Here is a 144,179-nt window from a genome sequence, read left to right on the forward strand (position 1 = left end):
GTTGTCCCCTCTATACATTGTAAAGCACTGCGTAAACTGTTGGCACTATATAAATCGTGAATAATAATAATAATATTCTCATCTCCCAAGGAAATCAGGTAGATGCTAAATCAATTGGCGTAGAAGTTTAGTTGCAAGGCAGCTGTCACAGAGCTGTACTGTAAACTGCTGAAAATTGCTGCAACATACCACAGGGATCTTGCGGGTCCAGCTGTCAAGGTAGCGTCTTCACATAAAGGTACATGGTCTGATAGAATTCTCTTTACAAGATCGCCCATGTGACATCAGCCTTAGAGTGGATGTAAACCCAAAATTATTTTTTTTTTTAATTAAGGCTTGCACCTTGTACAGTATAGGATTTCATGTCATCTGTGCCCAGTCCTGCCACAGAGAGTTAATCCAGCTCTGAGCAATCCTCTTATCTTTTTTCAGGGAGATAAAAATTGTCAGACAGAGAAATAGGAGTACTTCAGATCCCCTCCTCGTTTCTTCTCCAGCTCTCCCAGGATTGGCTGTTCCCCCACCTCAGCATGATTGGGCATGCTGAAGTCATCTGGTGACTTTTCTGGGTTTTGGCTGGATGTTAGTGATCATGGCAGAAATTCAGTGTGAGCAATACACAGGAGAAAATGCATGTTGACAAGGAGAGCGTAGAGGTGGGCAGGGAGTTTACTGACATCACGACTCCACCCACTGAGCTCAAGACAACAGACTAACCCACAGAATCTGCAGTTTTTCAGGCCTCATAACAGAGGAGAAACATTTGACAGGTAAAGAGACATGAAGGAGGCATGTATATCCTTATAGATAACCACTATGGCAGTAGTTTAGAAAGGATGAGAGTGAGTTTACATCCACTTTAAACCCTTGCCAACCGGCTCACGCCGATATATGTTGGCAGAAGGGCACTTACAGGCATATTAACTTACCTGTCTGTTGCCCTTTAAGACACGGCATTGTGGGCGCGCACCCACCGCGAGCTCCGCAAGTTGATCGCAGGTCCTGCAGGGATACCCGCGATCATCTCACGGAGAGGAAGAACGGGGGAAATGCTCATGTAAACAAGCATTTCTCCATTCTGCCTAGGGACACTGACACTGATCAAAGCTCCCTGTGATCAGGAGCAGTGATCAGTGTCGTGTCACATGTAGCCCATCCCCCCACAGTTAGAATCACTCCCTAGGACACACTTAACCTCTTTTGCGCCCCCCTAGTGGTTAACCCCTTCACTGGCAGTCACATATACACAGTAATCAGTGCATTTTTAATCGCACTGATCGCTATATAAATGTGAATGGTCCCAGAATAACGCCAAAGTGTTAGATCTGTCTGTCATGTCGCAGCCACAATGTCGCAGATTGCCGCCATTACTAGTAAAAAAAATTATTAATAAAAATTCCATAAAACTATCCCCTATTTTTTAGACACCAACTTTTGCGCAAACCAATCAATAAATGCTTATTGCAAATTTTTTTTTTTTTTACCAAAAATATGTAGAAGAATAAGTATCGGCCTAAACTGAGGAAAAAATATTTTTTTTAGATATTTTTTGGGGATATTTATTATAGCAAAATGTAAAACATATTGCGTTCCTTTCAAAATTTGAGCTTTTTTTTTTTTATAGCGCAAAAAACAAAGACTGCAGAGGTGATCAAATACCACCAAAAGAAAGCTCTATTTGTGGGGAAAAAAAGGACGTAAATTTTATTTATGTACAGTGTTTGTTTGGGAGCCACGTCGCACGATCACGCAATTGTTAGTTAAAGCGACGCAGTGCCGCATCGCAAAAAAACGATCTGATCTTTGGGCAGCCAAATGGTCCGAGGCTGAAGTGGTTAAAGATCTATTTCTTTTTTTTACAGTTCTGCCTTCTATGGGAAAAGTTGGTGAACTTTCTTCCATGAGTCTAAGTGCTTTGTAATCCTAAGTATGAGGTTCGACCTGTACCCCCTACCTTCTCGCCGCTGTTAATTAGAGATGAATGAGACTGCTGATTCATAAGTGTTGCTTGTCTCAGTTGTGAACTCTTTACTGAGACAAATGACCGCAAGAGAAATACAGATGTGTCAGCCTCTGCATGCTTCTTGCCATTGCTTATCTCACGTAAATTGATCACAGCTGAGACAAGCTGCATTTATGAATCAGCTGTCTCCTTTAGAGCTGTTGTCAGATCAACCATGACAGGAGGGGAGCATCTCGACCTTCATAACTAGGGTTAGAAAGCACTTAGAAACATGGAACAAAGTACTACAGAACTGTGAAAAAAGTTACATTGATAGATCTCCTTTAAAGGATGTAACTTGTTACTAAAGAGCACCTGCCTGAGCCCCTCCGATTCCCCGCTGTGACAGCCAGTGGGGGATTTTCTTCCCACACCTGCTGTCGCAATTGAAAAAGGGCACAGCTGCACAGGCCACCGCCCGCACGGCAGTGTCATTCATTCACAGGGTTCTGTAAATAAACTACAACTACTGCCTGCCATTGTGTCAGATGCCTTGTAGTTCTCAACGAACTGCGAATGCACTGGTGAGCAATCTAATAGTTAATTGATCTACCTGCTCTTCAGTAAAGCCCGGTAGTTTTTTTTTTGTTCAACCCCAGCGGGTTGAATGAAAAAAAACCTGACAGCTCTAGCCGGAGCCACTGTACTAACAGTGCCCTGCTGAGCAGTTGTGTTCTGACAGGGGGACGGCCTCCCTGCCAGAACACTCCGGTCAGCGCTGTCAGTCATTGGCTGAGAGTGCTGATCGGTAGCTGGTCGGCTGCTGGTTTTCCAGAATGCTTATCCGACAGAAGCTGGCTAAACGGCTGACTATCGGACATTTTTTATTGAACCAGGCAATGTCTCCAGACATTCGGCCCATTTGTACGGCGCTTTACTGTCTGCACATACGAGAGGTATAGGCAGAAAGCTGATTAGGAGTCTTCAGGAGCCTGGCATTGCACCAATGCTCTACTGATTGCAAGTACTAAGCTTTTGCAGGCTCCAGGGAAAAATAAAAATAAATGCACATTGTTTTAGATGCAAAAAATATGTGCATTTTTTTTTTTTTTTAAGGTGAACTTCGCCTTTAAGCTTCCCTGTGCATCTACTCTGCATGGGCACAATATGAAAGGTTCTGAGCACCAAAATTGAAAAAAAAAAAAAAAAGGCATAACCTTGCACACCTCCTTTATTTTAAACCGCAATAAAATACATATGCCATCAAAATACCATTCATTTAGCCATGAGTGTGAACTTACGTGAATAACAAAGGGATAGTCCAAAAAAAAATACTGGTGCTGCAAAAAAAAAGTTGTGCTTTTGCAGCAATCATGTTTTGCAGGTTAAAAAGTTAATCTCTTAAAACAAGGCGCTAGAATAAAACGACACTGTAGACACCTGTCAGTCACAGCGTCAATTTAAAGTTGCTCTGGCAGCAGGTCCGGCAAGTGCTGAAAATGCAGGATATTGCAGATAGCCGAGGCCCAGCACTTAAGGAGCAGCATGGATTAGCACTAGGGCTTCTGAATTGCTACATAGCACACTAATAATCCTCTGTGCACAGCTTCAGTGGAAAGTGCAGTATGTACAGTAAGAATTATAATGGCTTTCATCAAACTTCAGGTAGTTTTTTTGAAGCACTTAGCTCCAGTTTGGAGCTGTTCACACAGATCTTAAGAGAAGTGCTGACTGTTACTTAAAGCAAGGTATGAGCAGGATTCCTCAAGCTTCGGCATTCCTTGAAATGTGTGTAAAGTCTGCCAAAACTGGCCTTGCAACTTGATTACAGAAAAAGTCCAAGTTTTGACCAGATCCCAGAGATTAGAGCAGATGGCTTAGGCTTCAATTTAGACAGGCAGGGATGGACTTCTGTGTCCCATGATGTACTTCAAAGAAAAGGATTTTACAGGTAAGCAGTTTTAAAAATCCTATTTTCTTATTGTACATCATGGGACACAGAGCCATAGTAGTTACTATATGGGATGTCCCAAAGCAATCCCAACTGAAGGGAGGGAGACACAACAAAAAGTAGGGCATTAACCAGCTGCCGACCACTACACGACGATGTACGTCGGCAGAATGGCACGGGCAGGTATATGGGCATACCTGTACGTCCATGCCTCCCAGTGGGTCCCCCCCCACGGTGCCTATGGCAGTCAGAATCCATTCAGAAGCGATCCGTGCTGAGAGGGAGGCCATTGATTCATGGCCACCCCCTCCCGATCGCTCCTGACGAATGGAAAGCTTTCTCTGCTCCTGTAATGTAAACAGGAACAGCGGAAGTGATGTAATCTCTATTTGTGTCGGTCTTTTTATTCCGGCGCTGAGGAGAGAAGACATAAATGTGAGTTGCACCAACACTACACTAACAGTAGAACACATAGGCACACATTTCACCCCCCGATCACCCCCCTGCCACAGTGACACCAATAGTATTTTTTTTTTTTCACTGCATTGGTGTCATTTGTGACTGTTATAAGTGGTAGGGCAGTTAGGGTTAGGCCCCTTTAGGTCTAGGGTACCCCCCTAACCATCCCCAAATAAAGGTTTAACCCCCTGATCACCCCCTGTTACCAGTGTCACTAAGCGATCGTATTAGTGTTACAGGTGACGCTAGTTAGGCAGGTAAGTATTTATGTTCGCCGTCAGCTTTTTATAGCATAGGTTTTTAGGGTCGGATAGGGTCTGCGTCGCCCCAGGCAGAGTCAGGTTAGTGCCAGTACTGCTAACACCCACGCAGCATACACCTCCCTTAGTGGTATAGTACCTGAACGGATTGATATCTGATCTGAACAGATCTATATTAGCGTCCCCAGCAGTTTAGGGTTCCCAAATCCCTGCTATTGTTAACAGTTTTTTGGTAGCGTTTTGATATAGTCGCTGACGGTCTAGGAGCTTTTTTACCTGTGAGTCTCACTAGTGTACCACTAAATTTGGAGCCCAAAGTGGCAAATCGAAGGTACACTAGTGAAGAGGCCTAAATGTTTCTGAGCATGACAGATAGTGAAGAGGAAGTCACTCATCTGTCAGATTCAGGCTCAGAATACGATCCTGTAGACGACAGTGGCTCCATGACAGATAGCTCTGAGGACGGAGTTGTGATCCATGCCAAGGTCAGGCGTACCAGACCCCGATCTTCTTCTGTCGTTGAGGTGCAAGAACCTCAGGACTCTTGTATGGAGCAGAGAAGTACTAGCGCCACTATTCCTTCTGGTGAACTGGCAAGCACCAGCGGCCTAGTACACCCTGGTTGTACAGTCAGGACTGCAGTAACACTTGGTGACGTGGCAAGTCCCATAAGTGCAGTTCAAGCTGGTGAGGTGTCAAGCACAAGTAGTGTCCCGCTGCCACCAAGACAAAGGCATGCCCGTCGAGCCCATAGTGCCTTTCCTGTAGAATTCACCAATCCTAATTGGGAACCCACCACTTCTGCAGCACCCGTACTTCCCCCATTCACTGGCCAACCCAGCATTCAGGTGGAAACAGTTGAATTTACGTCACTTGATTTTTATTTGCTGTTTTTCATCGGAGATCTCTATTGATTGATTGTGGACCAAAGCAATTTGTACGCTTGTCAACACATCACCACTATTCCCCAGTCCTCCCTTGCCAGAGATTGGAAACCAATTATGGTTTCCAAATTTTACGACCTTTCTGGGCCTTTCTCTCCTTATGGGCATAACCAAAAACAGTGAGTTGCGGTCATATTGGTTCACTGACCCAATTCACCATATGCCTGTGTTCTCTGCTTCCATGGTCAGGGCACAATACGAGCAGATCTTGCGGTTCGTGCACTTCAATAACAATGAAATCGGTTGTTCTCGTGGAGACCCTGGATACGATCGGCTCTACAAAATTCGGCCCCTCGTAAACCACTTCAACCAACGTTTTGCAGACTTGTTTCCTCCCCGTCAAGTTGTCTGCATTGAGGAGTTCCTGATTACGTTTTCTGGCCGCTTGTCATTCAAACAGTACCTTCCCAGCAAGCGTGCCAGATACAGGGTCAAGATGTATAAGCTCTGTGACAGGGCCACATGCTATACATGTATTTTTTTGGTTTACGAGGGAAGAGATAGTCACGTAGAGCCGACAAACTGCCCTGACTACATAGGAAGCGCTGGCAAGATTGTGTGGGACTTGGTGTCACCCTTATTCGAAAGGGGTAACATTTGCATGTGGACAATTATTACACGAGCGTGCCACTTTTTATTCACTTGTTTGATCAACAGATTGGAGCATGTGGCACCGTGTGATCTAATCATCGGGGCTTTCCCCAGCGGCTTTGTGGATTCCCGTCTTAGGCTGGGGGTGAGAGCCTGCTTGAAGTGTAATAACTTGCTCGCTATGAAGTGGAAGGATTATAAGAATGTTTTCGTTCTTACCTCCCTTCATGCAGACACGACAGTCCAAATTACTACTGCGACTGGTGTTGTGGAGAAACCCCTCTGTGTCCACGAATATAACCTTAATATGGGAGGGGTGGACCTCAACTACCAGTTGTTGGTGCCGTACCTAGTTGCCCGTAAGGCCAGACGCTGGTACAAAAAAGTGTCTGTTTATTTCAATTGGCTTTTCTGAACGCTCATGTGCTATACAGAGCTTCAGGATGGACTGGATCCTTCCATAAATTCCAGGAACAGATCATCAGAGCCCTTCTGTTTCCAGACGGTGCTCCACCTCACCTTCCCCAACCAAATGCAGTAAGCCGGCTGCACGAGAGGCATTTTCCTTATGTCTTCCTGAGTACCCCTACCCAACGAGCCCCCCCAAAGAAAATGTTGTGTCTGTAGAAAGCGTGGATATAGGCGTGACACCCGTTATTATTGTCCCCGCTGTCCTGACAATCCTGGTCCTTACATTGGTGATAGGTAGTGAGGAGTGAAATAAAAAATGTACACCCTTAGAAAACCTTGAAGGCGTTGCTTGGGTTTCGGGGTCCAGTACGCGGCTAGGTTCCCAAAAAGTTCCCCACATGTGGTATCCCCGTACTCAGGAGAAGCAGCAAAATGTATTTTGGGGTGCAATTCCACATATAACCATGTCATGTGTGAGCAATATATCAATTAGTGACTTTTTGTAAAAAAAAAACTTTTGTCATTATTCAATCACTTGGGACAAAAAAAAAATATTCAATGGGCTCAACATGCCTCTCAGCAATTTTCTTGGGGTGTCTACTTTCCAAAATGGGGTCATTTGGGGGGGGGGGGGGGGTTTGTACTGCCCTGCCATTTTAGCACCTCAAGAATTGAATTGAATTGCAGTCATAAACTAAAAGCTGCGTAAATTCCAGAAAATGTACCCTAGTTTGTAGACGCTATAACTTTTGCACAAACCAATAAATATACGCTTATTGACATTTTTTTTAACCAAAGACATGTTGCTAAATACATTTTGGCCTAAATGTATGACTAAAATTGAGTTTATTTGCTTTTTCTTATAACAAAAAGTAGAAAATATTTTTTTTCCAAATTTTTCGTCTTTTTCCGTTTATAATCGCTAAAAATCGCAGAGGCAATCAAATACCATCAAAAGAAAGATCTATTTGTGGGGAAAAAAAGGATGCAAATTTCATTTGGGTACAACATTGCATGACCGCACAATTAAAAGTTAAAGCAGTGCAGTGGCAAATTGTAAAAAGTCCTCCGGTCTTTGACCAGCCAAATGGTCCGGGGCTGAAGCGGTTAAGAGACTAGAGGACTTATACTGCAGCCTGTAGTACCTTGCGCCAAAGGCGATATCCTCATGATCTTTTACATCTATTTAATAGAATCTGGTAAGCGTATAGACTGAAGACCAAGTTGCGGTCTTACAGATTTGAGCAATGGAAGCTTGGTGATGCACTGCCCAGGAAGCACTAACAGCCCTAGAGGAGTACTTTTTTATTTGAGAGGGAGGAATACACCTCTTTAACCATGAGCTAGAACGATTACTTTTCGAATCTATTTAGAATAGTAGATTTCAATGCTTTCAGGCAACATTAATAAAAACATAAATTTTCCAAATCTGAGCAATCGCTTTTAACCACTTGCCGACCGCCGCACGACGATGTACGTAGACAGAATGGCACGGGCAGGCATATGGGCGTACCTGTACGTCCCTGCCTTCCCGCGGGTGGGGGGCCCGATTGGGCCCCCCCCCCCCGGTGCCTGCGGCGGTCGGTATTCGTTCGGGAGCGATCCGGGATGAGAGGGCGGCCATTCATTCATGGCCACCCCCTCGCGATCGCTCCCGACGAATGGAAATGCTCCGTGACATCACTTCCTCTCCTGTAATGTAAACACAGGAGAGGAAGTGATGTAATCTCTCCTCCGTGTCGGTATTTTTCGTTCCGGCACCGAGGAGAGAGGATCGGTGAGTTGCACCAACACGACACTACACAGTAGAACATGCCAGGCACACTCACACCCCCCCTTCACCCCCCGATCACCCCCCCAATTACCCCTGCCCCCCCAGTCACAGTGACACCAATTGCATTTTTTTTTTTTTTTTGCATTGGTGTCATTTGTGACTGTAATAACTGTTAGGGCAGTTAGGGTTAGCCCCCTTTAGTTCTAATGTACCCCCCTAACCCCCCCAATAAAGGTTTAACTCCGTGATCATCCCCCGTCGCCAGTGTCACTAAAGGCTGGGTTCACATTGCAGCGGTTTATGAGAACGGATGTGATTCGCACCGCACTGCAAATCACATCCGATCTCTGTGCGATTCGAGTTCAGCCATACAGATAGTATGGCTGAATTCGCGCCGCACCCGCCGCAAATTCGCACGGGACCCTTTTTTTGGTCCGCAGCAGAATCGGATCGCATGGGTGTTCACACCATGCGATCCGAGTTTGCAGATCGCACTGCGATATGCGAACTGATCTGGGGGTGTCATTAACATTTCACTGACTCTCCCAGTAGTTCGCATAGGGCAGTGTGAACTGCCGCCGGGAGGCATGCGATGCGGGAACCCGCCGCGGATTCGTGGCGTTCCCGCATCGCTCCAGTGTGAACCCAGCCTAATAAGCGATCATTTTTCTGATCGCTCTATTAGTGTCACAGGTGACGCTAGTTAGGCAGGTAGGTATTTAGGTTCGCCGCAGCTTTTTATAGCGCCAGGGACCCCCATATACTACCGCATAAAGCCCCCTGATTGCCCTCTAGTTAACCCTTTCACCAGTGATCACCATATAACTGTTACAGGTGACGCTGGTTGGTTAGTTATTTTTTTATAGTTTCAGAGCACCCGCCATTTATTACCTAATAAAGGTTTAACCCCCTGATCACCCGGCGGGTGTCATTTGTGACTGTAATAACCGTTAGGGCAGTTAGGGTTAGCCCCCTTTAGTTCTAAGGTAACCCCCCCAATAAAGGTTTAACCCCGTGATCACCCCCCGTCGCCAGTGTCACTAAGGCTGGGTTCACATTGCAGCGGTTTATGAGAACGGATGTGATTCGCACCGCACTGCAGTGCAAATCACATCCGATCTCTGTGCGATTCGAGTTCAGCCATACAGATAGTATGGCTGAATTCGTGTCGCACCCGCCGCAAATTCGCACGGGACCCTTTTTTTGGTCCGCAGCAGAATCGGATCGCATGGGTGTTCACACCATGCGATCCGAGTTTGCAGATCGCACTGCAAAATGCGAACTGATTTGGGGGTGTCATTAACATTTCACTGACACTCCCAGCAGTTCGCATAGGGCAGTGTGAACTGCCGCCGGGAGGCATGCGATGCGGGAACCCGCCGCGGATTCGTGGCGTTCCCGCATCGCTCCAGTGTGAACCCAGCCTAATAAGCGATCGTTTTTCTGATCGCTGTATTAGTGTCACAGGTGACGCTAGTTAGGCAGGTAGGTATTTAGGTTCGCCGCAGCTTTTTATAGCGCCAGGGACCCCCATATACTACCGCATAAAGCCCCCTGATTGCCCCCTAGTTAACCCTTTCACCAGTGATCACCATATAACTGTTACAGGTGACGCTGGTTGGTTAGTTATTTTTTTATAGTTTCAGGGCACCCGCCATTTATTACCTAGTCTCACTAGTGTACCCCTAAATTTAGGGGTGTCTACTTTCCAAAATGGGGTCATTTGGGGGGGGGGTTTGTGCCATCTTGGCATTTTATGGCCTTCAAAACTGTAACGCCCTTAGAAAGCCTGAAGGCGGTGCTTGGTTTTCGGGGCCCCGTACGCGGCTAGGCTCCCAAAAAGTCCCACATATGTGGTATCCCTGTACTCAGGAGAAGCAGCAGAATTTATTTTGGGGTGTCATTTCACATATGCCCATGGCATACGTGAGCAATATATCATTTAGTGACAACTTTGTGGAAAAAAAAAAAAAAAAAAAAAAAAAAAAAAGTTTGTAATTTTCCCGCAACTTGTGGCAAAATATAAAATATTCCATGGACTCAACATGCCTCTCAGCAAATAGCTTGGGGTGTCTACTTTCTAAAATGGGGTCATTTGTGGGGGTTTTGTGCCATCTTGGCATTTTATGGCCTTCAAAACTGTAATAGGTAGTGAGGAGTGAAGTCAAATATTTACGCCCTTAGAAAGCCTGAAGGCGGTGCTTGGTTTTCGGGGCCCCGTACACGGCTAGGCTCCCAAAAAATCCCACACATGTGGTATCCCCGTACTCAGGAGAAGCAGAATTTATTTTGGGGTGTCATTTCACATATGCCCATAGCATGTGTGAGCAATATATCATTTAGTGACAACTTTGTGAAAAAAAAAAAAAAAAAAATTTTTTTTGTCATTATTCAATCGCTTGAGGCAAAAAAATAAAATATTCAATGGGCTCAACATGCCACTTATCAATTTCCTTAGGGGGTCTACTTTCCAAAATGGGGTCATTTGGGGGGGTTTTGTACTGCCCTGCCATTTTAGCACCTCAAGAAATGAGATAGGCAGTCGTAAACTAAAAGCTGCGTAAATTCCAGAAAACGTACCTTAGTTTGTAGATGTGACAACTTTTGCGCAAACCAATAAATATACAGTTATTGACTTTTTTTTTACCAAAGACATGTGGCTGAATACATTTTGGCCTAAATGTATGACTAAAATTGAGTTTATTGGATTTTTCTAATAACAAAAAGTAGAAAATATCATTTTTTTTCAAAATTTGCGGTCTTTTTACGTTTATATCGCAAAAAATAAAAATCGCAGAGGCAATCAAATACCATCAAAAGAAAGCTCTATTTGTGGGAAGAAAAGGACGCAAATTTTGTTTGGGTACAACATTGCATGACCGCGCAATTACCAGTTAAAGCAGCGCAGTGCCAAATTGTAAAAAGACCTCTGGTCATTGACCAGCAAAATGGTCCGGTCTGAAAGTGGTTAAGCAGACATTGACTGCTCTGTCCCCATCAAAAAAATGTGTGATTTTTCTTCCAAAGAACAGGGTTCTGGAAAAAAAAAAGACGGTAGAACAATATCCTGATTTAGATAAAAACCTGATACTACCTATGGTAAATAGGATGAGGACGCAATACTACCTCATCTTTGTGAGCAACAAAAATATGGCTCTTTACAAGAAAGAGCAACCGATATTTACTTCTTGCAGCAGATATGGTTACCAAAAAAAATTGTTTCCTTGTCAAAAAAGGACCAAGGGAATATGTTGTATCTGCCCAAAAAAGTCTGTTTTGTAATGCCGGCAAAAATAAATTCAAGTCCCAACGGTCCATGGGGTTACATAACCGGAGATTAAACTGAGTTACTGAATAAAGTTATGGACCAAAGAATGGGAAGCAAGTGGTCGTTGAAATAATACCGATAAGGCCGAGACTTGTCCTTAGAAAGCACTCAAGGCAAGCTTTATTTCTCATCCCATCTGCAGAAAGAAATCAAGGACACTACCTGGACTTATTTCCTGAGGTGTAGCTCCTGGTCTCAAACCAGGAGACATATGTTTCCCAGACTCCATTAGATATAACCATGGAGGCTGGCTCTGCATAAACCAAGGTAGAAATCTACAGAACCTGACAGCCCATGCTTCTTCAGAGTGTGGGCCTCAATAGCCAAACCGTTAAATTTATTGTTTGTGAAGTAGGTTGGAACTTTGGACTTTGCAAGAGAAGGTCTAGCTGTGAACACAGGGCCCATAGGTTCCCTACTGCCATCTCTATGATCTCTTCATACCAAGATTTCCAGGACCCCGCTGGGGGTCACAAGAATCAACGACTTTCCTTCCTGCTTGATCCTGTATAGAAGTTGTGGATGCAAGCATAATAGGAGGGAATGCACAAATCAGTGAGAACCGATTCCACAGGAATAGCAAGGCATCCGTTCCGCATGCTAGCGGATCCTTTGTTCTTTTTTGTTGATCCTAGATGCAACCAGATCTATGTTTGGGATCCCCCATCCTTCACATATTGACAGGAAAAACTATTAGCGATTCAAGCAATTCATTCTATTTCTAGAATGAATTACTGCCAATAGGCAAAGTACATTGTTTTCTTCCCAAGATAGGATAAGATTCCTCTTCTTCTGGGCCGCACAACTTCTTGTGCACCCTTGGTGATTAATATAGGCCATTGCTGTGGCATAAACAGATTGACTTCTAGCAGGACAATACCTTAACCTGAACGTTCAGGCCCTCAGAACCAAAATGTTCTAACTGAATTTTACTTTGGTCCAAGACGTCAAGCTGTCTATTGAGCTCAGTGCCTCTGGAAAGAAGTGAGGAGAGGCACCGTGAGCTCAAACTCAGTCTGCAAACAGAGCTTGTATTTAAACTGGCTGGTATGTAGCTTCTGACAGGCTGTGCATGGAACCCCGTGTCTCTGGAACCATAGATGATAGGAGCCCCAAATTTTGACCAGTGGTGGGGTAGGACATTTACTTCACCTGCCTGCACATCCCTACTCTCCACTAAGTATAGACCCCCCCAGCCCTTAGTCCAGACTCCCCTCTCCACTAAGTATAGACCCCCTGTTCCTAAGTATATATGAGCTATGACTAAGCACCATGTTCTGTGTGAAACATGTCAGCAGCTGTGCAGTTAGTCTGTATACAAGCCTAGATGCCATGATTTTAATTAAATTTTTTAAATAAAGTTGAATAATTTGGAGTGCGGCTATCCAGCTACATATTTTCTACTTCAGTTCTTGTTGCAAACAGAGCCGGCACCCCGTGGGATTGTGGAGACAGCTGTTTTGGGAGAAGTCATTACCTTGGAGCGGTAATTCTTTGTATTCCTAAGTATAGACCCTCGACCCTGTGCCCTCAGTCCAGACCCCCCTCCACACAGACCCCCCCCTTCCTCACCACCAAGTATAGACCGCCTCCCTCAGTGCAGACCCCCCTCTCCACTAAGTATAGATCCCCTGTTCCTAAGTATAGACCTTCTGCCCTCAGTCCAGACCCCCCTCTTCCTCAGTACAGACTCCACCCTCACCACCAAGTATAGACCCCCTGTTACTCACTACAGATCCACCTCTCCACCAAGTATAGACCTTGTGCTAGTAGAGAGGTGTGGGAGGGGGGTCAGATGGTCAGATATGTGCTGGGGGGATGCTTCGGGCGGTGAGAGGGCTTACGCTCTTGTGGCATAGGTCCTTTCCCCTCCCAAAGTGCCCCCCCCCCCCAATCACTACTACATCTTTTTGTAATTGCCCCCCCCCCTTTCTGGTCACTCTGTCCTCCTCGTATGTCCATACAATATAATAAACTCAGTACAGACCTCAGATCGCCACTGGTGATTCTCCTCCAGGCTGTGTAGATTTAAACAGCCGAGGAGGGAGAGACAGTGGGGATCAAGAGATGCATACCAGTGCCGCTGGTGCAGTGGGGATGCCCCTGCTGATGGGTGTCACCTGGGTGCGGTCCCCCCTAGTGATACCACTGGTTCCAAATCAGGGACAGTTGGGAGCTATGTTTACTTCCACATTTACTGAAGACGTTAGGGGAATTCAATAAAGCTGCTGCACCACTTTTCTGGTGTTAATCACTCTTGTAAATGTATTTCGCTAAATACACAAAGCATTTGAAACACTTTAGGTTCCGACAGCAACTCGTACCCCAAATTCAGGTAGTTCTAGAATGCGCCACTTTTACATTGCAAAGAGGAAAGGCTCACAGCTACTCCCGACCAGCCCAGGTGAATAAACAATAAAGAGCAGATTCCCTACAACTAAGCCCTGGTGGTGAAATGCAGCAATGTATATGGTTTGGTGGAGACGTAGGCTGAGGCCACTCCTTATGGTTTATTCACCTGGGCTGGTCGAGAGTAGTGGTGATCCTTTCCTCTCTTTACATTTACAGTAGTTGCCTTCTGGATTGGTATCTGGATAAGCCTGCACCCCACAGAGATATACTTTCATCTCTACTTTGAGAGGTGCCAAAAGCAATATAACAGGTTACTTTTACATTGTGTGGCTTGAATGCACAAAATGTAAAAGTAGAGCCAATTCAGACCAACTCTCTTTTGGCGTACAGAGAGAATAACTGGATCAGATTTTGCGAAAGTGTCTCACATGCATTCTAAAAGTGGCGCAGCATGAGCCAAATTCAAGTACAAGTTCTAGACAGGTTCACTTTTAGAATGCATGAGAGACACTTTTGCTAAATCTGCTTGCGCCAGTCTTTATGAATTCCCAGGATTGTCTTAATGAGGAGTTCCATATATTCCAAGCAATTTCTACATAGTTACATTGGTCCACTTTGGAGCAATATAGGTACACTATATATTACACTATATTACCAAAAGTATTGCGAAGCCTGTCTTTACATAGGCATGAATTTAATGGCATCCCAGTCTTAGTCTGTAGGGTTCAATATTGAGTTGGCCCAACCTTTTGCAGCTACAACAGCTTCAACTCTTCTGGGAAGGCTGTCCACAAGGTTTAGAAGTGTGTCTAATGGAATGTTACATTTGTGAGGTCAGGCACTGATGTTGGATGAGAAGGTCTGACCCACAGTCACCGCTCTAATTCATCCCAAAGGTATTCTATTAGGTTGAGGCCAGTCACGTTCCCCCACCCCAAACTCGCTCATCAATGTCTTTATGAAGCTTGCTTTGTGCACTGGTGCGCAGTCATGTTGGAACAGGAAGGGGCCATCCCCAAACTGTTCCCACAAAGTTGGGAGCATGAAATTATCCACAATGTCTTGGTATGCCTTCCCTTCACTGGAACTAAGGGGCCAAGCCCAACCCCTGAAAATCAACCCCACACCATAATTCCCCCTTCACCAAATTATTTGGACCAGTGTACAAACAATGTCCATAAAGACATGGATGAGCGAGTTTAGGGTGGAGGAACTTGACTGGCCTGCACAGAGGCCTGGCCCCAACCCTTTAAACATGTCTGCCTTTGTTCATCTATTGTGCATGGTGGATTGATAGGGCTATCCAGTGCTTTCTTTTTTTTCTTTTTCCTCTCAGAGAATAGGTGCAGGTACTCCCTCCTTCCATATCACCTCTCATATCCACCCCCTACCCACCTTCCAGTACCACCCCTTTTAGAGGATACAGAACCAAGTAATTTGTATATAATTTGGTACTGATAACAAGAAAAGCAATAAAATGGCTCCCCTGCCACCATCAATAGACCCCCTCCCCCCATACATTGCACGGGCACGTTCTACCCTTGTCACGATCAGGTTGCCTACCTGATTGGTGTTCCTACTTAGATGGGAATTTGTTAAAGAAGATCAGCAAAACGAAAAAAGTTAAATGCACCATTTTTTTGAGTTTAGATCTAAATGTAACACTTTCCTGTCTAGTGACCGATCGGTACCTCACTAGATAGGAAGGGTGATACCTCAGTCATCGCTGCAGCAATGATCAAGATATTTTTTAGTGCCAGCGACTCCCCTCCATGTAAAAGTAATTCTACCGACTATAGAACCGCTGGATTACTTTTACAGGTGGCAGAAGAGGAACCCACCCCCCTGCCACCACTGCTGCCTTTACTGGGCACTCCCGTGTGATCAGGGAGCCTGGTAAGGATGTGACCGGTGGCATCTGGTTCCTGGGACAGAGTGAAGGGAACCAATGTTGTTCCTCCTACTGTGTGACCTTAGAAACTGGAAGCAACAAGGATTTTGGTCTCATGTAAACAAGTCATTACCGGCTTGGAACAAGCATCTCAAACAGATCTTAATTTTATCAGATGCTTTGTAGGGCGGAGGAGAGACATGGAGTCTATAAGACTCCAAATCTCTCCATAAAGAGGACCTTTCATGTCCCATGCTATCACAAGGGATGTTGTGCATTCCTTCTGATAGCAATAAAAGAGATAAAAAAATAATCATTTAACGATAAAGTGTAAAAAAATATATTTTTAACTAAAATTAATAATAAAATAAAAAATATATAAAGTTCCCCAGTGCTCACACACAAATGCAAAGGCACATGTAGGTTCCGCACGCAAATGTAAACGGCGATCACACCACACACGTGAGGTATCACCACGAATGTCAGAGCGGGGGAAATAATTTTAGTGCCAGACTTCCTCTTTATCTCTAAACTGGTAATCTGTAAGGGTTGTAAAGCATCGCCTATGGAGATTTTTTTTTTTTTTTTTTAGGTACCGTAGTTTGGTGCCTGTTCCATGGGCACACGTAATATTAAAGCGTGACATGTTTGGTACCTGTTTACTCAGGTTAACATCAACTTTTATATTTTACCAAACAATTGAGTATTATGTTGTGATTGTGTGCATTAAAATTAAAGAGTATTTTTTCCAAAAAAACTGTTTGAAAAACCGCACAAATATTGTGTGACCAAAATATATGCAACACCCACCATTTTTTTTCCCTAGGGCCTCTGCTTAAAAATATATATAATATTTGGGGGGTTCTAAATAGTTTTCTACCAAAAACTACATGAAAGAAAGGAACGTCAGAACTGGCAAAAAAAAAAAAAAAAAAAAAAAAAAAAAAAAAAAAAAAAAAATATATATATATAAATATATATATATATAAAAAATGTTTTTATTATTTATTCTAACACCCTAGAGAGTAAAATGGTCGTTGCAATACTGTCTGTCACACCATATTTGCACAGCAGACTTACAAGCGCACTTTTTTTGGGGGAAAAATTTTTTATTTAATAAAAAAAAAAAAAAAAAAAAAAAAAAGACAACAGTAAAGTTAGCCCAATTTTTTTTTTTTTATATTGTGAAAGATAATGTTACGCCGAGTAAATCGATACCCAACATGTCACGCTTCAAAATTGCGCCCGCTCATGGAATGGCGACAAACTTTTACCCTTTAAAATCTCCATAGGCGACGTTTAAAAAATTCTTCAGGTTTCACGTTTTGAGTTACAGAGGAGGTCTGGGGCTAGAATTATTGCTCTTACTCTACCGATCGCAGCGATACCTCACATGTGTGATTTGAACACTGCTTTCATATATGCGTTCGCTTCTGCACGCAAGCTTGGCAAGACAGGGCGCATTTAAAACATTTTTTTTTTCTTATTTTAACTTTTATTTTTATTTTTATTTTTTTCACTGTTCTTTAAAAAAAAAAAAATGTGTGTCACTTTTATTCCTTTTACAAGGAATGTAAAAATCCCTTGTAATAGAAAAAAGCATGACAGGTCCTCTTTTATATATGAGATCTGGGGTCAGAGAGACCTCGCATCTCATATTTACACTAAAATGCAATTTAAAAATGTCCCTCTAAGAGCTATGGGCAATGACTTGGAGACAGGTGGGGGGCTGGGGCGCTATCTTCCCCTCACTCGTCTCCATGTCAGGCCAGGGACAGGTCCAGATCGCCGTCACGGACCTGGCTCCTAACTTTTTTAGCTGGCTCCTAGATTCCAAGCAAATTTGTCAACCCCTGGCTTACATGTAGGTATAAAAAAAAAAAAGCAAGAGTTTACTACAACTTTAAAAGGCAGAAAACAGTGCCAACACGCTCTATCGTACATTTTTGTGAGTTAAACTAGAATGATCATGTCTGTTCCTTGTGCTTGGATCTCAATTTCTCAGGAGCCACTCCACAAAAAAGCCTTCACCGTTTACAGGGCCCAGGTCAGGGTTGCCAACCTCCCACATAATTTTTTACTGACAAAACATGGAAAATTTATTGGCAGAGCACATTTTTTTAATGGCAACCAGAAAAATTACAGAACTCCTATTGAAAACTCACACCATACTATTTGAACAGTATAAACATGATATGGAAACACTTACAATACCTATAACAAAGTCATTTACACTTAAAAAGTCAACACAGCATGAAATTATCAGTCCCTGGTATTTACTGGTAGTTGTAAAAAAATCATTGATTTTTACAAACTGTCAGTAAATTTTCAACCCTAGCCCAGGTCCATAAGAAAAAAAAAAAAAAAAAAAATAGTCGTGCAAACTACAAAAGCATAGTTCAAACAGAATAACATATAAAGTAAAATGATTATCCTTTGATGAGATTAAATGTAATCTCTGTCGATGGAAGGCTTCACTTTACAAATGCCCAGCACACAATACCATCCTGTGTGTGCAATGCATAGGCTGACTTCCCATATACACAATGGTACTTTCATCTATCTAGCCTATCTCAGGATTAAAACACAATCTCAGCAAACTCTTATGATTGTTAGAACAGAAGGGGGAACCCTGAGACTAAAGGGGATTAAAATGTGGGGAACAAACAGATGACTCCATTAGAACTGTGTAGACAGCTGAGGGGATATAGAAATCTAATTGGCGTAATGGTATTTACTTGGAGAGGAGAACACAGGGCTATGGTGCAGATGCTCTATGACTACAGTACAGTAAGAAGTATTGTGTGTTAATGTATCTATAACACATAGAAGACGATATACCACTGCGGTAGGTAGGATAACCTGCTAATTAGCTCTTTAGGCTTTGTTTGACTTCACAGTTGGTGTGAAGTTCTCACTTCCCCTACAGAGAAAGAGAACAGAGTATTGTCTGCAAAGCTTACTCTGTCAACTATTGTGTTAACCTGGTGACTACTCCTAACACCTTCTTGACCTGCAACTTCCAACGCACAGACCCAGCTATACAAATAATCATAGTTAAGAGTGCCCTCTTGTGTTTCTATGAAGAACTGGTAGTAGATGTATCTCCTTTACACACCAGCAGTACAGTGAATGGACCGTGCTTTCCTTTGAACTACTTAAAATGACTAAACTCTGGTTTCAGAAATATAGTCCATTCAAGGATATACACTATATTGTGAAAAGTATTGGGATGCCTGGCTTGTAGTCTGTGCTCTAATTCATCCCAAAAGTGTTCTATCGGGTTGAATCCAGTCAAGTTCCTCCACCTCAAATTCGCTCATCCATGTCTTTATGGACCTTGCTTTGTGCACTGGTGCGCAGTCATGTTGGAACAGGAAGGGGTCATCCCCAAACTGTTCCCACAAAGTTAGGAGCATGAAATTGTCCAAAATTTCTTGGTATTCTGACGCCTTAAGAGTTCCCTTCACTGGAACTAAGGGGCCAAGCACAACCCCTGAAATACAACCCCACGCCATATGATTTGGTGCAGTATTGAGCCCTACAGACTAAAGCTGGATACACACTATACACCTATTGTTGTTCAATTTCCTTAAGATTTACCTTCAACTATGTAGTGCAAGGGCCTGCCTGATTGCATACAAATTGAAAGTGTTAATGTTTGACCTCATATTATATGGTTTTGGTAAATCTAAAGAAAAAAAATCAAATTTAAATTGTATAGTGTGCATCCAGCTTACTGGGATGCCATTAAAGTTCATGTGCATGTAAAGTTAGGTGTCCCAATACATTTGACAATATATTAACTCAAAAAAGTACCTTTTATTGTTCTCAGACCCCTCCATATCCCCCTTTTTTGTTGTGTTCCCACTGGCCGTTTTCCACGGTCCCTCTTTTTTTTGTTACTCCTGAGATGCAGGGGTAGTCAACCTTTGAGAGGCGGCGATCTACCTAAACAACATGAAAGAGATCAAAGATCACCAGACTGCGGCGCCCCCCCAAAAGTTAATTGCAAGGCTTAACTAAATAATAAGGAACACTTAGGCTGGGTTCACACCATCGCCACATCCGTCGCACTGGGTTCACCGTTTCAGGTCCAATATCAGCCCAAATTTTGGGCTGAATTCGGACTGGAAACGGACCAAAAAAGCACAAATTTTCATGCAAAACGCACTGGACCTGCTATGCGAATTGGAAGCGGAAAACCCACATCTGATTTGCATAGGTGTGAACCCAGCGTAAGAGAAATATAATGAAACAAATGTTTTATAAAAAAATAAAATTAAGCTTGCCTACCTTAAAATGGACAGTGTCATTAGGGCAGTAAATGATGTCAGTAAAGAAGAGAATTGTATTGGTTTCTATTATTTCGTTTTTTTTTTAATGATAGATTTTTACAATTTTATTTTTCTGCACAAGTCTCCCTGTTCATTCACAAAGGGAAGTATAGTAAACATAGTTTTCTATGTTTCAGTTATGAATGAACACAGTGATTCATTCTGAAAAGGAAGGGGCTGGTAAATATTAGATATTTACTAGCCCCTTACCCTGCTCTCCACCTTGAGACAATCCTCCGCTACAGCCAGCAGCACTGCGAGTGGGTGGTGGGAACGGAGGAGCACACAAAGACCCGGGTAGTGGAAAGAAGGGGAACCTGTACAGAAGGGGCACTGGGGGCAGCATTTACTGGAATAAAATCCCCTGTAGTTTATCACTGCAACAGCTGAAAGACGACAGGACGGAGAAGCCTGCTTTCAGCTGCTGAGGGGGGGGGGGGGGGGGACTACAGGGGATCGGTTCCAGTAAATGCCACCCCTGCTTCTGTCTAGGTTCCCATTCCTTCTGCTTGTCAGCAGCGCAGTATACCAAGTTGCTCTTTCTCTGCGTCACTCGGCATATGTGGGGGGAGCAGTCCACAGGTGGGCAAGGAAGGGAAGCTGTCACCTCCTGCCCATGGGTCCACAGGTTGCCGAGCCTCAATTAGTGTCACTTTAAAGTTACAGCCACAAAGTATAACTAAAGGCAAAATTTAAGTATAAGCATTTAAGGCTCATGCACATGGACGTACAAATATGCTTATTTTATAAGGATCTGAATACAGTAACAGTTTTGTGTTAGTCTGCAGTATTTCGCTGTATAAACCAAAACAAGAAAATTCTGCATCCATGGTTCCATTTTGACCTTATTTTATGCTATAAACTGAAATGTGAACAATGTGTACCTGATGCTGGCAATGCAGGTAGAGAATGAGCATGCTTTCATTATTCTGCACATGCATCGCCGCCTGCTGAGTACAAATTGTTTGCGTTTACATCTCATCATGAATGAGACATTTATGCTGAGGCAGTGCAGGGGCTGAATGACCATCGCCTTTGGTGACTCTGAAGGAATGTAGGGGCAAGGTCATTCAGCACCTGCACTGATGCTGTCTGAATCACTCATTTAGGGCATGGTGTAAATATCACCAATGTGTAGGTGTTGGCAGCGCATGCGCAGAATGTATTGCGCATCTCAAAAAATACAGACATAAGCGTGTGTACAGTGGATATAAAAGATATACACACTCCTGTTAAAATGTCAGGTTTTTGTGATGTAAAAAAGTGAGACAAAGCTAAATAATGTCAGAACTTTTTCCACCTTTAATGTAACCTATAAACTGTACAACTTAATTGAGAAACCAACTGAAATCTTTGGGTGCATAAGTGTGCACACCCTCTTATAACTGGGGGATGTAGCTGTGATCAGAATTGAGCAATCACATTCAAGCTCATGTTAAATAGTAGTCAGTACACACCTGCCATCATTTAATGTGCCTCTGATTAACGGCCAAATAAAGTTCAGCTGTTCTAGTAGGTCTTTCCTGACATTTTCTCATGCCCCATATACACCATCAGAAAATAGTGTGGAAAATACCGCTTTCAAATCGTTCATACGATAACCGGGTCGTTAGTATAGAGCTTTTGAGAGCTGATCAGTTCAGTTCATTAGATATTATTCTATCGGACATGAACGGGAAAAAAAGCCAGATCGTACGATTTTCGTTTAATCAGTACAGCTATCGTTCGAAAATGCAATACAAATGCATTACAACAAATGACATCACTTACGATTTTTTTTTCTGTCCTACAGGAATTTTCATGACTTTAGTAAACTCATCAGATTCGATTCGAGATTAGCATGCAAAAAAAAAAAAAAAAAAATGGACGAACATTTATCCAATACTGTCATCATGTGTACTGGGCATTAGTCGCATCCAACAGCAAAAGCCATGGTCTGCAGAGAGCTTCCAAAACATCAGAGGGATCTCATTGTTAAAAGGTATCAGTCAGGAGAAGGGTACAAAGAATTTCCAAGGCATTAGATATACCATGGAACACAGTGAAGACAGTCATCATCAAGTAATGTGCTTGTTGTACAAGAAGAAAACAAGACGACATGTATTTAAGATTTTTATTAAAATAGATTATATTCCCACCCAAGTTACAGATACACAATAATAAAATAAGACATTTTTCTAGAACAATCATGACAAGAAAACAAATTATTGACATAAGTGAGAAAATGAGAATTATGTACGGGAACTATAGCACAGACTGGCCCATTCCACAATAAATAAAGGAGGGCAGATTCTGCGACAGGTAATCCAGGAATCCCTCAGTACTCGAGGCTCATGAGGAAACAACACAGAATGACAAGAGATAAGAAACGGAGTACAATGTAGGTTAGAGGACACAGCTCAGTCCAGAATAAAGACAGGTCATTTAGTGATTATTGGGAACCTCTCATTAAGCTAAATATCATTCTATGGGGGGATGCGATTGCCTCACAAGGTGTATACTAGAGGATAAATAACCCCACCCACAAAAATAATCTTATCGCAGCTTACCAGTCTACAGATGTGACGGCTGCATTCGTTTTTTGTTTGCAGGCTTAGCAAGTGCAAAAAATACAATTTAATCACTTCCTATAAGCTGACCTGGAAGCATAAAATTATTTTTATTTACTATAAACTACTAACCCCATCAACTCCTATGTTACAGGAATGAACAAAGGCAGACGTATTTGAAGCCCAGCCTGTGTGCCAACCAAGGATGCCTGCACAGATACAATGGAGAAATTATTGTAACCACCATGGGCACAGGAAGTGTATTATCTGCTAGATTACCTGGAGAAAATATGGGGGGAAAAAGCCTGAAAATGAAAGCAGCCACCACATCTAAGACTGGCAATATACAGTATATTCAGTTTTTGAGGTTTGATACACTTTAATTGAGCACAAATGTAACAGTCGTGCCCAACTTCGGGAAACAAAAATAGTTTTCACTTGCAGTGGGGCTGAGCCCGCACCAGTCATAATTTTGACATCAGATTTCAATTTAGTTTTAGTTATAGTCTTTTGACTAAAATTCTATTTCAGTTTTAGTCATCTGAATGGTTTTCCTTAGTCGTATTTTAAAGTGGTTGTAAACCCTAGGACGAAAAAAAAAAAAAAAAAAAAAACACCTGCAAGACAAAGGCATAATGAGCTAGTATGCATAGCTTACTAGCTCATTATGAATTACTTACCTAAGATCGAAGTCCATGCAGCCGTCTCCGTACACCGCTCCGGCGGCCAACATCGCGCCTGGATTTACTTCCGGGTATCGCGGGCTCCAGTAATGGCACATTCACTGAAGAAACAGCACGTACGTGCCATTGCTTCAGGGTGCAGGGTATCGCGGGCTCCGGTAATGGCACATTCACTGAAGAAACAGCACGAATTGCCATTGCTTCAGTTTGCTTCAGGGCGCATATACCAATGACTTCAGCACATGCAAATACAGGGGATATTCTCCTAAAACATTCAGGTTTAGGAGATATCCAGTGTAGCTACAGGTAAGCCTTATTATAGACTTAGCTGTAGCAAAAAGTGTGTTGTAAGGGTTCAAAACCACTTTAACCAACTAAAATCTACAGTACGTTTTATTCTTTCTAAAATCTAATGGGTTCAGTTAAATTGTAATGAATTGTAATGAATTATTTAGGTATTTCTCTAGAATTGCCAAACTCATTACATAAAACATAGTAAAAATCTAACATGTTATTATTTCTGGTCTTGAGGTTTGAACATGCAGTACAGACACAGATTTAGCCACTGTGATATATAACCAGTGTTAATTTTGATGTCACATTTCAATATAGTTCTAGTCATAGTCTTGACTAAAATGCAATTTTAGCTATAAATCGTATTTTAGTCATCTGCATTGTTTTAGTTGTATTTAAGTCGAATATATTGTTAAGTTTGTCGATATTAGTCTACAAAATTAACACTGGCTCGCACTGCAAGGGTTACATGCTCATTTTGTCCAGGGAAGTAGAGATCCTTATATGTACCTGATCCTCTGCTCCACCACAATCCAGCGGTGGAATGTTCGGGCGTCCTCATGTTCAGAGAGCAGGGTACAGGAGCTGCAGGGACCAGGCTTGTGTGGGGAGGATCACATAAGTTATATAACCCTTCATCTCTCCCCTAGACAAAAAATGAGCAATTGACCCTTGCAGCGCAGGTACAGCTCCATCATAAAGGAAAACTTTTTTTTTTTTTTGCCTGGAGTTCAGCTTTATATTAATTCTAAGTAGTTTTACTTAACGTTGAGACCAAAGGAGTGCAATTATCAGAAAACCTGTCACGTTAGCAGCTGCCAAGCTATATATCCCTGCAACTGATGCATAATGATATGGGAATCCAGGAACAAACAAGATGGGCAAAACTATAACCTTTTAGATAGTGTATAGTATACAGGTAATTGAATAACCAGAAACCGTCTTATGTTAAACTGCTCCACTTCAATAGAGATCACTATATACTGATCACCCCAGTAAGGACTGCACATTGCAGGAGATTTCTGATCCAACTGGTGCTAGATATCTGATCATGGAACTACACATTGGGTAAAAACTACACTGTAGTTTGGGCTTTTTAGATATTTCTTTTTTTCAACTACAATACTCAGTGAGCTTCAGCAAGCTACAGTTTTTGGTTTTCGAAGCAGAATCACAGAAAAAATAATGATAGCGTGCATATTTTTAGCTATCACCAATTACTATAGCTCTGCTTCTAGCTACAAATTTTGAAAACCATCTGTTAGGAAATGCCACCAGTTTCTCCACTGTCCACAAGAGGGCGACACAACCCCAGAGCTCCTGGTGATTCAGTCAGACTATAACAACGGTCATGTAGGGCAATGTTATTGGACGGATGGTGGTGTATGTCTAGTTCACTTAAGGAACATAAAATGTGAGGTAGGATATAGTCATACTTTCTTTTAGTGTCTGATACTAAACTTTCATAAGCAGAACATAAAGCAAATGTTACTATACATCAAAAACACAGTGCAAACTTTTTTCTTTTTAAATAAAACTGGCATCTTCTGTCCTCCATCATACCTGCTTGTAACCTACATAGTGGGATGATATCATTAAGGACAATGTGACAGCAGACAGACACTTGTATACATTTTCATAGTAGCATGGGGGGGGGGGGGGGATTTACTAAAGGTGGAGAGTGATACAGCTGTGCACTGTAGCCAATCCGCTTCTAATTTCAGCTTGTTTGCGCTTTGACAGTAAAACCTGGAAGCGGATTGGTTACCATGCAGAGCTGCACTCCCCAGTTTTACTAAAGCATCTCCATAGTGTAGATGAGTTCTGAACATTTGAGCAAAGGAAAAAAGAAAAGTGTGCCCATAGAACCAATTCCTTGTTTAACCACTTCTTAGACCATTAGAGATACAGCCTAGAAAAAACATCAGCATTTGGAGGATGAATCTCTCTGTCCAATTCCACTCCCCTGACACTATTACCGACAACAATCAGCTGTCAAAATGACAGCTGGGAATTACTATTACACAACAGGAGTGGCTGACAACATGTAGTGGCTCCTGTTGTGGAAAATGACACTCCTGTCTGCAAGTGTCATTGACTAAATACAATGTATTGTTTAATTGTATTTTCTAGTTCATTCCTATGTAGATTGAAGGTGTGACCTTTGATTTGTATATGACATTGCTTAAAGAAAACCTAGAAGTTCATTTTTTTTGTTTAAAAAATTAAAAATAAAATAAATGCATTCCTATTGATTCCCCTATTAGCCCTTAGTTAAAGCGAAGTCAGCATTAACCAATCCTTATGCTGCTAGCATTAGTAAATAGATAGGAGGGTCTATTATTATATATTATTTTTTCAGTTGCGATCTGGTTTTCAGCCTAAGCCAATGATGTCATACATCCTAGGAGTCTTCAGGAAGGGGGTAGGGGCTCTCTCAGTTGAGTACACCCTCCTGCCTGCGCTAAGGGCAGATGGATTCCAGGAAGTTAATGCTACATGAATTATCTGCCCTTACTCAAGATGGCAACAGCTAGGAATGCTAGGGGGGCGGGGGTTTCAAAGTGATTTCTCTGCAAAATAAAGCATACAGACATGGGTGGATGGAGCAGTGACTGAATGAAAATCAATGAAATTGTGTTTTTAGTTTGTGGTGCTCAGATAATTAACTAGTTTGTCCCCTTTTCCCCTTGATATATATTTTTTTCTTCAGATTTCAAGTCTTTTTTTACCATTAATATTTTTTGTTTTCGTTTGTAGATATCTTTGCCATGCTTTGTACCAGAATCATTCATCCTGGGGCCTCATTTCACTTCAGTGATTTCTCCTGCATTTGCCATCTCACAGGCATGAATGGCAAAGCAAATCACATAATTCTCTATAGTGTGTAATATGTATAAGTATTTGTAAAGGCATTTTTAATGCTATTGCACAGTGCAGCTCTGAACCTCCTCTTCTGCAGTCTACCGACGGTGATCTTGGCTCTTTTCCTTCTGTGTCTACCGCTTGCTATGGGGGCAGATGTGCAGACTCGATCCCGAGCCAGGCTGTGTGTGTCCATTGACACACACAACACAGCTTGGGCCTACCCCCCAACCCGCTCACAGGAATTTGACTGACAGCAGCGGGAGCCAATGGCTTCCGCTACTGTCAGTCAAGCAGCTGGCAGGCAGGCACAGTACTTGATCGATACAGGACTCAGGTAACTTTGAGCTATGGCAAATCAATAGACCGATAGTGCAAATTTAAAAATTGCTGTGAAGTAGTTAAAATTAATTCCTGTAACCCATTACCCTTAAATCCTCACCACCCACTACCACTGAATTTAATTAAAGCAAAAAAAAAAAAAAAATACCTAAAATATCCTTTTACTTAAATTGGCAGGCGCATGACACGCTGAGTGACGCGCCGAGTCCCAGTTCTTTTCTAATTTGAAATGCATAGTGGGAGGGTCCTTTTTTTATAATTATTATTAGGTACACACTTTGCTGCCTGGGTAACGTGGCTGTTTCCTGTTAGCTGTTCCTTGGAGGTGTCCCCGCAGACACATTGTGGCAGACTTAGGCAGACAAAGTGGAGAGGAGGGGCGGTGACATCAGTCTCTACCCTGACCAATAAAAGAATGCCTTGTATTCACTGAAAAAGATACAAGGTGTTCTATGAGTGGTGGAGATGCTGAGAGAGTGCCCCCCTGTGGTCAGTGTGCAGAGGGGAAGCAGTTCACACAGAACCTGGAAGATCACAGCTCTCACTGTACAGTATGTAGCACACACTCTACAATTATTCCCAGCATCCCCAAAGACCCTCTGGATATCAGACATGTAAATTTAGATTGAGCCAAGCTGGCCCAATGTAAGTATACAAAAAATATAAATCCTGGAGTTCAGCTTTTAAGAAAAAAAAAAGAGAAGAGAAGAAGAAGAAGAAATGAAAAACAGGAATTTAAAAGCAATTACAAAAAAAAAAAAAAAAAATGTGTAAATCTGAACAAAATAATCCTGTTGTTAGTATTTGCTGCGCAGGTCCAGCTGGATTGATAGACCACATTTGTCCTCACTTCTCAAATGGTCTGAAAGGAAAATGTTTTTTGTAGCCCAAAGCAACAAATCAACGTGCAGCCATCATGTTTTTATGCTGCACGGGCAAAAACACACAGTTCTCATTTGAGATCATTTGACAAATGAAGAGCTCAACGTATAGAAGCTTTTATCCATAACAGTCAACTTTTAGTAAAAATGATTACAAAGGCACTTTAGGAGTTCATTCAATCTCCTCGTACTTCACATATTTGCAGTTTCCAATGTAACAGGAAAATACGGAGTCATACAATCAGTAAAAGGACTATGTGGGGTATCAGATATGGGTTATTGTGCTGTACAAGCAATGTATTAGCAGCTATTGTCAGGCATCATAGAATGTCAATGGTGAATACTTCAGTGTCAGCACAGGCCCAGCAGGGTTCATATTGTGAGTACCTTATTTACTTAACATGGATCCAGTTAGTGCTCATGCGGAAGTCACCGTAAGGTAACATTTCCATATAACAATTTCTCAATCTCTTCATTACTGTCCAGTATCAATCATCCGCTACAATGGAGAGAGCACGTAGCTCGGCTAACTTGGCTTCATTCTCCCGCTCTCTTTCAGCATCTGTGAGCTGTATCTCATCCACCTGCTGGGCCAACTCTCCGAACACCCGGGACATCTCCGTGTAATACACCACCTACAAAAGGGAAGGACACAATGACTAACTGTAGGTCCAGCATAAGAAGCAGAAAAAAATGAGGATGCTATGAATAAGGAAATAAAGAGAGGCGGCCACCATCCTTGGTTCTATCACTACTTGTCAAAAAGAACAAGTTTACTTTTATATAAATAGATAAATAAAACAGGCCACCATTTCAAGGCCATTAACCTACCCTAACCCAGACACACCACTCCCCTTGAGTAGGCTAGCGATACTAAAGACGGCCAAAAATGGATCAAATCCCAGCCAGTTCAGCAGGGGCTGGCCAAGATTCCATCCATCTATGGGCAGGCTGGTTGTACCCAAGGTGATCCATTGATCGACTTGGGTACAACCAGCCTGTAGGAATTTTTACATGCGATTACTGCTGCCCGCTAAAGCTTTTGCAGAAGCATTTACACAGTTCCCCACACACAGCTCATGTGTAAGGTAAAGTCTACAGGCTTGGAAAGATCAATTTGTAAATGGATAGAAAACTGGCTAAAAGACAGAATTCAGAGAGTAGTGGTTAATTATTCTTACTCTGAATTGTCTAAGGTCATCAGTGGTGTACCCAAAAGTTCAGTGCTGGGATCCTTACTTTTTAAGATCTTTATAAATGATATTGGGTCTGGGATTAATAGTATAATTTCTGTCTTTGCAGATGACACCAAGCTATGCAGTGGAATAACGTCCTTACAGGATGTTTCCCACTTACAAGCCAACCTCAACACACTGTTTAATTGGGCAACTATGTGGCAAATAAGGTTTAATGTTGATAAATGTAAAGTTATGCACTTGGGGCTAAGAATATGCATGCATCATACATACTGGGGGGATCCATAGTGGAGAAGGACCTGGGGGTTCTGGTAGAGCATAAGCTTAATACTAGTATGCAATGCCAAGCTGCAGTTTCCAAAGTCCTTTCTTGTATTAAGAGAGGTATGGACTCCAGAGAGAGGGATATCATTTTGCCCTCATCTTGAATATGCAGTTCAGTTTTGGGCACCAGTTCATAAAAATTATATCGAGGAAACTGGAAAAAGTACAGAGAAGGTCAACTAAACTGATAAGAAGCATGGAGGAAGTTTGAGGACAGATTAGAGGATCTCAATTTATTCTCTCTTGCACTCGGGCTTTCACAGTGGGTAGGCATGAGAGGCGCTTTTCAGTTGCTTTACAGGTGCTATTTTTGCGCTAAAATGCCTGAAAAGCCACTCAGTGTGAAAGTAGCCTTATAAATCAGTGAATCTGACCTGGAACAACCATTCACTGTAGGTAAATCACTCATTTGGTTTTTCAAATGAGTTTGATTCACCACAAGTTAATGTTTGGCAAACGGTCACTGCTTTATAATATATCCTTAGGCCGGCCATAGGCAGTTCGAATCTTGGCCGTTTCAGCAGGAACCTTGTGTGGGCAGGCTGAATGTACCAAGTTGATTGAATGATTGGTCAACTTGGGTACAACCAGCCTCCTGGATGCACTTGCGATTGTTGCTAGTGGCCGATATAGCTGTCAGCAATAATCACGGTCTTCTCCCAGCAGTGGGGGGTGAACAGGCCTAATGGTATACTTATAAAGCAGTGAACGTCAGACAAACATTAACTGGTGGTGAATCATTTAAGCTCATTTGAAATCAAATACACCCGAATGATTTAGCTGTAGTGAATGATTGGTCAATGTCAGCTATTTTTATTTCTTTTTTTAAATTAAAGTACAACTAAAAAATAAATCTGACAGCAGTTCCAACCCTTCCTTACTCTATCCAACATGAAAAAAAGGTTTTGCTTATAGTTCTACTTTAAAGAAAGGATTGCCCTTTCAACAGGTTAGTGAAACTCCTAAGGCCGAGTTCACACTGGTACAACTCGACAGCCATCCTACTTTGGATCGGACTTTGCCCTGCGACTTGAAGCCGACTTGCGTCCGACTTTCAATGAACACTGATCCGACTTGGAACCCCGCCAATACCAGGCAATGTGCTTGGTATGAATCTTGAGGGGGAACTCCACGCCAAATTTTAAATGAAAAACCGGCATGGGTTCATCCTCCAAGAGCATACCAGGCCCTTGGGTCTTGTATGAATTTTAAGGGGAACGCCCCACGCCGAAAAAACAGTGTGGGGGTCCCCCCAGCATCCATACCAGACCCTTATCCGAGCACGCAGCCCAGCCAATCAGAAAAAGGGGGTGGGGACGAGCGAGCGCCCCCTCCCCCGAACCATACCAGACCGCATGCCCTCAACATGGGGGGTGGGTGCTTTGGGGTAGGGGGCATCTCTCCACCCCCAAAGCACCTTGCCCCCATGTTGATGAGGACAAGGGCGGGCCCCTTCCCAACAACCCTTGCCATTGGTTGTCGGGGTCTGTGGGCGGGGGGCTTATCGGAATCTGGGAGCCCCAGATTTTTCCCCCAGGTGAATTGGTAGGGGTACAATGTACCCCATACTCATTCACATAGGGTGGGGGGGCCAGGATCTGGGGGCCCCCTTATTAAAGACCCCGACAAATAATGGCCAGGGTTGTCGGGAAGGGGCCCTTGTCCTCATCAACATGGGGGCAAGGTGCTTTGGGGTGGGGGGGCCCTTCCCCCATTTTGAGGGCATGCGGCCTGGTACGGTTCAGGTGGGGGGGGCAGTCGTTCGTCCCCACCCCCTTTCCTGTTCGGCCGAGCTGCGTGCTCAGATAAGGGTCTGGTATGGATTTTGGGGGGACCCCATGCAGTTTCTTCGGCATAGGGTGTTCCCCTTAAAATCCATATCAGACCGAAGGGCCTGGTATGCTCTTGGAGGGGGAACCCATGCCAGTTTTTTTCTTAAAAATTTGGCATGGAGTTCCCCCTCAAGATCATCAGAGCACAAGTCTCATGCCAAAGTCAGAGCATGCAAGACGGCAATCCGACTTTGATCTGACTTCAATTGGCGGACGTAGGATCAAAGTCGGACCAAAGTAGTACAGGGAGCATTTTCAAAGTCAGACCAGTTAAGACGGCTCCCATAGGGAAACATTGATTTTCACACGTCATGCAACATGAGCTCCCAATGTCAGAGAGTTTGTCGTACCAGTGTGAACCCGGCCTAAAAGTTGTAAGGTTGTCAAAATATTACAGGCACAGCTGTTATTTGGTGTCACTATATCATTTTGAGTGACTAAACCAATTTTCCCACCTCACAGGGTTGTCATAGTAATATGCAAGTACAAAATGGTCAGGTTTAACCTGACATAAGATACTGGGGAGGGGGGGTGACAATACTCTTCTCAAACTCACAGAACAAACTATAAATACACATAGACATTAATGCTTTCCTACTTTTCATTATACTTTTACCTACAAAAATAAAGGCCTGATACACAAGACACTATATACCTGGGCTCGGATCAGAGATTGAAAGCTGGGTTTGAAGAAATCTATGCGACTATTGTAAAACTTTGGCATTTCATCCAATAGCTGGCGGTTCTTTATATCAAAGTCCTCCCGAATTGGACGCAATTCATCTCTGGCCTGAAGTGGAGAAGATTTAATTAACATCATACACGATTTATTGGGAGATCAAATGCATTTCACTAATACAACACTAGATGGCAGCGTTTAGCATCTAAAACAGGTTTCGAAAGAATGAATGATATCCAGGGCTTTTAAACAAGACAGTGCCAAGATCATGCCACCAAACCATATCTGCTCTCTGGAAATTCTTGAAAACATATTACATGAAATACCACTTTCTAAATTATTAGCAACAGCCCAAATACTCATTTACCTTTTTATTTAATCTGCCTTTATTAAAGAATCAAATTTTGCATCACACATTATTACACTTACAAGATTCACTGAGGCGTTCCAGACAATGACTTACCCAGTATACAATCAAGCAGAAATACTCAATACATTGTACAAAACATTAATCATGTCATAGCCATGATTCATCATAACTGGAGTTCAGCTTTAAAGTGGTTGTAAGGGCAGAAGGTTTTTTTTATCTTAATGCATTAAGCACTTCAGCCCTGGACCATTTGGCTACCCAAAGACCAGAGCACTTTTTGCGATTAGGCACTGCGTCGCTTTAACCGACAATTGCGCGGTCGTACGGCAAGGCTTCCAAACAAAAATTCACATCCTTTTTTTCCCCCACAAATAGAGCTTTCTTTTGGTGGTATTTGATCACCCCTGCGGTTTTTTGTTGCACTAAAAACAAAAAAAAGCGACAATTTTGAAGAAAAAAAAAACACATCATTTTTTACCTTTTGCTCAGTTTAGGCTGATACGTATTCTTCTACATATTGTTGGCAAGAAAAATTGCAATAAGCGTTTATTGATTGGTTTGCGCAAAAGTTATAGCATCTACAAAATAGGGGATAGTTCTATGGCATTTTTATTATTATTATTATTTTTTTTTTTTTTTACTAATAATGCCAGCGATCAGCGTTTTTTTAACAGGACTGCGACATTACGGCGGGCACATCGGACACTCTTGGTGCAATTTTGGGACCATTCACATTTATAGTGATCAGTGCAATTAAAAAAATACATTGATTACTGTGTAAATGTGACGGGCAGTGAAGGGGTTACGTAGTGGTGCTGTAGGGGTTAAGTGTGTCCTAAGTAGTGATTCTAACTGTGGGTGGGTGGGGGCTGTGTGTGACACGACACTGATCACCATTCCCGATTACAGGGAGCTGTGTTCAGAGCTGGTGTTATTAGGCAGAACGGGGAAGTGCTTGTTTACATTAGCATTTCCTCCTTCTTCCTCTCCGTGAGATGATCGCGGGACCCGCGATCACACTCACGGAGCTCCCGAAGGGCGCACGCCGCTGGCTTGAAGAGCAACGTATAGTTACGTTAATCTGCCTGTATGTGCCCTTCTGCTGCAGTATATCTGCGTGAGGCGGTCGGGAAGCGGTTACGATAAAAAGCCTTCTGTGTGCAGCAGACCCCCTCAGCCCCCCTTATACTTATTTCAAGCACTGTCAAGGAGTGTCTCGGCTGTCCTGCACTCTCCCTCCTGAGAGAGAGGGAGGGAGCGGGGCCAAAAGTGGGCTCCGTGTCAGATTGGACACAGGGAGCTGTGACTCAGCTCGGGTGGCCCCCATAGCAAGTTGCTTGCTGTGGGGGCACTCAACGGGGGGGAGGGCCCAGGGGCACCAAAAAGGGACCCCGAGAGTAGAGGAGGATCAGGGCTGCTCTGTGCAAAACCAATGCACAGAGGAGGTAAGTATAACATGTTTTGAGACTTTACAATTACAATCATTTTTAAGGGTTGAAAGGGCAGAGACTGCTGGATGAGCACACACTGACTGACCTGTTATAAAGGTCTTAAAGTGTGCAGTACATTCAGCCAAATCACTTTTTTTTTTTAAAGCTTTGAAAAGAATGGGAGAGGGGTTAGGTTGTCAGATTTTTAAAACGATTTCTTATTTGAAGTACTGGTGACAACTGTTTCACCAGGCAGGAAGTAGGAGTAAACTGAAACCAAGACACCGAGTAAGGTAATGCTATTAACCCTTATCAACCATTCAATTTTTGTCTGTGTTGCAGATTACGCTCCACTACCTATCTGGTGAAACCACTATCAGCGCAACAGTAATAGAGGCGAAATCTCTGCAATAGACCCCAGTTAGCGGTAAGGCCTTGATTACATGGGCGGTGTTAAAATATATGGTTGAGGCATGGGTTTACCACCTTCGGATTGCCTGGCTGCCACTGCTTTACCACCCTCTGACATGGTCGCAAATGGTCAGTAAATTTACAAACAGTTCGTAAAATCCGTAATTTTTGCAGTACAGCACTTGCATATTGCACAACTGAAAAAGTTTTATAAACCTTTAATAGGAAATGAATTTGTAATTATTAATTTTTTCTTTAAGTGGAAAATCGGTTAATTTCATGGGACTTAGACATTGCTTCATAACCTTAGACACTTTCTATCCATGCATGTAACGTTTACCCACAGCACTGCAGAGAATGCAGGTAAATATACATGTGTATATTACACTTTTTCGGTGGAAAGAAAATGATGATGTATCGGTATATTTTATACATAGAAAAAGAAAAGTGGAAGCCCTCATGAATATTCTGTGTTGCCGCTGGCAATGAAAGAGAAGTGGGTGGAGGAGAGAGACAGGAAAAAGGGGGGGGGGGGGGGGGGAGATCAGTCAGGTCTCAATATTATACTGTAAATGGCAATCCCTGCTATCGAGTAAAGTGTCAGCTATGGAGATATACAAGTCATAGAAAAGGCCTCAGGCAAGCGATTGCATAATCTGACATTGCATCATACATACTGGACTAGAGGGGCATGGCCAGAGTGGATGACGCTGCATATTCCACCCATGACAAGCATGCTGATAACTGTACAAGACACTTCACCAAACTGAAAGGAAGTGGTTTCTTGAAATAGCAGCGGAAATTACAGAAATAGGCACAGGAGGAAAAGAATATTAATAGGTTTTGATATAGTAAGTGATCTTTGAGGTGCTGCCCTTTACACACCTCTATAAATAATTAGAATTACTTTTAGCTCTAAAAATGTCCAACTCTAGTCCCTATACAAAGAACAAAACAAAAACCACACAAATTGGTTACTATTAACCATACACTGACCTGGTGCAACTTCGCAATCACAGCCCCAGTCCTCTCCTTCTCCTCATATTTCTCCACCTTGGTCTGGAGTCTCTTGTATTCCTGTAGAGCCTGCTCCCTACGTTTCACAGCCATGTTCAGCGAGGGAAAGACGCTGCTATACCTGTTTGACACAAACACAAACACAATTACACTACTTGCTGCTATATCAGTGTGCACTACATTTACCATACAATACACATTATCTCATTACAAAGCTGCTACCACACTTGTGTATAGAACATAAAACATTACACAACCTGGTCCAATAAATATGTGTAACCTACACTGATATACTGGTGTGTACTACATATACCATATATATCTATCCCTTTACTATACCTGCGTATAACAGAACATTACAGAGCCTGATGCTATAAATACGTATAACCTATGGTATATAAATATCTGCTGCTAAATTTTTATGTACTATATAGAGTATCTTTATGAAGTCTGCTCCCTTTAGTTTTAAAGCTATAGGGGGAGATATTTCTGTCCTTGTATGTGATATATACCAGGTAGGACAGCAGACCCTTCAATGCTATATGATGTATATTTAGCAGTTTCTGTGTGTTTCACAGCCATGTATCCTGGGTGATGTAGCAAACAGAACACAAACGAAGATGGTAGAAAACACATACCCCAATAATCCTCACATATTCAATATTCACATGTATAGTCACTGTGCTACTAAATTGTATAAAAAGGGATGATTAGGGGAAGTGTATGCAGGGATAACGCTAAAAAGGTAAGATCACAACAATTTAGGAATACTAATCCAATTTATTATTTAAAAGAAAAAAACTACACTTTAAATAATAATTAAAAAAAAAATTATATAAAATATATATAGTAATACTGTATATTGCTATATCAGCCTTTTTAAAATGTGTTATTTCATATGACCTTCCATTTCAATCTACAACAAGCTGCAATTTTATGAAACAGTCGCTTTGTGCCAATATGGCAGCTTTGATGAGCTCCTTACAATATCCCCAAGGAACTTAAAAGTGGTTGTTAAGACACTTCTATAAAATGCTCCCATCCCCTCTGTATTATAACAATAAATTCCCCTGTGCTATATAATAAATATGCTTATCTGTACCGATAACACATCATCTCCCAGTGCTCAGGTGCCTCCTTTCTCCTCTGCCCGGCTGACAGTTCCAGTGGGCGGGACCAGATGGGGAGTCACATGGTCGCAGGGAGCCGTTGTGTTATCGGAACAGATAAGCATATTTATTATATAACACAGACAAAGAGAAACTTATTGTTATAATACAGAGTGGATGGGAGCTTTTAACCACTTAAGGACTGACCTCTTTCTGAGATTTGGTGTTTACAAGTTAAAAAAACTTTTTTTTTTTTTTTTTCGCTAGAAACTTGAACATTATATTTTTATTCTAACACTCTAGAGAATAAAATGGTGGTTGTTGCAATACTTTGTCGTATTTGCACAGCGGTCTTACAAGCGCACATTGTTTGGAAAAAAATACACTTTTTTGAAAAAAAAAAAAAAAAAAAAACAACTGTAAAAGGTAGCCCAATTTTTTTTTAATATTGTGAAAGATAATGTTACTCCGAGTAAATCGACACAAAAAAAGTCACACTTCAAAAATTGTGCCCGCTCGTGGGATGGTAACAAACTTTTACCCTTAAAAATCTCCATTGGCGACCTTTAAAAAATTCTACAGTTTGCACGTTTTGAGTTACAGAGGAGGTCTAGAGCTAGAATTATTGCTCTCGCTCCATCGATCGTGGTGATACCTCACAAGTGTGGTTTATATGTGGCCGCTGTTCACGTACACGTTCACTTCTGCTCACGAGCTCGGCAGAATGGGGTGCATTTAAAAAAAAAAAATTCTTATTTATTTTATCTTTTATTTTGTATTTTTACTTTTTAAATATGAGATTTGGGGTCAAAAAGACCTCAGATCTCATATTTACAGTAAAATGCAATAAAAAAAAAATAAAAAAAAATGTTGCTTTAAGAGCTATGGGTGGAAGTGACATTTTGACGTCGCTTCTGCCCCGCAATGGTATGGTGACGGGTGGGGGGCATCTTTCCCTCACTCGTCTCCATACCAAGCCAGGGACAGGACCTGATCGACCTCAGTCGCTACCAGTAAGCGGCGGAGGGCACCGGAGATCGGCGGGAGGGGGCCTTTTCCAGCCACAGATAAAAGGGACCTTGTGGCGAATCCGCTGCAGAGACCACTTTTATCTGAAACCGCACCGCTCACTGAAGAAAAGGATACCGGGGTTATGGTAGCTAGCTGCTGCCATAACAATGATATCCCACTTCAAAGTGCCGACATATATCGGCGTGAGGCGGTCCGGAAGTGGTTAATATGAAATATGAAAGCAGCATGAGCAGAGGGGGTGAGCGCTGACATGAGCAGATAGGCAGGGAGGGGAGGAGGACATAGGAGACAGAAAGCAGGCTGCGAATGATGGAGGCACGTAAACTGACCACAGTGTCAGGGCTCAGCTGCCATGATTATCGTCGATTATCAGTTTATAGGGGGGGAGGGCATAGCCAGACAGGATCAGCCAGGTTTCATAGGTGTTACAGGGGGCCAAATGACACAGCACAAGCACTGTGCTGTATAACATGCTCATGCTTTAAGGGAACAGGATCTGTTTTTTGTTTTTGTTTTTTTTGGGGGGGGGGGGGGGGGGGGGGGTTGGGTTAACAAATGCTTTAAATTATCTTTTTTGTGTGTGTGAGATTTATGGATTTTCTCAGAAGTCTAACTAAGATACAAGTTAAACTTTAAGGTGTGCTTAGCCTTTAAATTTCCCCCATTGAAGCCAGGTGCAAAAGCACACTGTCACCCACAGAAGCCCAAAACACCTTAATACCACAATTCCCCTCTGTTCCGCCCACAGTAGTTTCTATTTCCGAGTGAAATAAAAACTGGCGCAGGAACTGCTTCCAAAGGGAAAGCTGCAGTTTTTAGTATAGAAATCTGCCGCAGATTACTGCCAGAGTGGACCTGGCATACAGGATATGAATTGTCAGCAGACAGCTCACATGCCTCTCTGCCAAGCCTGCAGGGTTAATAACCCTCCTCCTTCCTCCTGCACTCAGCTGAGCGGGGAAGGGGGCATAAGAATTGGAGTATGCAGCTCCAGCTGAACTGCTCTCTGTGCTTTGTCTGTTAGAGACACAGCAATAGAACATGGAGCATATCACTCCCCCTCCCCCTTGCACCCCTTTTGAAAAACAGACGCAGCATCTACTATGCAAGCATGAAGCATGTGCCAGTCTTTGTTAATTCCTCAAAATGTGTGCAAATCTCCCATTCAGGAATCTAAAAAAGGGCATGGTGAAATAAGCAGCTTTTTTTAAGGAATTTCCAATACATTTTGCTAAAACCCCTAAAATGTATATACAGTTGTGTTAAAAATAATAGCAGTCTGTTTAAAAAAGTGAGTAAAGCTCAAAATGCTTATACAGTGGAATCTTGGATTACAAGCATAATCCGTTCCAGGAAAAAGCTTGTAATCCAAAGCACTTGCATATCAAAGCTAGTTTCCCCATAGAAGTCAATAGAAATAAAGATAATTTATTCCGCATTGACTTCTATTGCATGCAATACCAAATGTGGCCAAAGGTGGGGGGGGGGGGGCGCCGGAGAGCCTCGGAAATACTCAGGGACAGCTCAACCGAACTTGGAAACCTTCAAAAACACTCGGGAACGGAGTATTTCCGAGTGTCACCAGTGCCCCTGCAACTCTGGCCAAATGCGGTACTGCATAACCCATTGGATTGAATCCTGCTGGTTTTGTGAGACCACACTCGCAAACCAAGTCAGAATTCTTTTTAAAAAGTTGCTCGTCTTTCAAAACGCTCGTTAACCTCATTACTCGTAAACCAAAATTCCACTATTCGCTTTTATTTCCATACATGCAAATGCATCGGGAACACTGCACAGTCTATTTAAATCAAAAGATGAAGAGAAATGTTTGTTTTTACTTTACAGAAAGTGAAGAAAAAGTAATATTAGGCTTTTCCAAAAAATAGCAGTGTCTGCATTTTTCCTTACAAATTCAACATTTACTGTATAAACTGAAAATGCTTGAAGATTTAGCTTTCCTGTGTATGACTAAACGTTTCGTTTTATAAGCACTGTTTCCGAGAACTGCTTCACATCTGTGTTGCTTGGAGTGCACCAACTCCTGGCACCTGTGTACAGGTATTCCAGCCCAGGATGATTGCATTACAATCCACAATTCCTCTGCATTTCTTGGTTTTGCCTCAGAAAAAGCATTTTTGATGTCAGTTTTCTATTGGATTAAGGTCTGAGATTGGGCTGGCCACTCCATAAAGTTACTCTTGTTGGTCTGGAACCAAGATGCTGCTCGCTTACTGGTGTGTTTGGGTTGTTGTCTTGTTGAAACACTCATTTCAAGGGAATTTCCTCTTCGTCATAAGGTAACATGACCTATTCAAGTATTTTTATGTATTCAAACTGATCCATGATCCCCGGTATGCAATAAATAGGCCCAGCACCATAGTATGAGAAACATTCCTATATCATGATGCTTGTGCCACCATGCTTCACCGTCTTCACAGTGTACTGTGGTCTGAATTCAGTGTTTGGGGGTCGTCTGACAAACTGTCTGCTGCCCCTAGACCCAAAAATAACAATCTTGTTTTCATTAGTCCACAAAATGTTGTGCCATTTCTCTTTAGGCCAGTCAATGTGTTCTTTGGCAAATTCAAATCTCTTCAGCACGTCACCAATGGGACTTTGTGGGGGCTTCTTGCCAATAGCTTGGCTTCACATAATCCTCTTCTAATTGTTACAGTTCTCATGGGCAACTTTAGACCTTCTTAGATCACCCTGGTGCTGATCACTGGCTGAGTCTCTGCCATTTTGCAGATTCTTCCAGCCATTCGAATGGTATTTTTCGTTTTTTCTCCACGTCTTTCTGGTATTGGTTGCCATTTTAAAGCATTTGAGATCATTTTAACTGAGTAACCTATCAGTTTCTGAGCCTTGTTATATGTTTTCTCCTCGTCAATCAACTTTTTAATCAAAGTACGCTGTCCTTCTGAACAATGTCTGGAAATACCCATTTTCAGAGAGAAATGCACTATACCCAGCATATAGAACATGTTCTGCCTTCCTCCTTAAATAAGGGCCACCTGTTTTATCACAGACTGAATGGCCTCACTAATTGAACTCCACGCTGCTATTATTTTGAACACACCCCTTTCAATTAATGATTCAATTATTCAGAATCAGCAGCGTTCATGTCATAACTGTTGGTTTTCTTACTCTACCACATCTACGAGTAAATTATTTTCCATGTAGAAATATAATTTATACCAAAAACAGTGAATGCTCTGGTTAGTGATGTTGGACTGCTATTATTTCGAAACACAACTTTATATCACCTAGAGGTGATAGAGTTTCTCTTAGCAAAACTGGGAGTACACTTTAAGGCCCCTTTCACACGGGACAGATCAGTAATGATCCACCCCATGATGATCCGCTTGCTCAGCGGGGATCGCTCCGTTGTCCCCGCTGAGCCGGCGGATAACAGGGCGGTCCCTGTACACTGTCAGCTCTCCGCTCTCCTCTATGGGGGATCGGATGAGCACGGACCATCTGTCCGTGTTCATCCGATCCGCTCTGCAGACGGATAGAAAAATAGGATTTTCCTCCGTCTGCAGAATCGGACAATTGCGGAGGCGGACGATAGCGGGTGTCTGCAGATGTTCATCCGCAGACACCCGCTATCCCATAGAAATGCACGTATGTCCGTATTTCATCCGCAAATGGATGGATGAAATACGGACATATGGTCCGCATGTGTGAAAGGGGCCTAAGCCTTCTGAATGAGTAAAACAAATAGCACTGTGCTTTAAATAATTTTGTAACTCATACATGTTAACTAACACATTACATGTTAAGTGCATTGCTGCCTTTCTAAAGCAGTAATAGAGATTTCACACGGGTTATTTCTAACCTCTTCAAAGGATCCATCACAGTCTTCTGAATTTGGTTAACCTGTAGCAAGAACATTAGAGTGTTAAAATGACATTGATTTTGGGTGGATAGTGAGTGGAAAAAGGATTTGTTCCCTGCTGATTTTGTATGTTGACCCACTGACAAAGAAATGATCAGTCTATCATTTTAATGATAGGTTTATTTTAACATTGAGAGACAGAAGAACAAAAATATCCAGAAAAACACATTTCAAAAAAGTTATACATTTTCCGTATATGGAGGAGGAGGAGGAAGAATGCTGTCTATGACCCCAAGAACACCATCCCCACTGTCAAACATGGAGGTGGAAACATGCTTTGGGGGTCTGCTAAAAGGACTGGACAACTTCATGGCATCAAAGGGATGATGGATGGGGCCGTGTACCGACAAATCTTGGACTCTTCCCTCAGCCAGGGCATTGATAATGGGTCATGGATGGGTATTCCAGCATGAGAATGACCCAAAACACATGGCCAAGGCAACAAAGGAGTGGCTCAAGAAGAAGCACATTAAAGTCCTGAAGTGGCCTAGGCAGTCTCCAGACCTTAATCCAATAGAAAATATGTGGAGGGAACTGAAGGCTCCAAACGTCAGCCTCAAAACCTTAATGACTTGGAGAGGATCTGCAAAGAGGAGTGGGACAAAATCCCTCCGGAGATGTGTCCAAACAAGTTGGCCAACTAAAAGAAACATCTGACCTCTGATTGCCAACAAGGGTTTTGCCATGTTTTGCAAAGGGGTCAAATACTTATTTCACTCATTAAAATGCAAATCAATTTATAAAACGTTTTTGAAATGCGTTTTTCTGGATATTTTTGTTATGGTCTCACTGTTAAAAAAAAAACAAATAAAAAACAAAAAAAAACAAACACATACCATTATACAGACTGATCATTTCTTTGTCAGTGGGCAAACATACAAAATCAGCAGGGGATTAAATACTTTTTTCCATACTTTGTATAATATATTATATATATATATATATACACACACACACACACACACACACACACACACACACACATACATACATACACACACACACACACATATATATACACACATGCATATTATATATATACATATACACACACACACACACAAATACACACACATACATACAAAAGCACACATGCAATGCTAATGTCACCAATACCTTTTCCTGATTAAATGCATCCATACGTTTCATTGCTGTGTCCAGTGCGGTCACCATTCCTAGAAAATCTGCATCTGGTTCACACAAGGGGTTCCCTAATAGGTCTGAGGAGATTCTGACAGCCGACTTAGACATGGCTGGTAAGGAAAGAAATACATTCATATGAAATTACACATGAATAGAGTACTAACGTTTTAGAAGAAATCAGTGCTGAGAGAAATGTTGAGGCTGCCAATGCACACCTCAATCTGAAAATGCTACTTGTCTGGCTGCTGACCTAATGAAATCAATAAAGTCTCAAACACTGAACAAGTCTTCAGACTTCACTGAAAGCATTCTTGCTCAAGATGAGACACTGAAAAAAGCACTAAAATCAGTGCCAGCAAGGCTGCCAAATGGTTAGCATTTTCCGAAAGAGGTCAACAGTCTATGTGAGAAATATACAGAGAAAGCGAGAGAGTGTTTAGGGTGTGTTTCAATGGGCTTTGCTTACTTCAGAACCGCATCACTCTTCATACAAAGTCTGGGAATTTAAAATGTTAGAAAGAGATCAACTGTAGGTCAACTGCCCTTCTGAATGGTCTCAGAAGTGTCTCAAACTGATGTGAAAAGCATGCTGCATTTTCCTATTAAAGCCCATAGGACCAGGCATATAAAGTGATTAGTGGATGGGAGTTAAACAAAAGGAGCAGGAAAGATACCGATACCTAAATCGGCCTCTATGCTTTTCTTCATGTCTTTTTGCAGCTTTTTGGTCTGGTCTTCTAGCCTATGAGATACAGAAGGAAAATAATGGTAAAAGTTATTGTAAAGGCTCATTTAAAAAACAAAAACAAAAAAAACAAACAGGTAATTAGGGGGTGCTGGGGGGATGCTACACACAGAAGATTTTAATTTTAATGCATAGAAGGCATTAAAGTGGAGTTCTGACAGGGTGCCCGCAATGTCCTCACTGGAAGCCGACCCGTCCCTTGGCTCCCGAGTGGGGGCGCCGCCATCTTCAGTATGGGAATCAGGAAGTGAAGCCTTGTGGCTTCACAGCCTGGTTTCCTACTGCGCATGCGTGAGTATTTTGGGAAGCCGTTAAATCGATGGGTTTAGTTCCATTTGAACACAAAACGACAGAATAAGAGGATAATCACAATAAGGATCTTTATCCTCTCTGTTTTTGAGTTGAGCCCAATGACCGGTATAAAAAGAGGTGACTTACTGTTGGAGCTTGCTATATTCTCGTTCAAAGTCCCTTTCTACCTGAAACCAGAGAAGACACATTAATGCCTCATTACAGTGACACTTTCCAACCAGTACATGACAACACTCATTCCCATCACAGAACATTAGGTTATTTACATTAAGGGACCCAAACATCTATATTCAATACCAATTACCCCTTTTTATGGGGTCCTGTAATCCTGCCTGTTATTTGTGACAAGTTCTTGCTGGGAAATGCTTTAAAGGGGTTGTGAAGTCTTGAGATTTTTCATCTTAATGCATTCTATGTAGTAAGGTAAAAACCCTTCTGTGCTGCAGCAGCCTCCCAGAGCCCCCCTTTTTGTTACCTCAACCCATTTTTCCAGCGTCAAGGACAAGCCCAGCAGCTCCAGCTGCTGTCTTGGGTCCTCATTGGACTGAATGATAGCGGAAGCCATTGGCTCCCGCTGCTGTCAATCAAATCCAGTGACATGGGAGCCAGGAGCGGGTCCCACTGTCTGTGTCAATGGATGCAGCAGCAGGACTTGGGAGCACGCCGTACGAGTGCCCTCATGAAATGCGGATCTCCATGGGAGCACTCGATGAGGAGGAGCCAGGAGCGCCACTCGGGCACCCCAGAAGAGGAGGATCGGGGCCACTCTGTGCAAAACCCTTGCACAGAGTAAGTATGACATGTTTGTTATTTTTTTACAATCATTTTAAAAATAGGAATTTTGAGTTGCCTATAAAATCCTTCTCTTGGAAGGTGATGCAGGTGGGGACAACAAGAAGATCAGGAGATCAACTTCTGTACAACCACACTGACCATACATGGATTGAAATTAGGCTGGTTCTTGCTGAACTGGCCCAGTTTCAATCCATGTATGGCCGTCTTAAAGGCCATTCTAGAGAGAATAAAGCTGCGTATACACAAGCAGATCTGACAGATCCCTGCATCAAAATAAACAGTGTGTGATGAAGGGATCTTCCCTGCTGCTGTATTCTGACAGGACTCCTCCACTATCAGAATATACTGCTCAGGAACATTTGTTTTTATGCGCCCCAAACTCCCAACTTTGGGACACCTCTGTAGTAATCCCTGCTCTGCAGCAATTAAAAACTTCTCCAGACACCAGTTGTTTAGCAGGGGGCAGAAAGGAGTCTATTTAAAATGGTTGTAAACCCTCATTCTATGCATTAAGGTGAAAAACCTTGTGCGATGAAGCTGCCCCCCCAGAGCCCCCCTTTTACTTACCTGAACCCAGTCTTTCCAGTGATGGGGGCGAGCACACCAGCTCCAGCTGCTGTCTCTGTCTTGATTGGATAAATTGATAGCAGTGTAGCCATTGGCTCCCGCTGCTGTCAATCAAATCCAATGATGTGGGAGCTAAGTCCTGTTGTCTGTGTCAATAGGCGCAGCAGCAGGACACAGGAGCGTGCCCACACGAGTGCCCCAAGGGGGAGCGGCTCTCCAGCAGGGCACTCAAGAAGATGTTTTGTATTTTTTATTTTAAACAAAACTTTAGACATCCTTTAAAGGACTTTCGCGTGTGGTGGAGATTTTAATTATTGGGAACCTCTATGTGGAAGATTAGTCTGCCTACACCCAAAAGTCATTAAATAGCCCCCTTTCTGCCCCATTGAACGAGTTGACAAGCAGTGCCACATTAAACTCTACACCCAGAGTTAAAAATGCTGAGAAGCAAAGCACACTACCCACTCCCAGCCCTTGCACTCTGTACATTACTGTCTCTTGACCCTTGCACTCTGTACATTATCCTCGCCTGACTCCTGAATGCTGTACATGACATACTCCTAACAACTGCATTTTGTACATTATTTACACCTTATACCTGCCCTTCATATGTTACATACTTTTGACCCCTGTACTCTGTACAAGTTTTACACCCTTCCCACTGTTTTGCCACACCCAAATTTATCTTAATTGCCCACAAGTCTCTATTATTGATCTAGTGAATATTTTGACCAAGTCTCCAAGACAAATTCCATCAGCTGCAGGATGTTTTGGGTTTTTCTTTTTCCTTGTATTAACTGCTGAATTGAAAACCCACCCACAAAATTTCAATGGAAATCAAATCCGGGTTTTGATTAGTGTATTCCATAAGTCTTTTCTTCTTCTTTGCTTACATGTTCAATGGCAAATTGTAATCTTGCTTTAAAGTGGTTGTGACCCCTTACATACACCCAGTGAAGTGGCTAAACCTTAAGTGATGCACAGAGATTAAATGAATGCTCCTACATTGGTTGTACCTGTTGATCTGCAATCTTCTCCACATCTGTTCAAAGTCTACAATTTATAAAGCTTGTTTGAGCTGTCAGAAAAAAGGGGGCAGAGTGCTCAAGTTACACACTGAGTGAGGAGGCCTCTAAGAGCCGATAGACACACCCTCCCTTCACACAGCACACAGAAACAGAGCTGCAGTTGTCAATCAGCTGGATATCCCTCCCAGGTCCCCTTTTTTATCTTGGTGTCAGGAAAACTTGTCAGACTTGATTCATGCCAATAGAGGAACAAAGCAGCAGACAGAAATGACACGTCATGCTCTTGACTGAGACAAGTACACATATAGAGGGATGTGCTTTGTTCATATTTCATGTCTGAGGTTTACAACCACTTTAATGTTATTTTTGATCAGCAAAGACTTTTTCTTCTGCCGCTTTTCTACCTCTTACGCAGGTGAAATTGGTGCAATCTCTCTTATTGTAGATGTATTCACTTTGGCCACATCTACTGCAAGAGTTACCATCAAAGGATCAACTCTTGGGATGTGTTTTCTAGGCCGGCCAGTTCCAGACAAATGAGCAGCAGTCTGAAATCTAAGCCACTTGTAGATGAGGGTGGGGTTCACACTGGTAGGACAAACAAACACTCAGACGTTGGGAGCTCATGACGCATGACGTGTGCAAATCAATGTTTCCCTATGAGAGTCGTCTTAACTGGTCTGACACAAGTCGGTCCGAATGAAAATGCTCCCTGCACTACTTTGTTCCGACTTTGATCCTACTTCAGCCCATTAAATATCACTGAAGTCGGATCAAAGTCAGATCGCCATTTTAACTGATCCGACTTTGGCATGCAACTTGTGCTGTGAAGATCTTGAAGGGGAACCCCAAAAAAGGGGGAGACACATGCGCGGAAGTCTCGGAGATGGTCGCTTAAGTCAGGAGAGACCTGGAGCCACAATTCAACACCACAGCCGATCGGGACAAATCTAAGATGGCGGGTGCCACACAGCCACACACTCCAGGCACAGAGGAGCTCTCCAGACTCAGGCAAACCCTGGCTCCAACTAACCTAATCTTCACTCTGGGGACCCATGTGAGTAACCACCAGACCGTGGCCCCTCCGCGGCCTCCACAGAATCCCTCATTGAACACTACGAGGATCTCCTGGACTCCCCTCTGGTGCCTCCCCCTGTCCGATAAAAAGATATGCCTTCTCCATCTGACCTGTCCCCCAACTCCATCCTCAACTCGTGACCTGTTAAGGAAACTGTCAGACCTGCTGAAAAGGAGACTAGCACAAACAGCAGCCAAAATCACAGTGATATCCAGGAGGACTTCCAGAACATGGGGTTCAGGATGGAAACTATAGAAAATAAGCTGGACATAACTGTCTCTAAAACTAAACAGAACTCTGACCACATTCAGGTTCTCCAGGATCAACTGGATACAGCCTTATCCAGGATTGATGACCTGGAAAATAGGTCCAAGAGACAGAATTTCCGAATCAGAGGTCTCCCGGAATCAATCACTGACACCATGTCTGTTGTGCAAGATTTCCTCAAACAATTGATTCCCAACATCTCTCCACACAAATTGGAGATAGACCAGCCCACAGGACCCTGTGCCCGCCAAGAAAAGATGGCTTCCCCAGAGACATAGTGATGAAACCCCATTTCTTCTCCATCAAGGAAGAAGTGATGAAGCTGTGTCGCTTCCAATCTCCTAACTTGCCGAGGGCATGCCATACAGGTTTTTGCTGACATCTCGCCGACCCCGATTCATAAAAGGAGAACATTAAAACCCCTTCTAACAGTGTTATCCTAACGTGACATCAAGTACAGATGGGCCTTCCCCTTTGCTTTAAGGTTCAACTTCAAAGGCAGGACACATTCCTTTCATAGCCATCAGGATGGTGAATGTCTCCTTCTGGACCTGCGTCTCATCTTGCAAGAAGAAGCAATGGACTTTGCCGATTCCAGTTCTGGACCAGCCAAGCGTCCCTCTCCCACCAGCCCCCTGATGACTGTCTGAAACAAACCTAAACGTGCCAAGGACACTAGATTCCCCCCGATATCCTAGACTCCAAACTCTGACTCCAATGTCGTTTTTTTTTCCTTCCAAGACCAGGTCGCAGTGCAGGTAGCCCTCAGTCCCCATTTTTACTACTCCTTAGTTTCTAGTTTCTTAGTTTTCTTCTTATCTCAAGTTATCAGTTTTTGACTTTCCACAGGTTAGAACTTTGTTGCCTGAACACTTAATTTTTGTTACTTTGTTTGGGTCAACCCGGGGGTTTGCATCCTTTCCCCATAGGGGGAGGAGGCGAGCCCCTCGGAATCAAGTGCCTGGGACGGCAAGGTCCCCCATACATTAGCAATCTTTTGCAGTTGCTATTTTGGTGTGCCAAGGCAGTTTTGCTGTGCCTCCCCCTACCCCATTTGGTTTCACCTTCTTCCTGGGTTAGGTTTCCACCTCTCCTGGAGGGAGTGAACATATTTTGTTGTTTCCCAGGCAGCAGGTCCTGCTATGCCTGCTATCTACTCAGGTTTCCCAGAGGCCCGAGTACCTTACCCTATCTTCTTCCCCATTTCTTCTTTCTTACCTCTCTCTTTTTCAGCCAACCGCTAGATCTTGTGCAGAACATCCATCTTCCGGGAGGTTACATGACAAGTAAGGCACCACAAGCTGCTCCCTTAAGAGTAGCAACTCATAACGCCCAAAGATTAAACTCCTCCACCAAACGCAGAAAGGTCCTTGACTACATGAGATCCCATAAAATAGACGATCAAGTCCGGTACAAACCATGCTCATTTCCCTCTATTTTTCCTATCCAATGCAGAGGATAAAACGAGAGGGGTAGCTACTCTTATCTCAAGGACCTGTAGGTTCTCTTTGAGATCAGAACAAAGAGATCCTGAGGGCAGATTCCTCCTGATTAAAGGGACCATAGACTGCCACCTCTACTCCTTTGTGTCCTACTATGCCCCTAATTCCGGCCAATCAAATTTTTTCCTTTCCTTTTTGCCCTTTTTAAGACCTTAGTCCCTTAGTTAGAAGGTTCCATAATCTTCAAGGGGGACCCTAATACAGCCTTCAACCAAAGCCTAAACAAATCTAATCCTCCTCGCGCTCAAATTATTTGCCCAACCAGGAGCAGCTCCAAGATTGCCAAAATGATCTTTCAGCTGGGCCTCACTGATATCGGGAGAGAATTGAACCCCACAAAAAAAAAAAAAAAAAAGACTTCACGCACTACTCCCATTCACACCAATCCTACGCCCGGATTGACCACCTCCTGGTCTCCAATGCTTTAATCCCTTCAGTGCTTAAAGTGCATATTACAGATACGGTCTGGTCAGACCACTCCATGGTCATTATTACTATCCGTAACCTACCCCCCCAATCTAAATTTCCCCACTGGAGACTTAATGAAGCCCTCCTAAATGACCCCATCAGAAAAATCGAAATAAAAAAGGCCTTTACAGAATACTTCACCCTTAATGTCAATGGTGTTTTAGCGGAAACTTTATGGGCGGCCCATAAAGCTACAATAAGGAGCAATCATACAAATTTCTACCCAACTGAAAAGAGAAAAACACGAAGACATCGAGAAATTGGAGAAGAACATCTCCTCTGAGTAGATTACAAGAAAGACCCATCTCGAGTGCCCACCTCCCTTCTAGACGCAGCCCACCTGGATTTGGACTTAGCACTGACAGCCGGTGCAGAGAGAAAGCATTAGATGGAGTGGGCAAGATATTACCATCAGAGACAAGACAGGTTCCCTCCTGGCTTCCAGGGTTACACTTCGGCCTGAACTTACTCCTTCCCTAAACTTAAGATTGCAGGTAGACCCCCCGAGGGCGAACCCCTTGAGCATTATGCAGGCCTTTCACAAGTTCTACGAGAACCTATACAGCATACAGCAAGCCGAAAGTATTTTGGATCTATCTAGCTTTCTTGAGAATCTCCCAATCCCCACTTTGGCGGCAGAACATAGAGACAGACTCTAACACCTCCTCTGTAGAGAAGGGGGCTTTGAGGTGATTAAAAACTCAAAGAAAAACTCAGCCCCGGGACCAGATGGGTTTCCATTTCCCTACTACAAATTGCGACCACTTTAGCGTCCTACATGGCTAAATTTTTTAACGCCAAAACCAAAAGGTAACCCATATAACCGTCATCCCAAAAAAAAAAAAAGATAAAGACCTGGGTGAGGTGAGCAATTACAGGCCAATATCCCTGATTAATAATGCTTTAAAGATTCCTTTATAGGATCATTAATTCATAAAAATCAAGTGGGGTTTATCCCAGGAAGACAGGGTCCGGACCAAATTAGGAGAGCAGTAGTCATTGTCTTCCTCTTACAGTCAGGTTGGGATGGGGGTTATAAAACAGGCCAGTATGTTGCCGTTGTTGGATTATGAATTCTGTCTCTTGGCCTTACCTGTTTGCCATAATAGACCATTGGGGATTTGGCCCTCGTTTTACAGGCCTTCTCAGGTCATTATATTCTACGCCTAAAGCTAGGATTTGCCTACAGGGCCTCTACTCAGATCCCATTAAAATAGCTAAAGGCACTCGCCAAGGTTGCCCATTATCTACATTAATCTTTGCAATAGGGATCCACTGAATGTTTTTTTTTGGTGCCGAAACAGATACCGAAAATAAATCTTCCTTGATCCTGAAAAACCAAAACACCGATACTGAAAGTCACGGTTTTTAAAAATATTTTTATACGGGAGATGGCCAGCGACTGGGGACATGGCACGGGAGATGGCCAGCGACTAGGGACATGGCACGGGAGATGGCCAACGACTGGGGACATGGCACGGGAGATGGCCAGCGACTGGGGACATGGCACGGGAGATGGCCAGAGACTGGGGACATGGCACGGGAGATGGCCAGAGACTGGGGACATGGCACGGGAGATGGCCAGAGACTGGGGACATGGCACGGGAGATGGTGATAGACTGAGGACATGGTACAGGAGATCAATGCAGCCTCATCAGTGCCCGTCAGATGCAGCCAGCCAGTTTCCCCAGTCGTGCAGCCAGTGTCCCCAGTCGTGCAGCCAGTGTGCCCAGTCGTGCAGCCAGTGTGCCCAGTCGTGCAGCCAGTGTGCCCAGTCGTGCAGCCAGTGTGCCCAGTCGTGCAGCCAGTGTGCCCAGTCGTGCAGCCAGTGTGCCCAGTCGTGCAGCCAGTGTCCCCAGTAGTGCAGCCAGTGTCCCCAGTAGTGCAGCCAGTGTCCCCAGTAGTGAAGCCAGTGTCCCAGCCCGTGTCCCCAGTAGTGAAGCCAGTGTCCCAGCCTGTGTCCCTAGTAGTGAAGCCAGTGAAGGGAGAGGAGAGCCGCTGCCGCCTGTTTCATTATAGCGCCAGGAACATCACAGCTTTCATTTCAATAGCTGTGTGTTCCCCGCTGCGCATCGTGACATACAGCCCCTCCCCCTTGTCCGGGCACTTTGATAGACAGATGTCTTCAAAAAATCTAGATGTCTTCATAAAATTTAGGCCAATTTGTAATCTGCTACATATTTTTGGGGAAAAAAATCACAATAAATGTATATGGATTGGTTTGTGAAAACGATATAGCGTTTTCAAACTATGGGATCATTTTATTTGTTTTTATTTATTTTTTACCAGTAATTAGCGGCAATCAGCAACTTATAGCAGGACTGCGATATTGTGGCGGACATTATGACACTTTTTGGGCACCAATGACACTAATACAGTGATCAGTACTAAAAATGTACATGGTTACTGTACTATGTGACTGGCGGGAAGGGGTTAACAGCGGCGATCAAAGGGTTAAATGTGTGCCTAACCAGTGTTTTACTATACTGTGTAAGGTGATTTTAATAGGGGAAGAGATGGAATTTATTCCTGCTTTGCAGGGACACAAGCTCCCTTACCTTTTGTCAGAACAGCAGACTGCCTTTTTTACATGGGCAGATAGCAGGCAGGCAAGGAGATGTACAGGTAGTCGCATAGCACATATTGTTGGGCTCTAGCAACAAGCATCACCATTTTGTTAATTTAGATCATGAAAAAGCACACTTTTTATGTGTCATTTGTTCAGGTATATCACCTTTATCTGTAGGGACTATCTGATTCAAGATCTAATGTTTGCATGTTGAAAACAGATTGGAAAAATCAACAGTTTCCATGGGATGGACTTACTTTTTCACATGACTGTATATGTTTAGCGGTTTACTTAAAGTTCATCTTTTAATGTAGGTAATAAGAGTCTGTCAACCCTGTGATAATTCATTTTAAACACATATTGACATCTTTATAATAGAAATCCTAAGTGTGTTTTAGCAAGGAAGTTGCAGAATATCCATTTTCCATGACTGCGCCCTTCCCCTGGTATCTTCCAGTCCCTGACACTTGGGGCTGTGGAAAGCAGAACATTGCAATGACAGGTACGAATGAAGTCGCTTTTAGAAAAGCAGCCTAATCTGTGTGTCCATGATGTCATAGCTGTTCCCGCTCCCACTCTTTGTAAAACAAGGTGGAATTTATGCTAATCCTGTGGGTGCAGAGGTACACAGTCACACACAATGCAGGCTTTGTAAAATATGGAAGCAAGATCCCAAAACACACATCATCAGCTTCCCACACTACATAGCGGAGAGTAGGCATGCAGCTCACACAGCAAAACGTGGCCCGAGGAACCACAGCTAAAACTAACAGGCAGCAGTTGCTTATTGTACAGACACAAACACATGTATGAAAAAAATGTCCCAGTAGATTAGGAGTTCAAAGGTGGCTTGCAATAAATGAGTAGCGCGAGGCTGAAAATAAGTTCAAAAGTGAGAGAAAAAAAAAAACTTTGTAGGAAATTAGATAATCTATACGTGCTTGTTTACACTGGTGTCACCCTCTGAAGAGTGATCCGAGGTGGATCACTTTTTCAGAGGGAATCTGACAGACCGTGAGGAGGCATTACGTCGCCTCCTTATCACACCTAAAAACCCACATCACCCCGCCGAAACCACATGTACTGCACATTGTTGCAGATAGATAAAGTGCAGCCCCATCTAGTTCAAAAAGGAGATTATTTTTGCGGCACACAATGGAAAATATTGCGGCCAAAGCATGTGTAGATCCTTGTCTGCTGCTTTTGCAGCTTAAAGCCTAACTACAGTTTTTGGCGACTTTAAATAATTCATTAATGTTCTTTTTATATGGGGTGCATATGGGTGTAACGAGTGCCTTAAAAAATTTTCATTTTTCTTTTAAACTTTATTACAATCACACGGGGACTAACAAGCCCCTTATGGGATACCGCAAGAAGGTGACAGGTGCTATTTAGGAAGACAGTAAGAGGGAGGGGGTGTGCTGGTGCACACTTTGACAGCCCCATAAAAGTGATTGGGTGGTCCTAGAGCCCACCAGATCACTTTTATCCAAAAGTCCAACACTGACTCCTAAAGCCGGTACCAATCTCATAGCTGCAGCATCAACAATGAGCTTGATTTAACCAAACATCTGCCATGGCGTTTATAAATGTGCCTTGGTAGACAAGTTGTTGTGACATGAAATATGAAGAAAGCATATCCCTCAATAGTGTGTACTTGTAGCAATTAAGAGCACTAAGTGTCATTTTCCTGACACCAAGAAAAAAAGGTGACAGGGGAGGGATCACCAGCCGATTGACAGCCTCAACTCTGTTCCTGTGTGCTGTGAGGGGGGGGGGGGGGGGTCCCTTTCCTCCAATCAGCTTTCAGAGCTTTCTCCACCCCCTTTTTTTCTGACAGCTCAGACAAGCTTTAAAAATTCTAGCTTTTGAACAGGTGTAGCAAAGAGGGGGCCGCAGATAAACAAGCAAAACTTATGTAGGAGTATTAGTTTTATCTCTGTGTATCACGGAGGTCAGTCACTTCACTGGGTAAGGGTTTACAACCACTCTAGCCTTTTAAGATTACACAAAACCTTTAACCCTGAAGATTGCACAAAACCCCCAAACATATATTTCTGAAAGCAGACACCTAGAAAATAAAAAATAGCGGTAGTTAAAAAATTTTTATGTCACACCTTATTACCGCAAAGGTCTAGATAATTCAAAATTTCAGTAAAAAACACAGTAAAGTGAATCTTAGGGCAAACAAATGCAATAAACTACCCAAATGCTTGGTAAAATATAGACACCCAAACGTGTCCAACCCTATATTTTCTATAGGAGACACTTCAAAAGCGTCAATTTAGTTATCAGTTTAGGTATCAGTTTAGTGTTACAGAGGAGATCTTGTGTTAGAATTATTGCTCTCCATCTGGCTTGTGCAGTAATATGTAACGTGTATAGCAATCAACGTTTTCATGTGTTGGTGCCCTCGACGCATGCATTTACATTCGGATGTGTGGATATGTGGGGGTGGGGGGAGATTTGGTGCGAGATATGGCGATGTTGCTTCTGTACTGCCCACTGTTCTCCTTGTTGGAGGCTCCGACACGAGGAAGCAAAGCCCTACCTTTACCAAGATGCCCACCTTCAAACAGAGACACAGTACAGAATAAGACATGGTAAGTCAGTAATTATGAAACAATCAGATGCAGGGAGAACCCAAGTGATAATTGTGACTAGCCTTTTGCTCTCCGCATGCCTTTTTTTAAGTGTGGACCTGTGGCTGCAACAAATGGATTTCTTCTTCAATCTTAGACCATTTTGTTACTTACTGTTTTCGGGACAATCTGCTTTTTTGGTCCAGCTTTAAAAGGGTTCCTAGAAAAGAAAAAAAAGAAAACTATTTGTATCCATACATGTATCCACAAGAAAGAACATGCAATGCAAAACCAAAACTGAGCAAAATAAATCTTGAATAACTACTGTAAAGCTGTACTACCAATGGCTTACATTTATTAGCCAGAAAAGCCTTCTGGAGGCGACTTGCATTGAATTCAATGGATACAAGTCGCCTAAAAGTCGGATTGAAGTAGTACAGGGACCTTTTCTGAAGTCGGAACGACTTCAGTAGTGTGCATTAAGACGGCTCTCATTCACTTACATTGATTTCTACATGTAGTGCGACCTGAGGCGACTAGGGGCGACTTGAAGTCAGATCCAAAGTTGCCCCTGTGTGAATGGAGTCTTCCAGCTCCTCTCCGATTTAGTTTTACTTTGTTACTGTTACATGCTATCCCCTTGTCCAGTATGAGTACTGGCCAATAAATCAGTCTTGTGGAACAGCAGTCAGCAGGACTAATGCAGGACTAAAGTTGGCCATTGGCTGCTGGAATTGCCGATTTCTGTTGAATCAACCAAAATTTGAGCAGTGAGTCTGCCCTGTTGGCACCACACCATTATAAATCAAGCGTATACTTACTGTGCTATAACTCCTTTGCATTATAGTTAGGTCCATATACTGCCTTGCAAAAGTTTTCACCCTCCTTGGCAGTTTACCTATTTTGTTACATTACAGCCTTTTTAGTTCAATTTTTAAATCTGAATTATATGTATGGATGGATCAGAACACAATAGTCTAAGTTGGTGAAGTAAAATTAGAAAAATATATACATAAAACTAGTTTTCAAAAATAAAAAACTGATAATTGGCATGTGCGTATGTATTCACACCATTTGTTATGAAGCCCATAAAAAGCTCTGGTGCAACCAATTACCTTCAGAAGTCACATTTTTGGTGAAATGACGTCCACCTGTGTGCAAACTAAGTTTTATTGTCATTACATACACACACCTTTTTGAAAGGCCCCAGAGGCTGCAACACCTAAGCAAGAGGCACCACTAACCAAACACTGCCATGAAGACCAAGGAACTCTCCAAACAAGTAAGGGACAATGTTGTTGGAAGTACAAGTCAGGGTTAGGTTATAAAAAAAAATATCCAAATCTTTTATGATCCCTAGGAGCACCATCAAATCGATCATATCCAAATGGAAAGAACATGGCACAACAGCAAACCTTGCCAAGAGGACGGCTGCACACCAAAACTCACGGACCGGGCAAGGAGGGCATTAATCAGAGACCTAAGGTAACCCTGGAGGAGCTGCAGAGTTCTACAGTAGAGACTGGAGTATCTGTACATCGGACGACAATAAGCCGTACGCTCCATGGAGTTGGGCTTTAAGTCAGAGTGGCCAGAAGAAAGGCATTACTTTCAGCAAAAAACAAAATGGCACGTTTTGAGTTTGCGAAAAGGCACGTGGGAGACTCCCAAAATGTATGGAGGAAGGTGCTCTGGTCTGAGGAGACTAAAATTGAACTTTTTGGCCATCAAAGAAAATGTCTGGCGCAAACCCAACACATCACCCAAAGAACACCATCCCCACAGTAAAACATGATGGGGGTAGCATCATGCTGTGGGGATGTTTTTCAGCAGTCAGGATTGGGAAACTGGTCAGAGTTGAGGGAAAGATGGATGGTGCTAAATACAGGGATATTCTTGAGAAAAACCTGTACAACTCTGTGTGTGATTTGTGACTAGGACAGAGGTTCACCTTCCAGCAGAACAATGACCTCAATGTGTTGGAGTCAAAGCCCAGACCTCAATCAAATAGAAAATCTGTGGTCAGACAAAGATTGCTGTTTACAAGTGCAAACCATCCAACTTGAAGGAACTGGAGCAGTTTTGCAAGCAGGAATGGGCAAAAATCCCAGTGGTAAGATGTGGCAAGCTCATAGAGACTTATCCAAAGCGACTTGGAGCTGTGATAGTCGCAAAAGGTGGATCTACAAAGTATTGACTTTAGGAGGGGTGAATAGTTATGCACATTGACTTTTTCTGTTATTTTGTCCCATTTGTTGTTTGCTTCACATTCACAATAAAAAAAATTAAATAAAATATCTTCAAAGTTGTGGGCATGTTCTGTAAATTAAATGAGGCAAATCCTCAAACAATACATGTTAATTCCAGGTTGTGAGGCAACAAAACACGAAAAATGCCAAGGGGGTGAATACTTTTGCAAGGCACTGTATATACCATTTGGACACAGGCACAATTTTCATACTTGTGGCTCTGTATGCCACCAGAATAAAATTTAAAGAAAACAATCCAAATGAATTTGAAGAAGTGCTGACTTTCAGATTTAATTCAAGGGGTTGAACATAAATATCAAGTACAAATTTTAGGAACTGCGACCCTTTTTATACATAGTCTGCTAATTTTTAATATTTTGTTGAGAATCCTTTACCGGAAATGACTGCCTGAAGTTTGGAATCCATCCACATTACTAAAGACTTGGCTTCCTCCTTTCTGTTACTTTGTCAGGCTCTAACGGTAGCGGTCTTCAGTTGTTCTTTGTGGATTCTACCTAGTTTTGCCTTCAGCAAGTGAAATGCATGCTCAATTGGGTTGAGATCAGGTGATTGACTCTGCCTTTTTGCTTCAAAAGCTCCTAGGTTGCTTTTGCAGGGTGTTTTGGATCATTGTCAGACTGTACTGTGAAGCACCGTACAATCAACTGCATTTGTCTGAATCTGGGCTGACATAATGGGGGTTATTTACTAAAGGTAAATCAACTTTGCACTAGAACTGCAATTGAAATTGCACTGAAAGTGCATTTGGAAGTTCACGCGCTGTAAATCTGAGTGGTAGATCTGAAATGAGGGGAGGCTCTGCTGATTTTATCATCCAATCATGTGCAAGCTAAAATGCTGTTTTTTTTTTTTTTTTTTCCTTGCATGTCCCCCTCGGATCTACAGAGACTGCACTTCCAAGTGCAATTTCAAGTGCACTTTTTCACTTGCAATTTACACTTGTAGTGCAAAGTGGATTTGCCTTTCGTAAATTACCCCCTATATCTCTAAACACTGCAGAATTAATCCGGTTGCTTCCGTCTTCTGTCACATCATCAATAAACACCAACTGGAAGCCATACATGCCCATGCCATCATATTGCCTCCACCAGGTTTTACAGATGACGTTGTGTGCATTGGATTATGAGCTGTTCCAAGCCTTCATCACACTTTTTCTTCCCTTCATTCTGGTACAGATTAATCTTAGCTTCATCTATCCAAAGAATGCTTTTCCAGAACTGGTCTGGCTTTTTTTTTTTTTTTTTTATGTTTTTTGGCAAAGTCTAGCCTGGTTTTTCTATTCTTCAGGCTTATGAATGGTTTGCACCTTGTGGTGAACCATCTGTATTTGCTCTTATGAAGTCTTCTCTTGATTGTAGACTTTGACAATGATCCACCCACCTCCTGGAGAGTGTCCTTCACTTGTCTGGATATTGTGAATGGGTTTCTCTTTACCATAGAGAGGATCCTGCGATCATCCACCACTGTTGTCTTCCGTGGACATCCAGGCGTTTTAATGTTGCTTAGCTCACCGGTGTGTTCTTTCCTCAGAATGTACCAAACTGTCGATTTGGCCACTCCTGATGTTGCTGCTATCTCTTTGGTAGAGTTGTTTCATTTTTGAAGACTTACAATGGCCTGTTTCACTTGCATGGACAGCTCCCTTAAATGCATGATGTAGGTTCACAGCAAAAGATTCCAAATGCAAAATACCACACTTAAGGGGTTATTTCCGAAAGGCAAATCCACTTTGCACTGCAAGCGCACTTGGAAGTGTAGTCACTCTCTATCTCTCTATCTAATAGGTAGATCTGAAATAAGTGGAAGCTCTGCAGATTTTATCATCCAATCACATGCAAGCTAAAATGCTGTTTTTTATTTTACGTGCATGCCCCCTCGGATCTACAGCAACTTTATTTCCAAGTGTACTTGCAGTGCAAAGTGGATTTTCCTTCAGTAAATAACCCCCTTAGAATCAACTCCAGACCTTTTACCTGCTCAATTGATGAAGAAATAACGAAAAGGAGTAGATCACACCTGGCCATGAAACAGCAAAATTGTCCAATTACTTTTGGTCCCTTGAAAAAGGGGGATGGCTATTCTTAGCTGTAATTCCTAAACCGTTCCTCCAATTTGAATATAAATACCCTCAAATTAAACCCGAGAGTGTGTACTTTCAGCCCATGTCCATTATATAACTGTTGAACAAGCTTTGGTAAATACCTGAAAAAGCTAATAATTGTGCCTGTGTCCCAATATATATGGACCTAACTGTATATTGATTTGGTGGGGATTTTTTGGGATCCCTCTGGTTATTTTCATAGACAACCATGTTTACCTACCGGTGCCGTCTAATCTCCTAAACATTGTATTTTCCCCAATGTGGTTGTGCACTGTTTGGCCCAGAGCCGTTTTCACCTTCGGCTGCGTCTGCCCCATACTGGCACTATACAGGACATTTGACACACAGGGAAAAAGTATTGAACACACCAACAAAAATGTATTTAGTACTTCGTACAAAACCCTTTGTAGGTAATGACAGTTTCAAGACACCTCCTGCGTGGAAAAGCCTAGATGCATGCATTGCTCAGGTGTGATTTCGGCCCATTCTTCCACACAGTCTTCAAATTTTGAAGGTTCCATGAGCCTTTTCTATGAACTCTGACCTTTATTTCTCTGCATAGATTTTCTATTGGATTCAAGTCAGGTGATTGGCTGGACCATTCTAACAGCTTTATTTTCTTTCTTTGAAACCAACTGTTGGCTTTGTGTTTGGGGTCATTGTCCTGATGAAATGTCCACCCTCATTTCAGCTTCATCATCCTGGTAGATGGCAGCAGATTTTTTTATCAAGAATTTCTTGGTATACTTTTCCATTCATCATTTCTTCAATCACATGAAGTTTGCCAGTACCGTTTGCTGAAAAATAGTCCCACCTCCAAACTCCACTTGGTATGGTGTTTTTGGGGTGATGTGCAGTGCCATTTGACCTCCAAACATGATGTGTATTATGGTATCCAAACAGTTCAATTTTGGTCTCATCTGACCAAACTATATTCTCCCAGTATTTCACAGGCTTGTCTAAATGTTGTGCAGCAAATTTTAAATGAGCTTCAACATCCTTTTTCTTCAGCAACAGAGTCTTGCGTGGTAGTGTGCATACGGGTTATGGCGGATCAGTGCATTACTTATCGTTTTCTTTAAAACAATTGTACCTGCTAATTCCCAGTCATGCTGAAGCTCTCCACAAGTGGTCCTTGGCTCTTGGGCAACTCTTCCGATAATTCTTTTCACTCCTCTGTCAGAAATCTTGGGTGGAGCCAAATGCTGTTCTTTCCACTTCTAGATTATGGCCCCAACAGTGCTCATTGGAACATTCAGAAGTTTAAAAATCCTTCTGTAACCAATGCCATCAGTATGTTTTGCAACAATAAGATTGAAAAGATCTTGAGAAAGCTATTTGCTTTTACCCATCATGAGATGTTTCTTGTGTGACACCTTGGTAATGAGACACCGTTTTTATAGGCCATCAGTTGAGAATAAACCAGCAGATATTAATTTGCCCCGACAAGGGGCAACATTGCTTTCTAATTACTGATCGATTTCAGCCGGTGTCTTGGCCTTCCATGCCTTTTTGCACCTCCCTTTCTTCATGTGTTCAACACTTTTTCCCTGCGCCATTCTATTTTATTACACATAAGGCCTCATGCACACGAGACGCTGTTAAACACATGTTCAGAGGCAGTTGGACACTTTTTTCAACTGCCCCTGAACTCATTCAATGTTATCCTGTGTGTCCATGTACATGTTCTCGTTTTTTGCCGTTTTTATGCAGTTGCGTTTAACCTCGTTTTTTCAGAAGCAAAAAAAATGGGTTCAGACGCAAAAGTTTTCAACGTTTCAGACACCGGTACCGGCGTTTTGCCGCGTTTTTGTTTATAAGCGTTTTTAAAGGTGACCTATTTTTTTTTTACATTAAAAATCTCAAAAATGATGGCAAAATGATGAAAAACCATTAAAAAATATTTTAAACAATTGCAATTGCAAGTGGGCAATCCACAACTTGTGGCAAGTGACATGGCAGGTGGCAAGTGATGTAGCAAGTGAGGTGGCAAGTGGACAATCCACAACTTGTGGCAGGTGATGTGGCAAGTGGACAATCCACAACTTACTTGTGGCAGGTGATGTGGCAGCTGACGTGGCAGCTGACGTGGCAAGTGACGTAGTAAGTTGACAATCCACAACTTGTGGCAGGTGACGTGGCAAGTGGCAATCCACAACTTGTGGCAGGTGGACAATCCGGAACTTGTGGCAGGTGACGTGGCAAGTGGACAATCCACAACTTGTGGCAGGTGACGTGGCAAGTGGACAATCCACAACTTGTGGCAGGTGACGTGGCAAGTGGACAATCCACAACTTGTGGCAGGTGACGTGGCAGGTGGAAATCCACAACTTGTGGCAAGTGACGTGGCAAGTGGACAATCCACAACTTGTTGCAGGTGACGTGGCAGGTGGCAATCCACAACTTGTGGCAAGTGACGTGGCAAGTGGACAATCCACAACTTGTGGCAAGTGACGTGGCAGGTGACGTGGCAGGTGATGTGGTAAGTGACGTGGCAAGTGGACAATCCACAACTTGTGGCAGGTGATGTGGCAAGTGGATAATCCACAACTTGTGGCAGGTTATGTGGCAAGTGACATGCTAAATACAAGTACACTGCTGCTCTCACAGCTGCTGCTACTCACTCTGGTCTCACAAAATGGCTGAAATAGTAAATAATACTGTTTTTTTGAGCTTGGGGAGGGTCTATGATGTTAGCTTAAAGCGGTAGTAAACCCGCAAATTATTTTTTTTTTTTAAACCTGCAAAGCAAAAGGCATAATGAGCTAGTATGCACCGCATACTAGCTCATTATGAAATACTTACCTTAGAACGAGGCCCCGACATCTGGCCCGATCCACGCCGAGGGAGCTGACATGCTCCCTCGGCGTCTCTTCCGGGTATCGCGGCTCCGGCGCTGTGAGTGGCCGGAGCCGCGATATCGTCACTCCCGCGCATGCGCGCGGGAGATTTCAGTCCGGCCGGATGAGCGCTGCCGGATTTTCACGACGAGAACCCCCTTGTGCGCATGCGCCGCTGCAGTCAGCGGCGCATACCGAGGGGAATATCTCCTAAACCGTACAGGTTTAGGAGATATTTTTTTTACCTACAGGTAAGCCTTATTATAGGCTTTCCTGTAGGTAAAAGTTAAAAAATTGACCATACAACCACTTTAACTAAATGCTTCTAAACGGAAACGCTGTACAAAATCGCAGCTAAACGGGCGTTTCTAAACGCCGGTTTCAGCTTTTAAAAACATGTGTCCAGCAGAGTTTGCACCGGCGTCTCATGTGCATGAAGCCTAACTTCATTTCTGAACTTAGTTTTGGTTTCTTTGTATGTGTAGAAAAATGGTGACATGTTCAATACTTATTTTACCCGCTGTATGTCTGTGTGAATGTGTGTGTTATTGTGCGTATACATACATACACACAAACGAGTACACCCCTCACATTTTTGTGAATATTTTCCATCTTTTCATGTGACAACACTGAAGAAATTACGCTTTGCTACAATGTAAAGTAATGTGTAGAGCTTGTATAACAGTGTAAATTTGCTGTCCCCTCAAAATAAATCAACACACATACATTAATGTCTAAACCGCTGGCAAAACACCCCTAAGTGAAAATGTTCAAATAGGGCCCAATTAGCCATTTTCCACCAGTGTCATGCGACTCGTTAGTGTTACAAGGTCTCAGGTGTGACTGGGGAGCAGGTGTCTTAAATTTGGTGTTATCGCTCTCACTCTCATATACTGGTCACTGGAAGTTCAACATGGCACCTCATGGCACAGAACTGTGAGGATCTGAAAAAAGAAATTGTTGCTCTACATAAAGATGGCCTAGGCTATAAGAAGATTGCCAAGACCCTGAAACTGAGCTGCAGCACGGTGGCCAAGACCATACAGCAGTTTATCAGGACAGGTTCCACTCATAACAGGCCTTGCCATGGTCAACCAAAGAAGTTGAGTGCATGTGCTTAGTGTCATATCCAGAGGTTTTCTTTGGAAAATAGACGTATGAGTGTTGTCAGAATTGCTGTAGAGGTTGGGGTGGGGGGGTCAACCTGTCAGTGCTCAGACCATACGCTGCACACTGCATCAAATTGGTCTGCGTGGCTGTCGTCCCAGAAGGAAGCCTCTTCTAAAGATGAGGCACAAGCAAGCCCACAAACAATTTGCTGAAGACAAAAAGACTAAGGACATAGATTACTGGAACCATGTCCTGTGATCTGATGAGGCCAAGATAAACATATTTATTTGGTTCAGATGATGTCAAGTGTGTTTGGCAGCAACTAGGTGAGGAGTACAAAGACAAGTGTGTCTTACCTACAGTCAAGCATGGTGGTGGGAGTGTCATGGTCTGGGGCTGCATGAGTGCTGCCGACACTGGGGAGCTACAGTTCATTGAGGGAACTGTGAATGGCAACATGTACTGAGACATACTGAAGCAGAGCATGATCCCCTCCCTTCAGAGACTGGGCAGCAAGGGCAGTATTCCAACATGATAATGACCCCCAAACACACCTCCAAGATGACCATTGCCTTGCTAAAGAAGCCAAGGGTAAAAGGTGATGGACTGGCCAAGCATGTCTCCATACCTAAACCCTATTGAGCATCTGTAGGTAGGGCTTCCTCAAATAGAAGGTGGAGGAGTGCAAGGTCTCTAACATCCACCAGCTCCCTAATGTCGTCATGGAGGAGTGGAAGAGGACTCCAGGGGCAACCTGTGTAGCTCTGGTGACCTCCATACCCAAGAGGGTTAGGGCAGTGCTGGAAAATGATGGTGGCCACACAAAATATTGACACTTTGGGGCAGTTTGGACATTTTGAGTGTACTCATTTTGTTGCCAGCGGTTTAGAAATTAATGGCTGTGTGTTGAGTTATGTTGAGGGGGCAGCAAATTTACACTGTTAACCCCTTCCCGCCGAGCGTACGCAGATCTGCGTACTCGGCTTCCGGGGGGTATACCGGGATGATGCCCGCACCTGCAGGCATCATCCCGGTACCGTCTTTTACAGCGGGCGATTGGCTATCCAGCCATAACAACCGATGCGGCTAAAAGCCGCTCGGCTGTTATGCCGGAGGAGCGGGAGGGGACGTCCCCCCCTCCCGCCGCCTCCCGCCGCTGTTACCGGTGCTCCCGCTCGATCGGGAGCACCGATTGCGTGTCCGATGGCTCCGGCTGCTGGGGAGGAACTGGGATGACCCCGTAATCGGCTTCGTTCCAGTCTCCTCATAGTAAATACGGAAGCGACGTCATGACGTCACTTCCCGTTTACTCGGCTGCCAATGGCGCCGGTTTTAAAAAAATATCCGGTATTCAGAATCGCCGTTTTCGGCGATCTGAATACACTGAAGTGTAAAGGAGGGGTGGGGGGTCTTTTAGACCCCCGATCCCTCCATAAAGAGTACCTGTCACCACCTATTACTGTCACAAGGGATGTTTACATTCCTTGTGACAGCAATAAAAGTGATCAAAATTATTTTTATTTTTTTTAAACAATTTAGTAATTTTTAAATAAATAAAATAAATAAAAAAAAAAAAAAAAAATTTTTTAAAGCGCCCGCCGTCCCCGCGAGCTCGCAAAGCAAAGAAAACGCATACGGAAGTCGCGCCCGCGTATGTAAACGGTGTTCAAATCACACATGTGAGGTATCGCCGCGATCGTCAGAGCGAGAGCAATAATTCTAGCACTAGACCTCCTCTGTAACGCTAACCTGGTAACCGTAAAAAATGTTTAAAGCGTCGCCTATTGAGATTTTTAGGTACCGTACTTTGTCGTCAATCCACAAGTGCGTACAATTATAAAGTGTGACATGTTTGGTATCCATTTACTCGGCGTAACATTATCTTTCACATTATGCAAAAAAAATGGGATAATTTTACTGTTTTGTTTTTTTTTAATTAATGAAAGTGTACATTTTCCCAAAAAGTTGCATTTAAAACACCGCTGCGCAAATACCGTGTGACATAAAATATTGCAACAATCGCCGTTTTATTCTGTAGAGTCTCTGTTAAAAAAATATATATAATGTTTGGGGGTTCCAAGTAATTTTCTAGTAGAAAATATGGATTTTAACTTGTAAACACCAAATTCCAAAAACAGGCTTAGTCATGAAAGGGTTATACAACCTGAACACTCACTACTTTACATTGTAGCAAAGCATAATTTCTTCAGTGTTGTCACATGAAAAGATACAATAAAATATTTACAAAAATGTGACTTTTGTGAGATATAGAGATAGATTATATATATATATATATATATATATATATATATATATATATATATATATATATATATATATATATATATATATATATATATATATATATATATATATATATATGCGCACACACACACACACACTCTGGTCTCAGCTTTCCTAGAGTAAAAAAACAAATGTATGCACAGAGTGGAAAAAGCTGAGTGATAAAGAATTCAAAGAGGAAGATAAATATAAGAACAGACTGATAAGCTATAATTAAACCACGCTTCTCTTTTTTTTTTGTTTGGACTGTACATTTCAAGTGGAACAGATCAGACTGGGTTTCCTTTAGCTCATATTTGCGTATGAAATCATTTACATAGGAAGCTGGAAAGATGTATACACATATACATAGCAATTGACATTCACAAGAACAGTTGGGGAATTCTATAACGAGCTCATGAAAGTGAAACTGAAAAGGAGATACAATCACAACACTTAAATTAGATTCATGGTAGAGGCAGATACTTAGGCAGGTCATTAAAAAATAAAAATAAAATCAGGGGTCTCAAATCTTTCTAAACAAAGGGCCAGTTTACTGTCCTTCAGACATCAGGGGGGCCGGTGTTCTATCGAGAAATGTACCCGATGGGTCTGCATTTCGCAGTAACAAACATACCAACTTCCAAGTCAGAAAAACTATTTTATATGATGAAGAGGGAACAAGACAGACGAAACCTTTCAAAATAGCTGAATGGTCCAAAATGTTAGTGTGTGTGTGTCAAATTCATAAATAAATACCTCACTGATCGAAGCCAACTATAAAAAAGGTATTGAGATGGTACATGGTTACGGCGAGAATAGCCACATATGTCAAAGGGGCCTCTTCCTCTTGTTTTTGAGGGTTCGGGATGGAAGGCACAGTATTACATATATGGTGGTCCTGCCCCAAAGTGAAATGCTTCTGTATCCGTATCTACAGTGCCTTGCGAAAGTATTCGGCCCCCTTGAACTTTTCAACCTTTTGCCACATTTCAGGCTTCAAACAAAGATATAAAATTTTAATTTTTTGTGAAGAATCACCAACAAGTGGGACACAATTGTGAAGTGGAATGAAATCTATTGGATAATTTAAACTTTTTTAGCAAATAAAAAACTTAAAAGTGGTGCGTGCAAAATTATTCGGCCCCTTTACTTTCAGTGCAGCAAACTCACTCCAGAAGTTCAGCGAGGATCTCTGAATGATCCAATGTTGTCCTAAATGACTGATGGTGATAAATAGAATCCACCTGTGTGTAATCAAGTCTCTGTATAAATTCACCTGCTCTGTGATAGTCTCAGGGCTCTGTTGAAAGCGCAGAGAGCATCATGAAGACCAAGGAACACACCAGGCAGGTCCGTAATACTGTTGTGGAGAAGTTTAAAGCCGGATTTGGATACAAAAAGATTTCCCAAGCTTTAGACATCCCAAGGAGCACTGTGCAAGCGATCATTTTGAAATGGAAGGAGTATCAGACCACTGCAAATCTACCAAGACCTGGCCGTCCCTCTAAACTTTCAGCTCAGACAAGGAGAAGACTGATCAGAGATGCAGCCAAGAGGCCCATGATTACTCTGGATGAACTGCAGAGAACTACAGCTGAGGTGGGAGAGTCTGTCCATAGGACAATAATCAGTCGTACACTGCACAAATCTGGCCTTTATGGAAAAGTGGCAAGAAGAAAGCAATTTCTCAAATATATCCATAAAAAGTCTCGTCTAAAGTTTGCCACAAGCCACCTGGGAGACACACCAAACATGTGGAAGAAGGTGCTCTGGTCAGATGAAACCAGAATCGAACTTTTTGCCCACAATGCAAAACGATATGTTTGGCGTAAAAGCAACACAGCTCATCACCCTCAACACACCATCCCCACTGTCAAACATGGTGGTGGCAGCATCATGGTTTGGGCCTGCTTTTCTTCAGCAGGGACAGGGAAGATGGTTAAAATTGAGGGGAAGATGAATGCAGCCAAATACAGGACCATTCTGGATGAAAACCTGTTGGAGTCTGCAAAAGACCTGAAACTGGGACGGAGATTTATCTTCCAACAAGACAATGATCCCAAACATACAGCAAAATCTACAAAGGAATGGTTCACAAATAAACGTATCCAGGTGTTAGAATGGCCAAGTCAAAGTCCAGACCTGAATCCAATCGAGAATCTGTGGAAAGAGCTGAAAACTGCAAACACTCTCCATCCAACCTCACTGAGCTCGAGCTGTTTTGCAAGGAAGAATGGGCAAGAATTTCAGTCTCTCGATGTGCAAAACTGATAGAGACATACCCCAAGCGACTTGCAGCTGTAATCGCAGCAAAAGGTGGCTCTACAAAGTATTAACGCAAGGGGGCCAAATAATTTTGCACGCCCCACTTTTCATTTTTTTATTAGTTAAAAAAGTTTCAAAAATCCAATAGATTTCGTTCCACTTCACAATTGTTTCCCACTTGTTGGTGATTCTTCACAAAAAAAATAAAATAAAAAAAAAATAAAAAAAAGAAGGGGGCTGAATACTTTCGCAAGGCACTGTACAACTTAATTTATTCACTTACACAGGTGAATCTACTCAAATCACCACAGCAAACTCTTTTGGGACAACCAGTTGATGGAATGCCAAGACAGACAGGGAAACGCATAACCTTTATTTTGCCGGCAGCTAGGATAGCGACAGCTAGGTCCTGGAGGACACCTATGATCCCCTTTGACTTTGTGAAAAAACAAGTTGTCATGGATCATGGTAAACAAACGCCTTTTGGCAATTCTATAAAACAAAATGAGCTGGGATTGATAAAATCTGGGAACCCTGGATTAAATACTTGTCGGACCCATTGGGAGCGGTCAGGAACCAGACAAGCTCATACTATGATGTGCACTCTCTTTGGCATTCTATGCTCTTTTCCTTGGCTTACCCCTTTCCTTATACTCTTCCTGCAGTGCCAGGGAGATGGATAAAATCTATAACAATGAGTATAATATTAAAGGGAAGGCTATAATACTCAGTTTAAATGCTGAATTTAGGGTCTGCATTTCTAGACCACACTGACCCCATGATGAATGGGACGGATACTGGCCTCATGGTTATGTTACCATGGTTTTTCCCCTCCTCCCTTATAAGGATACACTAAGAAGGGGTAAAGCGGACATGTTACACCCACCGGAGTTTTGCATTTTAGATGTATTTATAACATTAAAGTTAGTATATAGTGAAATACAGTTCATACAACTCCATCTGACTACTTAGATGTTGAATTTTAAAAGCAGCGAACTTCTGTTACATTTAGCAAACCTGTGAGATGAGCAGGGTTGCCGCTGCTTTTAAAATTCAAGATCTAAGTAGTCAGACAGAGTACGAAGTCCTGTATTTCACTATATAAACTGACTTTACTGATATAAATATGTGTAAAATGCAAAACTGCGGCGGGTGTAACATATCCACTTCCCCCTTCTTAGTGTATCCTTACTGTGGACAAGTGTGGGGTGTACCAAGATGGCGGTGACAGAACGTCACTTCTGTAGAAAACTGCGATAGGTCGCTGAATATGTCGTTACACCGCCAGGAGGACCCGAGAGCCGCCGAGATACACAGGACTCTCCATCTCGGTGGTACCATTTTTAAACTTCAAGACTGCAATGACAAGGCTGCAAATGACACTGGGGCAAGGCTGCAAATCACAAGGCTACACTGACAAGGGTGCAAATGATGCTGACAAGGCTGCAATGACACTGGACAAGACTGCAGATGGATGGGCAAGGCTGCAGATGGACACTGATAAGGATGCATTGATGGGCATTTAAATATAAAGTTTTTTCCTTAAACTTCCCTCCTTAACTTGGGGTGCGTGTTATACGGTAATGTATAGAAGGTAGGGCCCGAAAGTGACTCAAGCCCAGGGGCTCCCACCACCCTATGTCCTGCCCTGAGGAGGAGTACTTATTGCTCTTAACTGCAAGTGTACACAAGTTCCTAATCAAAACGGTGACTCCTCCTGGTTTAGAGTATCATAAACCACCCCCATTCCTCTGGAACACCAATGACAGCGTCTTCTCCAGATTCTGACCAGGTCTTCCTGAGTGGTAGGCAGACAGGGATCATTCACTGATATCATTATTTTGTCTGTGATGGTTTTCTGCACTTGGCACACAACCTCTGCTCCTTGTACAATTCATCAATAAGGACGAATAGGTTTATCTAAGCACTACTTTCAAGTAACAGATCAAAATGAATGTGCTTAGAACCAAATTGAGCCTTCTCAATAGGTTCACAGTTTGCAAAAAAGACCAGGAGGGGAATCATACTGCAAAAAACTAAAATTTGGGGTGGAGTTCCACTTTACAATGCTGGGGCCCTGCTATTTAGACATACAGACTAGTAAAACATATTCAATCTTGTTGTCAAGAATGCCATAGGGCATCACCCTTACTCTCTTTCTGAAAGAAAACATACAAGAAAGAGAGGTCTCACTGATCAGATCTCGCCCACTAACAAGTTGCCTATGGCATTTCTTTATGTGCAAAAAGTGTGCCAAAATCAGAATGAAAATGTTAAAAATTGCCTCCCTCTGATTTTTCATTATTCTAAAAACATTTCTTGCATTACTCACTTTAAGTAGGTCATGCAATAATAAGCATATTAACAAACAAAAACTGGTAAGCTCATGGCCACAGCAAGGGGTGAAGATGTTACAATCTGCAGCTCATATGGCACATAATGATCAGGAGTAATTATCCAGGAAGAATACATGTCATTAACGACATTCAGGTACTGACATTATGGATCTCTTCTCCTGAATATAGTCAGCCCAATAACTTCAACACATTCCGAGCCACTTAACCTGGAATGGATATGCAGCTCAAGAGTTCTGTCTGTTTGCTTGTTACAGGTCAACAAAGTCAGAGAGAACCAGACACACAGCATTTTCAGAAGGATGTGGGCAATGGCAGTCTTATATTTTACTTTTAATACAAAATCTCAGCTTTTTCAATGTGATTTTGTGTAAAAACAGAAGAGATCAGCTTCATGCAAATCAGACTTATCAATAGGAGTTAAGGTTGTAAAGCTTTTTTTTTTTTGCCTGCTATACTTACCTGCTCTGTGCATTTGTATTGCACACAGCGGTGGCTTAGCTCCTCCTTCTCGGGTCCCCTGCCAGTGCGGTCTCTTCCCTCTCTTCTGTAAATACCTACATAGCAAGCCCGCTGCTGCCGGGGCACTCAAGCGGATGCACTCCTTAGCCGGGCTTTGTGCATTCATAGACACACACATCGCTCCTCAACCCTGTCACAGGACGGCTACAGCACAGCTCTACAGTTCTGGGAGGACTTCCATGGACATCCTTCCACGTGCACGCCCCCTTTGGACAAAGGTGATCACAGATCCCGGTAAAGGGCCAATCACAGCTGGTCACCTGTAAACAGACTTGCTGGTTTATGGCATTCCTTTCCTCACATGCTCTCTCTGCGTAAGGAAAGGAGCACCAATAACCAGCATGTATGAAAGGACACAGTGAGTACATTGTTTACACAGATAGCTAGGGCACTGATCATCAGTGCCCTGATTATTAGTGCAGCTAATCAGCGCCCCATCATTGGCACCTCATCCACGCCCCATCAGTGAAGAATAAAAATGACTTATTTGCAAACTTTTATAACAGAAACTAAGAAGAACTTTTTTTTTTATCTTCAAAATTTGTCTATTTTTATTTGTTGAGTATAATTGTCATTCAAAGTTTCCTCACTGAACATGGAGGCAGAAGCAGAAGCTATTGGCTCCAGCTTCTGTCAATCAAAGCCTCTGAGTAGAAAGATAGGGGGCGTTTGGTTTGGGACAATCCCACACGTGTGCCGCCATAGCAAGTGGTTTTCTGAGTGCGCACAGTGGAGGGGGGGGGGGGGTTTAGAACACGGTGACAGCAGGACACCCTAAAAGAGGAGGATCGGGGCTGCTCTGTGTAAAACCTTTGTTCAGAGCAGCTAAGTATGAGGAGTGTTTAAAAAATTTAAATAAAGTGTGTTTAGTTTAGATGCAGGAAACAGTCCCCCCCCTTTTCAGATGAAGGCTTTACAAAAAGTATAAAAACTGCCCATTGTAAACACCTCTGACAATGTAAAATATTTTGTCCTTGTTAAAGGAAGTTGAAAAACCAGCAGATTTACCAGATGAAAATACAAGGGAAAAAAAAAGCCTAACAGAAGAAAAGGACTGCAGACACCACATCTGAGAATCAGTAAAAAGCAGTAGTCTCAGGAATCAGTCTGCCACACACATTAAGCTAGGTGACCCAGGGCTCTCCAGCCCTGTGATAGCTCCAACCCCAGCATAACACTACAGTAGCTGCCACAGCTTGCTGGGACTTGTTGTTCCAACATCAGCTACAGTACTGCAAGTTGCCCTCCTCCCTGAAGGAGCTACAAAAAGTGGGAGCAAAAACTTCCGATCACTTATTCCTGGCTTCCTCTCCCCCTCTTTCCGCCTCTGCCCACAGCTCAGGCAATTATGGGCAGGTAATCACAGGCTGCGGCCTGGACTCCTTCCTGTTTATTGTTATAGCACAGGAGGACACAGCAACACGTCACTCACGGGAAATTCAAAATACAAACTCATAAATAACATGTCACTCTTCTATAAGGAGGATCTAGATATTCACCCTTTACATCCCAGGGGGGAGATTAAAACATCACTCCATTAACCCTTTACTGACTGAAGAACATGCTTGCTACATCGCTGAAAAGTCCAGAGTCAAAAATAGACTAAAAAGTCATGAAGCCTCCTAATCGCAAACATCTGGATGGACCTTTACGTGCGTTTCTCATGAGTGTTCAGATTGTTTACGGACTCGTTAGTCATTATTACATAAGTTGTAAGGATTGCCTCAGCAAGCACACAACTTATAATTAAGGTCTCCACTCAACTTTAAAGAGGAAGTGCATGCAAACTAAAAAAGACGCTAGAGCGCTAGATATTTAATGCCTTCACTAATTTGTCTGAGGATGGAAGAGCAGCTATTAGGTCAGGTACAGTGCATTGAAAAAGTATTCATATCCCTTGAAACTTTACACATTTTGTCATGTTACAACAAAACATTTATTTCATTGGGATTTTATGTGATAGACCAACACAAAGTGGAACATAATTGTGAAGTGAAAGGAAAATGATAAATGGTTTCCCAAATTTTTTATAAATAAATATCTGAAAAAAAGTGTGAAGTGCATTTGTATTCAGCACCCTTTACACCGATACCCCTCAGGCTCGGTTCACACTGCAACCGGCTGCGGATCGCACAGGAACGCGGTGTGTCCAACATTCTCCGGTTTGGGGACAAATCAGCGCCGAATCCTTGCCTGAATCTGGCCCTGAAACTGAGCTAAAGACGCACAGCATTTCTGTGCAGTGCACTCTGTAGCTACCCTGGAGATATGTAAACCAGCTCCATAGAGAACCGGTCACATTCTCCTGCTATGCGAATTGGATGCGGTGAAACCACATCCTATTGGCATAGGTGTGAACTAGGGTTGCACTGATACCACTTTTTTAAGACCAAGTACAATTACCGATACCTTTTTTCAAGAACTCGTCGATACAGATTACCGATACTTTTTGTCATGTAACAGTGGCACTAATATGCAGCACTGATGACGCATGGACGGTGTCAGCAGCTTTTTATGTTTATTTTTTTACAATTTTATTTTTTACAGTGCTTTTTTTTTGGGGGGGGGGGGGGAGAGAGGAGGAGGAGGTCAGTATCAGTGCGTTTTTTTTTAAAAATTATTATTGTTACAATTTAACCTAACCAATTTACATATTTATTACAATTCTTTATTTTTATTTTTATCAGCCCTGCGGGGGGGGGGGGGGGCTTTGGTGAGATATCAGGGGTCTTAACAGACCGACATCTCCCTTTTCAGACACAGAAAGGGACTGAGGACAGAGATACCCCAGTCCCTTTCTCAGCAGCCTCGGCTGCACTGGAGATGAATGGACAGGAGACAGAGGCTCCTCTCCATTCATAAACTGAAGTATCATAAAGACAGTTTATGATGCTCAGTTATGAATGGACAGGGTCAGTGATCACTCTGACTCTGTTCATTTGGAATAGGAAGGAGCCGACAGATTTACTGGCTCCTTCCTCCGCTCTCCACCCTGAAAGATTGACACAGGGGGGACAGGAGTGGGGGACCAGATTGGAGGACACCGGGGGGGGGGGGGGGGGGGGGGGCAGAGGACACAGAGGGGGGACCAGAGAGGGAGTCCAGGGAGCCTGGAAGAGGACATAGGAGGGGGAGTGGAGGAGTATACAGGGATAGTCAGGGGGTGATCGGTACGGCGGGGGGTAGAGGAGGAGAAGCAGCTGTCAGCTACTTTATAGAAATCTATACAGGGGGACCAGTGCTTGTAACTCTCCCCACCGCCAAACCGATCATCTCAACTGTCTAGGTATCAGATAAAGCATCGGAGCATTTGTAGTACAAGTACTCAGGCAAATACTCTGTATCAACACCGATACCGATACTAGTATCGGTGCAACCCTAGTGTGAACCCAGCCTAACTAAAGTCTAGTGGAAGCAATTGCCCTCAGAAGACAAATAATTAGTAAATAGAGTACACATGTGTGTAATTTAAACTCAGTATAAATGTAGCTGTTCTGTGAAGCCCTCAGAGGTTTGTTAGAGAAAGTTAGTGAACAAACAGCATCATGAAGGCCAATAAACATATCAGAGAGGTCAGGGATAAAGTTGGGAAGTTTAAAGCAGGGTTAGGTTATAAAAAAAATATCCCAAACTTTGAACATCTCCCTGAGCTCTGTTTAATCCATCATCTGAAAAAGGAAAGAGTATGGCACAACTGCAACCCTACCAAGACATGGCTGTCCACGTAAACTGACAGGCCAGGCAAGGAGAGCATTAATCAGAGAAGCAGCCAAGAGGCCCATGGTAATTCTGGAGGAGCTGCCGAGATCCAGAGCTCAGGTGGGAGAATCTGTCCACAGGACAACTATTAGTCGTGCACTCCACAAATCTGGCCTTTATGGAAGTGGCAAGAAGAAAGACGTTGTTGAAAGCCATAAGAAGTCCAGTTTGCAGTTTGCGAGAAGCCATGTAGGGGACACAGCAAACTTTTTGGCCTAAAAGCAAAAATGTTATGTGTAGCAGAAAACTAACACCGCACATCACCCTGAACACACCATCCCCACTGTGAAACATGGTGGAGGCAGCAACATGTTGTGAGGGATTCTTTTCTTCAGCAGAGACAGTGAAGCTGGTCAGAGTTGATGGGAAGATGGATGGAGCCAAATACAGGGCAATCTTAGAAGAAATCCTGTTAGAGTCTGCAAAAGACTTGAGACTGGGGTGGAGGTTCACCTACCAGGAGGACAACGACCCTAAACATACAGCCAGAGCTACAATGGAATGGTTTAGATCAAAGCATATTCATGTTTTAGAATGGCCCAGTCAAAGTCCAGACCTAAATTCAATTCAGAATCTGTAGCAAAACTTGAAAATTGCTGTTCACAGACGCTCTCCATCCAATCTGACAGAGCTTGTGCTATTTTGCAAAGAAGAATGGGCAAACATTTCACTGTTTTGTTCAAAGCTGGTAGAGACATCCCCAAAAAGACTTGCAGCTGTAATTGCAGTGAAAGGGGGTTCTACAAAGTATTGTCTCAGGGGGGCTGAATACAAATACACACCACATTTTTCAGAAACGTATTTGTATAAAACTCTAAAAAAACATTTTCCTTCCACTTCCCAATTATGTAACGCTTTTGTGTTGGTCTATCACATAAAATCCCAATAAAATACATTTACGTTTTTGGTTGTAACATGACAAAATGTGGAAAATTTCAAGGGGTGTGAATACTTTTTCCAGGCACTGTATTATCAAGTACCGGACAGCTGCTGTGTGTCCCACCAACTTTCCACTACGAGCTGGCCCACATATACCCTGTACACATTCTGAAGATTATGTCTAGGGCTGTTAATAAAAGATTTTTTTTTACAATTTTATTAGAAATATGTTTGACAAACATTTGCAGTTGTAATCTGGAAGTACAAAATTACAGATACAAATCGCACAACTCCAGCCAAATCACTCTACTTTATTTTAAATTGGTGGGAAAGGGTGTCTGGTATTTAATGCCATCTTTTCCTCCATTGGGGAGATTTCTACCCATCCCCTGCCTCATCAGAAATCTCTCCAATGGCCATACTGACAAAAACAAAAGCGCATTTTAGTAGAATGAGACCCTTTTCATTGTTGGCTGTGCCTTCCTGTCTTGGCAACAGATGACCCCCCCCCCCCCTTAATTTTAATGTCACAAGAAAGGGAACAGAAATTAAAAATATTCCAAAAGGGGTCACAGCCTAGGGTTGCATCGATATCTTTTTTTCTTTTAACCAGCAAGTACCGATACGTTTGTGGTGCAATTTGAGCCCATACCAAATGAATGGATGGATTCAAATCACACTGCAAAAGAATCGCATTTGACTTGAACAGGAATGCGGTGCGATTCCTGTCTGAATCGCATGCAATTTCTCACACCGCTCCTGTGTAAAGCCAGGCTGAAGTCACTATGACAAGCCTGGGTTCACACAGGAGAGGTGGAGGAAACCACATGCAATTCAGACTGGAATTACACTACAGTCATGTTCAAATCATATGCGATTCTTTGCAGTGCGATTTGAGCCCTTTCATTTTGTAGGGGCTCAAATCGCACTGCAAAGGTATTGGTTTCAGGTATTGGAGCATTTGCACCTAAGTGCTGGGGGAGGAGAAACAGCAGATATATGTGTTTCACTTGGATGTTATAAGTTGTCAAACATTATTGCAGTTGTAAATACAGCTGAATAAAACAAAAATTGGAATTTAGCGACTCACACAGTTTGTTCTCTATTGTGCTACAAGTGATAACTGTGAAAACCGTTTCGCCATCATGATCTTTTATATCAAGAGAAATTAGACTGAATACTTGGAAACCTCCAATCATATAGAAACACATACTACCAAGATTGTGGAGATCATCCAAGTATAACTCATGGAGAAAATGTATGTGGTCATCAGCTAGAACATACATTGAAGGGTAACATGTGTGTCACCCAGGTCACCAAGTGTCACACAAAACTGCAAATAGATCTTCTAAAAACATCTGGGCTGCTCACCTTGGATAACAAGTGTACAGATATAGCAGACCGGAAAAAGGGTAAGAGATTCATGAAGAGAACAGGAAGAAGTGAGACTGCCAGAGAGAGACTGAGGTCTAACCACTAATGAAGAGTTTTCCCCTGGAAGTATGACACATGGGCACTATACAAGTCTCCACACCACAGGGGAAAGAGCCATCTCACACCCAGCACACCACACCATGCCAGATGAGGCCTGCTCTATACAGAACACGGGACAGCAGTGGATGGCGATTGTGTTTAATAGCCTAGGAAAAGTTCCTGGATAACCGACTGTAAGGAAATAATTGTTCCAATTTAAAAAACATTAAAGAGAGGTTCCTTTTTTATCTAATAAAATAATAAACATGTTATACTTGCCTGCTCTGTGCAATGGTCTTGCACAGAGCAGCCCCAATCCTCCTCTTCTGGGGTGCCCTGCTGACGTTCCTGGCTCCTCTTCTTCAAGTAGTGCCCCATAGAAGCCACTTCTTAACCTCCCTGGCGGTACAATTATTTCGGATTTTAGGTGCTGAAAGCGGTACGATTATTTTGCATGAAAATTTGGGTTTTATATTGTAGTCCTGTAATTCTTAGGAATAACTCACTTAAATCTGTCCAAACCAGAGTCTAGTAGACATTCCAGGTATGATAAAGTTTGAAAAATGAAATCATAAATTCTAATATAATAACTATAAATAAAATAAAAATATAATAATAATAAAAAAATATTCAATAATGTAATCAAATCAAAAACACAGAAATTTGCTCAGTTGCAGAATTGTCGCTGTCATTACTTTTCAGTATTTGATGACGGATCTCCCCACAAATCGCTATCACTCAATTCTACGAGTGATTCCAATTTATTATCGCTGTTTTCTAGCTGGTCTAAAATCATTTTTGACGTAAAGGGACAGTTTTGGTTGCTATGGACAATCTCCAGTTTCATTTAAATTTTATTATTTGTTATCTTTGTCCCAATTTTTCCCATCTTTACTTGTAGACTTGAATTGCCATGTATCTTTTTTCCCACAGTGGATTGTTCATAACGGGTTTAAATTTTCAACCTGCATTTTGGTTTCTTGGCGACCCACATTTTCCTATAAGCAGAGTTTATGTATGTATTATTGAGGCTATGTTAGCCCCCTATACAAATAAAATAAAAAGAAATGGTCGTACTCCGAAAATCCAAAAAGCTTGCTTGGTGTACATTTATTGTCACAAGTGTATCAGACAAACACAGAACAAGTAGTTGACATGTTTTGCAAGCAATAGCTTCCTTGTTCACAACCGCATTTTAGTTTCTTGGCGCCTCCGTACCCACATTTTCCTATAAGCAGAGTTTATTAAAGTATTATTGAAGTCCTATATTGGACTGTGTTTTGTCCAATAATACTCATTATTCCATTTTCTCCTTAATAACTTTGACACAGTCTGGTCCCTGTATGTCCCCTGTGGACACACAGAGCCCCCCTTTGTCGTGGTTTACTGGATTGGTCCGGGTATGTGCCTCTTGGGGTCTCTTCGGTAAGTTGTGTGGGATCTGTAGGGTGGGAAGGTCTTGAACCATGTCACATGATCTACGATTGTTTTATCTTTTTTTATTTGATCATTGAAATTTTGTCTATGTATTTATTATTATTATTAGAGCCATTGTTGAACACTGGTGACACTTTTTTTTCTAGTTGGTGCGTCTACCATCTGAACCAAGACATCCCGCAAGACATTTAGGAACTGGCAAGCTTTAGATGAATGTGCGATTCCCTCTGTCCAGTCTATGTCTGGATAGTTAAAATCCTCCATTATAACACTTCCCATCCTTGATGCTAATCCAAATTGTGATAGGAGATCCGTCTCCCCTCCTCCCTTAAGTAAGGGGGCCTACAGCATACTCCCAGTATCCATTTTCCCCTTTGCTTCATCCCTTTGGAGCTCTACCCATAAGGATTTCACCTCCTCCCTAGATCCTTTAGCAATGTCACTTCTCACATTCAGTTGTACATTATTATTGATATATAGGTATACCCTTTCCCCCTTTTTTTACCCTCTCTATCCCTGTGATAAAGGGTATACCCTTGAATGGTTGCCAACCAATCATGAGAGCTGTTAAACCAGGTCTCTGAAATTCCCACAAAATCCAAAACCTCCTCGTACATCAGTATCTCTAGTTCACCCATCTTGTCCACCAGGCTCCTGGCATTGGTGAACATACCACGCAAGTTTAGATCGGTTGCATACTATCCTCTTATTGGGTTTTCCGAGATTGCAACAAGGACTTGTTACTATACTTACCTTGGGCTTATGTGCTTTAGTCAACCTACCACTAATGCCCCCAATACTACCCTCTGGAATATGTTCATTGCTGACTATTTCTACCTCCGAGACCCCCCCCCCCCCCCCCACCTACTTTAAAAACCCCTCTAAGCCCCTGTACACACGGTCGGAGATTCTGCCAACCAAATCCGTCGGATTTTGCCCATCGGATTTAGTCCGACGGATTGTGTCCGAAACTGTTGCATACACACGGTCGGGCCAAGTTGGCGAAAAATCCGATCTTTCAGAACGTGATGACGTAATTTCGTTACGATGGGACTACATTCAGGCTAGTAGCCAATAGCTTTGATGTAGGAATTTGATCTGAGCATGCGTGGCACTTGGTCCGATCAAAATGCTATACACATGATCGGATTAGGTCCATCCGGCCCAGTTGGTCGGGAAATATTTCCAACATGTTGGAAAATTGGGTCGGACTGAGATTCGGACGGAATCAGTCCGATGCATACCACACACAGTCGGATTATCTGACAACACGGTCCGATAAGACGCATTCCGACAGATTCTCCGACCGTGTGTACAGGGGCTTAACTGTTTGACCATCTTTACTCCCAGCTAATCTGCACCCTCCTCATTTAGGTGCAGTCTGTCCCTTCTATAGTACTGGTGACCGACTAAGAAGTCTGCCCAGTCCTCCAGGAACCCAAACCCCTCCTTACTGCACCAGCTCCTCAGCCATTGGTTTACTTCCCTAATCTCCCTCCACCTTTCTGATGCGGCTCGAGGTACTGGTAATATTCATGAGAATACTACCTTGGAGGTCCTTTTCCTCCATTTAGCTCTAGAGTCCCTAAAATCGTTCTTTAGGACACTCCATAGTGATACTCCTCATTATACAGAGCACAGTGCTCATTATCAGTGTATAGAGATACTCAGTGTCATTATACAGTACACAGTGTTTATGGCGTACAGCATATTTATTACCAGTGTACAATGGTTATGACCCTGTCATTACATTGCACACCAGGTTGATCGTAAAGTATTAAATCTATTTATATCTTAATCAGCAAGTCCACCTGAATATAAGCACGTAGAGTTCCATTATTACAATGTGATGTATTCAGCAAACGGTTTCTGCTATTATTGATAAAAGGATTATTTCTGGATGGCACATACATTTATGTACAAGCGCTCATCAACGGATGTCCCAGCACAACCCTGACAACCAAGTGGTGTATTGTCATACAAACAGGCGACGACCGCTAAGCCCAGGTCACAAATAATGCCACCATCATCTCTCTCCTCGCTTCCATTCCCATTCTCCCTCACCCAACTTTTATTCCCCCCACCAACACTATGTGCCAAAGTTCTGGCACTGGGGGTTCTCTGGCAGCAGCAGATAATTAAAAAGAAAAAATAATTAAAGAAAAAAAAAAAAAGAAAAGAAAAAAAAAAGCTAGATATGCACATGGCAACCAGCTCTCCAGCAACCAATAGGATAGCAGCAGTGGCTGGACCAGTTTTGAGAGGCTGGCTATGCATCGGTATATTTAGAAGGCCTGACTCACAGCTTGTTTACAGTACAGATCTCCAGATGGACTCGTGGAAAGCACAATCTACTGCAGGGAAAATATACAGATATATTACTGCTTTTTATCATCCCAGGAGGAAGGCTTCGTTAACCCCTGCATTCACGCTTACCCACAGATGGCTTTTAGCTACACAAATCTCTGGTGGGCTGTAAGAGTTAAGTGCTTAGATGGGTCATGGACGGTGCCCCAAGCTTAGCTTCAAGATATCCAGCGACATTGGTGGCCAGGAATTTAGCAGATACTTCATGTAATGTTATGGTCACTCAGGTCACATAATAGAGACAGGCTCTGATAGACTTTGCTATGTAGAAACAAGGATAAAAGCCTAGAAAACATAACATTTTAATAAACACCGCTCTGAGTTCAAATCCACATGCCCACAAACATGCCTGGCAAACAGAGGGTGAAACAGTCAGACAATATCAGATTAGACCGTTTCTTCATAAAAATGCACGAGACTTGAAGGAAATCTTCAATTTTCTCTTATAATAACCTTTACAAATGAAAAAATTATCATCATCATCAACTACTTCAGCTATCACAAATATACACTGCCTATGGACCAGAGCAGTTTTTATATTTCCACTATACGCCTAATGATTCAGCAATAACTTGAAGCGGAACTTTTTCTCAACTTTCCATCTATTATATCTTCTGTCCTTGTTGTTATAACTTTGGATAGCAAAACATTTTTTTCAGTAAATCCATTCTACAGCTCACTTCCAGTTTCTTGTCTGGTAAAAAGCCTAGGCTTATGATATCATGCACAGCTCTCTCTCTCTCTAACTCTTGTGAGCGTTTTCCAGGAAGGGAGGGTGGGGGATGAGTCATATGAGGGCCAATGAGGGCTGCAGGAGGTGTGTATCTGTGTAAATCCAGGAAGTAAAACAGGCAGCAGCTTCAGCTGCCCACAGTTAAAATGGATGCAGTAGAGGGAGATTTCCGCAGCATATTTGGCATATATAGAATCACAGTATATATAAAATAATATACAAGGTGGTTGGAGGGAAGCTTCAGAATGGCAAAGGTGTTTTTATTACAAATGATGCGAGTAGACTGCAGTTCCTCTTTGAGATAAGAAAGTAATGTATATACAGTTTTTTTCTTCATTAAAAAGGGATATTAAAGCCTTGTTTTTAAGTATTTATTTTTTAAACAGATGTTATTTTTACCTGCTCTGTGCAATGGTTTTGCACAGAGCAGCCCGAATCCTCTTCTTCTCGTGTCCCACACCAGCGCTCCTGGCTCCTCCCTTCTGCCAGGTGCCCCCAAAGCAAGTAGCTTACTCTGGGGGCACTCAAGCAGGCAAGCTCCCGAGCACACGGTTCTGTATGTCCACTCCCATGTCTCCCAATTGGCTCACTGGCTGTAATTTACAGCCAAAAGCCAATCAGGAATGCGAGTCCCTGGAGAGGCAAGGCTCTTGTGCCCATTGCTGGATCAAGAGGGGGCTGCACATGAGGTTTTTTATCTTCATGCATAGAATGCATGAAGGTAAAAAACCTTGTGTCTTTACGACCACTTTAAGTTATCAACTTTTTTTTTTAGATAAGGTTATGTACAAATTAAATAAAGGCTTTTTTGTGTGTGATTTTATGCAAACCCAAAAGAATCAACCAACAAAATAAATATTAATGGTCACAAAAAAGAAAATTAGGACAGATTACTACAGATTAGTACAATTAAAAGTATATATACCATAATGCATAAACATCAAATATTAATCGATAATGGTTAATTGTCCTGTTGCTTCATGCGCACAGGTGAACTATGGGAGGGGTTGGGTTGTCCTCCTTCCAGGCACAGTTAGTTCCCAAATGGGGTGCCAGACATAGGGGGACATCACTCTTCTCCCTGAAGTTAATATGATATGTTTTTTTTTTTATTTTGTTTACCACGTCATACGTTTCTGTTCAAAGAATTCTAAGAAACATGTTATACTGTATGACAGTCCTGTGTAAGTGTACTTTATGCTTGTTTATGTCGAAACTTTAATAAAAAAACAACAATTCAAAGAAGAAATAAAATTCCATCATATGCAGATTAGAAGCTGATCCATTTAGGGTCCTTTCACACGGGGCGGATCAGTGATGATCAGCCCCGTGGATATCCGCTTGCTCAATGGGGGATCGCTCCATCGGTCCCCGTTGAGCAGGAAGATGACAGGTCCGTCTCTGCACTCTGCACAGGGACGGACCTGTCAGAGTGCCGCTCTCCCCTATGGGAGATTGGATGATGACAGACCGCAGTGTCCATCGTCACCCGATCCGATGACAGATGGAAACGTAGGTTTTTCCTCCGTCACTTTTTCGGATCGGAGCGGGTTGGATGTCAGCGGACATGTCACCGCTGACATCCAACGCTCCATAGAGCTCCATGTGAAAGAGGCCTTAATCTGCAGATGAAGGATATTTTGTATCTCTTTCAATGTGAACACTGTCAGGCAGTCAGTTTTTTGACAGCAGCAACTTCTACAGCTGCCATATTTACAGCGCAACTCCTGTCATTTCTTTTTTTCTGTCCCATTGGTCACAAACAAGGGCTCATTACTAATTCTAATGGTAGGGTGACAGCACTGTGCAATGGGATGGAGGCTGTCAGCTAACCATCCAATGCCTTAAAGTGTTTGTTCCCGACCAGGCCATTTTTTTATTTTTTGCGATACGCTTTAACTGACAACGTTTATAGTTAGCTCAGTGGCTGAGGAATGTTGTGAAACTTGCTTTGTTCTTATTTCCTGTCTGAGGCTTAGAACCACTTTATTGTAAAAATCCTTCAGCCTTTAGAACCTAAAAATGTAAAGTGCACCTGTGCCCAGACTATAGGTACTAACATTTTTTTTCTTCATGCATTCCTAACAAGAAGTAAAAAAAAAAAAAAAAAAATAAAAATAAAAATAAAAAAAAAGGTCTTCAATAACCTCTATAGCTGCTTGTACAGTGAAGTAATAAATCCCCAAACATCACCACAGAGACTCTAATGTTTCACTGAGGCGGATTTATTAAAAGGCAAATAGACTATGCACTTTGCAAGTGCAGTTGCACTCATTTTTCCCACAGCTTAGTGAGGCTCTATTTGCACTTGGTGTTTCCAGAGCAAATTTAAAAAAAAATAAAGAAATGTTTATGCTCAAAAAGGTTCAAAGATGCTCAATAAAAACCTGCAAAAGAGCCCAAAAAAGTACAAGCTTCTTTAATCTGAAATAAAAGCATGAATACCCTTAAAAGCAGCTTTTTTTTTTTTTGAGCTGCAGTGTGCAGAAGCCATTAGAGTTCTTCCTTCTGACTAAAATAGAGCCACATAAATAGTGCAGACCAGGCTAGGGATGAATCTACGAGCTGCAGGATTTTGGCTAAAAATGAGAATCGCTATCATTTTGTTTAGAATAAAGATCACGATTCTTGTGGCGGAACATCATCTTTCATATTATACAAAAAAATGGGCTAATTTTACTGTTTAGTTTTCGTTTTTAATTAAAGTGCATTTTTTCCAAGAAAATTGCATTTGAAAGACCGCTGCGCAAATACAGCGCATTATGAAATATTGCAACCGCCAGTTTATTTTCTAGGGTCTCTGCAAAAAAAAAAAAATATTATATCTATATAAAAATAAATAAAATGTTTGAAAAAAATACAGATATTAACTCGTAAGCAACAAGTGTCAAAAAAAGGTTTAGTCTTTAAAGCAGACCTCTACCCAAAAGTGGAAGTTCCGCTCTTCGGAACCCCCCCCCCCCTCCGAAGCCACAATTAGCACCTTTCAGGGGGGAGGGGGTGCTGTATAATCCAGGTATCTGCACCCACTTCCGGGAATAGCGCGAGCCCTCCCCCTGTAGTGTTCTGGGAAACACACAGTTCTCAGGACACAACGGGGACCAGTAAAGATGCGCAGCACGACTCGCGCATGCACAGTAGGGAACCGGGCAGTGAGGCCGCAACACTTCACTTCCCGGTTCCCTGATAGAGGATGGCGGTGGGGGCAGCTGAGAGACAAGCGATTGCTCATCATCTGCTGCCGACATCGCTGGACCCTGGGACAGGTAAGTGTCCATTTATTAAAAGTCTGCAGCTGCAGTATTTGTAGCTGCTGACTTTTAATATTTTTTGTTTAAGGTGGCACTCCTCCTTAAGTGGTTAAACTGACCTCATTTACAGACCGAAGTTCATCCCTTTGATCTAAAAGAACTAAAAAACGTTACAATGTTTTTCTTTATCTTGGCCAAAGCATGCTGTGATAAACTTGGCAAGCTGTCTGTTTTTTTTTTTTTTGACAGCTGTCAGCAGTGAGCAAAGAACTCTGCACTAAATCGATGGAAATGCCATTTTCAGATCGTCAGGGGGTTTGAATCGCGATCTCGATTCTTTAATGCAGCTCTATTGTATGTATATTTTTGCTTGTATTTTATTTCTTCAAAAATAGCCGATTTTTATTTATTTTTTCCTTTCTGAATTAAAGTGATACTAAACTCATACTGTTTGATTTACATTGCTCTTTCTGTATGTGGCTGATTGTACTGTAATTATTTAAATAAAAATCAAAACACCTAAGTACCTTCTTCCTAATTGATCTATAGCCGTCACATGACCAAGATCTTTCCCAGCCTGTCTGCAGGTAAACATAAGCAGGAAGAGCATCTAGTCTTCTGCTGCTGGTTACATGTTCAAAATGAAATAGAGTAAATATAAAAGAATATCAATAAACTGTTTTAAATTGGCATACAAATATATATTTGAAATCAAATCTTTATTATTTTGTGGAAATAACATAGTGTGGGTAGATTTCTGCCAGTCACAGGAGGTGAAGCCTCTGACAATCTACATGTAATATCCTGCCCGTGTTTAGCTGGTTAGTGGATATGAAGGAGGAGGGATGGAGTGGACTGTCATTTACCCCTGTGTATACAACTACATGTCTTTATAGTCACATGGGCTGCTCAGATGTGATAGGGAGGAAATGCTCAGCATAGAAACGAAGCCTATGAACCCGAACCCTGTTACCATGGTAGTAATAAGGGCTAGAAAAACAAAAAAAGAGAGAGAGAGAGAAAAAAAAAAAAAAAGATATACTAAACAATGGTACAATAAGGGACCATGAGACAATTGTCTAAGTGCTCAACCTGTGTCCCTCCAGCTGTTGTGGAACTACAAGTCCCATTAGGTCTCTAAAATACATTACCGTGAACCTCAATAAATGTCACAAATGCCCGTGGACACGTCAGCAAACCAAACATCAGGCTGCATAACTTGTAACATGATGGTGAACAGAGAATGAGAAATAGAAAAAAAGGGAAAACAGAAAAAAAAAAAAAAAAAAAAAACTGTAAATAATATGACATAAAACCTAACCAATGTGCATCCCAGGCACAAGGATTAAACATTACTTAGAAAACGTCAGGTCAGGTGTATCAAAGGCTACAGGATTATTTGTTGCCAAGAAAACACGTAAATGACAAATTATTATCGAGACCACCAGGTTGTACTGTGCCTCACATATACATCTATTAGGCCTCACGGCAGAGGAGCAATCGATCATGATCCCCTCCCCTAATTGGTTGTTTGACATGTTCAATCACCATCCCACGTAACTCATGGGTCTGATCTTTGGATGTAACAAAATGTACTGCTACAGGCTTGTTTAAATCGATCTGTTTGCCCCGCTCTATTTTTGCCAGGGTGGTCCTGATATCACTTCTATGTTTTTGAAACAGTTTTTTCCCCCATGAAGGTTGGAAGCTGGCCACAATGGACATTACTTCCCTATACACCTGCATACCCAATAATCGCAGGTTTACATGCTGTGGGACATTTTCTTAATAGAGAGGAATTTTCACAGCTACCGAAAGAATATATATTGGAATTTCTTGAGTTTGTTCTTGCCAATAACCACTTTACATTTGCGGGAAAAGCATACATGCAGATCTGAGGTACTGCCATGGGGCAGTTCAGCGGCTCCCTCATTCCCAAACCTGTTTATGGGGTAAAGAGAGGCATGCCACATTTAAAAAAGAATGCTCTACAGCGCATGCGCAGCTCACGTGGCACACTTGGATTGGCTCTGGGCCTTGATGCCTGGCAGCGGAACGCGAGGCCCTGCCGACCACAATTCCTGATTGGACACATCTGGCTGACGTGTCCGACCGCCATGGAGCATCCTAGCACAAATAGTTGGTCTGGGCTACCCATCAATAGCACTGCAAGGGACAGGCACACCTTTTAGGCTGAATATCTCCGATTGTAGAATTCATTTTGGTGTTAATTTTGGAGGGAGTATGAAGTTAGAATAAAGGGGTATCACTTTTTCCTAAGGTTCTGATTGTTGGTTAGCTTACTTATATTCTGTCATGCCACTGTATGTACTTTTATCACATGCCTGACGAAGGAGCCTGCGTGGCTCCAAAACATTGCATTTGTTCTTTTTTGATGTGAGCTTTGGACTGCATTTGAAAATCCACGGTGTGCTGCAGAATATGTACATTAATATGCGACGTATCCAGCTGGTGGCCACTACAGGACCCACTGCAGAAGAGCCTTGTGATCCAGGAATGTAGACAAGACTTTCCATTTTATAATCTCCTCTGCTTTGAAGGAACCTGGACCTATTCAGCTCTAGGTGCTTTCAGGCTCATTTGTGCTGGCTAAAGTAGGATCAGCATCTGGCATGTCAGCCTCTTGTAATAGCAATAAACCAAGTGCACATAAACTCCAAAACAATGTAATATACTGCAGCTTAGATGTGGTGGGTGCATTCATCTTTCAGGTTTTTCCCATCTATTTTCACCTGGTGATCCTGCCAATATCACACTTTGGAGGAATTCAATAAAGCAATAAGGACACTTTTCTGGCAGTATGGTCCCTTTAATATCACTTGCGAGTAATTAAATAAAGTTTTGCGCAAGTTTCAGTACCAGTACTGACACGTGTACCAACTCTGAGTCGGCATACAGAGAAATACCAGTGCTCAGAGTTGGGCAACTGGAGCTGGAGAACTGTCATTGCCAGACGTGCAATGCATCATGGGACTTGTAGTTCTGCAACAGCTGGAGGGCCACAGGTTGAGCACCCATGGTCTAAGAGGTCCCCTAACTAACAAGGGGTCCAAAATACATTACCGTGAACCTGAAATGTCACAAATGCCCATGGACACGTCAGCAAACCAAATATCAGGCTGCATAGCCTAGGCGAGCGAAGTAGAAGTGGGAGCGAGTACCTGTCAAAATCGGGTACCCGCTCCACCTCCACAAAAGTGCCATGACTGAAAGAGGAAGGGGGGGGCCTTAAAGCAGAACTTCCCATTTTTGGTGGCGCTCCGCTTTAAGTCCCAGTTGGTTTCTAAGGCCGCATTCACAAAAGGGGTGTACTGTCCTGCACACCTGTGCAAAAGGTCATCCCCGAGCGTACATCCGTGTGGGACCAATACATGGATCAGAACGCACTGGCCCTGCACAGATGTTCACTCAGGCATGCACTTGGAGATCCGTGCAGCCATCTGCCTGTCTCTGATATGAACACTTTATTCGGCAAAGAACATTGGTGCCCTCTGTGCAGGTAAACGCTGCCCTTTGCACAGGTGTATGGAACAGTACGCCTGTGTGAATGAGGCCTAAAAAGCTTGCTGTGTGCCAACATTAGAGGGCTGATAGGCTGCCAAAGTCTGCAGAGAAAAAAAAAATCTGTGTTGTGATCTTTTGAAGATACATTTTCTCCACAGTGCTTAAAGGTACAGAGGTGAATGAGAGCATGTTTTAAATGCTTTTACAGCTTGTACAGAATATGTAAATATTTTTATGTGCGTGATTTGAGAACAGGTTCACTTTAAGCATCTTGACTGAGATCTGTTCCTGCTGAATGTAGCACAAGGTGAGTCAGGGCTTGGAAAAAGAGAGAAGGGGGGGGACTTAAGATAGAATTTGTTTGCTGAGCATATTTGGCTGCATTTGATATTTTTCTCTGTGAACTGGAATTTAGCCAGAAAAACCCTAGAATGGGCTCTGCAGCAAGTTCTGTGCTTCCAAAGCTCTGTAACCCTTCTGTTGCCAAGAAATGCACATCTATGAGCATGTACAGATAGCAATGTTTTCCTGAATGAGTAATGCGAGTCTGAGAAAAGCTATAGCCGATGTATCTCAAACACAGCTTGGATTATACAAAATATATGTATATTTTATACTGTACAACACTGAATTAGACAATTCCCACCACACTTGGGAAAACCGATAGAGCAAAATGATTTGCCATTTTTTAACTGATGATCATTAAGAGATTACTTACATGACCAACAGGCAGAAACGCATAACAAAAATATAAGCCAAAGTATTTGCAGGCATACGCTCTAGTTGCCTAGTGTTTACGTTCTCCTGTTATTTGAATTACTTTATCTAAGGCCCCTTTCACACATGCGGACGATATGTCCGTATTTCATCCATCCGTTTGCAGATGAAATACGGACATACATTCATCCCTATGGGATAGCGGGTGTATGCGGATAAACATACGCAGACACCCGATTTCATCCGCCTCCGCTACTGTCTGATTCTGCAGACGGAGGAAAATCCTATTTTTCTATCCGTCTGCAGAGCGGATCGGATGAACACGGACAGACGGTCCGTGCTCGTCCGATCCCCATAGAGGAGAGCGGTGAGCTGACAGGGCGGTCCCTGCACAGTGTGCGGAGACCGCCCTGTCCGCCGCCGGCTCAGCGGGGACAACGGAGCGATCCCCGCTGAGCGAGCGGATCATCACGGGGCGGATCATTACTGATCCGTCCCGTGTGAAAGGGGCCTAAGTGGCAGGTGAAATTTAACTGGTATTACAGGACTTGACAGAGCAGCAGAGATAAAGTTTGTTTTTAGATGTGAACTACTTGCCTACTGGGCACTTTTACCCCCTTCCTGAACAGGCCAATTATCAGCTCTCAGCACTGTCACATTGTATATGACAATTGCGCGCTCATGCAGCACTGTACCCACATGGCATTTTTATCATCATTTTTTTGAGCTAGATAGAGCTTTCTTTTGGTGGTATTTAATCACCACTGAGTTTTTTTTTTTTTTTGCGCTATAAACGAAAAAATTACTGAAAATTTGGTTTGTTTTAAATCTTTGCAAATAAGTAATTTTTTCTCTTCCATGATATGAACCGATAGGCGGCACTGATGAGGAGTGACTAATGAGGCTGCATTGATGGGTCCCAATAGGCAGTATTGATGAGGCATGACTAATGAGGCTGCATTGATGGGTCCCAATAGGCAGTACTGATGAGGCTGCATTGATGGGTCCCAATAGGCAGTACTGATGAGGCTGCATTGATGGGTCCCAACAGGCAGTACTGATGAGGCTGCATTGATGGGTCCCAATAGGCAGTACTGATGAGGTGTGACTAATGAGGCTGCATTGATGGGTCCTGATAGGGGGCACTGATGAGGCGTGACTAATGAGGCTGCATTGATGGGTCCCAATAGGCAGTACTGATGAGGTTGCATTGATGGGTACCGATAGGCAGCACTGACAATCAGTGTAAATGTACCTGTCAGAATTGCCGGTTACCGGCTCTCTTTTTCTCATTCTGTGACAGCGCTGAGGAAAATAATGTCAATAACCGGCAAGTCTGTTTACAATGTGATCAGTGATTGGACATAGCTGATCACATGGTAAATGGCTGCGGTGATTGGCCCTTTAACTTGATCTGTGATCAGCTGTGTCAGATATGTGGCCCGGTGTGTGCAGGGGGTGGGGTTCTGGGAGGACCTCAACCTCAATAGACGCCCTCCCAGAACTAGCCGACTGTGCAGTAGGCAACAAGCTGCCCGGCACTACATGTCCGGTGCATCGGGCAATAGTCATTGCTTATGCCTGGGAATGGACTAACAAAAACCCAGGCACTAGGTTGCAATTTCTAGTAGCAATGTCGACCTGGCACATGGAATTTGTTGAGCTCTGTGGTATTAAACCCAAAACCAATATTTATTATATTGCAGCTTACCAATTCTGTAAAACCTTTATCCCAAAAGAAACAAAAAACTGTTGTCTTGGCCTCCAGTCATTTAGAATCGGCTAGATCATTCTGCGCATGCATCGCCACTGCATGAATGACTCATTCAGGGGGCAAAAATCGAAACAGCAATAGTGTTTAATCAGTGGCAGTTGTATAAATGTAGCACAAAAATTACACGTGTATAGCGTACTGACAATGTTTTATGCCAAATCTCCCTGCCAGCAAAATCCTACAGAAAACAATGCGAAAATATTTTTTTTTTCCAAACATGCACATTTTTAAATAGTCAATCAATAGCTTATTTTTTTTTTTTTTTTTATATATATCATTAGCTTTTTATGTGGCACTTTCAAGATAACCAACCCTTAAATTAGAACTAAAAAGGCAAAACTTTTATTTATTTTTTCGCTTTGGATGGAGTGGAGATGGATTAGAGAATGTGTCAGTTTTTGTCGTCTGTTCCCAATTAGGGAGATTCAACCTCTCTATTTGTCATGTTTACCATTATTATTAACAGTACAAGAAAATTAAAAATTTTGGGTTGTCTCCAGAAAAGTAAATATAGGGGAAATCTTCCAATGGGGACACTATTTCTGGTGACCCGGGGGTCCTCAAGAAATTCCCTCAAAGTGATAGTAAAGTCATTTATTTTTTTCCCCCATACAAATAACAAACATATTATACTTACCTGCTCGGTGCAGTGGATTTGAGCAGCTGAGCCCAGATCTTCCTCTTTTCAGGTCCCATTTCTGTGCTCCTGGCCCCTCCCTCCTGATCAGTGCCCTCACAGCAAGCAACTTGCCAAGGGGGCACCCAAGCCGAATCACAGCTCCCTGTTTTCATTCAGACTCGTGCACATCGCTGGACAGAGAGGGGCCTTAGGCAAGTATTAGGGGGGCTGCTGCACACAGAAGGCTTTTTATCTTCATGCATAGAATGTATAAAGATAAAAAAAAAGTATCATTAAAGCGGGAGTCCGCCGGGAGTGTGCGTTTTTTTTTTTTTTTTTTTTTTTAAAAGCCAGCAGCTACAAATACTGCAGCTGCTGACTTTTAAAATAGTGACACTTACCTGTCCAGCGCGCCCGCGATGTCGGCACCCGAAGCCGATCTCTCAATCGTCTCTCGGGTGCTGCCGCCGCCATCTTGGGTATGGGAATCAGGAAGTGGAGCCTTTCGGCTTCATTTCCCGGTTCCCTACTGCGCATGCGCGAGTCGCGCTGCGCAATGAGGATGGACCCGCTGCCTCTGGGATCTGTGTGTTTCCCAGCAGGCAGCGGGGGACTTTCGGAAAGGGGCGTAATCTACGCCCCTTTCCGCAGAGAGCTATCCAGGAAGTGGGTGCAGATACCTGTACTGTACAGGTACCTGCACCCCCCTCCCCCCTGAAAGGTGCCAATTGTGGCATCGGAGGGGGGGAGGATTCCAATGAGCGGAAGGTCCACTTTAGGGTGGACCTCTGCTTTAATACACCTTTAATTTGCAGGGATATCACTTCCTGTTTGGCTATTTTACAGGAAGTGAAGGGAGATCTCCTCAATTGAGCACAGATGGCAAAAAAATTAAAACTGACAGGGATTATAACCCTCCCTCACTCTATCCAAAATGAAAAAAAAAAAAATTTAAATAATAAAGTTTTGCCTACTTTAACCACTTGCTTACTGGGCACTTAAACCCCCCTCAGTCCCAGACCAATTTTCAGCTTTCAGCGCTGATGCACTTTGAATGACAATTGCGCGGGCATACAACACTGTACCCAAATGAAATTTTTATCATTTTTTTCCCACAAATAGAGCTTTCTTTTGGTGGTATTTAGTTACAGCTCGGAGTTTTATTTTTTGCTAAACAAACAAAAAAAGATGCAAAAAAAAATAAAAAATCATGTTTAATAGTTGGTTATAAAATTTTGCAAACGGGTCATTTTTCTCCTTCATTGAAGTGCGCTGATTAGGCGGCACTGATAGGCTGCACTGGTGGGCACTGATAGGCTGCACTGGTGGGCACTGATAGGCATAGTTAAGGCGGCACTAATAGGCACAGATAAGGCGGCACCGATGGGCACAGATAAGGCGGCAAAGATGGGCACGGATGGGTGGCACGGATGGGTACCACTGATAGATGGGACTGATGGGCACTGATAGGTGGCACTGGGGTGCAGCACCTTTGAGGCAGATTATGGGCACTGCTGGGTGGCACTTACTTTTTAAACATTTGGCACTGCAGGGGGCAGGTGGGCACTAGCAGGGCTGGCCGTGATCGGGACTGATGTTCCGATCACGGCCGCCGGTGATCGGCTTTTTTTTTTCTCCTCGCGCTGACAGCGCGAGGAGGAATAATAGCCGATTACCGGCTCCGTTATATCACATGATCAGCTGTCATTGGCTCCCAATAGGCGAGTCTCATGGACTCGCCGATCACAGAGCGCGTTGCGCGCGCCCCTCAGGGGGCGCGCAGGCCGCTCGTGCACGGGACGACGTCAATAGACGTAGTCCCGGCAAAGGAGATCCGCGCTGTAGCCGTCATTTGGCTATAGCGCGGATCTCAAGTGGTTAACCTAAATGCTTCTATATAATGCCCCAAAGTTATTCATGCACATATACAGCTCTGGATTGTTGAAAGAAACTGAAACTCTCAGGGGTGATACTGTACGTATATAAATATGGGGAGAATGTACAAACCTCACATTGGCAGCATCCCTGACCAGAACTCAAGCAGTTAGACTGGCATCACAAGACAAAAGCTCTAAGCACGTTTCATATGGAGGTGTTTGTGGGAGGAGGGGGCAGAGTTACACTTTCCATATCCAGAAGTACCATGCAATTCTCTTTGCTCTACTTGGACAAACAAAATAGCAAGGAAGTGAAAGGAAGAAGAACATGCGCAGTAGAAGCCGATTATTGGGGGCCAATATTCAAATTTTTCAAATAATTGGTATCGGTCAGAAACTCACCGATATTGGTCAGACTTCCTCCTCCCCTTGTCCCTGTGCGGCGTCCGCTGTAGTCTCTGTCACCGGCACAGCGGGCAGCAGAGACACATCACTGCAGCCGTGGGTGAGCAGAGAGAGAGAGTTATGTCATCTCTCATCGCCCGCCCGGATGCGGATGTCTACCCACCCGGACACCGCTGGGAGGAGGCTGCCAGAAGTAGTGACAAGCTGCATATTGGTGTGTATATGGGTGGCAGGTGACAGTAATGTACAGAATATCGGCACCGATAACAGTTATTGGCCTGAAAAGGTGTCAGAAAATCAGTCGACCCCTAATACACAGGGTCTGGGAATTAAAGTGCATCTTATATGCTTATGATCACAGGTTCAGTTTAACCACTTCCAGCCCAAGGACGTCATTCAGGCAGGCATCATTCAGATATCATCTTTTACAGCCGGTAATTCTGTGCACCGTAAGAACAATCATAGCGGCAGTCCAGCTGCTTGATCATTCTTATTGGCGGCAGGAGAGGCCAACCACCCGCCACCCACCAGTGCTTCTCCCGGTTCGCCTGTGCTGTCGGGGAGCCGGGGAAGGAATCCGCCACATGTTGATCATAGAGATCTCCAGTGACCAGCCCAGCGCAATGTTATGACGTCACATCCGGCCAGTGGAAGTAAACAAAGCCTAGGACTCAGCTGGAAAAAAAAGAGATCATTATCATTCTTATAGACCCCAGATATCTCCATAAAGAGGACCTGTCACACACTTTTCCTATTATATATATCCTATTCCTTGTAATAGGAATAAAATTGATCCAAAGAAAAAATGTAAAGAGAAAGTATAAAAAGTTAAAAATTAGACCCCTTTCACACTGGGGCTGCCCGTGCATTTGGCACGAAAGCGCTGACAGTGGGCGTTGACCACGCGATCGCTCCGTCAAATGACGGAGAGTTCACTTTTTAAAAAAACGACGTCATGTCCAGTCCTATCTCTGTACCCATCAGTACAGTGTGAGCAGAAAAGGGAGAGATCGGGCGCAGCAGCGCTGTGGGCTGGATCTGTAGTGCCCACAGCGCTGCTCTGTGCCCATTGCAGTACTCATCCATGCGCAGCCATCCCATCCACCCCCAGGCATACTCAGTTATGCTCAGTCATCCCATCCATACTGAGTCATCCCCATCCATGCCACTACAGTGCCTCACAAAAGTGTAATAGGTAGTCAAATTAGATTTGAAATGTATGCCTCTAGAACAGCTGATGGGACTCCCTGCATGTTGGGCCTCTGTATCTGGCCAAAACAAACAAAAGTGCCTCCAGTCAGGATCAATTAGTTTAATAGATATACAAATGCATTTGTTCACTTACATAGGATAAAAGCGAGTTCAGCACATAGATTCCTCAATAGTGGCGTCCACCCAGCATGGAGACATAGTATAATTGAGTCCGTTCATAGAGGAGAATAGAGTCCCATCCATCAGGATATCCTGGTGCAGTCTTAGGGGCTGAAAACGAGGCTTGGTTTCAATCCACTCAGGATGACAATCATCCAGCGGGGTGACATCCCTACAAGTGCAACAATGTCTTGGCGCAATGCGCTCTGTGTACAACAGGCGCGTGCCTTTCTCAAGCCTAGGAGAAGGCTTTACTTTCCAAAAAGGGGGTCATTTGTGCTTTCCTGGCTTGTTAGTGTCTCAAGAAATGAGATAGGCAGTTAGTACTTCAGGTGTGATCAATTTTCAGAGATTGGCACCATAGCTTATGAACGCTATCACAAAGACCAAATAATATTAGGGATGCACCGAAATTTCGGCCGCCAAAAACATATCAGCCGAAAATGCCCTTTTCGACAATTTGCTGAAAGAGAAAAATGGCCGATAATGGAACCGAAAATGGGGCGGGGGCCTGGTCGGGAGGGGGCTCCTGTACCATGTCCCCAGTCTCTGACCATCTCCTGTATAAAAATATGTTTTGGTATCAGTTTCGGCACCAAAAAACCCATTCGGTGCACCCCTAAATAATATACAATAATTTGGGTTACCGTATTTGCCGGCGTATAAGACGACTGGGCGTATAAGACGACCCCCTATTTTTCCAGTGCAAACTTAGGTTTTGGGCTATACTGACCATAGAAGACTAGCCCCCTTCGGAGGCAACACCATTTAAAAAAAAACCATCAGAAACGTAAAAAAAAAAACACATCAGACTTAACATCAGAAAAAACTTGTGAACTACAAGTCCCAGAGATCCCACAATTGTCAGGCAGCAACAATGAATCCTCTCCTCCAAAGCACCATAAATCATACCTGTATTTTTGGGAAGATCTGGAGCTGGATGTGCAGTATAGGATGCCTTGTTTATATGTAGAGCGCCAGGTACAAAGTAAATGATGCTGTGTTAGTGCAGTAGGAACACTGCAGAATACAGTGTACATACAATGTGCACCACTAAGCCAATCATGGCAGGCAATGTATTTTACTAATCTGTTGATGGATACAAAGCCTGCTCGGATTGGCAGAGGCTGTGACATCATCAGCCCGCGCCGCTCTGACTCATTGTACTGTATCCTGCTCGGATTGGCAGAGGTTGTTACTCCAATCCGAGCAGGCTTAGCAAGGCTCTGTATTCATCAACAGAGTGCACCGGCCGCCGGGATTGGCTGAGCGGTGCATACTGTATGTATACAGTATTAACGAGCACCCAGCGGGCTGAAATCCATTGCGGCCACTTCATACCCGGCGTATAAGACGACCCCCACTTTTTGGCTGTGTAATTTAGGTGTAAAAGGTCGTCTTATACGCCGGAAAATACGGTATTTTTACCAAAGATATGGAGCAGTATGAAAATTTAGGCCAAAATTTATGAAGAATAAAGTGAAAAATCAACCAGCGCTAAAAAACACAACAAATACAGTGAAAAGAAATATAAAAGTGCAGCTAGAATACTGTAGGTCAAATTACCAAATCCCACATTTCAAAATTCAAAAAATATATCAGTACAGCGCAAATACAAAATAATACAGTAAATATCATAAAGTGAAAAAAATATAAATGAAAAGTCCATATAGTGAAAGATATTCAGAAAGAGTCCACTTGTGTAATGTATCTTCAATCAATATATCAAGTGACGATGTGATCCCTTCACCATTGAGCAAGTTGAACTCTCACCTCAACAAGTGGACCTCTGATAAATCAGATAGGTCAAAAACGCATGTTCCCATCAAGGGTAGATCATAAGGTTACAGCAGACCAAGCGGAAGCATTTCCAGGTAAGGTTCTCCTCCGTATCATCAGATCAATGTGATATCATATAAAAAAGAACAGGCAAATCTAGTGCTCTCCGTTGATGTAAATTTATTAAACAAATAAATAAAAGACAAATACCACTCACATTTAAAGGCACTGATCTCCAGTGCTGAGTGCTCAGATAAAAAGTACCATGCATGGATCAGTGTGTCAGCTGGCGGATGACGTCACGACGCAGGTCACGTGGTCCGTACGCGTTGCGTCCCAGAAAGTAGGCGGGACTTCATCAGCGGTGACGGAATGACGTCGGACGGCCGCTTTTATACCAACACACCATTAGAGAACCAATAGTAAGCGGAGTTGTGCGCAAGACAGATACCGTAGACAGCACGTATCAAACGTGACACCGGAACATAAATCTGCGTTCACTCCAAACACAGGAAGGAGAGAGAGAGCATCAAAAAATATAAATATGCTATGGAGACATGAAAACAAAACCAGAGGGAAGCAAAATAATAGTCTGCTAATTGGCAACAAGATACAATCCTTTACATATTCTCACATAAACTATGTGAAGACCGAAAAAAGGATATTGCCTAAAGAAACAGTACAATATAATCCCCTGGTAAGTCAAAAATAGAAATCTAGTGAATATACCCGCAATGCCGCTGACGTCATCAGAAAGCTACACTGATCCACACATATGGTACATATTGTTATCAACCCATGTGTGGATCAGTGTAGCTTTCTGATGACGTCAGCGGCATTGCGGGTATATTCACTAGATTTCTATTTTTGACTTACCAGGGGATTATATTGTACTGTTTCTTTAGGCAATATCCTTTTTTCGGTCTTCACATAGTTTATGTGAGAATATGTAAAGGATTGTATCTTGTTGCCAATTAGCAGACTATTATTTTGCTTCCCTCTGGTTTTGTTTTCATGTCTCCATAGCATATTTATATTTTTTGATGCTCTCTCTCTCCTTCCTGTGTTTGGAGTGAACGCAGATTTATGTTCCGGTGTCACGTTTGATACGTGCTGTCTACGGTATCTGTCTTGCGCACAACTCCGCTTACTATTGGTTCTCTAATGGTGTGTTGGTATAAAAGCGGCCGTCCGACATCATTCCGTCACCGCTGATGAAGTCCCGCCTACTTTCTGGGACGCAACGCGTACGGACCACGTGACCTGCGTCGTGACGTCATCCGCCAGCTGACACACTGATCCATGCATGGTACTTTTTATCTGAGCACTCAGCACTGGAGATCAGTGCCTTTAAATGTGAGTGGTATTTGTCTTTTATTTATTTGTTTAATAAATTTACATCAACGGAGAGCACTAGATTTGCCTGTTCTTTTTTATATGATATCACATTGATCTGATGATACGGAGGAGAACCTTACCTGGAAATGCTTCCGCTTGGTCTGCTGTAACCTTATGATCTACCCTTGATGGGAACATGCGTTTTTGACCTATCTGATTTATCAGAGGTCCACTTGTTGAGGTGAGAGTTCAACTTGCTCAATGGTGAAGGGATCACATCGTCACTTGATATATTGATTGAAGATACATTACACAAGTGGACTCTTTCTGAATATCTCTTTCACTATACGGACTTTTCATTTATATTTTTTTCACTTTATATTTACTGTATTATTTTGTATTTGCGCTGTACTGATATATTTTTTGAATTTCAAAATTTATGAAGACAAAAAAATTTAAAAATTTGCAAAATGTTATAATAGAAACTAAGAAAAAAGCGCTTTTTTTTTTTATTTATTTTTTTTTACAGAATTTTCGGTCCTTTTTTCTTTCATAGCACAAAAAAACCCAACAGTGATTAAGGGCATTTTCAAACTGAGGCGCGGAGTGTCAGCAGTAAAGCGCCGCTTTACTGTCATTTTAAAGGCGCTTTTCGGCCGCTAGCAGGGTGCTTTTAACCCTGCTAGGGCCAAATAAAGGGTTAAAAGTGACGCTCCCATGATGCTTTGCAGGCGCTGTCCATTGATTTCAGTGGGCAGGGGCACTTTAGGAGCGGTGTCTACATACTGCAAAGATGCTGCTTGCAGGACTTTTTTTTAACATCCTGCAAGCGCATCGCTCCAGTGTGAAAGCCGTCGGGCTTTCACACTGGAGTGACAGGAGAGGCGCTTTACAGGAGCCATTTTTAATGCTATAGCGCCTGTAAAGCACTTCAGTGTGAAAGTAGCCTAAATACCACCAAAAGAAAGCTCTATTTGTGTGAAGAAAAAAAAAAAAAGGGACAAAAATTTCATATGGGTACAGTGTTGCATAACTGAGTAATTGTCATTCAAAATTTGAGAGCACCGAAAGCTGAAAATTGGTCTGGTTAGAAAGGGGGTTTAAGTGCCCAGTGGGTAAGTGGTTAAAGAGAAGTATGAGATTTTCTGTTTTTTTTTGTTTTTGTTTTTTTTAAATCATACTTACCTAGCTGGATGCAACATCGGATCGATGCTGCATCTGTACCCCGCCGAGCAATCAAACACCACCGATCGCTCGGTTCGCAGAGCTCCTTCCCTGGAGCGCTGGGCTGTGGAGGGAACTGGAGCGACAGGCTCAGGCTCTGAGCAGCTCGCTGAAAGCCTGAGCCAGGTGTCTGACCAGGCATGTGAGCAGATCCCGACCATATGGTCACGATCCTTCCCGAGCCTGAACTGGCTTCAGCCCGCTGTCAGCTGAAAACAGGCAGAATGAACTAAACTCCTGTGATCCGTAGGAAAAATACAGCCAAACGAGCCTTGGTTGTACTTCTCCTTTAAAATAGACTATTTCACCTTTCTATCTGAAGCTGTGTTGGTATTTTATAATACTCTGTAAAAACTGCTAAGTGTTAATATCCTGGCAACCGATGCATGTGTCACTCATTAGTGCCAGTTTTACACAGCTATTCACACCTGTCAATCACCAGACTCCTAATGTAACACAATCAGATGAAGAAAACAGGGAGGCTGCACTTGACATTACTGTCTATGTTCGTCCTCTAGGTCTAGGGTATCACATATAGAGGTGGTTCTTAGGAAATAAAACACAGCTCCTAAAAAGACAAAACTACCAACTAGTAGGGAAAAAAAGTTAAAGCCCAACTCAGGGTATTACACAAGAGATATGCAGAGAAAAAAATACAAATTAAATACACCGATATAGAAGAATTGATTTGGTAAGATACAACTGAATCTAGACTTCTATTCTATTCTATTACTTGATTTAGATCCTTAGAACAGGCAATTCTGATAAGAGGAAAAAAAAACAATAAAGGTCATCCATTAAAGGGATGGAATGAACATGATAATGTGTTAACCACTTAAGAACCGGAAGGATTTGCCCCCTTAATGACCAGGCCATTTTTGCGATATGGCACTGCGTCGCTTTAACTGACAATTAGTGAATCGGTGAGTTAATTCACATAAGGGGGAGAGGAATCACATTTCACAGCGGTGTGGTGAAGGAAAAGGCGGTTTGAGAGAGAAAGAAAAAACACTGATCAATATTGCTTGTTAAAGTGAAATATGTTTTGGAGACTCACAGACTTTTGCAACATTGTATGAACACTGCATATGCTCTGCAATACTCCCTGAGGAGTGTTTAAATGTATAGTGTGAACTATCACTTATTCACTGGGTTATTTATTTTTATTTAATGTTTATTAACTATTAATAATTTTTTTATTTATGTATACAATTTTTTTGAGCTATATCTGATGCACTTAGTATAATATTTAGTGGTGTAATAGTCACTTGGTTTAACGCCACGTGTTTCAATTATTTATAATAGGAACAAATACACAGAAATTACACATTATTTTAAGTGGCTGCTTAGTGGGGAAGGGTTCTTTTGATGGAAGCGCAGTGGTAAATACACAGGCGCACCGATACTGTGTAAATGTCACTTGCAGGGAAGGGGTTAACACTAGGGGGTGATCAAGGGGTTAAATGTGTTCCCTAGGGAGGGTTTCTAACTGTGTGGGCAGTGTAGTGACTGGGGGAGGAGACCACTTGCTGTTGCTAATCACCAAGAACAGACAATACGTCCATCCTCCAGACAGAACGGGGATCTGTCTGTTTACATCTAGACATTTTGTTTATATTGTAAGCTCTAATGAGCAAGGCCCTCCAATTCCCTTTTGTACCAAATTGTAATGTAACTGTAATGTCTGCCCTCATGTTGTAAATCGCTGTGCAAAGGGTTGGCGCTATATAAAACCTGTGTAATAATAATAAAAATGCCATAAAACTATCCCCTATTTTGTAGATGCTATAACTTTTGCACAAACCAATCAATATACGCTTATTGCATTTTTCCCCCCCCAAAATATGTAGAAGAATACATATCGGCCTAAACTGAGGAAAAAAATATTTTTTTTAATATATATATATATATATATATATATATATATATATATATATATATATATATATATATATATATATATATTATTTTATTTTATTTTATTTTTTTTGGGGGGGGGGGGGGGATATTAATTATAGCAAAAAGTAAAAAATATTGCAAACATTTTCAAAATTGTCACTCTTTTTTGTTTATAGCGCAAAAAATAAAAACCGCAGAGGTGATCAAATACCAAAGAAAGCTCTATATGTGGGAAAAAAGGGACGTCAATTTTGTTTGGCTACAATGTTGCACGACTGTGCAATTGTCAGTTAAACTGATGCAGTGCCGAATCGCAAAAAGTACTCTGGTCAGGAAAGGGGTAAAATCTTCTGGGGCTGAAGCAGTTAAAGCAGTGGTGGTCAACTTTCTTGATATGGGGGGCCCTGACATCCCCAGAGCCGCACATAAAATGTAATGTTACAGAGACTGCAGACATGCAATAGGAGATGGTTAAAAGCTTGCCAACATGCTATAGGACTTGTCGGAGATTGTGAATGCGCTATAATTGTTAAAACTGGGGACATGCCTTAGGAAGTTTTCAAAGACTGGAGACAAATTATATATCACTGCTAGATAGGGGATGCACCGATACTAGTTTATTTTTCTAAGTATTTATATGTTCATTTTTGTTCATCATGTTTTAAGTTAAGTTTACATATTTACAGTGGATATAAAAAGTCACCCTCCCCCCTCCCCCCCCCCCCCCCCCCCGCTTTCTGTGATGCAAAAAAATGAGACAAAAATAAATCATTCCAAATCAGTCAGCTTGCGAGGGCATTTCCTGTGCACAGCTCTCTTCAGATCACCACACAGATTTTCAAAGGGATTCAGGTCTGGACTCTGGCTGGGCCATTCCAAAACTTGAATCTTCTTCTGGTGAAGCTATTCCTTTGTTGATTTGGTGTATGTTTTTGGTCGTTCTAATGCTGAAAGGTGAATTTTGCCTTCATGTTCAGCTTTCTAGCAGAAGCCTGAAGGTTTGGTGCCAACATTGGCTGGTATTTGGAACTGATCACAATTCCCTCTACCTTGACTAAGGCCCCTGTTCCAGATGAAGAAAAACAGTCCCAAAGCATGATGCTGCAAACACCATGCTTCACTGTGGGTATGGTGTTCTTTTGGTGATGTGCAGTGTTGTTTTTGCTCCAAACCTACGTTTTGGAATTATGGCCAAAAGTTAATCCTTGGTTTCATCAGACCAGATCATTTTCCCACATGCTTTTGAGAGACTTCAGATGTGCATTTATTATTTTTTAGTTAAAGGTGGACTTATTCTTTACATTGTGGTAAAAAAGAGATTCTTTATTATTAAACACCTGCTTGTATAAAAACCTCAGGAGGTCTCCATTCATCTCCTGTGAGCTCAATGTTAGAAGCTGTCTGGAGTATGTGGTCATCCTGGAGATAACTGTCTAAAGCTTCGTACACACGATCGGATTTTCCGCAGACAAAACCTCAGACTTTTGTCCGAAGGTGTGTGTCTGGATTTTGTCTTGCATACAAACAGCAAGGAACGGTCGGCCAACAAACACGAACGTAGTGACGTACTGCATGGTTTTTCAGCTCTTTAGCACCCCCTTTGGGCTCCTTCTGCTAATTTTGTGTTAGAAGTTTGGTGAGTGATGATTCACACTTTTCAGTTAGTTTCTGAATGGCCATTCATCAACCTGATATGTTGCGGAATCAGAGGAGATAATGTGTTATTTATTATTGGCCTTGGAGTTATCGCTTTGACCCAAGTTCAGTCCAGGAATAGGAGGAGGAAGATTTATTGGACCAAAAATTGTTTGCTTTATTAATCGTGACCAATTATGTCATATGCTTTTGCTGCGGGAGCTCCAGGAGAATAATCCAGATTTTCGCAATTATCTCCAGATGATGGACCCCTGCTTTTACCAACTCTTGGCATTGTTGACCCCCTATATTAAGAAGCAGGACACATGCATGAGACTTATTTTATTTTTTGATTGAATAATAATGATTTGATTTGGTATAATTTTCTATATTTTTGGATACATAGAATGCACTGTTTGGTTCTATTGGCAGATAGCATGTCTAATTGTATCCATTTTCTTTTTTTAATGCACAATAAAAAAAATAAAAAATACTTGGCAAAGTGTTTTACTTCAAATGATAGTTTGGGAGTAGGCAGTTACATTTAAAAAAAATACGATGTAAAATTGACAAGGGACAGCAACATAGTTGTATCTTTGATCTTAAAACCTACGAGATAATGGTGTTGTGGTAACTTGCCCCTTGTCCGGACTTGTGTACACACGTTCGGAAAATCCGACAACAGACATTTGTCCACGGAAAATTTTCAAACCTGCCATCCAACATTTGTCCGCGGAAAATCTGACAACAATTGTCCAAAGGAGCCTACAAACGGTCGGATTTTCCACCAACAGCCTGTTATCATACGTTTCCCGATGGAAAAACCGATCTCGTGTACGCGGCTTAAGAGGGAAATTTTCTCAAACTTTCTGTTGCATCTCTACTGACAGGAATAGAAGGGAAATTTTCCCAAAGGGACATGGCAAAAAAGGAAGAATGAACTGACAGAGGTTTCAAACCTTACTTTATCCAAAAAAATCTTTTTTTTCTACACCTAACACATTAACATTTAAAAGAAAAGCAAATATTTGCATACAGGTTAAAGTGGAACTCTACCCATAACAACTGTTCTTTAGCAAGGGACATACATTCCACGTTAACCACTTGCTTCTCTGCACTTATACCCCCCCCCCACCTTCCTGTCCAGGCCAGTTTTCAGCGCTGTCATATTTTTAATGACAATTGCGCGGTCATGCAACACTGTACACAAAGTACATTTTTTTTTCACACAAATAGAGCTTTCTTTTGGTGGTATTTAATCACCATTGGGTTTTTTTATTCTTTGCTAAACAAAAAAAAACAAAAAAAACACGTTTTTCAAACAGGTCATTTTTCTCCTTCAGTGAGGTGGCACTGGTGGGTATGGATTTGCAGCAATCGAGGGCACAGATTAGCAGTACTGTTTGGCACTTAGGGGACCAATGTCCCTCTAAGACCCCTTTCACACTGTGCCACCCCTAGCATTGGCGGTAAAATGCCGCTATTTTTAGCGGAGTTTTACCATCGGATTTGTGGCACATTTTGGCCGCTATCAGGACGTTTTTAACCCTTGCTAGCAGCCAAGAAAGGTTTAAAACCGCCCGCAATAATCGGCGTTTCGGCGGCGGTATAGCCGCACTGACCCATTGATTTTAATGGGAAGGAGCGGTGGAAGAGTGTTAAACACACCGTTCCAAAGAAGCTGCTGGCAGGACTTTTCCTGATGCCCTGCCAGCGCACCGCTCCAGTGTGAAAACCCCCAGGCAGCAGCTGTTTGAGGACAGATTGCAGGCGCTATTTTTAACGCTATAGCACCTGCAAAATGCCCTCAGTGTGAAAGGGGTCTAATAGAAGGCGGTCACCGGCTTTATTCTTTTCCTCACGCTGACATTGTGAGGAAGAAAAAAAAAAAAAAAAAAAAAAAAAAAGTCGGTAACCGGCTTCTGTTTTCTTCTGAGATCAACTGTCGTCCAATGAGATCGGCCCTTTACCCTGCTCTGTGATCAGCCGAGTCCAAAGAACTTAGCGATCACAGAGCATGATGCGTGGGTGGTGCAAGATCGTACATGGACGCCTTCCTGGCATTTGAGGTCTGCACTGTAGTGGCTATAGCGCGGGCGTCAAGTGGTTAATAATTATGCTACCAAAACTAATGTGTGCTGTAAATTGCCCCCAACATTGTTCCTGTTTCTTCTTGCTGGAGGCTGCCATTTTGCTGAAGCCCAGAGCCACTGAGCGACAGCAGCATACCTTTAGGCTGTCAGCAGATCGATCTCTGCAAATTCAGCACAGTGGTGAAAATGGAGAGCAACTGAGCATGTGCAGAGTAGGATGAGACCGTATATTACTGGATTTTAAACAGCATGGACACTTATTTTTTATGTGTTACATAACTATACCTGCAAAATGAGCCTGCCTGAAGTCATCTAGCAGGGCTTACATTTTCTGAATAAAATTCCATTCATAAGATGTGCAACTGGTGTTCACACAGCAGCAGTACACAGGAACACCAGAACTGGCCTAGTTTTGCTAAGCCTCAGTTATGACATACTGTATTTACTAAACCAGGATGATAGAGTGCTAATTAGTACATACTCTTGCACTACAAACAGTAATGAAATAAAAAACACAGCTCAATACGAGACAGTAATAGTCAGTGTTGCCAGCCCGTTTATTTCTAGGATTTGCATAGTTTATGCATCTGATGACATGACGATTGAGACTAACACACTAGGAGATCTGTGTAAAGCCACTATACAATCAGATTGTACAATCCACTCTTGATTTATCAATCCTTTTGTAATATGAGGACTTAAGCAATCAATTTTAGTTACCAATCAGGCAGGCTCCTATACTATAGAATTGATGGTAGATCTAAAAGGGGATTGTACAATCAAATTGTATAGTGTATTTTCAGCCTTATAGTGGTGACGCTCTTTATTTTTTCGCTCTATTTGCAATTCAAATTAAAAGGTTCTAATCCACAAACAATCGAATAGCCATGACTTCCCATTTCCGATTGATTTAGGCTGGGTTCACATTAATTTACACCATACATAACGTAGGACTCAATTCGCACCGAAATATATATAGGACCCCCCTTCTTTTTTTGTCCACACTAGAATCGGACCATGTGGGCGTTTAGCCCCATGCAATCGGATTGCACAGTTTGCACTGCGTTCTGCAAACAGATTTAGGGGTGTCATCAGTAGGGATGAGCTCAGGCGTGTTTGCATGGTCCACGTGCTGAGCTCACCAGGAAGTCGGCGCTGCCCTGCGCTAATCACAGGCATTGAGACATTGCACGATCTCTGCATCCGCACATCGGGGCAATGTCTCACTGCCTGTGATTAGCGCAGTGCTTTGCCGACTTCCTGGCGGGCTCTGCACGTGGAGCATGCGAACACGCCTGAGCTCATCCCTAGTCATTAACTTTATATTGAAATCCGCAGTCGTTTGCAGAGCACAGTAGGAACTGCCTGCAATTCTGATGTGGTGTGGGATTCGCTACAGTTCCTGCAACCACGTCAGTGTGAACCAGGCTTTAGACTCATTAGAGTCAAACCAAGTCAATCAGCCAGGGTGGGAAAAAAAAAATCAATCATTTTGCATCAGTCCACTGAGATTTTTGGACTATGAAGATGGTCGTATTTCAATCAATTCGATTTTTGAGATTACAGAGATGCGATCAATAACTTACATCATGAGCTACAGTTATAGCTGAGTAATCAATCAAAATCCTCTCCCCCAGGCCTGGCATATTAATGGTATGGGTTATGAACTATAGAGCGATCATTATTGAAACTTCATTGGCCACCATAATAGAGATAAGGCCACTAACTAAGACGACTGAGCCACAACTGAATGAAAAACGACAGAATGTGAAGGTAGTGACAACTGACACTTCCACAGCCTGGCACTGCCCATGGGAAGCAGAGAGAGCTGGTGACACCAGACACAGCGCACACAGAAGCTGTAGAAGCTGTATGGCCGCCCACTCACCAACTCATCTTCCCCAGGTCCGTCCTCCCCGCTCTCGGTGTTTTCCTTCTCCGTCTTCCGGGTTTCTGTCTACAAACAGGAAGTTTACATTCCTCACATCGACTGACCGGAAATGACGACACCGGAGGGCGCGGCCACGTGTTCGGCTGCTCTCGTAGGTCTTCGCAAGCAAGCGGGAGAGTTTCCATAGGAACCGCAATCAAAGTGGACTGCGCATGTTCAGAGTAGTTGGCGGCAAATGCGGCTGTGAAGGAGAGCTGTGGGCTGTGATTGTGTGTGAGGAGGAACCTTACACAGGGGAAAGCTTCCCTCTAAAAAAAATTGAGTTATTAGGTAGAACAAAGCTCCAATACTGTCATCCTAAAAACGAAGCCACACTCTAAATTAAAGCAGACTTTCACCCTAGGGTTGTAACATCATCCCTTTAAACCCAGACACATATGAATTACACAGGTTCTGGGGCTGATTTATTGCAGACACGGCACCAAGTGAGTTTAACTGTTGCTGACCAGCCGCTGTCGTTATACGACGGAAGGTCGGCTCTCCTGCGCAAATCGCCTCAGCTGTACGGCAGCTCAAGGAGGCGCGACAGCGAAAGCATATGTCCCAACAGTTCGGGATTGTCCAGGACAGTATTGCAATTGGCAGATCTGTCCCAGGCACCTTCATTTTGGGACAATACAGTGTCCCAGAATTGCCTCCTGGCCCTGTGGCAATCTAATGCCCCAAAAAATAGCCATTGCATCACCGCTGCCACACACTGTGGTGGGCCCCTGGCTGCAATTTTAAGTCGGAAGGCGGAGCTGGTGGTCCTAGGTACAGAGATGATTTTCAGCGGCTGCAGGGGAAGGATCGGTTCTCCTATATGCTGCCCCTTCCGGCCCTCCTATCCAGCCTGGCGCTAGCTGCATCCACAGTGCAGAGGCAGTTATCCGTACCTAGGCCCCCCAGCTCCACCCCCGACTCCAGGTCTCGCTTGAAGGCTGTTCCTGCCCTAGAAAGGTAGGAGAAATGCTCCCTCCGCTACCACCCATCCCATCATATTGCCCTCCGCTACCACCCCTCCCATCATTCTGCCCTCCATTACCACCCCTATTATCCTTCTGCCCTCTACTACCCCTCCTCCCATCATACTGCCCTCCACTACCCCCTCCCATCATAGCTTATCCCAGAACCCTGCTCTCTGTACATAGCTCATCCCAAAACCCTGCACTCTGTACATAGCTCATCCCAGAACCCTGCACTTTGTACATAGCTCATTCCAGAACCCTGCACTGTGTACATAGCTCATCCCAGAACCCTGTACTCTGTACATAGCTCATCCCAGAACCCTGCACCCTGTACATAGCTCACCCCAGAACCCTGCACTCCGTACATAGCTCACCCCAGAACCCTGCACTCCATACATAGCTCATTCCAGAACCCTGCACTCTGTTCATAGCTCATCCCAGAACCCTGCACTCTGTACGTAATGCACTGCAAAACCCTGCATTCTTTTATCCTTTTTTTAAATGAATGTGCTGGGGTTTGTATGTATCCTTGAGACTCTTGCTTGTGGAACAATAATAAAAGCATATTTTATAGGTACAAGGAAGCCCGAGTTTTGTTTAATGATACCCCTTAAGCTCCTCCCACTGTCAGAAGTTTGACCACACCTGCATTTGCAGCGGCGCACTATTATTATTATAATTATTATACAGGTTTTATATAGTGCCAACAGTTTGCTCAGCGCTTTACAACATGAGGGCAGACATTACATTTACATTACAATTTGGTACAAGATGAATCAAGGTTACTTCCTTCCTCAAGTGTCCCTCATTCTGAAGTTCAAAAGTTGGGAGGTATTGTGAACGGGCGGACTTCAATGTCCGCCAGCAACCTGCGATCGGCTATTACAGAGGCAGAATGGGGACCTGCCTTTGTAAACAAGATGATTCCCCGTTCTGACAGGTGACATGACAGGGATCTACTATTCCCAGTGATCTCTGTCATGTCCCTGGCAGCCCATCCTCCCTGCAGTTAGAACACACTAAGGGAACACATTTAATCCCTTGATCGCCCCCTAGTGTTAACCCCTTCTCTGCCAGTATCATTTACACAGTAATTAGTGGCTATTTATAGCACCAATCTCTGTATAAATGTCAATGGTCCCAAAAAAGTGTACGGTCAGTCCACCGCAATGTCGCAGTTCCGCTAAAAATCACAGATCGCCACCATTACTAGTAAAAAAATAAAAATGCCATAAATCTATCCCCTATTTTGTAGACGCTATAACTTTTGTGCAAACCAATTAATATATGCCTATTGCGATTTTTTTTTTTTACCAGAAATATGTAGACGAATATATATATATCGGCCTGAACTGCTGAAAATGGTCGCTCTTTGTTTGTTTTGTTCGGCCGATAGCGGGCGCTTTTAACCCCCTCTAGCGGCCAAAGAAGGGGTTAAAAACACCCTTGTTCAGTGCTTCCGAAATGGTTTTCAGGGGCATCGGAAGTGCTGCCTATTCATTGCAATGGGCAGGGGTTGTTTGGGAGTGCTGTACACAGCACTCCCAAACCACCCCAATGATGCTGCTTGCAGGACCTTTTCTAATGTCCTACAAGCGCGCTGCGAGGCAGTTTACAGGTGCTATTTCTAGCGCTGAAAATTGCCTCAGTGTGAAAGGGGTCTTAAAGGGATGAGGTGGCAACCCTAATTCACCCTTTAAAAGCACATCTACTCCTCTGACACCTCCCCATCCTTAAAACGGAGCTCCAACCAAAAGGGGAAGCTCAGCTTATTTGCTTCCTCCCCCTCTCCGCTGCCCCATTTGGCACCTTTCGAGGGGGAAGCAGGTACCTGTTTTTGACAGGTGCCTGCCCCCACTTCCAGGAGACCCCACTGCGGCGAGGTCCCCCAGAAGTTCAGCCCCCCAGTTGCTGGGCCATTCCCAAAGCATGCTTTGTGCATGCTCAGTAGGGACCCAGCTGTGAAGCAGCAAGGCTTCACTGCCGGTTTCCCTTACAAGTACTGGCAATGACGGCAGCACCCGAGAGCCGATTGAAAAATTGGATCCCTAATATCGACTGTCCTAATATTAAAAGGCAGCGGCTATAGTATTTGTAGCTGCTGACTTTTAGTTTTTTTTTAGGTGGGGGTGCTGGAGCCCAGCACCCCCACAGTGGCATAGTGGGTAGCACTCTCGCCTAGCAGTAAAAAGGGTTGCTGGTTCAAATCCCAACCATGACACTACCTGCCTGGAGTTTGCATGTTCTCTCTGTGCCTGCGTGGGTTTCCTCTGGGTACTCCGGTTTCCTCCCATACTCCAAAGACATGCTGGTAGGTTAATTGGCTTCTGTCTAAATTGGCCCTAGTATATGAACGGGGACCTTGGATTGTGGGCTTGTTGAGGGTAGGTACCAATGTTAGTGTGCAATATACAAGAATAGGGGCAATTGTAGACACTCACTCAGGTTGAACTATTTCCAAAGGTCCCTCCAATGAAAGAGACCACACCAAAGGGACAAGCGCAATGCTATGGAGCTGTGCAGGGCCCCCCGTCAGGCATGTGATGACAAAGGGGCCCTGCATGGCTCTGAAACGCAGCAACCATCCTGTGAGGTGATCTCTCCCATTGAAAAAACCTTGGAAGGAAGTTGTCAATGGCGTGCTGGTGAACATGTACAATTTCTTGATGTTTCCAGGACCCAACTAGTAATCGCTGCAGCACCCACTATTTTATGAGCCATATTTGCCAGGAATGTGTGCGATAGGAATATTGATCAGACTCATTGCATATTCAAACATGGATCCTTTGAAGTGCGTATGTGTAGAACAATGAGGTTTGGGTTCTATTGTTTAGATACACAAGCTTAGGCACCCAATTGTCTGTCTAATGCAGCGTACACACGACCGGACTTTCCGGCAGACTAGGTCCAAAGGGATTAGTCCGTCACACAATCCGATTGTGTGTGGGCTAGTCCGATCGTTTAAAAAAAAAAAAAATATCAGACAGACCTAAAAATAGAACACGTTTCAAATCTATCCAACTGACTCAATTCCGACAGACTAAAATTGGGAAAACCGTTCGTCTGTGTGCTGGTCCGACAGACCAAATATGACGCAAGGGAAGCTATTGGCTACTGGCTATTGAACTTCCTTGTTTAGTCACGTTTACGTCATCACGTTCAAAATGAACTAACTTACGAACGGACATAGCCCTTGTACACATGGTCGGAAACAGGTCCGATCAGATTATATTGTCGGAAAATGCGATCGTGTGTGGGCTCTATTGGACTTTTTCCGTCTGAATTTCAGACGAAAAAATTTGAGAGCAGGATCTCAAATTTTCCGACAACAAAATCCAATCGGACTTTTTCCAATTGTTTATAGAGAATTCCGATTGGACAAAGTGCCACGCATATTCAGATCAAATTACGAGAGCAAAGCTATTGGCTACTAGGCTGAATGTAGTCCTGTTGGAACGAACGAACGTCATCACGTTCCGAATGATCGTATTTTCCGACAACTTTGTCCGACCGTGTGTATGCAACACCAGTTTTGGACAAAATCCGTCAGAAAAAATCCGACGGATTTTGTGGTCGGAATTTCTGACCGTGTATACAAGGGCTTAGTCCGTTTGTGTGTGGCCAAGTCCGTTCCTTGCGGAAAGTCCATTGGAACTCCACCGGAAGTCCATCAGGAAGACCGTCGGACCTAGTCTGACCGAAAGTCCGGTCGCGTGTACGCGTCATAACAGACACCTCTGTGAAGCTATGTTACACGCCCTACATAGATACAAGCTAAATGAAATATATTCATAATTACAATATTTTACAGCTATTAATGGAGATTTCACACAAATTCATATCACAACAGATGGCCTCTTGTGGCCTATTGAGAATATGAGACTCGCACCTGAAATAATGGTTTATGTGTAATCTTCTTTAATAGTAGGAACTTTTGGCTTTGCCTTCTGAAATAAAAAAAAACTCTTTGAGAAAAAAAAAATACTTTAAAACTCTCCCTCTCTATAGTCCACATTTCTGGATGCCAGTATCGGTAGTCATCACTTGTTCTGGATGTAATAAGTCCATAATAAAAATCATAAGAGACAAAACACTAACAAAAAAAAAAAAAAACAAGAAGAGAAAAAAAAAAAAAACATGAGGATCCTTGTTCTCAACAGTCCAATAATAATAGTACGGAAGTCCCTAATGCCAATCTGTTCATGTTGCCCTTGCTTCTGAGACAGCCTTCCATGGTGATTACAATTGTATACAGCATACAGTAATGGCCTTTGGACCAGCTTTCCGGGCTTTCTGAGATTATACTTTACTTTATTAATGTGGAGACAAAGGTAGAGAAAGAAAAACACAAGTACTTTTAAGACATATACATTCCAATGTATGCTTATCTTGTCATTCTGAGTATTAAGGACCTTTGATTAGGATTGTTATAGATATACTGCGACATAATAATGAGACCCTTTGCCACTGACACATTTAACAATTTGAATGGTTACGCTCTTCAGCCAGGTTGTCTGATTTTCATCACCTATCTTTATTTCTTTATCCATTGTCATATGCCCGCAAGTAACTCTGACCCTTCAAGTGTCCAGGAGGATCTTATTGCCATTGCAACTCACCACTAACTCTTTTTAATGAAACTGTGTTCAGTTATACCAACCCTGATGGGCTATAACCTTGGCTGGTGCCAAACATTTGTGCATATAGTTCCGTCCTTGGCTACTGTGTGTAGCTACTGTACGAGTCCTACCTTTAGCAGACTATGGAAGAGGTCATCACTTTTAAGAGGTCTCAGTGCAGATTAGGCAGTGTCGACTAATATATATTAGAATCCAGTTAGGATGGACTGCAATTAATTCCATTCAAGGCTTTTCCTTAAAACAAACATAAAAACTATGCTTTAAGGTCCTCTGTGTTTCAAAGTAATTTGCCCAGTGTGGGTCCGCTCTGGATTATCCTTCCAGGTTTGTGTATTTTTACCCTAAAATACAAAACTTAAAAACCATTAATAACATCTCACGGTACCTCTCTGAGAGGTTCCTACTGGACTAAACTAGTAGTGGATGCTTGGAACAGACTTCCAGCAGAGGTAATGAGTCCATCAACAGTAAGTATAGTCAAAAATGTACAGACACACCCACATATCTATACTCTGACAGACAAAAAAATTATAGTAAAACTTGGTGGGTTTGTAAGTACTTAAAATTTAAGAAGACAACACATAGATATAAAACCTTCACACATATTAACAGGACATGAGTAAATTTGGAAGAAAAAACAAAACACAAGACATACTGAATCCATAAGATGCCACAAGGTGCAAAGTAATGTATTATTATGTATTTTCTGAGTGTCAGAGTGAATGAAACTTCACTCTAAGCCACAGGAAAGGAGAAAGAAACAAAAAAAAATCCCTACAGTTTCTCAGAGTTATAGGGAGTTATAGAGATCGAGATCTCATATCTGTGCATAGGTTCATTTATTCGAGAGTAAACTTAAACTTGTAAAAAAAATGTAAACTGGAACCAGGAAGATCACTGCATAACCATGACATGATCTCATTACAAATAGATGTGCAATGCTTCGGAGCCACGCAGGGCCCCCCCCCCCCCCATCAGGCATGTGACGATGAAGGGGACCTGCGTGGCTCTGAAACGCTGCACCCATTCCTGTGATGTGATCTCTCCCATCAAGAAAACCCCTCAACGGAAGTTGTCGATCCATGGCGTGCTGGCGAACATGTACACTTGATTGATGTTTCCAGGACCCAACTGGTAATCGCTGCAGCACCCACTATTTTATGAGCCATAATTGCCAGGAACGTATGCAATAGGAATATTGACCAGACTCATTGCATATTCAAACATGGGATCCTTTAAAGTGAATATGTGTAGAACAATGAGGTTTGGGTCCCATTGTTTAGATACACAAGCTTAGGCACCAAATTGTCTGTCTAATGCCGCGTACACACGACTGACTTTCTGGCAAACTAGGTCCGACAGTCATCCCGACGGACTTTCGGCGGAGTTCCGACGGACTTTCCGCACGAACAGACTTGGCCACACATGAATGGACTAAGTCCGTTCGAAAGTCCATTAGTTTTGAACATGATGACATAAACGGGACTAAAAAAGGAAGTTCAATAGACAGGAGCCAATAGCTTACCTTGCGTCGTATTTGGTCTGTCGGACCAGCATACAAACGAACGGTTTTCCCAATAGGAATTGAGTCCGTCAGACAGATTTGAAACATGTTTTTTTTCTAGGTCCGTATGATTTTTTAAATTACAAAATGATCGGATTAGCCCCCACACGATCGGATTGTCCGACGGACTGATCCTGTCGTATCTAGTCTGCCGGAAAGTCCAGTCGTGTGTACGCGGCATTACAGACACTTCTGTGGAGCTATGTTACATGCCCTACATAGATACAAGCTAAATGAAATATATTCATAATCGCAATATTTTACAGCTATTAATGGAAATTTCTTAAAACTCATAAGGCAACAAGAGGTAATATTGTCCTGTATAGTATACAAAGATACTTTAGACTAGCAACGTTCATAAACATATCACTATGTATTCCCACATATGATATTAATCCCATAAAAATATATCACATACATAATTTATATATTTTCCTGGGCATGGTAATTTCTTATAAAACCCCATGCCAAAATGCCTAATGACTCATCCGTTGTTAAGGACACGGCGGCTGGCTTTCCAGCCCGCTCCTTAACAATCAGCTATTTACTGGTTGTAAAGGACACTGGCGGCCTTCGCTTAAAAACCCCCCCCAAAAAACTCTCCTAAACGCTTGACACCGGCGTTTAGGAAGGTTTAGTACAGTTTAGGGGTGTCAGTGTTTTTTCTGCCAAAACAATGCTGCTCCAGAAAGCGCTGGCAGAGGGTTTTTTTTTTCTGACGCTAAACTCTCTTTCCAAAAAAATACTGATAAAAGCCTATGTGTGAATGAACACATAGGATAACATGCAGGAGAGTTTAGAGGCAGTTAAAAAAAAGTCTGATGCCCAAAACAGCAGCTGCAAAAACGCCAAGTAAGCATGAGGATATGCTTTCAGGGTGTACCCTCTTCTTCAAGGTCCGAGCAATAGGTATTAGTAATGCTTGGACCTTGATGAAAGGGGTACACCTCAAAAGCTTGTTGTGAAAATTTGGATGCTAATGCAAATAAAAAAAAGTATTACGGACAGTACTCAATAGATTTTGTTTTTAAGTGCACTAATACAGCTATAATTACCTCAAGCACCATCACTAGGTAATTCAAATGCACATTCACCAAAATGTCAGATCTCACTGCATTTGTAGAGGTCTGTGTGCACTAAAAAATCCCAAGCAGTGGTATGCTCCAGAAAGATCCTCCATGTATAGATAGTTCTGATGGAACACTCCAACAATGCAGCAACATTACTTTATTAAAACACCAAAGGATAAAGCATGTAAAAGCTAGCAACATGAACTTACATAAAACACTGTCGCCCCAAGTTGCGACAGTTGGTCACACGCAAACTATATAGAGACCAGGAGGGTAACTAAATTTCATATATACAATTGGGTCCATATATATTTCGACACAGACACAATTTTAGTTTGTTTCACTATGTAACTATGTATTTACCTAAACTTTTTAAGGCTATAGTTATATAATGATGAAATTGCACATTCTCAGGTTTAATTTGACATCCAAATCGGAAGAAGGGTTTAGGAATTTACAGCTATTAACGCCTTTGTTACCCCTCCCCCCCCCCAAAAAAACAGGTCCTGTTCCCTTAAAGCAGGGGTGGGCAACCTTGGTACCCCAGCTGTGGTGAAACTACAAATCCCATCATGCCTCTGCCTCTAGGCGTCATGCCTGTGATTGTCAGGGTCTTGAAATGTCTCATGGGGCTTGTAGTTTCACCACACCTGGAGGGCCGAGGTTGCCTACCCCTGCTTTAAAGCATGTTATACAGCACAGTGTTTGTGCTGTGTAATTTGGCCCCCTGTAACACCTAAAAAACCTGGCTGATCCTGCCTGGCTATGTCCTCCCCCCTGTAAGCTGACCACAGTGTATCATAGCTGCTAATCCCTGACACCGTGGTCAGTTTATGTGCCTCCATCATCTGCATCCCTGCTCTGTCCTCCTCTGTCCTCTCCCCCCTCCCTCCCTGCCTGTCTGCTTGTGTCAGCTCCTGCCCTCTCCCCTCCTGCTGCTCTCATAATTAATATAAAATGTTCCCACCCCCTCAGTAATATAACATAAGTGCCCCTGTGCCTGTGTTATAGAAAAATTTGCTTATCTGTACCGATAACTCAGTGGCTCCCGCCAATCACGTGACTCCTCAGCTCCCTCTCTCCTCTCTCTCCTGGCTGACGTCAGTGGCAGTACTCAGTCCCGCCCACTAGAGCTGTCAGCCAGGCAGAGGAGAGAGCAGAGGAGTCACCTAATCGCGGGGAGATGCTGTGTTATATGTAAAGATAAGCAAATGTTTTTTATATAACAGACACAGGGGCACTTATTGTTAAATTTCAGAGGGGATGGGAGCTTTTTATAGAAGTGGGTTAACAGCCACTTTAGCCCCTTATCGACCACCTTGCGAAGATATAATGTGGCAAGGCAGCTTGGGTGCACAAACCGATGTACCTGTACATCAGTCCTTGCATGAGATAGTGTGGGTGCCGCACTGCATGTCGGGGGATGTCTGCCGGCCACCCGCGATCATGGTACAGAGAGGCAGAACAGGGATCAGCCTATATAAACAAGGAGGATCCCCGTTCTGACAGGGGACAACATTGAGATCTGATGTTCCTAGTAGTCAGGAACAGCAATCTCTGTGTTGTCCCACACAGTTAGAACACAACCAGGGAACACAGTTAACCCCTTGATCGCCCCCCCCCCCATTGTTAACCCCTTCCCTGCCAGTGTCATTTATACATTGACCAGTGCATTTTTTTAAGCACTGATTACTGTATTGGTGTCACTGGTCCCAAAAAAGTGTTACTTAGGGTCAGATTTGTCTGCTGCAATGTCGCAGTCCCACCAAAAATCTCAGATCGCCGCCATTACTAATAAAAACAATAAATAAAATTACAAGTCCCTAAATCTATCCACAATTTTGTAGACGCTATAACTTTTGCACAAACCAATCATTATATGCTATTGAGGTTTTTTTTTTACAAACAATATGTAGCAGAATACATATTGGCTTAAACTAATGAAGAAATTCGATTTTTTACGCTCTTTCTGTGGGGAAAAAAGGACATACAGTTTGTTTGGGTACAGTGGCGCACAACCGCACAATTGTTAGTTAAAGCGACGCAGTGCCATATCGCAAAAAAAAATGCCCTGGTCATTAAGGGGGTAAATCCTTCCAGGGCTGAAGTGGTTAAGAATAGCCCCCCCCCGTTAGACAATTAAATCAAAAGCTGTTTCATGGCCGGGTGTGGGCTACTCCTTCCTTATTTCTTCATCAATTAAGCAGGTAAAAGGTCTAGAGTTGATTCTAAGTGTGGCATTTGCATTTGGAATCTATTGATGTGAACCTACATCATGCGTTAAAAGGAAACAGGCCTTTGTAAGGCTTCAAAAATGAAAAAAATCCATCAGAGAGATAGCAGCAACATTAAGCGTGGCCTGATCGACAGTTTGGTACATTATAAGAAAAGAAGAACGTACTAGTGAGCTCAGCAACATAAAAAAGGCCTGAACATCCATGGAAGACAATAGTGGTGGATGATCGCAGGATACTCTCTATGGTAAAGAAAAACCTATTCACAACATCCAGACAAGTGATGGGCACTCTCCAGGAGGTGGGCGGATCATTGTCAAAGTCTACAATCAAGAGAAGACATCATGAGAGCAAATACAGAGGATTCACCACAAGGTGCAAACCATTCATAAGCCTGAAGAATAGAAAAGTCAGATTAGACTTTGCCAAAAAACATCTAAAAAAGCCAGACCAGTTCTAGAAATGCATTATTTAGACGGATGAAACTAAGATTAATCTGTACTAGAATGGCAGGAAGAAAAGAGTATGGAGAAGGCTTGGAACAGCTCATGATCCAAAGCACACAACGCCATCTGTAAAAAATGGTGTGATGGCATGGGCATGCATGGGTTCTTGTGGCACTGGGTCATTGCACCTGCAGGCATCATCCCAGTACTGTTTTTTTCAGCAGGCGATTGGCTTTCCAGCCATAACAACCGAAGCGGCTAAAAGCCGCTCGGCTGTTATGCCGGAGGAGCGGGAGGGGATGTCCCGCCTCCCGCCGCTGTTATCGGTGCTCCCGCTCGATCGGGAGCACCGATTCCGTGTCCGACGCCTCCGGCTGCTGGGGAGGCACTGGAACGAAGCCGTAAGCGGTTTCGTTCCAGTCTCCTCATAGTAAACACGTAAGCGACGTCATGAGGTCACTTCCTGTCTAATCGGCGGCATATGGCGCCGGTTTTAAAAATATATACGGTATTCAGAATCGAATTGTGGTGATCTGAATACTTTGAAGTGTAAAGGAGGGATTGGGGGTCTTTTAAACCCCCGATCCCTCCATAAAGAGTACCTGTCACCACCTATTACTGTTACAAGGGATGTTTACATTCCTTGTGACAGCAATAAAAGTGATCAAATTTTATTTTATTTTTTTAAAACAATTTATTCATTTTTAAATAAATAAAAATTTTTTTTTTAAAGCGCCCGCTGTCTCCACGAGCTCGCGAAGCAAAGAAAACGCATACGGAAGTCGCGCTCGCATATGTAAACGGTGTTCAAATCACACATGTGAGGTATCGCCGTGATCGTCAGAGCGAGAGCAATAATTCTAGCACTAGACCTCCTCTGCAACGCTAACCTGGTAACCGTAAAAAAATTAAAATTAAAATGAAAGCGTCGCCTATTGAGATTTTTAGGTACCGTACTTTCTCGTCAATCCACAAGTGCGTGCAGTTATAAAGTGTGACATGTTTGGTATCTATTTACTCGGCGTAACATTATCTTTCACATTACGCAAAAAAATTGGGCTAGTTTTACCGTGTCTTTTTTTTTAATTCATGAAATTGTCCCTTTTCCCAAAAAGTTGCGTTTAAAACACGGCTGCGCAAATACCGTGTGACATAAAATATTGCAACAATCGCTGTTTTTTTCTCTAGAGTCTCTGCTAAAAAAATATATATAATGTTTGGGGGTTCCAAGTAATTTTCTAGCAAAAAATATGGATTTTAACTTGTAAACACCAAATGCCAAAAATAGGCTTAGTCATGAAAGGGTTAAATATAGAATAGACATAAAACACCAAATTACTGGTGCATGTTCCTTTTAGCTGTACATGGCCTTACTCATTTTTGGAATGTGTTAGCAATTTTTATTTGCTATCTAAACAATTCTTCATGCATTTATATATAAAGTACTCTACTGTGCTGAAATCTTAAAGTGAACACTGCCTTAAATTAGACAGATACTCGCCACTGTAAGCCACCCCACTTATCATTAGCTCTCTCTTCCAAAGAAGGAAGGATGAATCCTATCCCAAATTCCATTTTCTCTTGCAGTGTTCCTCCAGCAATAACAGTCTTCTAGCAGAGATGGGGCCCATTGGATTCACAATCTGCAGAAGCTGTCAAATGCACTGGCAATGCAGTACTTTCACTTAAAAAAAAGCTTTGCGTTCTCTGCAATTTTTAATAGAAACCTGTCAGGACTCGGAGAGAAATATGGAACCAGCCATCGCTTACTCGTTTTTAAAGATGCAGTGTCCAAGGTTGTCACCCTTATCCTGCCCTCACTGCCCAGTGGATTGCTGACCCAGAACAACATCGGGGGGGGGGGGGGGGGGTCAATTTATATAGAATTCACACTGAGAACATTTGCTGGAAATTTGGCAGTCCGTATTAGTGCAGCATTGAACTATTATTTTCAGAGCATTTGCTATATAGCATGTTTAAAGCGGCAGCTGATGGGCAAATATTGTTTGCAACTATAATACCCCTGTTATATTGTATGCTGATGGGCGAAATTTGTTTGAATTTAAATGGTCCTGGCAAATATTTTTTGTGATCTCACATGAAGTTGAAATCCCTATGTTAAAAATATTAGGCGAAAAAGGGGCCTATTTGCATAAACGATAGCCAAATGGTCTCAAATACAGACAGATTCACTTGTGTGAATCCCACAACAAATCTTTTATACTGTAAATAGCCTCCCAAGTGTTTCAGCACTTGATATGAACATGCTTGTTCCAGGTCACTGAGATATTATGTAAAAAGATATAAATGATTAGTTTACAAACTTGAAAACAATTAAAAAAAAGTGAGAAAACACCCAAAAACAGTATAGTTTATACATTATTAAACATTCATCATGTAGTTTTTGCTTTATTGCATCATATAGAATTGCATCACATTATTATGGGTATAACCGGTCACACAGTTAGCACACATCTCACACAGTTAATATTACATTCTTAAACCATTTTGTAAACAATTATAGCTTTGCACCTGCATACATTCCCATACACAGAGACACTACACATATCCTTTCTTATACACACACTAGACACAAATGTTAATTATTTGAGTTCTCTTCTTGTGAGGTTTGCTGTAGTTGCTATGGTAACTCGGATCTAGTTACCTCACTTTCGCTGCATGAAGCCAACCAATCATAAACTCGGGTTCTGCGTCTAGTTCTCCGATCATGTAAAATGTTTACAGAGCATAGTCCATCTGCGGAAATGCACTTGGTCACGCATTACAAACTATTATTTCATTATTAACATAAATAAATGCTTAAAAGTGTAGTGATCACTATTGTGGAAGCCTGTTTTAATTAAGACCACTTTAAATCTTATTTGAATCATAATTGTTTGAAAGGTCACTAATAAAATAAGGATTAGTTTAATTCTCAGCTTCACTGTCTCTTACACTTCACCCCTGATGGTCACCTGAAACAGTATAAAGATCTAAGTGAAGGAATAAGATCCAAATATGGACAATGTACATATGGCTTTTCATAAGGAATCTGGCACATTATTAGGTTTTTAAATGTTTGGACCTGTTTAGTAAGTGCAATGAGCACTGCTAATGTTGTGGGTATAGTAACCCATAGAAACCAGTCAGAAATTAAATAAGATAACTTACAAAACTTCCACAATAAACTCTGAAAGTTGATTTGTTGCTATGGAGGAATGCTCTTTCCTTTGCTTTAAACTGGCACTAAAGGCAAGATTAAAAACAACATATATGGTGGAATCTGTCACTAGCATTGACACAGCAGTCTTTGTTTTTCTGAGTCCCCTCTTTAATTAAGCTGCCCATAGATGGTCACTGCTGAACCAGCCAAATTTGAATCCATTTATGGCCATTGCCACTTGACAGAGGTTGAACAAGACTGTTGGAAAACTTTTGTAGATCAGCGGCTGCAGACAATCAGCTGCAGCGCTAGTCAGTGTATTCTGAAAGTAAAGGAGTACAATGGCATAGCAGAGAAGATTCCTCCATCCACCTCTCATGTGGGGATGGGGGAAGCCATTCATTTTTTTTTTCAGGCCATGAGGTGTCTATGGCCAGCATCCATTTTTTTTACCTGTTGATCCTGTTGTTATTTTTCAACTTTCTTTAACAGACCAGGCTGTGCAGCAAAGTTTAAACACCTCCTCTCTGGCCAGTGTACATACATCCCACAATGGTTCTCTAGAGCATGCAGCGGTACGATTTGTGACCACTGTGTACATCAGACACAGCAGATAATTGATCAATGTACCATCTCGTCTATATTCCCATCGGTGGAGCTGTCCGGGATGTGGTAGGGAGCCAATTCCCAACTAGGATTGACAGGGGGCAGGCCTCCTCTGTTGGGCCTTGGAGGGAGCATTCCCAATCTGGGGGGGGGGGGGGGTGACACTGGGCCAGGGGCTTGGAGCTGTAAAGGAACCCCACACAACCCAAGGGATGTCCTGAACAGGAGTAGGGGAGGACCGCGGGGAACACTGCTGGGCAAGTCTTTAGGAGGGATCCATTAGATGTCAGTGAGTTACAGGAACAGTTGGTAGAGCTGGAAGAGGCATGCCAGGAGTGGATTTAGAGCAAGCGGAGAGACTGTGATGTTACTGGCTTTGAAGTTGGGCTACTGCAGCCAGGAGGGCTGGCAGAGTCTGCACAGGACTGACTGGGATCAGTAGTCCACCTTGATACAGCTAGCACTAAAGACTTTTCTTCTGTTGCTACACCAAAGGGGCCAGTGGTCCCTGCCAGCAAATGGCAAATCCTTAAAGTTGTACTTAATTGAAAGTTGGGCCTAACCATGTGCTAGCTGTGCCTGGAACTAAGTATTGCACAGGAGAGAAAGTAACAGTCTACAAATGAGCGTTGTGCTGGAGAAGTCTGAAGCTTTAGAAAATGTGATTAGAGGTTCCAATCAATCATCTCATCGTTTAATGCTCTTGATTCTGGGCATTCCATAATCGCTTTACCCATCCATGTTAAATCCCTCAATATAATAACAAAAACAAAGCTAATGGACTGTTCATTGTCTGGAGAGCGACTGGAAGTGACTGACAGACTGGGGCAGGGTGACAGGTGGAACTATTACACTCAGCAGCCCCACAGGGGTACTGCTACACACCTCCCTCTCTGTCCCTCTCCTTTTTGTAGTCTCGCTGTATTTGTCTGTTTTCTCCAATTTCTCTGAGGATTCCAGTGATTTATTATTTATTTATTATTTATATCCTGAACCATACCTAGGCCACATGCCCTTAACATGGGGGGGTGCTTGCCCCCCCCCCCCAAAGTACCTTGTCTTCATATTAATGTGTTGATGGGGAGAAGGGCCTCTTCCTCACAACTCTGTATGGTGGTTTTGGGTGTCTGTGGGCGGGGGGCTTATCGGAATCTGGGAACCCCCATATCCCCGCCTCTCCCCCATGTAAATGAGTAGGGGTACATTGTACCCCTACTCATTCATCAATAATAGTGTCAAAAATAAATAAGAACACAGAGACTGTTTTTGAAAAGTCCTTTATTAAAAAAAAAAACAATGTCCCCTGAAGTAAATCCAGCGTCAATCACAAATCCAGCGTCAATCACCCCGAAAAAAAAAAAAAGCTCTGCACCCGCCTGCACTGAAATGGTGATAGTGTTTCTCTCTGCATTAATACACAGAAAAAATAGGGCACTATGGTGACACTTTTATGGTGCTGACCCATGATGCCTTGTCATCACAGTATGTTCTAGATCTTTTGGGTTGGGTGATGCTAAACAAAAAGAAATTACTGTGGGGGGGGCAACTCTAGATTAAAGGTGGATATTGCAGCCAGAGCTGATTTTTTATTTTTTTATTTTCAACCACATTTGGACACTGGACACTGTCATTTTTTATGGCATACAGGGTTGCCTATTTTTCTTGGGGCTCAAGTACCATCTATTAGGAATATCTGCAGCAACCTCTTATATACTTTATATTGGGATGAGTCCATCTTTAATTACACACTTGAACCATTCGTCCAACCGGATAAGTGTGCTGGTTGTGGACCTAGTGGACGATCCTTTGCACAAAGTATATCTGCTTAACCTCCCTTATTTACAGTATATCTGTTGTGCTGTATCTGTATACACATCATTATTATTAGACTCTTCATGAATGTTGAGGTGGTGCAAGTTTGGGTAGCAGGGAAGTTCAATGACAAGGGAATACAAATGAGATCTGTTTGCCATTTTAATGGATATGATTTTATTTTTTGTACTGAATAAAATATATATGATTTTATAAACATTGTCAGGATTTTCATGATATAATATTTGGCACCTTCAAAGTCCCGTTTTCTGCTGTCTTTTCCTTTTTATGTTATTTTTTGATTGGGATGTAGTGCCAACCTACTCATGTGTAATTTCCAATGTATAAAACTGTACTTGCAAAGTGTACAGTCTGTTTGCCTTTAGCAAATCCCCCCATTGTATTCTGACAGCGGGGACTCTCTGCTGTTAGAATACACTGATCAGTGGCTGCATAAAAAATTTCCAACATTCCTGTTTGACAGAAGTCGATCGTTAGCCACATATGGATCAAAATTCAGTTGGTCCCTGCTGGACAGATTTAGATTTGGTGCAAGATTATCATTTATTAATTGATTTATATTGTGATTTCTTGGGTTTCCATTATGTGAAACCCATCAAAACTTTAATCAACTGGTGAAAAATAAATTTTAAAACCACAACAGAGGAAGAACATACAAAACCTCTTGCCAGGTAGCGGCATAGTCCCAGGGGTGCAATAAGTTAATCAATGCAGATGTACTGTGGAAGGCCGGAGAGCCATTTAATAACCTGTTTCTGTGATGTTCCATCTGGTCTGAAGGCTGGGTATGGCTGATTACTGTCAGCATGCTGCTAGAGCAGTGTTTCTTAGCTCCAGTTCTCAAGGCACCCCAACAGGTTATGTTTTCAGGATTTCACTCAGATGAAATGGCTGTGGTAATTACTAAGGCAGTGAAACTGATCAAATCACCTGTGCAAAATAATGGAAAGCCTGAAAACATGACCTGTTGGGGTGCCTTGAGGATTGGAGTTCAGAAACATTGTGCTAGAGAACCATCTCTAATTGTGTTGGTTTTTGCTTGGTAAAAGGCTGCAATTAGTGCTGGTGGGGAAATCTTAAGGCTGATTATTGTCCGTGCCCATTGAAAACATATGACATGATTTGCAATGGTGGTGGGACCCTCCTACACATAAATACTAAATGTAGACATAATTTATGTAAGGACCTGAGTCAGTAGTATTGTTTAACAACATAAAGAGAACAGGCAACTTCTTGACATGCAGTGGCATGTTTGGGATTCGAACCATCAACCCCAGTGCTGCTAGGCAGAAGGGCTAACCAGCCACTTTGCTGCTGCATAGATGGAGGCTGCATCTCTGGGGTGTCAAACAGTCCTAAGTCCCAGGGGTGCAATAAGTTAATCAATGCAGATGTACTGTGGAAGGCCGGAGAACCATTGAACAACCTGTTTCTGGCATATGCCATCTGTTTTGAAGGCTGGTTATGGCTGATTACTGTCAGCATGCTACTATAGAACATCTCTAATTTTGGGGCATATTTCTTGGTAAGAGGCTGCAATTAGTGCTGGTGGCGAAATCTTAAGGCTGATTATTGTCCTTGCCCATGGAAAACATATAGCATAATTTGCAATGGTGGTGGAGAATTCCTACACATAAATTCTATATTTTTTGGACATATACCTATAGGTGGTGGAATTACATTAGTCAGGAGTTATGCTTCTTGATTTGGTCTGTAATATTTGGTAGTTTTTGGTGTGTGAGTGTAGAATAGTGATGTTAACCTCTGAATTTTGGGAGTGACATTTTTATTTCTGGTGTTGGTACACATATCAAATTTTTTGGGGTCAAATTATGATCATTTGGAAATACTAAACCACACACAAAATTGAGACTCATTTAAAAGTTTGCATCAGCAATGGTATTGTTTGTGGTTTGTGAAGACACCTGTGGGAGTTTCGGATTAGATTTTTGTAAAAAATATATTTTACCAAAAAACGAAAACATTGCACATTACTAGTATTCTTAAAAAACAAATATGAAGAAGAAGAAACATAAAAACCCAGCAAGGACAATTTATTTTATAGAAATAGACAATTCATCTCAAAATTAAAATGTACTTTTTTGTGTAAATAACAATTTACAATTATAATCATAGTTACATAGTTTGTGAGGTTGAAAAAAGACAAAAGTCCATGAAGTCCAACCTCAGTGTATGCTTTTATGTCAGTATTTCATTGTATATCCCTGTATGTTTTGGTCATTCAGGTGCCTATCTAATAGTTTTTTGAAATTATCGATGCTCCCCGCTGAAACCAACGCCTGTGGAAGAGGATTCCACATCCTTACAGTTCTTACAGAACCATCTACGCCATTTAAGTTTAAACCGCTTTGCTTCTAATTTTAGTGAATGACCGCATGTCTTTTTAAATTTAACATTTACTCACATCAATAGTTGAAACTTGCATTTGGCTATATAGCGCGCATTTTCGCGTTCCCAAATGCTTTTTAATAAGGCGATAATTAGCGTATTTACTATAGCGCTTGGTAAAAAATGAATGGGAGTTAAAATATGAGTATTTTGCATGCCTGAGCATGCGCACTAGTGCTTGTACATAGTTGTAGAAAGAGGGGGAATTTACTTTAAATCAAGTTTTTAGTTTATACATCACTTTTTTCAGCAGTTTAAAAGCAGATTATCTTAAACAATATACCACATAATTAAGAACCATTTAGGCTATCATATAATGCTCTAAACATTATTTCCATGTGCATTTCCCATGTTTCTAGCACGACTAATGATTTGGATGGTCTCTGTTGTCTGTGACCTATAGTGAATTCGATTTTGTGAGTATTTTTCCCAAGCGCTATAGTGAATCCATTTTCGCGCTAATTTATGCGTTTTGGCTATTTTACGAGTATTTATTCGCACATTCATATATTCTCACTATAGTAAATCAACCCCTTAGTGTCCAATTTGTCTGCCGCAATGTCACAGTCCTGCTAAACATAGCTGATTGCCACCATTACTAGTAAAAAAAATAAAAAGTCCCTAAATCTATCCCATAGTTTGTAGACACTATACATTGGCCTAAACTGATGAAGAAATTAGATTTTTTACATTTTTATTGGGAATGTTTTATAGCAGTAAGTAAAAAATAGTTTTTTTTCAAAATTGTTGGTCTTTTTTTGTTTATAGCACAAAAACTAAAAATAGCAGAGGTGATCAAATACCACCAAAAGAAAGCTCTATTTGTGGGGAAAAAAGGACATCGATTGGGTACAGCTTCGCATGACAGCGCAATTGTCAGTTAAACCATCACAATAAATGGCCTAGTCAGGAAGTGGGTAAAACCTTCTGGAGCTGAAGTGGTTATTAAATGACTTTTGGATATATACACTATGAGTCTCCCCTCTTTTTATACACACTCTATGGTCTGAGACGAAAGGATACACAATCTGTGGTCAGGAGTGAGTTCTTACGTGGAAGAGAGGAAGTTGAGGAGTTCATCGTTGCACCTGTGAGCTGCTCCTGCACAATTGCCGCTGTATAGCTGGACAGAGTTGTGTAGCTGGATGGAGCTGGATGTTAACCACTTCAGCCCGGACCATTTTGCTGGTCAAAGACCAGACCACTTTTTGCGATTCGGCACTGCGTCGCTTTAACTGACAATTGCGCGGTCGTGCGACCTGGCTCCCAAACAAAATTGACATCCTTTTTTCCTACAAATAGAGCTTTCTTTTGGTGGCATTTGATCACCCCTGTGGTTTTTATTTTTTGCGCTATAAACAAAAATAGAGCGACAATTTTGAAAAAAAACGCATTATTTTTTTCTTTTTGTTAATAATAATAAATATCCACCAAACATATATAAAAAAACGTTTTTTTCCCTAAGTTTAGGCCGATACGTGTTCTTCTATATATTTTTGGTAAAAAAATCGCAATAAGCGATTATTGATTGGTTTGCGCAAAAGTTATAGCGTTTACAAAATAGGGAATAGTTTTATGGCATTTTTATTAATATTTTTTTTTTACTAGTAATGGTGGTGATCAGCGATTTTTATTGTGACTGCAACATTTTTGCGGACACATCGGACATTTTTGACACATTTTTGGGACCATTGTCATTTATACAGCAATCACTGCTATATAAATGCAGTGATTCTTGTGTAAATGACACTGGCAGTGAAGGGGTTAACTAGCGGGTGGTAGTGTAGGGGTTAAGTGTTCCTAGGGGTGTGTTACTAACTGTTGGGGGCTGGGCTTTAATTTAGTAAACACTGATCTCTGCTCCAATCACATGGAACAGAGATCAGTGTCACTAGTTGCTAGGCAGAATGGGGAAATGCTGTTTACAACGGCATTTCCTCGTTCAGCCGCCCCATGAGACAATCGCGGGTATGCCTGCGGCGATCGAGTCCGCGGGACCTGCGACCGGACTTACGGGGTCCCGACCAGCAGGGCGGCATTAAAGATTGGACGTACCTGTACGCCAATATGCCTGCCCGTGCCATTCTGCCGATGTACACCGGCGTGCGCTGGTCGGGAACCGGTTAAAGACCTTTTGATCTCATGCTGTACACGATCTCCTATAATATAGAGATCATGTTGATCTGGTAAGAGGCTATATTTTTCAGAGCACTGGTGGAGGATTTAAGCACTTTATGATTCTAATATTTATATAAACTAGGAACACATTTAATTATATTTATTTGTGTTCTTACAACTCCATGGACACTTTGTAACAACAATATTTTGCCTCCTTTTTTTGGAGACTTTTTTTTTTTTTTTTTTTTACTAAAGATGAGTTATTATCATTTTGTTTCTTTTGAAGCTCAATGGACAATTTGTGATACATTTAAAGCAGTTGTATGCCCTGAAAAAACAAAACAAAAAAACTGTAAGGCAAATGCATCATAAGCTAGTATGTACGGCATACGCTGAGGGAGCTAACATGTTCCCTCTGCGTTTCTGCTGGGTTCGCGGCTCCGGCGCTGTGAGTGGCCGAAGCCGCAATGATGTCACTCCCACGCATGAGTGAGGGAGTCCTCTTTCCAGCAATGTGCCAGGCCTTCAGATCGCATTTTTCCTTTGTGGTTTCACACATCACCTGTAGTTCATTCATGTGAGAATTTATATATACTTGATCACAGACAGCGCAGTTTTTCTTTATCTGTTCTCATTTTACTCCATTTCCAGTATTCAGGAAATTTAAAAAGTGTTTTGTATGATATATATATTTTCTCTTTTTTTCCTTTTTTTCTCTCTAGCGTGAGGTACATTTTATTTACATCTCCCTCCTGATTGGCTGAGACACAGCAGCGGCCCCATTGGCTTGTGCTGCTGTCAATTAAAGTCAGGTAGCCAATCAGGAGAGAGAGGGATGAGGCCGGTACATGGCTCTGTGTCTGAATGGATACAGGGAGCTGTGACTCGGCTTGGGTGCCCCTATAGCAAACTGCTTGCTGTGGGGGCACTTGACAGGAGGGAGTGGCCAGGAGCACAGAGGATGGACTTGAGAAGAGGAGAATTCGAGCTGCTCTGTGCAAATCCACTGCGTAGCACAGGTAAGTATAACATGTTCTTTATTTTTATAGAAAAAAAATGTAGACTTTACAGTTACTTTAAGATCTGTTTTATCCTTAGGCGTAAAGGGGTTAATAGCAGTTTAATAGCAGAACATAAGCAATATGGCAGTGATATTACACTTATGCAGTGGCAGTACAGACCAATCACTACTGTGCATGCACAGAATATCGCTATAGGTTTGTGTTATGTGTACACTATATTGTCAAAAGTATTGGGACACCTGTCTTTACACACAAATGAACTTTAATGGCATCTGTCTTAGTCCGTAGGGTTCAATATTGCGTATGGTCGGACATTCCCATAGACACACTCCTAAACCTTGTCAGCAGTCTTCCCAGAAGAGTTGAAGCTATTATTGCTGCAAATGGTGGGCCAACTCAATATTGAACCCTACGGACTAAGACTGGGATGCCATTAAAGTTCATGTGTGTGTAAAGCAGGCAGGGCTGGTGCAAGGATTTTTGACACCCTAGGCGAAATCTTATTTTGCTGCCCCCCCCCCCCCCACTTTGCCCCTGTAACACTGACTTTACACATACACTGACCTACCTGACACATATACTTACCTACCTGATCAGGGTCAGTGATAGCCTATTTTGTGCCCTAGGCAAGACCAGCTAATTGGGGGGAGGGGAGAGAGGGGGCAGGAGGCAGAGCTGAGAGAGAGGGAGGCTGTGAGAAAAGGGGGGTAGGAGGGAGGCTGTGAGAGAAGGGAGGCTGTGAGAGAAGGGGGGTTGAGAGAGTGGGGGCTAAGAGAGGAAGGGCTGGCTAATGGAGGGAAGGCTAAAGAAGGGGGCTCAGAGTGATAAGTGGGCTGAGAGGGAGGAGAGTTAAGAGAGTGGGGGCTGAGAGAATATGGAGGTCTGAGAGAGAAGAGAGGGGGCTTGGAGAAAGGGGGGCTGAGAGAATAGGGTGGGCTGAGAGAGGGGGCTGAGAGAAAAGGGAGGGTTAGGAGAGAAGGAAGGGGGCTTAGAGAGAGGGGGCTGAGATGGGGGGTGGCTGAGAGAGAGGGGGGGGCTGAGAGTATAGGGATGGCTAAAAGAGGGGGGATGGCTGAGAGAGAAGGGGGGGTGATCGAGGGAGAAGGGCTGAGGGGGGGCTGAGAGAGAAGGGAGGGGGGCTTGGAGAGAGGGGGGTGGAGAGAGAAGAGGGGGAGGGCTGGGCGAGAAGAGGGGGAGGGCTGGGAGAGAAGAGAGGGAGGGCTGAGAGAGAAAGGGGCTGAGGGCTTGGAGAGAGGGGGAGCTGAGAGAGAAGGGAGGGGGATTGAGAGAGGGGGAGGGCTGAGAGAGAGGGGGCTTGGAGAGAGAAGGGAGGGGGGCGGAGAGAGAAGGGAGGGGCAAAGAGAGAAGGGAGGGGGCAAAGAGAGAAGGGAGGGGGCGCGGAGAGAGAAGGGGGGGGCTTGGAGAGAGAAGGAGGCTGAGAGAGAGAGGGGGGCTGAGAGAGAAGGGAGGGGAATTGAGAGAGGGGGAGGGCTGAGAGAGGGGGAGGGCTGAGAGAGAGGGGAGCTGGGAGAGAGGGGAGGGGGCTGAGAGAGAGGGGGAGGGCTGAGAGAGGGGGAGGGCTGAGAGAAGGGGAGGGCTGAGTGAAGGGGAGGGCTGAGTGAAGGGGGAGTCTGAGAGAAGGGGGAGGGCTGAGAGAAGGGGGGAGGGGGCTAAGAGAGAGGGGGGAGCTGAGAGAGAAGGGGGAGGGCTGAGAGAGAGGGGAGGGCTGAGAGAGAGGGGAGGAGGGCTGAGAGAGGGGGGAGGAGGGCTGAGAGAGGGGGGAGGAGGGCTGAGAGAGAGGGGAGGAGGGCTGAGAGAGAGGGGAGGAGGGCTGAGAGAGGGGGGAGGAGGGCTGAGAGAGGGGGGAGGAGGGCTGAGAGAGGGGGGAGGAGGGCTGAGAGAGGGGGGAGGGGGCTTAGAGAGAGGGGGAGCTAAGAGAGAAGGGGAGGGCTGAGAGAGAAGGGGGAGGGGATTTAGAGAGAGGGGGAGCTGAGAGAGAAGTGGGAGGGCTGAGAGAGGGGGAGGGCTGAGAGAGGGGGGGTTGAGAGAGAAGGGGGAAGGGCTGAGAGAGAGGGGGAGGGGGAGCTGAGAGAGAAGGGGGAGGGCTGAGAGAGAGGGGGAGGGCTGAGAGAGAGAAGGGGGAGGGCTGAGAGAGGGGGGGGCTTGGAGAGAGGGGAAGCTGAGAGAGAGGGGGGAGGGCTGAGAGAGGGGGGGAGGGGGATGAGAGAGAAGGGGAGGGGGCTGAGAGAGAAGGGGGGCTGAGAGAGAAGGGGGGGCTGAGAGAGAAGGGGGGCTGAGAGAGAAGGGGGGCTGAGAGAGAAGGGGAGGCTGAGAGAGGGGGGGCTGAGAGAGAAGGGGGGCTGAGAGAGAAGGGGGGGCTGAGAGAGAAGGGGGGCTGAGAGAGAGGGGGGGGCTGAGAGATAAGGGAGGGCTGAGAGAGAAGGGGGGGCTGAGAGAGAGGGGGGCTGAGAGAGAAGGGGGAGGGCTGAGAGAGAAGGGGGGAGGGCTGAGATAGTGAGGGGGTGTTGGGGCGAGATGAGAGACCCCTAGCCCTGCTCCTGCAGTCCCACCTCTGTCCCAGTCTCTGTCTGCAGGTGTGTATGAGAACAGTACCTTCCATACCATGATGCCAGTCTCCTGCTTTGATCCGTCCATTTCCAGCGGCTCCCGCAGCAGCCTGCGCCTCTGTGACAGCTCTGTGCCCCCAGCGAGCGGTGAGCCTGTCCTCCAGATTCGTGCGTACGGCGTGCCTCACATCAGAGTGTGGAGAGGAACTTTGAGCAGTCCATGCTCTGGAAGCATAGGGTATGCTGCTCCTGGGGGAGGCGGGGTCAGGGGGCGAGGTCAAAGAGGAGGCGGTGCCACGTGGAGCTCTTCTCCCGAGTCCCGGGCTTATCTGCCCTCAGCCAACCCCTTGCTTTTCACTGGCATGAGCGATGGATGCCCGGCCGCCCACACCTCCCCAACTTCACACGTGACGTCAGAGAGCGCCCTGGGGGTTGCTGGACATATGACATGGCTCTGTGGAGGACAGTGCGGAAATAAAATAGCCAGCGGCCGGCGCCCTAGGCGGCAGTGCGCCCTAGGCGGTTGCCTAATCCGCCTAGTGGTAGCGCCGGCCCTGAAAGCAGGGATATGCAATTAGCGGACCTCCAGCTGTTGTAGAACTACAGGTCCCATGAGGCATAGCAAGATTGATAGCCATAAGCATGACACAGAGAGACAGAGGCATGATGGGACTTGTAGTTTTGCAGCAGCTGGAGGTCCGCTAATTGCATATCCCTGGTGTAAAGGCAGGTGTCCCAATAATTTTGACAATATAGTGTATGCTATAAGAGATATATATCACAATATTGTGAACAGATTCCATGCATGTGTGATAGTGGTAGTACAAACTAGCCACTATAGCACATTTGCTTGATATCTCTGCCCTATTGCTGGTGCTTTTCTAAAGCATTGGTGTAAGCCCTTGTACACACGGTCGGAGATTCCGACAACCAAATCCGTTGGATTTTGTCCGTTGGATTTTGTCCGAAACTGTTGCATACACACGGTCGGACAAAGTTGGCGGAAAATTCGACGTGATTGCGTTATTTCGTTACGACGGGACTACGTTTGCGCTAGTAGCCAATAGCTTTGGTGTAGGAATTTGATCTGAGCATGCGTGGCACTTTGTCCAATCGGAATTCTCTACACATGATCGGAGTATGTCCGATCAGAGCATTTTGTTGGAAAATTTTACCAACAAGTTGGAAAACTTGGTCCGTCGGATACTCAGACAGAAAAAGTCCGATGTAGACCACACACAGTCAGAATATCCGACAAAACGGTCCGATCTGACACATTGCGTCGGAATCTCCGACCGTGTATACAAGGGCTTAAAGCAACTCTTGCATTCCATTTTTATTATGCATGTGCTAGGATCATTACGGGAGCACAGGAGTCAAACTCACTTACGCCTGACAATCTCCTGATCAGAACACTCTACTGTTCTATGGCCCCTTGCTTATCATTCTGCTGGCCCTCTTAAATCACCCGCTCACCCCTGCCCCCACCTCTCTTTCCCTTACTCACCCAACCCTGCCCTCACCACTCTGTTCACCCATTCCTTCCCTAATACCCCTGTTCTTTCAAAACCCCTCACCTAAAACACTTGACAGTGCCTGCCCCCTCCCAATCCTAGACCTATTTTCACCACTGCACTTGCCACCATCTGCACCCACTCCGCCTGCACAGTCATGCTATCAAGGTCTGGGATTGCTCAATGCAATTTACTACAAGTCCCAACAGCCACTACTGCTCAGTAAATATTGTTAGCATGCCATGGATCTCTCCTCTCTAAGCCTGGGTTCACACTGCCGTGAGGATCGGCTCGCGGCAAGGATTCGGTGCATCCCTGTTCACCATTTTAGGTCTGATTTAAGTCCGAATTTTTGGCTGAATACAGACCAAAAGATGCACAGGACTCCTGTGCAATTTGCTCCGCAGCCATCCCGGAGCTGTGTGAATCGTCTCCATGGAGAGCCAGTCACAATCTCCTGACATGTGAATTGGATGTGAGGAATCCGCATACAATTCGCAATAGTGTGAACCCAGCTTTAGTCAACCACACTTCCTCCAGCCCTGTAACAGCAGAGTTGAGCCTGGGGAATACATTTCAAGAGCCTGCGCATTGCACCCGTGACACATCGATCCCAGGTGCAATGTCCTACAGGCTTCATTGCAAAGTGCGCATTTATCATGAGATCAGTGTTGCTGCCTTTACTACTTTTTTTTTTTTCTTGTAAAAGGTGGACTAAACCTTTAATCCTTAATCTCTCTCCCATTTTTTTTCTCTCTTCTTTTGCAAGTATATGGCATATTTTACACACATTTTTACTGTTCTACAGAAGCAGGAGTATTCTTCACCCATGTCTCTCTCCCTTAAGCCCCATACACACTATCAGATTTTCTGCTGATTTTTGTCTTCAGATTTCCCAAAACCATGTAGTGCAAGGGCCTGCCTGATTGCACACACATTGAAACTCCTAAGGTTTGACCTCATATTATATGGTTTTGGTAAATCTGAAGGAAAACAATCAGCAGAAAATCTGATAGTGTGTATGGGGCTTTAATAAACTCCTTCCTGATTTGTCATGTGCACCAGTGGCACACAAATACTAGTCTCAGTAAGTTTAAAATTCTGAGTGGGAAGTAGAAGAAAAGCAATGCTATTTCCCATGTACTCCCTTCTGTGATATTTAATATAAGGAAGTGTATAGCACACTTTGGAACGCACATATTCCAAAATGAAAGTTAAATTTCTCCTTAAAAGCACTGTACACAGCAGGGATTCACGGTGGTTTTATTTTCAGGTTTTTAATCTTGCATTCCTATTGAATCAAGATATAGTCACATTATATGTTTGCATCTGCTGGAAAGTTTTGGTTCCTTGCAAGAAAATGTTTTTTTTTACAAGGAACCTGACATGTTAGAAATATGGAAACGATGGAGGATGAGGAAATCTGAGGACCAGAGTTCACCTGGATGTTACTGACTTTTCAACTTCCTGTCCTCAAACATTCGCCTCCTTTCCTGTGACCATGCAATGTATGTGCTGGTATTAAAGCCGGTAACTGTTCCTGATACACCTGATGTATTAAGCTTATTAAAATGAGACGTAGGGCCAATTCTCTTTTGGCCCTATTTGCCCTATGTATTATAGCACTCCTGTGACCCATTTTTACCTGACAGCAGGCTAAAGTCAGCTGTCAGCTGATGCCACTGAGCCAGTCCAGGCTCTAAAGAGATCCCAACTATACAGTCACGATCCACCCAGGTGCATGGACTGGCAGCTAGCTCAGCCTCTCAATGAGCCGGTAGGAGATAGAGCCAGCTGCTCCCACCCCCTCCACAGCCTGGCGCTCCAGAGAGAGCTGGAGGGGCAGAGCAGAGAGCCGGTGACTGCTCATTGAAGACCGAGAACCGAGTGACCCGTGGTCAGTGGTCTTTGAATTACATCCCAAATTTTTCTTTTAAAGTAGCATTAGGCCGCGTACACACGCGGGGACTGTTCGCCCAACTTTGTCCGCTGAACAGTGTTTCGGCGGACAGTCCGCTCGTGTGTGGGCTTTCAGCGGACAGTTTCAGCGAACAGTCCGCTGAACAAGGTTTTTCGGAAATTCCGAAAAACTGTCCGCTGAAACTTTGTTTCAGCGAACAGTCCCCTCGTGTGTAGGCTTGTTCGTCAAACTAAGTTCCGCGCATGCTCAGAAAGGATTTACACGCCGAAAGTTATAATGCAGTGTATAGGACGTTGTATTTTCCGTCCCGTCGTACGTGCCGTTCACGTCATCGCGCACGGTTTCAGCAAACTGTTCGTTCGTCGTGTGTGGGCAAGTCCGTCCATGCTAATTTTGAGCGGACTGTTTGCTGAAACTGTTTGACGGACAAAGTTGAGCGAACAGTCCCCGCGTGTGTACGCGGCCATAGGCTCATTAGTAGAGTGTTGAAAAAATTGAAATTACAATTAATTCCTCAGAATCTTTATCTCTTCACCACACCACATGGGACACCGCTCCCTTAAGATTTTACACTCACCAGAAATCAGGTGAAAATCAGCCTCCACAAATAAGCAGACTTCCTCTTCTGGCCATCGGATCATGGTACGGACTACCTCTTTAGCTTCTAACGTAAGCTCACCAGTATTAGGTATGTATGGGTTGTATATGGGTTCACACTGTATGGGTTCACACTGTGTTTGGTCCTGGAATGCCAGACTCCAATAGATTGCTACTGGATCCCAAGCTCATCAGCGATAATGCCCAAAGGATAAAGAAACTCTCACAGTATAATTCCATTTTAAACAGTTTTTAATTAAACCCCAAATCCCCCCTTACATATTGCACTTACAAATATAGGATTAAAAACGAGCATGTAAACAGTAGCTTGCCTGCCTGGTGTCATTCCACCTCTACAACGATATGCATTAGGGTGAAGCTACGCGGCCACTCAGCTTGTCTACCCTCATGGAGTTCAACCCAGGCATTGCCCTGATCCTTTCAATACTAGATGCGGTGGAGTGACACCAGGCAGGAAAGCTACTGTTTACATGCTCTTTTCCAACCACTTCAGCCCCAGAAGATTTGGCTACTCAATGACAAGGCCATTTTTTGCAATACGGCACTGCGCCGCTTTAACTGACAATTGCGCCGTCATGCGATGCTGTACCCAAACAAAATTGATGTCCTTTTTTTGTCCACAAATAGAGCTTTCTTTTGGTGGTATTTGATCACCTCTGCTGTTTTGTGTGCTATAAACAAAAGAAGAAGGTCAATTTTGAAAAAACACAATATCTTGTACTTTTTGCTATAATAAATATCCCAAATAAAAAAATAAAAAATTTTCCTCAGTTTAGGCCGATATGTATTCTTCTACATATTTTTGGTAAAAAAATAAAATAAGTGTATATTCATTGGTTTGCGCAAAAGTTATAGCGTCTACAAAATAGGGAATAGATTTATGGCATTTTTATTATTATTATTTTTACTAGTAATGGTGATGATCTGTGATTTTTATTGGGACTGCGATATTGTGGTGGACAAATTGGACACTTTTGACACAATTTTGGGACCATTGACAATTATACAGTGATCAGTGCTTTAAAAATGCACTGATTAATGTATAAATGTCATTGGCAGGGAATAGGTTAACACTAGGGGGCGATCAAGGGGTTAACTGTGTTCCCTAGTGTGTGTTCTAACTGTGGTGAGACTGACTAGGGGAGAAGACCGACCAGTGTTCATACTTAGTATGAACACACGATCGGTCTCCTCTCACCTGAGAGAACCGGGATCTGTGCATTTACACACACTGATCCCAGTTCTTGCTCTGTCACAAGCTATCGCAGGTGCCTGGCGGTCATCGCACCCGCCGGGCACTCGCATTGGCTTCGGTCCCCTAGTGGTCAAAAGACGAACCGACGTACAGTTATGTTGTTTCACCCAGGGGAGCCAACCTGCCGCAGTACCTGGGCGATCCTATATTTGTAAGTGCAATATGTAAGGGGGATTTGAGGTTTAATTAAAAACTGTTTAAAATGGAATTATAATGTGAGAGCTTCTTTATCCTTTGGGCATGATCGCTGATGAGCTTGGAATCCAGTAGCAATCTATTGGAATCTGGTATTCCAGGATAGAACACAGTGTGAACCCATACAGACCTAATACTGGTGAAATTACGTTAGAAGCTAAAGAGGTAGTCCGTACCATGATCCGATGACCATAAGAGGAAGTCAGCTTGTTTGTGGAGTTTAAGGCTGATTTTCACCTGATTTTTGGTGAGTGTAAAATCTTAAGGGAGCGGAATCCCATGTGGTGTGGTGAAGGGATGAAGATTCTGAGGAATTAATTATAATTGCAATTTTTTCAACACTCCCCCCACGCACTATTTTGTTACAGCTGATTATTCTACAGAAACTTTTTTATACTTTTTTATCCTTGTTTATAATGAGGTAATTGTGCTGGATTTATATATTATTACGTGTTCAAAATGAATATCTTTCTGGGATTGATACAAGAGTTTAGCGCTGTTAATGCCTATATCTCCTTAGGATGTGTAGACATATTTTCTACTTCCTGGTTTACTTAATTGCTGCAGCTGGATGGTCTGTGACCTGTCTATTTTAACAGATTTATGAGCGCTGAGTTAAAGTGGATGTTTGCTGTTTAGGCTGGGTTCACACTGCTGCGGGGGGAGATCCGGATGTGATTCGCACAGCAAATCACATCCGATCTCCGTAGCAATGCGAGTTCAGCCATACAGATAGTATGGCTGAATTCGCAGCGCTCCCGCAGCAAACTCGCACGGGACCCTTTTTTGGGTCCGCAACAGAATCGGATCGCATGGGGGTTCACACCATGCGATCCGATTCCTGTGCGAGTCGGCAGATCGCACTGCGATATGCCGACGGATCTGGGGGTGTCATTAACATAACATTGACACTCCCAGCCGTCCGCATAGGGCAGTGTGAACTGCCGGCGGGAGTAATGCGATGCGGGAAAACGCTGCGGATTCGCGGCGTTCCCGCATCGCAGCGGTGTGAACCCGGCCTTAGTGAGTATTTACTTTTACTGTTTTGAATGCAGGTTTACTAATGAGCCTAATGCTACTTTAACCACTTGGGATCCGCGCTATTGCCGAATGACGGCATTAGCGCGGACCTAGATTGCCGGGACTACGTCTATTGACGTCGTCCCGGTTACGAGCGGCCTGCGCGCCCCCTGAGGGGCGCGCGCGGCGCGCTCTGTGATCGGCGAGTCCGTGAGACTCGCCTGATCACCGATCCGTGTAAGGGGTCGATCCCGACCCCTTATCACGTGATCAGCTGTCAGCCAATGACAGCTGATCATGTGATAGAACGGAGCCGGTAATCGGCTAGTATTCCTCCTCGCGCTGACAGCGCGAGGAGAAAAAAAAAAAGCCGATCGCCGGCGGCCGTGTTCGGGACATCAGTCCCGATCACGGCCAGCAATTCAACCGGACACCTGCCCCCTGCCAGTGCCCACCTGCCATCCGCAGTGCCATCCTGAAATAAAGTAAGTGCCCCCCTGTCAGTGCCACCCAGCAGTGCCCATAGTGCCCACAGTGCCACCCAGCAGTGCCCACAGTGCCACCCAGCAGTGCCCACAGTGCCACCCACAGTGCCACCCACAGTGCCACCCACAGTGCCACCCAAAATCTGCCTCAAAGGTGCTGCACCCCAGTGCCGCCCATCAGTGCCCAGCAGTGCCGCCCATCAGTGCCCAGCAGTGCCGCCCATCAGTGCCCAGCAGTGCCACCTATCAGAGCCACCTATCAGTGCCACCTATCAGTGCCCATCAGTCCCATCTATCTGTGGTACCTATCAGTGCCCATCCGTGCCACCCATCCGTGCCACTTATCCGTGCCACCCATCCGTGCCATCTTATCTGTGCCCATCTTTGCCCATCAGTGCCGCCTTATTTGTGCCCATCGGTGCCGCCTTATCTGTGCCTATTAGTGCCGCCTTAACTATGCCTATCAGTGCCCACCAGTGCAGCCTATCAGTGCCCACCAATGCAGCCCATCAGTGCCCACCAATGCAGCCCATCAGTGCCCACCAATGCAGCCTATCAGTGCCGCCTAATCAGCGCACTTCAATGAAGGAGAAAAATGACCCGTTTGCAAAATTTTATAACAAACTATTAAAACATGATTTTATTTTTTTATTTTTTTGCATCTTTTTTTGTTTGTTTAGCAAAAAATAAAACTCCGAGCTGTAACTAAATACCACCAAAAGAAAGCTCTATTTGTGGGAAAAAAATGATAAAAATTTCATTTGGGTACAGTGTTTTATGCCCGCGCAATTGTCATTCAAAGTGCATCAGCGCTGAAAGCTGAAAATTGGTCTGGGACTGAGGGGGGTTTAAGTGCCCAGTAAGCAAGTGGTTAAAAAAGAATTTCGGGATGTAATTAAAAGACCACTGACCACGGGTCACTCAGTTCTTGGTCTTCAATGAGCAGAGAGTCGGTGACTGTCAGTCACCGGCTCTCTGCTCTGCCCCTCCAGCTCTCACTGGAGCGCCAGGCTGTGGAGGGGGTGGGAGCGGCTGGCTCAGTCTCCTAGCGGCTCGCTGAGAGGCTGAGCCAGCTGTTGGTCCAGTCATCTGGGTGGATCCTGACTGTATAGTTGGGATCTCGGAAGAGCCTGGACTGGCTCAGTGGCATCAGCTGACAGCTGACTTTAGCCTGCTGTCAGCTAAAAACGGGTCACATAGGAGACATAGGGAAAAAAAGAGAATTGGCCATACGTCTCCTTTTAATAAGCTTAACACATCTGGTGTATCAGGAACAGTTACCGGCTTTAATACCAGCACATACATTGCAGGGTCACAGGAAAGGAGGCGAATGTTTGGGGACAGGTAGGTGAAAAATCAGTAACTTCCAGGCAGGGGCGGACTGACCATTCGGGTACTCGGGCACTGCCCGAGGGCTCCATGACACTAAGGGGCCCCATCAGGGTTGCGAGCCTCAATAAAACCAGGGACAGTATGTAAAAATTCTTTTTTTTTTTTTTTTTAATCGCAAGATTATAGCTGCCCCACCTCTCCAGTACCTATTCTGTGTGTGTATACTGTGTGTGTATACTGTATATGTGTGTGTGTATACTGTGTGGCCCCATAATCTATTGCCTGGGGGCCCCATAATCTTCTCCTATTGCCTGGGGGCCCCATAATCTTTTCTTATTGCCGGGGGCCCCATGAGTTGTCAGTCCGCCCCTGCTTCCAGGTGAACTCTGGTCTTTTCCATATTTCTAACATGTCAGGTTCCTTGTAAAAAAAAACATTTTCTTGCAAGGAACCAAAAATTTCCAGCAGATGCAAACATATAATGTGACTATATCTTGATTCAATAGGAATGCAAGATTAAAAACTTGAAAATAAAACCACCGTGAATCCCTGCTGTGTACAGCGCTTTTAAAGAGAAATTTAACTTTCATTTTGGAATATGTGCGTTCCACAGTGTGCTATACACTTCCTTATATTAAATATCACAGAAGGGAGTACATGGGAAATAGCATTGCTTTTTCATTGTGCTGGATTTATATATTATTATGTGTTTAAAATTAACATCTTTCCGGGATTGATACAAGAGTTTAGCGCTGCTAATACCTATATCTCCTTAGGGCGAGTAAACCTGCATTGGTAAATTAATTAAAGACTGAATATTATTTTTTTTTTCAAAAGCTTAATGCAGTATTAAACCCAGAATCAGACATGTATTATATTGCAGCTTAACAATCATTAGGTGTTTTCTCTCTGTTTTCATCTGGACAGTAACACACCTCCTGTATTAGAGTGCCCCCACTCTGGAATAATGAACACAGGGGCACATTTGGAAAACAGCATTGTTATGCTCTGTACACACGGTCGGACATTCCGACCACAAAATCCGTCAGATTTTTTTCCAATGGATTTTGTCCAAAACTGGTGTTGCATACGCTCGGTCGGAGAAAGTTGTTGGAAAATCCGATCGTTCGGAACGTGGTGACGTTCATTGCGTACGATGGGACTACGTAGAGGCTAGTGGCCAATAGCTTTGGTCTCATAATTTTATCTGAGCATGCATGGCACTTTGTCTGTCGGAATTCTCTACAAACGGTCAGAAAAAGTCAGATCGGATTCTTTTGTCGGAAAATTTTAGATCCGGCTCTCAAATTTTTTCAGTCGGAATTTCCGACGGAAAAAGTCTGATTGAGCCCACACACGATTGGATTTTCCGACAATATAATCGGACCTTTTCCGTCTCAATTTCCGACCGCGTGTACAAGGCATACGTTTTGGGGGACTGGTGAATGTTAGAAAATTTAGCAAATTTAAATACACTAACAAATTGAAGCTAGGCGCCAGCTAACACTTCATAAGCAGTTACAAGCAACAGTTTTTTTTTGTTTTTTGTTTTTGGATAAAGGTTTTGTATAAGTAAATGAAAGCTGATCACTGTAAGCCCCCTGCCAGTGTTAAATAGTTTTTCTCATCTCTGTAATTGCTACATTTTCAAGAGAGCTTGTATGTTTTTAATTCAACAGACCTGCTGAATGAATCACCAGATGAAGATAGAAGAAAGAAAATCTAAAAAAAAGAAAACAAATGCAGCCTACACATCTATGAATTTGTAAGCTGCAATATAATAAATATTTGCTTTTAATATTCCTTTAAATTCTCTTTAAGGGCCAGTTTCAAAGGGCTTCGATGGGCAAATACAGCGTTCTTTTGACATCAAATTGAGCATACCGGGGGAACCCTCTGGATCTCACCTGGAAACTTTACCTGCTAGGTCTTCGGACTGCCAGGTGTTTCCTCAGGACCTGCCAGTTTTATTATCACACACCAGAAAGCCTGGCCAGGATTGATCAACAGAAAAGTATCAGCCTTCTAGCTAAAACATCTAGCATGTGAGGTGCACATACACAGTAATCAATGACAGGGAAGTACAGGTGTGGTGATACACAGGCAGGGGAAGTGTTCATGGCTTCCTTTTAGATTGTAAGCCCTAATGAACATGGCCCCCTGATTACTTTTGTATTGCATTATATTCATGGGCATCTGCAGAACTTTTTTCAGGGGGGCATCATTGTAGGGTCACCCATGCACCGCCCCTTTTTGACAATGTCATTATCACATTATCATTGTCAGAGACTACAGACGTAGTACAGTCCCTTCGATAAGTAATGGATAATGGCCAACAGGCCCTCTTACCAGACCAGGGCAAAACTACAGCAGTGATCCCTCCGGCTGGACAATCACTTACTCTTGGTTCCCCGGGGCCGACTCTGGTCAGTAGTGTAGCAAGTCTGTACCCTGGTAGTGGCTCAGTCTTTCTCTCTCTGGTGGTGCTGTGCAGCGTGGCTCTCTCTGGTGGCTCTGGGCAGCATGGCTCTCTCTCTGGTGGCGCTGGGCAGTGTGGCTCTCTCTCTGGCCTCCACCCAGCACACTCCTCGTTCTTTGTCCTGTAGAATCCCCTCCCTCAGCTTTTTTACAGGTTGCAGTCTCTCAATCTCTCTCTTGATCGAGCTGTAGCCTCCTCCCTGTGGAAAATGGAGCCACCAATCTTTGGGACAACATGTCCCATGATGTGCTCCTCTCCTAGTCTCCTTTGATTGGCCCTCAGTTATGGCCAATAGGGAAGGAGCGGGCAGGAAGCTGGGCGGGGAACCTGGTGAGAGCTGCCATCTCTTCTTCCTGACAGGAGAAGAGGGGGGGCGAGCGGGGGAAACCTCTGACAGCCCGCAGCTCGCCTTTCTCCTTTCACAACACCACCGAGTTCTCTGCTGGACTGAGCAGTGAAAACAGGCAAAGTCATACTACACTGATGGGGGGGCTTGACAGCACCTTAATGGTGTCACCCCACTGGCGGGTGGCACCGGGGTGCCCACACCCTAATAGTGAGACAACTGCGCTGAATTTAAGATCCGATCCCTGATTCCAGGAGGGGGGGGTTACTTGACCCCCCCTTTGCCCCTACCTGTGGACACCCATGATTATATTATAATTGTACTGTCTGCCTCGATTTTGTAAAGCACCATGTAAACTGCTGGAGCTATATACTGCATATCCCATATATTAATAATAATAGATTTTTTTCCCATTCTGATTACTGCAAATTGGGGGCTGCAGGTAGGAAAAGGAGCCGCAAATATCATTGCTAGAAGGAATTTGGTGACACGTTGTACTAGGTATTTTTAAATTTCATGACAAGGCTTAGGTCTCAGCATTATACAAATCTATGCTTCACTAACTTACACCAGCCATTGCCATTGTAGGAATTGTTACTCCTAAACTTGTGTAAAGAATGTAGTGTAAATTGCCCATTTCTTGCCTACATATTGTTTCATACAGTTGCATATTGTTTCATATAGTTTATCCTTTGTACTCCAGGTATTGTCAAGAATGCTTTAAAGGTCAGTCTTGCTTGTTTAGAGGACCATATTACTATAATTTATTCCCCCGGAAGCCCTGTCTCTGCCATCTTCACTAGTGTTGGCCCCAGGGCTCAAGTCCTGCGGGAACGTATTGTACTTTTTCCACAACAGGAACTCAGTTCCCATTAGCAGCCGTGTCCTGCAAGACTTTGAAGTATGCGAGCTGTGTGGCAGGTGCTACACCAGCAGCTGCTGGCACAGCTCGCAATAGTTAGTGCCGTACACCTGACCATTCAGGCATTGCCAGTAGGGGGCCCCATGACAGCTTCCGCTTCGATCCACCTGTCAATCACAGCTAGCTGACGGGTAGATCACATCTAGGTCTAGCTGAGGGTAGATCAGCTATTCTGCTCATGGGACATGCAGGGAGAGAGGTGAGCTGAGGGAGGAACATCAGTTTGGGGTAGTAAGCTGAGCACAATACCTGGCAAAGTTTAATGCCAGGAGGGAAGTTTATGTGGAAATATGTGAAGGGTTGGAATAGCAGCGAGTGTGTGTTCGAGCCCTGCAGAGTTTGCAGCCCCCCCAAGCTAACATACATCTCCTAAGCAGGAACACATCACTATCTCCCCAAGCATTCTGTCCAGATAATGTGTACAGTATTCCTTATCTAAACAATAGAAAAAGCGGCGCTGAATATAAATCCACACCAGTGAATTCAAAAATATTAAAGATAATAGACCCAATCCAGTGAACATGAATTACTAAATGTTACTACACTGTGCAAGCCCTGCCCCGAGCATACAGAAAATAGAAAAAATTAATTAATAGTTTGTATCGAAATTAATTAACACAAATTATTATATAGTACATATCACCAGAAGAATAGTGATAACAAATATATACGATCTGTTGAAAAAAATATCCTGTGACTAAATATTATTCAACACTAAAAATAAATAAACAAGTAACGAGAATCAAATGAATTGTTTCAAGTTCTATCAAACAATGTCCACTTCCCAAGAACATTGTTACCAACACCACTGTGAAAAGCTCCTGAGAATATAATGTATCCCAGTAAAATCATAGTCCATACGTTGAATCTTCAGATCATAATCCAAATAATGGAATAGTGAAAAAAACGTTTAACCAGTGTCTCTTGAATAAGCAGCAGATTACATCTACACTCCTCCACCACACCACACCAAAATCCTTTTTGGCTACTAGGCGAATGAGAGAGATACATATAGGATGCTGAACATCTTACATTGATCCCTGTAAAGCGGCGGTACAGTTAAGGAGCGGTGAGAGACTATCCACTATTCCCGCATACCCTGGGTCCGCCGTGACCACCTATGCTTCAGTATGGGTTACTCAAGAGTGCTGTGAATTTTTACATTTGGCGTGTTTATTCATCCTTTGATGTGAGTGCAATGTGAGAGATTTTTATGTGTGATTAAAAAGTTTTATACTGTATCACGCTATGGAAGCAAATCTTTTCTTTGTTGCATGAGAGTATATCTATGGGAACAGCCGTGACACCTATGGAAACATCCGTGGCGTCTATGAGAACAGCCATGGTACTAGCCCTGCATTCTGGAGTGGAAACCTGGATACCCCATTTAAACCCTGTAAAGGGAAAA

At 43.2% G+C, this 144,179-nt stretch overlaps 1 protein-coding gene across 1 annotated transcript; it reads right to left on the bottom strand.

Moving 5' to 3' along the window:
- Window positions 1-22,339: 22,339 nt before the first annotated feature.
- BIN3 (bridging integrator 3) lies at window positions 22,340-106,099 on the bottom strand. Its single transcript, XM_077469859.1, has 9 exons — window positions 106,003-106,099; window positions 54,386-54,431; window positions 43,482-43,522; window positions 42,979-43,040; window positions 42,272-42,408; window positions 41,096-41,136; window positions 35,093-35,234; window positions 31,862-31,996; window positions 22,340-28,489 (listed from the first exon to the last, which is right to left on the bottom strand). The coding sequence occupies exons 1-9, from the start codon at window positions 106,008-106,010 to the stop codon at window positions 28,343-28,345; spliced, it is 759 nt and encodes a 252-aa protein (XP_077325985.1). The 5' UTR covers window positions 106,011-106,099; the 3' UTR covers window positions 22,340-28,342.
- Between the last annotated feature and the right edge of the window lie 38,080 nt (window positions 106,100-144,179).

The sequence above is a fragment of the Lithobates pipiens genome, unplaced genomic scaffold (assembly GCF_037356315.1).
Source record: "Lithobates pipiens isolate NorthernLeopardFrog02 unplaced genomic scaffold, aLitPip1_a1.2 Scaffold_8, whole genome shotgun sequence".
Taxonomy (NCBI): Eukaryota; Metazoa; Chordata; class Amphibia; order Anura; family Ranidae; genus Lithobates; species Lithobates pipiens.

Bases quoted from the DNA above. Each gene is read 5' to 3' on its own strand.
- BIN3 (XM_077469859.1), bottom strand. The intron at 41,137-42,271 runs GTATTGGTGACA...TTCTTGCTACAG, and splicing joins ATGCATTTAATCAGGAAAAG to GTTAACCAAATTCAGAAGAC. The intron at 28,490-31,861 runs GTATATAGTGTC...TCCCTTTTGTAG, and splicing joins AATCTCTGATCCGAGCCCAG to GTGGTGTATTACACGGAGAT.